General features: G+C 40.7%; 2 protein-coding genes across 5 annotated transcripts; both read left to right on the forward strand.

Annotated features, from left to right (window-relative positions):
* The first annotated feature begins 21,000 nt into the window (after positions 1-21,000).
* On the forward strand, positions 21,001-48,971 carry SPATS1 (spermatogenesis associated serine rich 1). The gene is made up of 7 exons (XM_023543144.2): positions 21,001-21,234; positions 33,832-33,995; positions 36,512-36,639; positions 38,441-38,602; positions 43,489-43,609; positions 44,217-44,279; positions 48,538-48,971. Exons 1-7 carry the CDS (start codon positions 21,001-21,003, stop codon positions 48,683-48,685), a joined length of 1,020 nt encoding a protein of 339 aa, XP_023398912.2. The 3' UTR covers positions 48,686-48,971.
* A 4,299-nt stretch (positions 48,972-53,270) lies between these two features.
* CDC5L (cell division cycle 5 like) lies at positions 53,271-98,317 on the forward strand. Of its 4 annotated transcripts, none has more exons than XM_010587380.3 (16): positions 53,272-53,447; positions 56,013-56,116; positions 57,525-57,686; positions 58,262-58,389; positions 59,851-59,950; positions 66,198-66,416; positions 67,797-67,941; positions 68,785-68,973; positions 73,629-73,777; positions 75,402-75,570; positions 78,166-78,330; positions 79,567-79,647; positions 80,972-81,214; positions 84,149-84,346; positions 96,918-97,130; positions 97,882-98,317. In XM_010587380.3, exons 1-16 carry the CDS (start codon positions 53,403-53,405, stop codon positions 97,984-97,986), a joined length of 2,415 nt encoding a protein of 804 aa, XP_010585682.1. In that variant the 5' UTR covers positions 53,272-53,402; the 3' UTR covers positions 97,987-98,317. The 4 variants fall into 4 exon arrangements, with proteins under 4 accessions (XP_064142817.1, XP_010585682.1, XP_003403936.1 ...); XM_003403888.4 differs by having other exon boundaries at positions 75,402-75,564; XM_064286747.1 differs by lacking the exon at positions 84,149-84,346 and having other exon boundaries at positions 53,271-53,447.
* Positions 98,318-144,179: the final 45,862 nt, after the last annotated feature.

The following is a 144,179-nucleotide window of genomic DNA, read 5'->3' on the forward strand; positions in this document are numbered from 1 at the left end:
TCAGTTAGCAGCCAACCGCTTAAACGCTGTGCCACCAGGGCTCCTTAGTCAGAGGAACTAAATGCTGCTTTTGTGTCAACTCTGTTGGAGGTTACAGGACCCAGTCCACGTATGGGCTCAGCTTCTTTAGGTATGATGTTGGCATGTGGGAATTTTATACTGGCTAGTGGTGGAAGGAGCGCTTTAGCCTGGACAGTACCGAGAGAGAGGAGGAGGTGTGTGTGTGTGTGTGAGGGGTGTGTGTGTGTGTGTACGCGTGCGCACGTGCGCACGCACACACGCATTGGGGTGGGGGTGGGGAAGGTGTCATGAGGTAAGGGGGAGTCACCGTTTACAACTGGTTCGGTTTGGTTTTGGTTTTATGTAGTGCTATGAAAAGATCTCCAAAAGCGAAAAGGAAAACGCTCATGGTAGTATGTGCTGTGTGCTGCTAAAGCACAGAAAGGGAGGGAAATATAACACAAATGCGTATTTGTTTGATTAGCTCTGGAAGGGATACACAAGAAATAACAGTGATTTCTATTGGAATGGGGGTGCAGTTAGGACGGGCCAATTGGGGGTTGAGGTGGGAGAGAGGCTTTTCCCTGTATACCTTTTTATAGTTTTTTTTTATTTTGTGAGCTATGTAAGTGAATTACGTTTTCAAAATAACATAAAATATGAAAAGAGATTATGTAGAATAACATGAGACAGTGCTATCAAGCTCTTCAGCATAAATAAGAGGAAAACGTCGAGACTGTGGCATGCCCTGATTGACCATAATTTCATTTAGAAAGGCTGTGAGACAAAGACTCTGCATCTTAATACATGGAGTGTATGTGGCTCTGCTGTCAGAGTCCGCTCTTTTGATACTGGTTTTATTTCTCTTTGTTATGTTTTTTTATTTTGTATGTTTATTCTGTTCTTGGGTACTGTCCTGTCGATTTGGACTTGTAGCGACTCCATGTGACAGAGTAGAACTGCCCCATAGGGTTTTCTAGGCTTTTTTTTTTTTTTTTTAATCTTTATGGGAACAGATCAAGTCTTTCTCCCGAGGAGCCCCTGAGTGGATTCCAGCTGCCAACTTTTCGTTTAGCAGCCAAGCCCTTAACTGTTGTACCACCGGCGCTCCTTTTGTTTATTCTACCGGTAAGTTTGTCGTCAAATCTTTCCCCTTTCCCAAAGATATTTGGATAGACTACATCCCGTAAGTTGGATTTTTGGATACATTGTCTTCCAGAACTCATGCTACAAAGGTGGGGATCTTGTGATGGCGGTGGCCCCTGGAAACTGGAGGAGCTCACTCACCAGTGTCTGACTTTCCTGCAGCTTCCCTCTCCCTGTCAGTTGAGCTTTTAGGAATGGAGATAGTTGCTTTGGCATCAGTCTAGAGACTCATGATGGGAAGTCCTCCCACAAAAGATGTTCTAATAAATTTGAGCACAGAGCTCCATTAGCCGTTCATGAAATGGCGCCTCCCTCTTTGTCTGTGAGGGAAGTCTGGAGAATGGAAAAGTAAACACAATTAGGAATCCTAACATTAGGGCAATTTTCCTTTGCTATCAGCTTACTCTTCTCTCTTTGAGATGCTATTAAAAATACATGCAGGATGTGAGTGAGATAAAACATATCAAAATTCAAGTTGATTCAATTTACAAGGGCACTCTTCCTCTGGCCCTCTGGCAGTGACTTTAGCCATCTGAGACACAGCTCAGAGTATGGGAGTGAGGGAAAAAGGCCTCTGAGCTGCGAAAAGTGCTGCCATAAAGCCCACAGACCTCATTTCAAAGAAGAGCTTCTCCTACTCTCACTCAGGGCCTGTTGAATCAGTGACTTATTTTAATAGTAATAGCTGCCCCTTTCCAGGTACTTCCTATGTGCCAAGTAACATGCTTTACATATTTAATCTTCATAACAACTCCATGAGGTAAATTACTATTATTCTCATTTTGTAGATGAAGAAACTGAGGGAAGTTAAGTGACTTGTCTAAGGTCACACAGACAGTAAGCTAGAGAGCAGGAATTTCAACCCAGACAGCCAGGCTCCAGAGCCTCTGTTACTGCCTTGCTCTGTTTACCTCCCATCTGATTGTGTGTGTGTATTTAGTATGTATAATTCTAAAAACTTGGATAGTTGGTTTTCCATCTCTTGGCAGATTAGGAGGTGGGGCTTCTAGAAGCAAGGACCCTGCCCAGTGAGAGACATAGACTGGCAGCCTAGAGGTGACTGAGGAGATGCAGGAACTGTAAACTCCAGCAGCCTGGATCTTGCTATGAGTCAGCCCCACACATTTCAGTTGTCCCAGCAGGAACCACCAAAAAGCAATTTAGTACCATGATTAAGGAGTCCCTGAATGGTACAAAGGAGCCCTGTTAAAGTGCTCGACTACTAACCAAAAGGGTGAAGGTTTGAATCCACCCAGAAGGGGCTTGAAAAAAAGACCTGGTGATTGACTTCTGAAAAACTAGAACCCTATGGAGCACAGTTCTACTCTGACATTCATGGGGTTGTCATGAGTTGAACTGGACTTCATGGCAACTGTTTTTTTTTTTATTTTTAAACTATGATTAAGATTCATAAACATGGCTGTGGCAGACACTGTAAGCTGTCTCTTTCCTTGTCTTAGTAATAGATCCCCCAACTCTTACATGGACCATGGCTGGCCACTGAGTCTCTCTTGCTGGTAGTTTTGGCCCTTGGTCTAGGAGGAGAAGTGAGATGTGCCAGGTCATACAAGCTCTGTCCTTCTGCCTTTTCCTTTCCGTGGGCTGGAATATCATCTTGGGGATTGGGGTGGTAGGAAGGGTAACACCCAGGGATGCCAGAGTAAGAGGATGGAAAGAACTTGAGTCCATGACCTTGCGCAGACACCAGGGGAGCCATGAACTATTTATTCCTGCATTGCTACATTCGAGAGAAATGTGCTGTCTTAGAAACAAGCCATTTTAAATCTCTAGAGCAGGCAAACTCACAAGCCGATGAACACACCCTGAGACATCAAGGAAAAGTTACATTATGTTTGCTGTATTTTGTTAACAAGTCAAGGAAATATTAAAAACATTTTAGAAAGAACTCAATAACAAATACACTTGGAGGCCTAATAGGATCAACCTTAATTATTTGGAAACATCCCTGGAAAATCACTTAATGGTGGCAGAAAAAAGGAGGTATACTCTACTTGGATGGTGTACTAAAGAGAGGGTTGAAATTCAGTTTAGTTCCAAAAATGTTTATGGAATGCCTACTATGTGCCAGGCAGGACAGATGGAGTCCTGCCATCAGGGAGCACACAGTCAGTGGGGCGCAGAGGACAAGGCTGGTGAACATGTAGATATAGAAAATGATCAACGCGATGGAGCCCATAACTCAATGCTATGTTGGGGCATCAGGGAAGGCTCTTTGGAGGGACGTCCAAGTAGAGTTCTACAGACCAAGTAAGAGAAGCTTTGCTGGCCAGTGTTCTAGCTCTTTGTAGTGCTGAATTTCCTGTAAGGACAGAACCACTGGTGTTTTAAGGAGGTTGGAGCTAAAAGACCCATTCAAGAGGCTTCTCTGACTTCAGAAACGTGCCCGTTGAAATTAACAATAGGTTTCTCCCTTTCCTTTTTCCTTCTTGTTCCGAGCTCCTCCCACCCATGGGATAGGTTCTGGCAAAGTTTAGGGTGGCCAGTGTGCCACCCTCTTGGGACTTAAGTAAGAAGATGTCACGTAGATATGTCTTCTGGGAATCAGAAAGGTCTTCAGCTAACAGTGTCTTTTCCTTCATTGTTGTTGTTGGGCGCCATCAAGTCGATTCCGACTACTAGCGACACTGTGTGACAGCGTAGAACTGCCCCATAGGGTTTTCTTGGCTGTAATCTTTACAGAAGCAAATCGCCAGGCCTTTTGTCCTGAAGAGTCACTGGGTGGGTTTGAACTGCCAACCTTTCCATTAAGCGCTCCTTCCTTCATCTTTAGTAGTGGTAAAAGCTGAAGGAGCAGCCAGGGCCCTCAGGGAATTAAAAGCACGAGTTTGCTCAGTCTCATCCTCAATGACAGGCTGATAGATAGTGGGCAAATTATTGAACTCTGGCTGGCAGCTGCTCTGCGATGATGATGTTATCCTTACCCGAGAAGGGGACTGTAGGGAATGATAAATCAAAGGTATTAGATAGCACTTGGCAGACTGAAAAAAAGGTAATTAATTACTTTGGAGCAGTCTTGCAGAAATATCGATGCCTGAAAGACACTTGACATTTTCTTTTCCTTAGACAATATGAACTCAGGAAAAGAGTCCAAATTATGGTAGTTGGGGTAAAGAAAAGGTAGAATAGGGCCTGTCATGAGGACTTTCTTGCCCTGAAACATGGTTTGAGGCTGAGTTTCTTGGGGGTATTACACCAAACTTCTTTATTTACCTCTCTGGCCCTCAAAGTTAGGACTGTTGCCAAGTCGTGAGCACTATACTCCTTTAAGAACTATTTGTATGGGATCAAATTGATGATGGCAACTCGAAAGATTAGATAGGAACCTTAGGGGCAGTGAGTTTATACTAATGGGGGAGGAATAACTTGGAAAATGAGGGAGAGAATGATTGCATAACTCAATGTCACTGAGTTGAACATGTAGAAACTGTTGAATTGGTGTATGTTTTGCTGTATATATTCTCTATATGCACAGACACATATATATGTGTGTATATACATATATACGCATATGTGTACATAAGCATGTATGTGCATACAAACATTTTTATTTGACTTTTAATGTTTATCACACTTGGTTCTTTAAAAATATTTTACTGTGTTTTAGGTGACAGTTTACATAGCAAATTAGGTTCCCACTGAAAAATTTTTATACAAATTGTTCCATGACATTGATTACATTTTTCAGTGTCAACATTCTCATTATTTCTATTCTGTTTGTTCTGTTTCCATTAATCTAGCTTCCCTGCCTTTCCTTAGCTTCTCATCTGTGTTGTGGGGTAAATGTTGACTGTTTGCTTTGATATAGTTGATTATTTAAGGGAGCATAGTGTTCACAGTTGATACTGTTTATTTTATAAACCAATCTATTATTTGACTGGGAGGTGACCACTGGGAGTGACTTCAGTTTCAAATTCAAAAGCTATCTTAGGGTGCTAGTCTCAGGGGTTCCTCTACTCTCTGTCTTAATCGTCTGGTGTTGCTGTAACAGAAATATCACAAGTGGATGGCTTTAACAAAGAGACATTAATTTCCTCACAGTCTAGTAGCTAGAAGTCCAAATTCAGGGTGTCAGCTCCAGGGGAAGGCTTCCTCTCTCTGTCGGGTCTGAAAGAAGGTCCTTGTCATCAGTCTTCCCCTGGACTTGGAGATTCTCTGCACAGGAACCCTGGGTACAAAGGACACACTCTGCTCCCAGCACTGCTTTCTGGGTGGTAGCAGGTCCCCAACTCTCTGCTTGCTTCCCTTTCCTTTTATCTCTTGTAAGGTCAAAGGTGGTACAGGCCACACCCCAGGGAAACTCCTTTTACATTGGGTTGGGGATGTGATCTGAGTAAGGGTGTTACATCCCACCCTAGTCCTATTTAACCACAGGCAGAGATTATGATTTATAACACACAGGAAAATCATGAAATGGAGGACAACCACACAATACTGGGAATCATGCCTAACCAAGTTGACACATGTGTTTGGGGGCACAATTCAATCCATGACACTATCAGTTCAGTAAATCTACCCTTTTTCAGGAATTTGAGTTTTGCTCTACATTTTTTCCCTTTCTATCTGGAAACTTCTATTATGTCCTTGGCCAGAATGGTTGGTAGTAGTAGCTGGGCACCATCTTACTTCTCCTGGTCTCAGGCTAGATGAGGCCGTGGTTCATGTGAGCTATTAGTCCTGTGGCCTAGTTTCTTCTTTGAGTTGTTGGTTTCCTTCATTGTCTTTTGTTCCAGATGAGTAGAGAACGATAGTTGTATTATCACACTTGTTGTTGATGCAAAACTTTCTGATCAGATAAAAAAAAAAATGAGATAAATAAAATACCAAAGAAAAATTGGAAATGAAATTTCCATTATAATTCAGCAGACTTATATTAACCTTGAATGAGTTAACATGGCCATCTTTGAGATAATAGGTAAGTATATTGGGCAGTGACTGTTTAGTACATGGCTAAGTACTTATATTTTAATGTAATCTTTCCCTAAAAAAAAAAAGGTGCAAAATTGCTTCCTGATGTTCTTAGGGGAGAGAATTAAATCCATACCGTCATCCACCAGGCAGTGCATGTTCTGGCAGTGACCCTCCCTCTCCCTCCTTCATCCGCCCTTCTCTTACCCTGCTTCAGTTTTTTCACAGCACTTAGTTCTCTCTCTTCTTTTTGTATTTATTTGTCCTCGATTTTTACACTTGTTATTGCAATAGAACATAGGTGCAGAAGAGTGCATATAGGTGATACACTGAGTGGATTTCCCAGTGGTTGTAGACTTTTGATATGAAGTTAAATGAATAGTTTCTTTTATAAGAATCAGCACAAAGCTAGTTCCTATGAGATAGAGGTTACAGATGTTCCAAATGTCCAACTTCTCCAAACTGCTCTACCACTCCATCAACTCTAATACCAACTACTCCTCCTCCTCTCAGTTCTCTTCCTCCCATCTTTGGGTTTGTTAACTTGCTGCAACATCTCACAGAACTCATGTACTGTACTTACGATTATGGGGTTTATTAGGGAAGTAACAGGTTACTACTCTGTCCTATAAAAAACCCAACCAAACCCATTGCTGCTGAGTTGATTCTAACTCATGGCGACCCTATAGGACAGAGTAGAACTGTCCCTTAGGGTTTCCAAGGAGCAGCTGGTAGATTTAAACTGCTGACCTTTTGGTTAGCAGCCAAGCTGTCAACCACTGCGAGACCAAGGCTCCCATTCTATCCTATAGGGTTCCTATAAGTTGGAATCGGCTCGATGACAGTGGGTTTGTTTGTTTTTTAAACAGGTCAGAATTCAGGATCAGGGTCAACTTGGAAGTAACAGGAACAACTCAGGATACAATTCTTCAATCAGGACAGCTTCTTCTCAGGCTGCTGCTGCCGGGCCTCTGTCGGGCCTTGCTGCCACTGCGCTCCGTGCCCGTCTCCTGGTTCTCTCCACTTGTGCCACCACTGCTCTTGTCACACCATTTCTCATGGTCTTCAATGTTATAGACCCTTCTTCTCTCTCTCTTTGTGTCTCTCCCTAAAACCTCTGTAAGGGAAGCTGGTTATATAGCAAGCTGCTTATCAATTTCAAGTTGTAATCCCCACCCCCCAGCAAGACCACAAACTAACCAATCCCCTACAAGAGTTCCATGTACCTTATTTGCATAGTACTACCTTGTCATTTTGTAGGAGTCACAAGACCATGCTTAAAAAAAAAAAAAAAAAGTCATTTTGTAGGAGTCACAAGACCATGCTTCGTAGGGCCATATTAAAGCAATTCACTGCACTGCAGAAGTGGACTGGCAGTGACCTTGAGCACCAGACACCATGTGCTGCCTTGAGGTGTGATCAATTGCTTTCGTGTGGCCTTTCTTGCCATGGTCTTGTGACTCCCACCCAAGTGATTGAGTGGGACTATTACACAAATAGGGTAATTGTGGCCCACCAAGGGGATTGGTCAATTTTGCCATCCTGATAGGCTTAAAATGAGCCATTCCAAAGGTGGGAAGGAAAGAATCCCACTTCTACCAAGGAAGAATAGCCAGGAGCAGAAAGGGTGTCCTTTGGACCCAGGATCCCTGCACTGAGAAGCTCCTGGAAGGAGACAGAGAGAACAAGCTGTAACCCTGAAGTCAGCGAGAAGTAGTGGCAGGAGAGACTGGCAGGAGATCAAGCACTGGGCTTGCTGGCCCACGGATGGAGAAAACTGAGTGACTGTGGTGCCTCTGGAGAGTTATTGGCAGGGCTAAAACAGCTTTGTAACACTTGCCTGAGCAGGGCAGAGACTGAGGGGCCAGAAAGAGGTTTGCCTGCAAGCACAACTGAAAAGAGGCTATCCTGATGCAAAAACTGTATCCTGAGTGTTCCTGAGCCGGGATTGTAACCTGTCAATTCCCTAATAAACCCCATAATAGTGAGTGTTGTCTGTGAGTTCTGTGTGGCCATTGCAGTGAATTATCGAACCCAGCAGAGAAGTAGAGGGTGCTGTGGGAGGGATGGTTGGTGTCAGAATTGGTAAAGGTGGCAGAGGGCGGAGGCATATCTGACCTCCGCCTAATAGGAATCAGCCTTGGGCTGTTGGTCTTGGTTCTCCTTCCCCCTTGTGAAGAGGGAGGAGGCCAGACACTGCCCCTATGCCATTTTTACACACTTTCTGCTGTTTTGGTGCACGTTTATTAATGTTCAGCCGTGTGACAACAGGCTCCAGCCAGCAATGGTGCCTTGAAACCCATCCTCCTGGACTTTTCTCTTATTTCCTGTCATCACTGTGAGAAACTATGTAGCTAATGTTTTAATGGCAGACCACAGTCTCCAGTGTGAGCAATGGGCGCTGCTAACTTCACAGTTAACTGCTCTTTCCCATCACAGGACTAAGTGGATTCCTTCCACTTAAGTGGATTCAGTTAAGTGCTCAGGGGTGGAGTGAATGCTATTTCTCAGAATAAATCGAAGCCATGTTTAAAGGATGCTGTTTGTTCAGTGATGATTTCTGAACTTTTCTTTTTCATCTGCTCTCAAAGGCTTCCTCCTAAATATGTAGATTTTGTACCCCAAAGAGTGCCTGTTAAAAAGAAATGTGTTAAATATGCACTTCTGCCTCTTTTTTGCCTGTACCCCTTCCCTAAATCTGAATCCTATTTGGCTGAACAAGAATCATCGGTAACTTTTAAAGGCCTGTTTCATCTAGGAGAAAGGCACATCTGGTTGGAGTATCTCTGGAAAATGAGGAAGCAGAAGAGGAATCTGAAAAGATTGAACATGGGAAGTGAGAACATGTTCATGCTTTATTCCAGAGCATGAGAACCAGGAGGACGTTGGGTTTGGAGGATGTGGGCAGTCCTGCAGCAGGGTCCTTTCTCTTGCCAAAGCCTCATCAAGTTTGAGCAGTCCAGTCATTGAAAAGCTGGACCACAGGTTTGTCTCAGGGGTTGGAGAAGACTGAAGGGGAAGGCTTTTTCACTCTACTTGTTAAGTAACAAAGACCAATAGCTTCCTAAGCCCCTGGGTGTCTTGGAGGAGTTATTGAGAATGGATGATTGTGGTAGATTGAATCATTGTTCTCAATTCATCACACCCTTCCTGTATGAGAACTATACATCTATACTCTGTGCCACGTGGCTTTATATTGTTTCCCACTGGTGTGGATGGAGTATATTTCCTCACCCCACTGGTGTTGGGCTTGCCCATGTGACTTGATTTGGCTCATGGAATATAAGTGGAAAAGATAGTGAGCCAATGTCTGTCTAAGTCCTCAAGAAGCATTGTGTAATGAACCAGCAACTACATCATCCTGAGACCAGAAGAACTAGATGGTGCCCGACTACAACCGATGACACCCCTGACAGGGAACACGACAGAGAGCCCCTGAGGGAGCAGGAGAGCAGTGGAATGCAGACCCCAAATTCTCATAAGACCAGACTTAATGGTCTGACTGAGACTAGAAGGACCACTGTGGTCATGGCCCCCAGACCTTCTGTTGGCCCAGGACGGGAACCATTCCCAAAGCCAACTCTTCAGACATGGATTGGACTGGACAATGGGTTGGAGAGGGATGCTGGTGAGGAGTGAGCTTCTTGGATCAGGTGGACACTTGAGACTATGTTGGCATTTCCTGCCTGGAGGGGAGATGAGAGGGTGGAGGGGGTTAAAGCTGACGAAAAGGACATGAAAAGAGAGAGTGGAGGGAGAGAGCAGGCTGTCCCATTAGGGGGAGAGTAATTGGGAGTGTGTAGCAAGGTGTATATGGGTTTTTGTGTGAGAGACTGACTGGATTTGTAAACTTTCACTTAAAGCACAATAAAAATTATTAAAAGAAAAAAAAAGAAGCATTGTGTATTTTCACTCATCCCACTTGTTCTTTTGGCATCTGACAGAAGAAGAACATTCCTCGCAGAGCTGGTGATCCCAAGAGAATGAGACATGTGGAGCAAACCCAAGTCCAAGCTGTAGCTTGAAGCCGGAAGTACATTGATGTTAGCTAACCTGCAGACCCATGAGTGAGAACAATATATGCTTGTTGTTATAGACCACTGAATTTTGTGCTGATTTGTTACACAGCATTATTGTAGCAATAGCGGGCTAATATTAAGACCAAAACTCAGAAGCCAAGAGGAAAAGAGTAGATGAAGTAGATTTCTGACACCTAAGTCAGGAAGGAAGAGACAGTGGGGTCTAAGCATAGAATAAGTAAGGAAGGGCCTCCAAGAAGAACAGCAAGGTGGAGATATGGGAGGAAAGGAATACTGCAGCTCTGCCAGATGCTGGGGATAGGCAGGGAGAGGAGGAAGCACACAGGAAACACACACACACACACACACACACACACACACACACCCGTCCTCTTTGCCTTTTGTTAGCACTATGATTCCAAGAGAGCTAGACTTACTGTTGTTGTTGCCAGGTGCCATCTTTTGTTAGAAAAGTCTTTTTGCTTCTGCCTCATTGCCCTGGTAGAGCCCTGATTGCTCTACGTGGATCCGACTTTACCCTGATGCTGCACCTGTGCCCGTGAATCCCTGGAAGCCATTTCCTGGGCCCTTCTGGGAGGCAAAGGAGTTCCTAAATCAGGAGTTTTAGCTTGTGTGTGTGTGTGCGTGTGCCATGGATCCCTTCTAAGAGTGTTCTTTAAAAACCCTAAATAAAGTACATAAGATTACAAAGGAAACTTTTTGTACTGAAATACACTTATCAAAACATTTTAAGAGAGCAATAGTCAGTGGTGATGTCACCAAGATGGTGGAGTATTGGGGGAATGGTCTGCCTCTACACCTCCCATCTAGGCTATATAAGTTTAAGCCTTGGGCCCAGAGCATTCTCTGATAAGGAGGCTGGGAATTGGGTTGCCTTCTTTCTCCTGGTTCCTTCTCCTAATCAGAGAAGACTTCCACCTGTTCTGGGCACACAGTAACTTTCTCTGTCTCTTGCACATGTGTGGACACCATATGGTACCTGGCCAACCCCACTTCTATATCTGTTCCTGGTGGAGCGGGAACGGTCTCTTTCATACTATGGCACAAGAAGGGGAACATGCCAGATTGTAGGAGCTGGCTTTGAGAGGTAGACTGAAGGGGAAACAAGCTTTGTGAGGCCAAACATGAGTGATCTCATGTGGTCTGCTAGTTCACTACAGTTTGCTAAGTCATCCTTGTGTAAGTCCCTGACATGTAGCCACTATCATCTACTGCCACTATAAAACTTCTGTCCTCCCACTGTGGGGTGTGGAGATCTGCTTTGGTCCTGCAGCCACCCAGGGCTTGCATATGTGAGTCTTCCTAAGAAACTCCTTTTCTTCCACCCTGGAGTTGCCTACCTCTTTCTTTGGTCTCTCGGTGCCCTCCATTTTTGGAGGCAGGTTTCACATTACCGGTCCATGCCTGGACAATAGAGTGTGAAGCTCCACATTTCTGTCCCCTAAAGAAACATCAAAAATCAAGTAGAAACTGTGAAAACTAAACTCTGGTAACAGAGATTTACAACAACCAAATGGACCCTGAATCAAGAAAATGTCAAGAAAATGGTAGGTAAGCTTTGTTGTTTTTTGTTACTGGACTGTGCATCCTCCCACTTCACCTCCTCGGCTCAACAAGTGACAGCCTGTTTCCAGCCTAGGAACCCTGGTCCTTGGTTTTGAAGGGAGCAGACCACACCTTATGCACAGAGTATTGTGCTTGTCTGTTTGAACCTGTTGAGTGGTTACCTAAAAGACAGAAGCAAAGAGTACATCTCTGTTTTGTCCATCTTGGAGGTAGCACAGGATAGAGGAGTGGTGGGCATAGTCCAGCACTGTAGGGTGGCCTGAAAGGACTGTAGCTGCCTGGGACAAGAGAGAGCATTTGAGACACACAACAGAGAGCTTAGGGTTAAGGTCAAGGAGTCCGGAAGAGTTTCTTTGAGAAGTTGGGGCATTCGGAACCACCAGTGTATACTAGGGAATTTAGAAAGCTGTAAGTATGCCCAGGTCAAGACACATGCTTCAGGCCCAGTGTAAGCCTGGCTAAGTGTTGAAAGAGTTCCCATCACAGAGCCAGTCTGCAAAGACTGCAAGAGGGTTTTTTTTCCCCCTATTGTTCTTTGATATATTTTTTTAAACTCTTGGTGTTCAAGGAAATATCTGTCAGAACAATAGCTAAATGAACACAGACTTCAGAGTACACACACGTGAAGTAGCCTAGTCTTTGCGAAAATAGTTTGGAAAAGTAACTAGATCAACAGACTACTACAGCCTTCAATGATTGAAAAAAAAAAGGAAGAAAACAGCAAACACTGAAGAAGGGGGAAAATCTGGTTTCCGGAGTTACATTGTATTACTCAAATGTCCTATTTTCAACAAAGACAACAACAACAACGACAAAACAATACAAGGCACACAGAGAAACAGGGAAGGATGGACAATTTAAAGGAACAAAATAAAGTGACAGAAACTATCCCTGAGAAAGCCAAGACATTGGACTTACTAGATAAAGGCTTTAAAACACCTGTCTTAAATATGCTCAAAAGATAAAGGAAAGCAAGGACAAAGAACTAAAAGAAATCAAGAAAACAATCTATGAACAAAATGAGAATATCAGTAAAGAGATAGAACTTATAAAAAGGAACCAAACAGAAATTCTAGAGCTGAAAAGTACAAGAGCTGAAATAAAAAATTCGCTAAGGAGCTCAAGAACAAATTTGAGCTGGCAGAAGAAATAATCAGAGAACTTGAAGATAGGACAATGGAAATGATTTAGTGTGAGGAACAGAAAGAAAAAAGGATTTAAGAAATGAACAAAGCCTAAGACAACTGTGGGACACTGTCTTAGTTATCTAAAGCTGCTGTAACAGAAATACCACAACTGGATAGCATTAACAAACAGAATTTATTCTCTCACAGTTTAGGAGGCTAGAAGTCTGAATTCAGGGTGCCAGCTCTGGGGGGAGAATTTCTATCTGTTGGCTTTGGGGTAAGGTCTGTCATTAATCTCCCCTTGGTCTAGGAACTTCTCAGCACAGGGACCCCAGGTCCAAAGGACACACTGTGCTCCTGGCTCTTCTTGCTTGGTGGTAATGAAGTCTCTCTCCTCTCTGCTCAGTTCTCTCTTGTATATCTCACAAGAGATTGACTCAAGATACAAACTAATCCTGTAGATTGTGTCCTGCCTCACTAACATAACTGTCTCTAATCTTGCTTCATTACCACCATAAAAACCTGTGCCATCGAGTCGATTCCGACTCATAGAGGTTAGGATTTACAACACATAGGATAATTACATCAGGTCACAAAATGGAGTACAATCACACAATACTGGGAATCATGGCCTAGCCAAGCTGACACATATTTTGGGGGGACACAGCTCAATCCATAACAGACACCATCAAGCAGACCAACATATACATTATGGAAGTCCCAGAAGGAGAAGAGAGAAAGAAAAAGGCAGAAAGAATACTTAAAGAAATAATGGCCAAAAACTCCCCAAATTTGATGAAAGGCATGAATCTATACATCTAAAAAGTTCAACTCCAAGTAAAATAAACTCAAAGAGGTCCACACTGAGGCACATTATAATCAAACTGCTGAAAACCAAAGACTCTTGAAAGCAGCATGAGAGAAGAAAATTGTTACATACAAGGAATTCTCATTAAGTTCTGATTTTTCTTCAGAAACCATGGAGGTCAGAAGGCACTGGATGATGTATTTAAAGTGCTGAAAGAAAGAAAGGAAGGAAGGAAGGGAGGGAGGGAGGGAGGGAGGGAGGAAGGAAGAAACAAACAAACAAAATTCTGTCTACCAAGAAGTCCGTATCTGTCAAAACTGTCCTTCAAAAATGAGGGTGAAATTAAATTCCCAGATAAGCAAAATCTAAGGGAGTTCATTACCACCAGACCTGCCCTACAAGAAATGCTGAAGGAGCACTACAGGTTGAAATGAAAGGGCACTAGATAGTAACTTAAAGCTATATGAAGAAATAAATAACTCCAGTAAAGGTAATATCATGGTCAAACATAAAGGCTTATTTTATTGTATTTCTGGTTTGTAACTCTACTTGTTATGTTCTACATGACATCAAAGACAAATGCATAGAATTATACATTTATGTTATTGGGCACACAATGTATAAAAAATGTAATTTGGAACTGTATAGGAACAGAATTCTTGTACGCTATTGAAGTTAAGGTGGTATCAATTCAAACTAGATTTTTATACATTTGGGATGTTAAGTGTAATCCCCACGGTAACCACAATGAAAATATTTTTAAAACCACACAAAAGGAAACGAGAAGAGAATCAAAATGATTCACTACAAAAAATTAACTAAACACAATAAAAGGTAGAATGAGGGACAAAAAATGTATAAGCCATATAGAAAACAAACAGCAAAACGACAGAAGTAAGGCTTTCTTTATCAGTAGTTTTTATTATACGCACAGGGGAATATTATTCAGCCGTAAACTAAAATGGAGTTTTCTGATACATACTGCAATATGGATGAACCTTGAAACATTGCAGTAAATAAAATAAATCAGACACAAAAGGACAAATATTGTATGATCTCATTTATATGAAGTATCAAAAATAGGCAAATGCATAGAGACAAAAGTAGATCAGTGGTTACTAGAGGCTGGGGGAGAGGGAGGGATGGGGAGTTATTGCTTAATGGGTACTAAGTTTCTGTTCAGATGACAGAAAACTTTTGGTGGTGGATGGTGGTAGTGGTTGCACAACGTGGTGGATCTAATTGATGTCACTGAATTGTACACTTAAAAAATAGGTAAGATGGCAATTTAAAAAAAAATTGTGGTATATATATGAGTATATATATACATATATGGAAACCCTGGTGGCGTAGCGGTTAAGTGCTATAGCTGCTAACCAAAATGTTGGCAGTTCGAATCCACCAGGCGCTCCTTGGAAACTCTATGGGGCAGTTCTACTCTGTTCTACATATAGGGTCGCCATGAGTCAGAATAGACTCAACGGCAATGGGTTTATATATATGTATATATATAAACACACACAGGATTATAAAGTTATTATTTTTGTTATATGTAACAAAAATTTGCCATTGCAGCATTTTTCACATGCATAGTTCACTGACTTTAATTACATCCATCATGTTGTACAACCATCACCATTATCCATTTCCGAATTAAGATGGCAAAGTTTTTATTAAATACATTTCACCACAACAAAAAATTTTTAAATGTAAAAAAATTTGTGATATAGTAATATATGTGCTTCTTTATTAACTATTAGATTGTAAATTTGGCAGCAGGTCTATTACTGTCACTGTAATGTGATGAATGTAAGTGATATTTTGAGTTCTGCAACAACTGTAATACGATATGAAAATACTTGTGATTTTTATTGAAGACAATGTCATAGCTACTGTTAATACTGTATTCATAATAGAAGGAAATGCTTATTTTCAGTTAGAGGGTAGTGGAATAAAGATGTAGTTTTATTTTCCCTTTCAAGTCCTTGGACCCCGAGAAGGTTGAGAACTCCTGTCCTGGAGGAAACCACTAAGATTTGATGTTAGGACCCTTTTATACTTAAAAACCCTTTCGGATATTCAAATTTTTGTGTCCACAAGATACCCTGAGAAAAGACTGTTGTCTGGGGTGATGGATAAGGCCAGATATGAACAGTTAAGTGTCCAGATATGTACCTGCTGGAGGTAGGCAAATGGTTTACTGCACAGGATCTTTGTTTCTCCCTTTCTGGACTCTTTGTTCAGTACTGTTAGGGACTGAATTCTGTCCCCAGAAAAGATGTGTTGAAGTCCCGTCCCCTGTACTTGTGCTTGTGACTCTGTTGGGATACACGGTCTTTGAAGATGCTGTCAGTTAGGTCTTACTGGAGTAGCTTGGGTCTTAATCCTATATGATTGGCGTTCTCATAAAGGACCAGATACAGAGACAGGGAGACAGAGGAAGGACCCTATGTGACACTGTAGCTGCAAGCCAGGGAATACCTGGAGCTACGAGAAGCTAGGGGAGGGACCTGGAAGACATTTTCCCTCAAAGCGTCAGAAGGAATCAACATGCCCAGCACTCTGATCTCGGACTCCTGGCCTCCAGAACTGTGAGACAATAAATTTCTGTTGTTTGACGCTGCTTACTTTGTAGTATTTTGTTATGGAGCCCGTGAAAACTAATACGGTTGCCAGTGTCTGGGAGGTTTCAAGGGAGTGGAAGTCTGATTCCTAGTAGGGTCCAGAGTTCCAGTTTTGGAGTCTACCTGTGTTTATGGTCCCAATATATCAGTGGAACAATAATAGAAAGGTGGGGTATGTGAGACCCAAGGACTTCAGAACTCTGCTGAAAGGCCATTAGCTCCTCTTGTCCGGATCTTCCCTAACCTCAAACAGCCATTAGCACAGGGACCTAGCTCTTCAAAGCACAGATATTGGGCTATGCCTGGCGTGAGCTGTGGTCTCTGAGATCCTGTAACTTTGAGGAAGTTACTTAACTTCTCCAAACTCAGGTCTGGAAATAATGGGGATAATAATAGTGCCCATACCATAGCATTATTACGAGGAGTAAATGATAGTGAGCACCTAACACTATGCCCGGCACAGAGTAAAAAAAAAAAAAGCCCTCCATAAATTATTATCAATAACCATGCTGCCATTTTGCAATGAGAACTGATACCTTGCTGGTGCTCAGTAAAAAAATCAACACATTTCGTTTTTCTGAGCATAGATATTTAATAAAAGTCCCATCAAATGAGCTGTAACATCTGACCAAGTCTTGCACTCTCACTGGCAATACCGTGAGCAGAAATCAGTCTCACCACAGGCTTGGACCGTGGGCAGTACAATTGTACAGGTGACCCTTCTCCCAAGAACTATGTGGCGCCTCTGACGTACCTATGGTTTGTAAAATGGCTCAGGTGACCTCTATGCACAACGTTAGCTGGGGCATTTTTAGACGGACCATTCCCTTCACAGTAACGTGCATTTATTTTTCTAATGAACTGTAGAAGTTTGCTCCAGTTCTGTTTTGTACTCCTCTTTTCCAGGGGAGAGTTTCTTAGGTGAATAATTCCCCCATTCAATCATTTTTGCATTTTTCTTAGTTTGTGCGGAGGAGTCCATTTAGCCCAGGAAGCAGTCTTCCCCATTTCCTTTCTAAAGCCAGTGTTTCCAGAGGTTCCTTGTCTTGGTCCTGGTTCAAAATTATTCTAGGGCAATAGTAATCTCGGAATCATATTTTATTTCCCGTGTCCTGGTTTACACTGCCCTCTGGTGTGCGTTTACGGGATGAGCATGCTAAATGAGGGCTCAGGTGATGTTTTTCTTGAGGTAGGGAAAGGAAGTTCCCTTGTATGGGTTGTTTGCACTATTGATGGGGAGAGGGAGGAATAGTGTTTCAATCTCTTACTCCCAACGAAAATTTAGCTTGCATCTTCTGAGGTTTACCAAATACAAAAGCCTTTTTACCAATGAACCTGACTGCTCAGTCATCAAATACTGTCGTCCATCCAGGCTCAAGTTTCTAAGGCAGACACTTAGCATTCTGCCAAGACTCAAGGGGGTTGGGGTAACATTTATGTGGTAAGTCCTGGGTGGCACAAACAATTTGCCTTGGACTACTAATCTAATGGTTGGCAGTTTGAACATACCCAGAAGCACTGGGAAAGAAAAGCCTGGCCATCTGCTTTCATAAAGATTGTTGTTATTAGGTGCTATCGGGTGGATTTAGACTCATAGTGACCAATGTGACAGAGGAAAACTGTCCCATAGGGCTTTCTAGGCTGAAATCTTTAGGAAGCAGATTGCCAGGTCTTTCTCCTGCAGAGCTGCTGGGTGGGTTTGAACAGTTAGGTGCAGAGCGTCTAAGCGTTGAGCCACCAGGGCTCCTCCTAAAGGTTACAGCCAAGAAAACCCTATGGGACGGTACTACTCTGTAACACAAAAGGTCGCCAGGAGTCAGAAATGGCTGCTTGGCCACAGGTAGTCCCTGGGCACCTGATGTTTACGGCTGACCCCGCTGCTCTCAAGGGCCGTGAGGTCGCAGGAGGAGTCAGCGCAGGAGAGAACCAGAACCGATCTACCTTGTCGTGTGCTAGCAACACTACTTCCCACCACTTGCCTAAGCCTCCCTGTCTCGTGGGCCGTTGTCCCATCTCAGGGTAAGCTCCGAGTCAGTAAATGCGAAGTGGGGTTCCGCAGGGCAGAGACTGCAAGGAGAGCTAAAGTCCGGCCCACCTTCTGCCGACTATATAGTAGAACCTGGGCGGAAGCGTTCGCCTAGAAGGGGTACCTTTTGCGATTACGTTGAACCATATGAAATTGCCGATATGACACCATTTTGACCTAGAAAGATGGCAATTTCATAAGGTTCAATGTAATATTTCGCGCTCAAACCCCCAAATGTGCTAGTGGTGACACTGGGACTCCAAGTTTCCTCTGTTCAGTCAGACCCAGGAGAACTAGGCTCACGACACATCAGGATTCAAGAGTACAGAGCTGCAGTGAGGGCCCCAAACCCCAAGGGGAGGTTCAGTTGACCTCAGAGGCCTGGTATCGGCTCCACTCCCTGCGTTAGGTCTCCTGTCCCTGCGCAGGTTCCCAGGTGACCTCCAGGCTGGCCTCAGTTTGGGGCACGCAGCCTGGGCAGCAGCTGCCAGTGCAACTCTGGCCGGCAAGGGAACCCTGGAAAAGGCCTTCTTGCCCAAGGGTGCTTGCCCTCCTGCCTCTGTGCGCAGGGGTTTTCTGGGAGCTTCAGGAGGCCTCGGGCTTCTGGACACAACCACACTCTCCACCCCAGCTTCTGCTGCTCAACTGCAGTGGCAGCGTGGGCTGCTGCTCAGCAAGCTTCTGGCGCCAGTCCTGGGCACCATGGGCTGTGGCAGGAGGCCAGACAGAGCAGAGGCGGCTCTGCAGCTCCAGAGAACCCCATAGATGACTCTCGTGCCCTGAAAACCCCAGGCCTGTCCACTCCAGAGGGACTGCATCTAAAACTTGCCCAAAAGATGAAGGCGAAGTGGCCAGGAAGGTTTAAGTTGTGGAGGAATGGACGGTTTATGAGTTTCATTTGCAGAACTCAGGCAGAGGTAGAGAGAGCTTCATCTCTAGGATTCACTGGCCTACCTGAACTCCCAGGACCAACAAATAGGTCTTGATATATTGGAACCTAGTGGTGCATCTTAGGGAACTGGTCTCTTTCTTCCCAGGAGGAGGCAAACAGGAGAGGGAGGGGCTCATTGCCATTTAATTATCCATCCATCTATCCATCTATCCATCCATCCATCCATCCATCCATCCACCCATCCATCCATCCATCCATCCATCCATCCATCCATCCATCCATCCATCATCTGTCTACCTATCTACCTACCTATCCATCCGTCCGTCCGTCCGTCTGTCCGTCCATCCATCCATCCATCCATCCATCCATCCATCCATCCATCCATCCACTAAACAGATGCTTATTGAGCCCCTATATGTGCACCAAGCACTGTGCTAGGAGCTTGGCATGTAGCAGTGGGGGAGTGGAGGAAACCAGACAAAAATCTCTGCCCTCCTAGAATTGCAGCATCTTAGGTTAAATCATTAATAACTATGCTGTTGCCCAGCTAACATTTCTATTACAAAACTGCTAACTCTTCTATGGTGGGATGATTAAACGGGTTAAAACTTGTTTTTAAACTTCAATAAGGGGAAATGCCCAGGATATAATGTTAAGCTTTTTAAAAGGCATGATATAAAATTGTATGTGTAATTTAGTTTCAATAGTGTTAACATATGCATGCATAGAAAAGGACAAAAGGAGAAAATAGCCCCTAAATATTAGTAGTGGGATTGCAGATTGTATTTTCCAAGATGCCCACAATAAGATCTCCCATCTGTCATGCTCTTCATATGTGATCCTGGGCCTCCCTTTGAGAGGCGAGACTTAGGTTTTCTCTCCCTGGATCTGGGACTATGGAGGCAATACGGTTCCTGCCTGGTCCTCTTGGGATGCTCACATTTGGAACCCTCCCAATCGCTATGCTGTGAGAGAGCCCAGCACTTGGAAAAACTGTGTGTAGAAGACCTGGATAAAAGCACTAAGTCCCAGCTGACAGCCAACATCAACCACCAGACGCCTAAGTGAGGAAGCTCTAGCCACCTTATGTCTGCAAAGACATGAGAGACGCCAAGCAAGAACCACTTAACTGAGCCTAAATAAACCCAGACTTGTGAGATAATAGTGATTGTTGTTGTTCAATGCAACAAAGTTGGAGGTTGATTTGTTATATAGCAACAGATAACCAGAAAAAGTGGTTGACCTCTGGATTTCGGGATTATAACATTAAAAATGCTCTTCTATATTTTCTAAGATTTCTATAATGACCTATTTCTTTCTTAATCAATCAGTAAAAAAACCCGTTAAACAAAAATCTGATTTTTTTCACCTTACCAAAGGAGAAAATAGGTTTAAATTTGAATTTATGCATTTAAACTAGACTTGGAGAACAGCTTCCTGGGCAAGATTTACTAGATGCTGGAAAGGATTATAAAATAAATTTAAGTTGGTATGATGGATTTGAGGAGGAGACTTGGAAATGTGTTTTGCTACTTGCTATCTGGGTGACCTTGAGACAGACAAAGCTCAAATTCAGTTTTCTATTTTGAAAAATGCAGCTGGCTACTGAAGGAAGATAACATCCACCGTGGCGCCTGGCCCAGAAAAGGCCTCTGTAAGTGGTAGGTGAATCCTGTCTAATCAATGGCAATTGTAAGCGGACATTTGCGGGCTTTGTGCAGGGTGCTTCCTTCATTGGCATCACAGGCTACAGTCCCAATCATGAAAATTGCCTGGAAAAGATCCACCAAAAAACAAAAACAAAAACCCCCAAACACAAAACCGCGTTGTCCACGGCGCACTGCCATGGCTGCAGCCTGGGATTGTGTCCCTCTCAGGGAACTCCAGCGCTTCCTGAGAGACAAAGAACCCGGTGATGCGGCCGGGAGGAGGACTAGGAGCAGACTCGTAGCCCGGCAGGCGGTGCGCGGTAGCGCGTTGTTGGCCCCGGTGTCCCGGCAACTGCGGAACGCGGCTCCGCGGGAGACGCAGGCGGCTGCAGCTTCAGTCCTCAGCGTTCGGCAGTTCGCCTGCCAGCTGGTCGGCTAATTTAGGTCGCATCTTCCATGGAGGCCTCCAAGAATAGCTCCGGGTCTCCAGTGGGGGAAGGTGATAGGAAAACCCCAGAGGTGGAAAGGCAGGAGCACCTCGGGTGGGTGGGGCAGTGAGCCCTGCTAGGGCTGGGGTTGGGGAGAGGCGGGGAGTACTAACTGGAGCTGTGGGGACATCTAAACCGGGAACCCTGGGAGAGAGAGTGAGGCTCGGATTAGAGGCCAGCCCAGCCCTCCTGACTCTAAACAGCTTTGTCGAATTTCTTTGTTTTGATTGATACCTTTTTTTTTTGTCTTGGGCTGCTTTTAATATTCTAAATCAGTGCGTGCATAGATGAATCCTTGTACACGGGGAGATGGTCCACGGGCCCCCATCTCCACTCACCCCCAGGAGAACCAGCCCACACAGAGCTGAAGAGGGTACAGCTGAGATCTAAGAAATCATGGAGGGCTGGGTGTAGATGTATTCACTATACTCAGGTATACTAGGGTGCACTAGTATACCCTCCTATACTGAAGCATACTAGGGCTAAGAAGCACCATTTGAAGCTTAAGTAGGCTAATTTGGGGTATATAAAAAGAATTATTTGAACAATAGCTTATGTTTGTGTTAACTCAAGATCTGATGAGACAGAGAGAGCATCAAAGTAAAAATTCTCATAGACAACCTCCCTGGGTCTCACAACAGCCTGAGAGGTACTTTACAAAGGAGGAAGGGAGCCAGAGGTTAAGTGACCTGCCCAGTGCTTCAGTTAATAAACGGTGAAGTTGGGATTTGACCTGAGTCTGCGGTGCTCAGAGCTCCTACCCTTTTTTTTCTTACCTCAGATGTTAGTAGACTTGTGGTATGGTTTATTGGATGGGACAGTTCAGGTGAAAATTATGAACACTTTAAGGAAAAAATAAGAAAAGGCTTAATTAAATGATGAATGATGTCTTAGTGCAGCCCTGATGACGTAGTGATTAAGCGCTTGGCTGCTAACCAAAAGGTCAGCAGCTCGAATCCACCAGCTGCTCCTTGGAAACCCTATGGAGCAGTTCTACTCTGTCCTATAGCATTGCTATGAGTTGGAATTGACTCAACAGCAACAGATTAGGTTTGATATCTGAGTTATCTAGAGCTGCTGTAACAGAAATACCAACAATGGGTGGCTTTAAAGAACAGAAATTTATTTTCTCACTGTTTAGGAGGGTAGAAGTCCGAATTCAGTTCGCTTGCTCTAGGCGAAGGCTCTCTCTCTCTGTGCACAGATTCCTTGGCGATTGTGTGGTGTGCATCTTCCGCTCTGTCATGTTTGCTTGCTTGCTTAATCTGCTCTTTTATATCTCAAAACAGGTTGATTTAAGACACGCCCTACACTAATACCACCTCATAACATAACAAAGAAAACCCATTCCCAAATGGGATTATAACCACAGGTATAGGGGTTAGGATTTACAACACATATTTTGGGGGGACACAATTCAATCCGTAACATACGGTAACCCCATAATCGGTTCTTAAGGCTAAGGAGGAAGTTTTGGGGCACATTTGTTTTTAGAGAACAATGTCATGGGGCAGAAGAGCCACTGTCTCCCAGAAAACCTCAGGCAAGTACATACCCAGGGTGGCACTCACCTGTCACAGGTGAGTAGCCAGTGTGCTGCAGAATAGGGGTGGTGGAATGTTTGGTCTTTGCCCCATCAGTTCTTAGCTTGGTCACTGGTCTTCTATACTCCAGGTCTGTAGTCTCCACATTCTCCTTCACAAATGCAGGGAGAAGGATGAGGTGAGACTCTAAACCAGGAGTCAGTCTAGCAGGAGCAGTCAGAACCATTACTTGCACAATGTGGCTGGGCAGCAGGGAGAAAAAGAGGGTTCTGGGATTTAACTTTAAGCTTCAGAACTGCTGTGCGGTTTCCATGTTGGTCTGAGAGGAAGCTGCTGTTTTGGGGGTGCAGTAAGGAGGGGGGCTCTGTATTTCTGAGTTTTTTAGGGATACCAGGGGGGCACCAGGCCCTGAAATCAGCAGACCACATTGACCAAAGACCCTTTCCTGCTCTGTAGGTGTGTCCACTCAGGGGCCACATATGAGCTCAGCTTAATATGGAGTCCATGGGTTTTAGGAAGGAAGGGGCTCCACCAGCCAGTAGAAGATCCATGCACAACTGTGTGTGTACGTGCATTTTTCCAGCAGAAGGGGCCCATTGCTTTCATTACTTCTGGTCGGGCAGGATTAGGGGTCTTTGATCCAAAAAAAATAGACCAGGTGTTGTTAAGCTGATTCCAACTCATGGCGACCTAATGTGCATCAGAGTAGAACTGTGCTCTGTAGGGTTTTCAATGGCTAATTTTTCAGAAGTAGATCACCAGGTCTGTGATCCAAACAAGGGTTAAAAACCAGTGTGCTAGATCCTTAGCTTGTTTGTTGAGCAGATAAGCTGGGGTGGAAAATGGAGTGTTTGGTTAAAAGAATATCCACATTAAGCTACCATGGCTTGATGCATTATTTTCCTCCTCTCCAGACAGTGCTGCTGTGTGAATCAGCTGAGATGACGAGTGTGTGAACGTGCCTCAGTTATGTAAGGTGTTATTCCTGCCTAAAAAAAATGGCAATAATTATCTTGAATTCTACAGATGGGTGCCAAGGAAACAGACTTTCTTTCAAACTCTCTCTTTTCCCCTGAATTCCCTTCTGGTCACTGGAACCTTCCCTTGGTCCTTTTTCTTGGATCATTTTTCCTCATAGTGCTTTTGTGACTTGTTAGAATTTTCTGGCTTATGGCTGGCTTACTTAACATTTGTTGCATTTGAATAATGATTCTCATTATATAATGATGAGCCCGGTGAGCTGGAGAGAGAGGTGGGGCAGGCGCTGGGCTCAGAGAGGTTAATTGGCAATGTTGTTCTAAGTAATGTTGCAGTGATGTCAGAATGGAAGGGTTTAGACTTGCACCTCCAGCACTCTTCTCCTCCCTGAAGAGATGTGGGAATTATCTGGAGGTCATGTTTAAATGAATCCAGTTCGTGCTTGGGGCTGAGATCCTTCTAGAAGATTCGTGTAGTCAGCTTGGCCTGGCGTGTATGCAATTGGCCAGCTTTAGCAGAGATTGCTCTTCCTGACCTTGCCCATCGGACAAGCCTTCCCTGTTAGAGCAGTCACAGACCACTCTCTAGAGTGTTGCCACCACAAAACTTCTTGAGCAAACAATGAAATATACTCAATTTGTAGACGTGCTTTTACTGTTCACTGCTCATGGCCACATAATAAATTTAAATATTGCCCCTAATATTAAAAAAAGAAAAAAAAAAAAAAGGAGTCCCTGGAGAAGGACATCATGCTTGGTAAAGTAAAGGGTCAGCAAAAAAGAGGAAGACCCTCAAGGAGATGGATTGACACAGTGGCTGCAACAATGGACTCAAACACAGCAACGGTTGTGAGGATGGCGCAGAACTAGGAGGTGTTTTGTTCTGTTGTACGTGGGGTTGCTAAGAGTTGGAAACAGCTCGACAGCACTTAACAACAACATTGAAAAAACACTTGTGAAGGGGCCCCCTCTAATACCATCCAGAGAACCAGCCAGTTCTTGCTTTAGTAAAACTCTCATGCTATAGAGGCAGATATACAATTAAAATGTTTACATGCTATGAAAAGGCTATTGCTGTGTGCCATCAAGTTGAGTCCGATTCAAAGCCACCCTATAGGACAGAGTAGGACTGCCACGATAGGATTTCCTAGGCTGTTTTTATGGTTAAGAGCTCGGCTGCTAACCAAAAAGTCGGCAATTGGAAACTACCAGCAGCTTCCTGGGGCAGTTCTACTCTGTCCTGTAGGGTCGCTATGAGTCAGAATTGACAGCAATGGGTTTGGTTTTTGGGTTTTAATCTTTATGGGAACAGATTGCCAGGTCTTTTCTCCTGTGGAGCGGCTGGTAGGTTTGAACTGCTATTCTTTCGGTTAGCAGCTGAGTGCTTAACCATTGTGCCACCAGAGTTCCTTTATGAAAAGGCAGCCTCTGTTAAAACCTTTGGACAAATATTACTCTAAGTAAATGATATAATAACTAACTCAGAACTCACATACCAGTATCAGCCTTAAAGATATCTCTGCCACTGATCCTGGTTCTTCTCCACATGTGTGGGTTCTTTCTACATCACCCTACATACATTTCACACCTTGTTCATAGATGCGTTTCTAGAAGTGGAACGAAAGGCTGTGCATTTCTCTTAGGCTTCAGAAGACACATACAGCCAAACTGCTTTTCAGGAAGATAGGGATTAGGAACCCTGGTGACAAAGTGGTTAAGTCCTTGGCTGCTAACTGAAAGCTGGTTTGAACCCACCAGCTGCTCTGTGGGAGAAGGATATGGCAGCCTGCTTCTGTAAAGATTTACAGCCTCGGAAACCCTATGGGACAGTTCTACTCTGTCTCATAGGGCTGCTAAGAGTTGGAATTGACCCAATGGCAATGGGTTTAAGATAAGGACTATTGTGGATTGAATTTTATCCCCCCAAAAGATATATTGAGGTCTTAACCCCTGGCGCCTGTGAATGTGAACTTGTTTGGAAATAGGGTCTTTAAAAATGTTATTAGTTAACAAGAGGTCATAATGGAGTAAGGTGGGTCCTAATCTCATCTGAGTGGTGTCCTTATGAAAGAGAAGAGTACACAGAGAGATCTACAAAGGGAAGACGGCCATGTGACCTCACATGGAATTATGATGCAACTGCAAGCCATGGAATATCTAGGGCTTCCAGAAGCCTGGAGAGACAAGAAACAATCTTCCCCTAGAGACTTCCCAGAGAGCCTGGCCCAAATTCATGGTACCCTGAATTTGGACTACTACAGAACTGCGAGACAATAATTTTCTGTTCTTATAAGCCACTCAATTTGTGGTCTTTTTTTATGGCAGCCCTAGGAAATGAATACAGGGACATTTTGCATTCTCACCAGCAATGTAAAGGGATGCCATTTTTCCAAGTTCTGCCAACCCTGGGTATTTGCCAAACTAATAGCCAAAATTGGTATGTTGTTTTAAATTCAGCTCTTTGATTATTAGGAAAGATGGACTTTTCCCAAATGTATATTGGCTATTTGTATGTGTTTTTAAATGAACTGCCTGATCATGTTTTATGCCCATTTTTTTCTTTATGGGTATTTGTCTTCATCTTATAGATTTATAAAAACTCATTATTTTTCATGACTATTAATTTTTTCTATCATCTGTCTTATAAAATTTTTCACATTATACTTAGCTGTGGAAGTTTTAAATGTATATGTATTCAAATCTATGCATCTTTTCCTTTATTTTTTCTGTATTTGATATCTTTCTTAGAAATAACTTCCCCACTTTAAGATGATATAAACATCTTTAATTTTTTCAGGTACATCTTTTATTTTAACTTTTACATTCAAGTCTATAATCCACCTGGAATTTATTATGGGTTAAGATTTAATTTTATTTTTATTCTAAATGCTTAATCAGTTGTTCCAGCAATTTCTTTTTTTTTTTTTTGGTTTTCTTGGCTATAGTCTTTTTTTTAAATAATTTTTATTGTGCTTTAAGTGAAAGTTTACAAATCAAGTCAGTCTTTTACATAAAAACTTATACACAACTTGTTACATATTCCCAGTTACTTTCCCCTTCATTAGACAGCCCCCTCCCTCCTTCCACTCTCTCTTTTCATGACCATTTTGCCAGCTTCTAAGCCCATCCCGTCTCCCCTCCAGACAGGAGATGCCAACATTGTCTCAAATGTCCACCCAAACCAAGTAGCTCACACCTAACTAGCAACCCTCTTCAACCCACTGTCCAGTCCAATCCATGTCTGACGAGCTGGCTTCAGGGATGGTTCCTGTCGTGGGCCAACAGAAGGTCTGGTGGCCATGATCACCGGGTTCATTTCAGCCTCGGTCAGACCATTAAGTCTGATCTTTTTATGAGAATTTGGGGTCAGCATCCCACTGTTCTTCTGCTCCCTCAGGGGTTCTCTGTTACGTTTCCTATCAGGGCAGTCATCGGCTGTGGCTGGGCACCATCTCCAGTTCTTCTGGTCTCAGGATGATGTAGTCTCTGGTTCATGTAGCCCTTTCTGTCTCTTGGGGTAGTTATTATCTTGTGTTCTTGGTGTTCTTCATTCTCCTTTGATACAGGTGGGTTGAGACTCATTGATGCATCTTAGATGGCCGCTTGCTAGCATTTAAGACCCCAGACTCCACTCTTCAAAGTGGGATGCAGAATATTTTCTTAATAGATTTTATTATGCCAATTGACTTAGATGTCCCCTGAAACCATGGTCCCCAAACCCCTGCCCCTGCTTCGCTGACCTTTGAAGCATTCAGTTTATTCAGGAGACTGGTTTGCTTTGGTTTAGTCCAGTTGTGCCGACCTCCACTGTGTTCAGCGTTGTCCTTCCCTTCACCGAAAGTAGGTCTTGTCTACTATCTATTTAGTAAATACCCCTCTCCCACCCTGCCTCCCTCCCCCCTCTCGTAACCACAAAAGAGTGTGTTCTTTTCAATTTTAACTATTTCTCAAGATCTCATAATAGTGATCTTATACAATATTTGTCCTTTTGCAAATGACGAATTTCACTCAGCATAATGCCTTCTATTGGACAGTTTTTTTTTTTTTTTATGGGACAGTTCTACTCTGTCTTACAGGGTCGCTATGAGTCGGAATCGACTCGACGGCAGTGGGCTTTACTGAGTAATGCCTTCCAGGTTTCTCCACGTTATGAAATATTTCACAGATTCATCACTGTTCTTTATCGATTAGTATTCCATTGTGTGAATATACCATAATTTATTTATCCATTCATCCTTGATGGGCACCTTGGCTGGTTCCATCTTTTTGCTATTGTAAACAGTGCTGCAATAAACATGGGTGTGCATATATCTGTTTGGGAAAGGCTCTTATTTCTCTAGGATATATTCCGAGGAGTGGGATTGCTGGGTCGTATGGTAGTTCTATTTCTAGCTTTTTAAGGAAACTCCAGATCGATTTCCAAAGTGGTTGTACCATTTTACATTCCCACCAGCAGTGTATAAGTGTTCTAATCTCTCTACAGCCTCTCCAACATCTATTATTTTGTGTTTTTTGGATTAGTGGCAGCCTCGTTGGAGTGAGATGGAATCTCATTGTAGTTTTGATTACCAGCAATATCTTTGAATAATTCATCTTTTTTTTCATCATTGAGATAAAATACTACTATTGGCATATAGAATTTTATTCTACCTACATTTTCTATTTTGTTCTATTGACTTGTCAGGGTTTGTGTCAGAACTATCTTAATTATTGTAACATTAAACTACATTTTGAAAATTACAGTCCATAGCCGTGTAACTCTGAGCAAGTTATTTGACATTTCTGGGACTCAGTTTCTTTATCTGTAAAGTAACTTTCATTTTATCTGTAATTACGGCCCCTTTGTTACTCCTAATACTGTTTACTTCTGTTTTAATTTTTTTTCTTGAACCGCGTTTATCCATATGTCAACAAGTAAGAATGCATACTCTGTTAAAAACAGAAGCAAAGAGATTTATTGAAGGTTCAAGTCAGTTGGAACCAGGGTCACAAACGGAAATCAACACTCTAAAATGGCGGAGTCACATAGGCATATTAATAAGGTAAAATACAACATTCTGAATGGGAGTTGCAAGATTAGGTAAGCAGAAGGTGGAACAACTTGAAGGAGGGGGGCGACCCTTTACAGTGATTGGTTGGAAACACAAATATAGGCTGTTTGGATTGGTTAGTTTAAATATATGACTAAGGGGGTTTTACTGGGTGGTCACAGGTGATCATCTGAAAACATCTCCTGAGAGCTGCTGAGGGGATTCCTGGTAAGGGTCTTATGTTAAGACCCTCCCTTTGGAACATTCTTTCCATATCTTTAGTTTAACCACAGAGAAAAAAATTTCCTTTGTTGTGTACTTCAGTCCTGTAAGGGTTTGACAGTTGCAGGGGAAATCCTTTGTTATATACTTGAGCCTGACTAAGGGTTTTGATGGTTGCAGGGGAAAGAAGCAAAAGGTAAGATGGAGTTGGGACTCAGACCTGGTTCAGTCATTCTGATATGTGTCAGGTGTCTCAGTTTTTGGATACACACACATTATTAGTTTTTTCCATGAAGCTATTTTTTTTTTTTTTTTTATAGTTCTGATAATCTACTTCATTCATTTCTGCTTTTATTTTGTGATTTCCTTCTTTATCATTTTTTGGGGGGTTTCCTGTTTTTTCCCCTATTTCTTAAATTGAAAACTCAACTCATTAATTTTGGGTTCGTTGTTTTTGAACACTATAGTTCATCAATTCTAAGATGTGTATTTTTCACAGTTTGCATCTCTGAAGTTGGGATTGGTTTTACTAGTGCTGTGGGCTCGGCAGCAGATATGAAGTAGTTTTCATAATCTCTACTAACTGAGCACTGAAGCTTGCACAATGGGTGTCAGTGGCTAGGAATAAAATTCCAGAGGCCACAGCAGTGCACTCTTTTAAGAAATGCTGTATTATCCATGTTCTTGCTGGGCTGAGGTCAATATTATGTGGAAAATGTAGATATCAATGATTCAGTTGAAAAGTGATTTAGTAGTCAGACTTTTGAATGTGAGTGAAGTTAAAGAATCCCTTAACCAATTTATTTCACTTATATTTCCCTCCTTTATGAAGGCACATGGGTAGTGTATGATTGTCTTAGTTACCTAGTGCTGCTATAACACAAATACCGCAAATGGGTGGCTTTTAAGAACATGATTTTATTTTCTCAGAGTTTTGGAGGCTACGAGTCCAAATCAGGGTCTTGGCCATGTCAATTCCTTTTTGTCGGTGGCTGTAGGTGCTCCTTGGTTCCTTAGTTTGTAGATGTTCCTCACATGGTATCTGTCTTCTTTTGTTTGTGCATGTTTGTCTCTGTGTCTATGCTGCTCTTAATATAACTCAAGTGATTAGATTTAGGATCCACCTACACTGGTATGACCTCAACTGGTGGATTACATTCCATCAGATTACATTATGGAAAGTGATTATATTAGATATAAGATAATTGTATTATACCCACATGTATAGGGGTTAAGATTCCAACACATATTTTGGAGGGACACAATACAATCCATAACAATGTTTAAAATTTATGTTTAAATAAGTCTAAAAGATTTTTTTCAATAAGTATTAAGTTTTAAGTAATAAAGCCTTTATTCTCTGTGGTACATAAAATAATAATGTCATTACAATTGATGGCATCACATAATGAAATACCGTATATGCATTTAAGACTCTAAATTTCTAATTACTCTTTTAGCTGGATCCCACAAGTTTTGATATATACTACTTCTATCATTGATCATTCAGAACTGTGGTTTGAGCTTCCAAGCTTATGGATTTTTTTGGCTGTTTTTTTATTACTGGTTTCTAACTATATTGCTTTGTGGTCAGAGAATGTGGTCTGTTTGTTGATACCTCTTGTGCCTTAGTGTGTGGGTAGTTCCTCCTTTGGTTGCTGGGGACTTGTCCTCTCCTCTACGCAACTCTGCTCCTTTCCTGCGCCCTCCACTGGGTGCCTCTTCACCCCAGCTATCCACACTTCAGAGTCTCAGCTGCTAACTGAAAGGTTGGAGGTTTGAGTCCTCCTAGAGGTACCTTGGTCCTCCTAGAGGTATCTTGGAAGAAAGCCCTGGCAATCTACTTCTGAAAAATCAGTCACTGAAAACCCTAGGGAACACAGTTCTACTCTGCATATGGGGTCGCCATGAGTCGCGGTCAGCTTGATGGCAACTGTTGTTTTTTAATTATTTTTTCCTCCACACTTCAAGCAACCAGTTGGCCTTCACTGTGCCAGGGAGTGCTCTAGGCTCCAGGGCATATTCCAGAACATTCTTAAACTTACTGACTCCTAGGTGTCTCTGCCGTAGGTCTAGGTCAGAGCACTGGAATCTGTAGATTAAACAAATGTGCCAAACTAATTCTCATGACGAGGTATCTTAGTTACCTAGTCCTGCCTTAACAAAAAATGCCACGAATTGGTGGCTTTAAAGAACAGAAATTTATTTTCTCACAGTTTTGGAGGCTAGAAGTCCAAATCAGGACATCAGCTCTAGGGAAGTGTCCTTCCCTGTCAGTAGCCCTGGGAGTTCCTTGGCATTCCTTTGTGTCTGTCTTCTTGCCTGTGTGTCTCTGTGTCTATTCAGCTCTTTTTATAAGACACCACTCAGAAGGGATTAGTTTAGGACCCACCCTAGTCTGGTATGGCCTTATTAACTTAACAAAGGAAACCCCTATTTCCAAGCAGGATCATGTTTGCAGGTACAGAGGTTAGGGGTTCGACATTTCTTTTGGGGGACAAAATTCAGTTCATAATGCCAGGCAAATTCAAGAAATTCTGTGCATTTGGGAATCAAGAGGTGGGGTAGAATGGGATGGAGTGTGGTGATGGGGTTAGACTTGAAGTGGAAGATAACTGAAAAATGTGAGCCTTCCCCAGTTACTGCGGAAGAGGACTTATTCAAAATGTATGTTCCAGGCCTCACCTACAGAGATTCTAATTCAAAGTGTTTGCCATGGACTTTGGGAATCTATATTTTTAACAGGCCTCTCAGGTGACTCTGATGCAGGTAGTCTTTATGTTAAACCAAAAAAACCAATGCCGTCGAGTCGATTTCGACTCATAGTGACCTTATAGGACAGAGTAGAACTGCCCTGTGCAGTTTCCAAGGAGCGCCTGGCAGATTCGAAATGCCGACCCTTTGATTAGCAGCCATAGCACTTAACCACTACGCCACCAGGGTTTCCATCTTTATGTTATGGAAATTCTGGAGTGGGCGGATGGTGAGTAGGTCAGCTGGCCATTAAACTCTGTAGAGTTGAAGGCTAAGGCCTCTCAGGACTGAAGGGTTTGGTGATAGGGTTGGAACTTGACAAGAGTGAAAAAATGTGATCTTTGTGAGTTTGAGGGGGCATCAAGAAGAAATGAATAAAAATATGTATTAAGTAGCTGTCCCACTGCTAGATGGTGTGAATTTATAGTAGGCACATGGAATATACCATATACACATGAAGCATGATACTTTGCAGGTGGAATAGTGGTCAGTTTGATTCTTGTTTCTTGTAATTTTCTCGTAACCAAATCAACAGATCCACCAGCATGTGCCTACTGAGCTTCTATCCTCTATGAAGTGGTGCACAAGGAAACACAGTATCCACTCATCTGATTTTTTTTTTTTTTAGGTGGCTGGACAAAGCACAGAGCCCTGGTGGCACAGTGGTTAAGAGCTCGGCTGTTAACCAAAAGGTCGGCAGTTCAAATCCACCAGCCGCTCCTTGGAAACCCTGTGGGGCAGTTCTACTCAGTCCTATGGGATCACTATGAGTCAGAATCGGCTCGATGGCAACAGGTTTGTTTTTGGACAAAGCACCAAAAAACAAACAAACAAACAAACGCGTTGCTCTTGAGTCGATTCCAACTCATAGTGACCCTGAAGGACAGAGTGGAACTGCCCCATGGGGTTTCCAAGGAGCAGCTGGTGGATTCAAACTGCCAACCTGTTGGTTAGCAGCTGTAACGCTTAATCACTGCACCACCAGGGTTTCTGGACAAAGCACACGCCTATATAAAATGATGAGAGAACAGATAGACTGTAACAAAGTAGTAATTGTATAGCAGAGTGAAGATAACGGGGATGTCTCTCTGACAGTCGCTGGGTTTCAGGACTTCTTTATTTATTAATTGCGGGTTGTTGGGGATTATAATCATTTTTCATTTATTCATGCAAACATTTATCGAGCATCCACTTTGTGCCAGACACTGTTCTGGGTGCTGTTTAAGATGACTAAGCTACATCTGGTGGAAAAAATGTATATTTAAGCGAATAACAACACTGCAGTGACAGGGAGCCCATGAAAGTTTTCAAAGGTAGTTCTTTGGATCATGATCATTGGCTATATTCCTGAATCTTTCTGTGAAGAAATCCTTTGGAAAATGGACTTTTGTTTGGGATCTAGATGCTCAGTACAACATACAGTGATGTAGTATGCCTCAATCCAGACCTTAGCTCTTCCACTCAGTTCAGAGTAGGCGAACTGTGTTGGAAGGGCAAGCAGTCTAGCATAACCAAAAAAACCAAATCCATTGCCGTCAAGTCGATTCTGACTTAGAGCAATCTTACAGGACAGAGCAGAACTGCCCCACAGGCTTTCCAAGGAACTGCTGGTGGATTTGAACTGCCGACCTTTTGGTTAGCAGCTGTAGCTCTTAACCACTACATCACCAAGGCTCCAGTCTAGCATGGTGATTAGGATTTTAGAGTTTGGTGTCACAAGACTTGTGATCTAATCTTGGTTTAGGTGTTTATTTTCTACATGATTTTAGGCAAGTTGCTTAACCTTCTGAGCCTATGCCACCAGGGCTCCTTAAAATGCGGAATAATTTTTTTTATGTCTTTGGGTTGTTATGGGGATTAAATGGGATAATGTGTGTAAGAAAAAAAATGCAAGGTGTTAGCATAATCCCCAATGCACGGGAAATCCTCAACAATTGTGAACTGTTTCTTTTAAAAAATATTTGTAGCAAGATACAGCGGAAGCTATCTACAGTGATGTAATTATACGGTGATATCTATGTGTTTCAGGTACTAAACACAATGGCTTTCTGGGATCTAATGAACACTTTGCCAGCACAACATCCTCTGGCAGGAGGGTCACTCCTTCATCTTTTGTTGAAACAGGTCTAAGCATCAATGAGTTTCCAGCCCTCCACAGAGTGTCTGCCCACCTAGAGTAAGTAAACGTCTGCTGAAGAGCTGTAACTATTGTGGTAAATTCTGATCCAGAAGCAAATAGTCTGAGAGGTAACACGACATCTTTGATGAAAGCCTCAATTGTGAAGCCAGAATGTCTGGGTTCAAATCCCAGCTCTGCCACTTAACTATCTGTGTGACCTTGGGCAAATGACTTCACCTCTGTGAGCCTCAGTTTTCTCATCTGTAAAATGGGGACATAAAATTACCTACTACATGTAATCATAAGATTCCCTGGCACTCAAGTGCTGTGTAAGTGTTTGCTATTATGAAGTTTAAAGGCAGGCAAAACCATGCTGTATTTTTTTGGAATACATATGTAGGTGATAAAACTTAAAGAAAAGAATAAACAAAGTAGGTGGAGTTCTAAAGTTCTTTTGGAAAATTTATTTTATCTTTGCAATCTTTTCAACAGTTTGTTCAACAAAGCATTTTTTATTTTTCCATCTTTAGTAGAGACATATTTTACCTGAATGTCAGAATTACCATATGTTCTGAATTGAAGGGGTTTGCTTTATCTGCAAGTTACCAAAGCTCAAGGATATTAGTATATATGTGTCTATTTTAAAACTAGAGATCAAACTCTACAGGACTCGTGAGTTACTGAACTCAGTTTATGATTTTAGGCATTCTTATTCTTTGCAAATCTGCTGCAAAGCCCTCTTTAAGGTGTTGAGAAGCAAAGATGTCACCTTGAAGACTAAGGTGCACCTGACCCAAGCCATGTAATTTTCAGTCACATCATATGTATGCGAAAGCTGGACAGTGAATAAGGAAGACCGAAGAAGAATTGATGCCTTTGAATTGTGGTGTTGGCGAAGAATATTGAATATACCACGGACTGCCAAAAGAACAAACAAATCTGTTTTGGAAGAAGTACAACCAGAATGCTCCTTAGAAGCAAGGATGGCAAGACTGGGTCTTACATACTTTGGACATGTTGTCAGGAGGGATCAGTCCCTGGAAAAGGACATCATGATTGGTAATGTACGGGGTCAGTGGATAAGAGGAAGACCCTCAGTGAGGTGGATTAACGCAGTGGCTGCAACAATGGGCTCAAGCATAACAGCGATTATAAGGATACTGCGTGACTGGGCAGTGTTTTGTTCAGTGGTACATAGGGTCGCTACGAGTCGGAAGCTACTCAACGGCACCTAACAAAAACATTCTAGGGTAGGAGCCCTGGTGGCGCAGTGGTTAAGAGCTCGGCTGCTAACTAAAAGGTTGGCAGTTTGAATCCACCGGCCACTCGTTGGAAACTCTATGGGCAGTTCTACTCTGTCTTATAGGGTTGCTATGAGTCAGAATCAACTTGATGGCAACAGGTTTGGTTTACGGGTTGTTCTAGAGTGAGGTCCAGGCTGCAGATCCAGCTCGGACCCTATCTAGGTGTTGTGTGTTTTATCGTAGAATGTTAACGTCTCTGAGGGCCCATTTCCTTTTCAAATGGAAAGAAATGATTATATCAGTCCTACCTACATCACAGGAATATTTGTGGAGGCAAATAAGATAAGAAATATGAAATTGCTTTGAAACTATTCAAACGTAAGAGTGATGCAATGCTAAAAAATATAAAAAAGATCCCATGCCTTGACTATGGGTAACTACGCCTGAATGCATTGTCCAGGGCTGTGTTTCAAATGTCTCTTAAACCAGAAGTGATTGCTTTTTCTGCTGACATCTACAACCGTTTGTTGTAGGTCTTTTTAACTGCCAGGAAGTTCAACACTGAATACAATACTCAGATTTCAGTCTGGATTTGTTTTCTATTATTTCTTCCTCTTCTCTTTAAGACCATTGATTTTTTATTTCCATTTAATGGCCTTATTCAGTATATATCTTTAAAAAAGAAATATTATTGTGTTTTTTAAATAATATTTTATTGTGAAAGTTTACACAACAAATTAGGTTCCCACTTAATCGAATTGATTCCGGCTCATAGCAACCCTATAGGACACAGTAGAACTTCCCTATGGGGCCTCCAAGGAGCAGCTGGTAGATTCAAACTGCGGACCTTTTTGATTCGCAGCGGATCTCTTAACCACTGCGCCACCAGGGCTCCTAACAATTTCTACACAAATTGTTCAGTGACATTGGTTACGTTTTCTACAGCGTGTTAACATTCTCATTTCTGTTCTGGTTGTTCGGTTTCCATTAATCTAGTTTCCCTGTCCCCCTTTACCTTCTATCTGCTTTAGAGTAAGTGTTGACTGTTTGGTATCATATAGATGATTTTTTTTTTTAAAGCAGCATTAGTACTCATGGGTGATCTTATTTATTTTATGAGCCAATCTGTTATTTAGCTGAAAAATATACATTTTTTGAGTAGTTTCAGCTTCCTCAAATTGTGAATAAATAAATTATATGCAGATGAACTTTTATAGAGGAATAGGCCCATTTCTCATAACTTAGGGCAATTCTAGCATAAGATATGTAATGATCAGGTGCCAGCTACCAATTTAACCACATAGAATAATCCTTCTACTTTCTTCCTAGCGCAGCTGCAGATTTGGAGCTGAAATCTTCCACCTCCTCACATTCTGATCGGTCCTCTGAATCTCCATTACCTGAGATCCAAATGGATAAATATCCCGAGGACTTTAGCCTGCTTAAGTTGCAGACAAGTGAGTAAGTCACGGACTCCACCTCCACAGGCCTCAGTGCTGAAGGTCTTTTCAGAAGCCTGCCATACTGTTGGGTACCATTTATTCAAGACCCACTAAGTGCCAGGGATTTGACATGTTTATTCTCTATTTTCATAACAACTCTACTTGGGAGCTATTGTTATGTGTTTTTAAAAAATGAAATGCCTTTATATAGAAACCATGAATACTGTAGCAAAATATTAAAATCATTAAGACATATATAAAGTAGAATATAGAAGTCCCTTCCCCTTTAACTTCTCCAACAGCATCTCCATCCCGCTCCATAGCTGTGAAGAGCTGGAAATACATACTTCCAGAATTTTGAAATGTACATATACGTATACATATATGTACATATGTGTATACATAAACACACTCATGCATATATAAATAATAAGTGAGTTACACTATACAAGCTGTTTTAACTCGATAGTAAATAGATCATGGACCTCTTTCTGTGTCAGTATGTACAGAACTATGTGGATAATACAGACCTATCCATTTACAGAGAAGGATACTGAGTGACTTAGTCATCTAGTGCTGCTATAAGAGAAATATCACAAGTGGATGGCTTAAACAAAGGGAAGTTTATTTTCTCACAGCCCAGTAGGCTAGAAGTCCAAATTCAGGGCACTGGCTTCAGAGGAAGGCTTTCCCTTTCTGTCAGATCTGGAGGAAGTTTCTTGTGATGCGTCAGTCTTCCTTTGGTCTGGGAGCATCTCAGCGCAGGAACCTCAGGTCCAAAGGATGCGTTCTGCTCCTGGCACTGCTTCCTTCGTGGTATGAGGTCCCCAATTCTCTGCTTGCTTCTCTTTCTTTTCATCTCTTGAGACATAAAAGGCGGCGCAGGCTACACCCCAGGGAAACTCCCTTTTCATTGGATCAGGGAGGTGACCTGAGTAAGGGTGGTGTTACAATCCCACCCTAATCCTCTCAACATAAAATTATAATTACAAAATGGAGGACAACCACACAATACTGGGAATCATGGCCTAACCAAATCGATACACACATTTTTTTTGGAACATAATTCAGTCCATGACACTGAGACTCGGAGGGGTGCATTCACCCATACAAGGCCACATATCTAGGAAGCAGAGTGATAGGATTAGAACTCAAACCAAAGAGCCCAAGTATTTCTCAAATAGCCCAAGAGCTCTTGGAGGATCTTTTATCATTTATAAGCACTGTTAGCAATTTTATACTAAAACTACCTAATAAGGAAACAGAGATGCTAAGAGGTCCAGTAACTTGCCTGAAGTCTCACAGCTGCATTTGTCACTTGACATTATCCCATGTATACATTTCCCTGTTTCACCATAGTACAAGTGTGTGCTACTGTTGCTGCCAACATTGCGTTCCATCGAGTCAAGTACCATGGTTGGCCCAGCCATTCCTCGGTTAAAGGGCATCCTTATTCTTCCTACGCAGTTATCAGAGTGAAGGCTGGATCATAAGTGCTTGTAAAACTCTCTGAACTTCCCAACCCATACTCGATTTCCAATCATGAAATTGGCTTTATTTCTGGAGAGGAGAGGATGAAAAGGAAAAACATGAGGCCTCCTAAGTAGCTCCCTCTTCCGCCACTTCCCTGACCATGACCTTTTGTCTAGTCCCACACAGAGGTTCCCACTGCCCCTAATGGAGAACCAAGAACTATACATGTTGACAAAAGTTGTACAGCTAGATAGTGCCTGGGGAGCTTTCACAGTTTTTTGTCATCTCATTGCGTTACGAGGCTGGGAGCGGTGCTAATGGCAGGATTTCTGATGTCTTGCAGAAGATGGGCAGCGACCTGAGTGGACATTTTACCCGAGGTTTAGCAATAATATCCACACCTACCATGTTGGAAAGCAGTGCTTCTTTAACGGGGTCTTCCTTGGCAACAGGAGGTCTCTGTCAGAGAGGATGGTGGACAAGTGCCTTGGGAGGAAGAAATACGGTAATGTTTTCCTCCTGGGCCTTGACTGTGCAATGCCCCAAAATATTCTTCAGTCAGGATTCTGCAGGGCCTTGGGAGGAAGAAATACGGTAATGTTTTCCTCCTGGGCCTTGACTGTGCAATGCCCCAAAATATTCTTCAGTTAGGATTCTGCAGGGCCAATATTCCCCTGAGTCAGGCTGGTGGCAGCCTCGTGGGGTCACCCTAGTGTACCCAGGCAGATAGTAAAGTGAAGGGAACAGTTGGTAAGCTACATTTTTTGGCAAAGCATTCATAGCATATGCTGATCTACATTTTTGTTTTTCTCTGAATTTCATAAAATGGTAATGTGACATTTAAGTCGTCAGAGAAGTTCTTTCAAATACTTATTAATAGAAACCTTCACTGAAGTCCGAAGAAAACAATTTATATTTCAATTAGATGCTTCCTGTCATGTGCATTTAGATTATATTTTACATTCTGCACAAGGAAAACATTCTATAGAACTTAACCTGAAGTGCACGTTGTTATTTCATAGCCCTGGTGGTGCAGTGGTTAAGAGCTAAGCTACTAACCAAAAGGTCAGCAGTTTGAATCCACCAGCTGCTCCTTGGAAACTCTATGGGGCAGTTCTACTCTGCCTATAGGGTCGCTATGAGTCAGAATCGACTCCATGACAATGAGTTTTTTTTTTTTTTTTTCATTTATATATATGGAAACCCTGGTGGCATAGGGGTTAAAGTTCTGGCTGCTAACCAAAAGTTCGGCAGTTTGAATCCACCAGGCACTCCTTGGAAACTCTGTGGGGCAGTTCTACTCTGTCTATAGGGTTGTTATGAGTTGGAAATCGACTCCACGACAGTGGGTTTGGTTTTTTTGGTATACACACACACACACATATTCTACTTGGTTTATAACTTGGTGAGTTTTCTGCTTCAACCTACCCATATTAGATTTACTGGAAGACCCTAAAGAGTTACTGAGTACCAACAGACTATATATAGCACACTTTTCTGCAGAAATACTCGTGTAGGAGGCAGCCATTGCTTCAGAAATGAATAGGATTGCTATAGCAGGAATACAAAGAAAAAGAAAGAGAACTTCTTGGAGTTTTAGAAATAGACTTTTAAACTCAAAGCAGAGGCTAATGGTTTTGAAAATCAGGGCTTTCGTTTGGATACAGAATACACAAAAAGCCAGACCAGATGAACTCTCTGAGGAGTTGCTGATACTGGGGTCTCTGGGAGTCCTGCACTCATCCCAACTCTCGAGGTCAAAACTAGTGGGTGAGAGAATGTGAGTGTGGCGGGGGGAAGACCTCGAGCCTCGGGGAAAATAGGCATCTAGCATGACTCTGAGTAGAAGAGTAGTGGGAGCTGTGGGAGATGTATGGGCAGAAAGCCACCCACTCCAGGGGATGCGGAAGAACAGATTTCTGTGCCCTGAGAAAACTGTGGGAGTTAGGACAGAGAGAAATGGAGAAAGAGAGCAAGCCAGGAAGGCTGCATGGGTTTTGCAGCTGGAATGAGGGAGAGCACAGTATGATGCACTGTGGATCATCAAGCCAGGGATGAGGATAAACTTATGTTTTGCTTGCTGCATCGTGGAGGGGATATTTTCCTGAAGATCAGACTAGATGACACATTTGAGCAGACATCAAGAGACTAGCATGGTTCTTACATGTATGCTGACTCTTAGAGGCTAGGAGAGATAAGGGAGGCAGCAGGTACCGGTATGCAGATAGTGATCCAAGACACAAAGTCCTCCGCTAATGACTTGATGGAGTCTCTGGGTGGGGCAAATGGTTAACATGCTCGGTGGATAACCAAAAGGTTGAAGGTTCTCGTCCACCCAGAGGCACCTCAGAAGAAACGCCTGGTGATCTACTTCTGAAAAATCAGCCATTGAAAACCCTATGGAGCACAGTTCTACTCTGACACACATGGGGTCCCCATGAGTCAGAATTGACTCAATGGCAACTGGTTAATGCCTGATGCCATGTATACCTGCTGTGCACACCTCCTATCTCTCACTCCTAACTGAGATGCAGTCAGAGGGTAGAAGGGAAAGAATTTCATTAACTGGTTTAAATCTGAAATGACAGAGAAAAACTAAGAAGGGACTAAGGTTAGCTGTATATTACTTAGGAATGCTCTTGCTATAAGTAAGAGAAAAACCAAACTACCTGAGTCTTAAACCGTGCAATATTTACCGTGTACTTAACAAGAAACTTTGAAATCTAGGTGGCCTGTATGGTCTGGTTGTCCAGTGTTGTCATCAAGGATATAGGTTCATTTTGTCTCTACGTGCCACTATTCACAGTATTTTTGTCTTCATGCTTGTCATCTCATGGTCACAAGATGATTGTTGCAGTCCCAAGCATCACATCTGTATTCAACACACAAAGAAGAGGAAACTCTATTGTAATGCCTGCCCTTTTTAGAAGGAAGGAAAAGCTTTCCCATATGCTCCTTAGGAAACTTTCTTCCACTCGTGTTTCCCTGAATGGGATTATCATGATGATCCAAATCCTAACCTGAATCCATCACTTCTCTCCTAACTCAAAAGTAAACACTATCCTGCGTTTTGTGTTTATTATTCCTCTCTCTCTCCTTCTTTCCTTCCTTTTCCCTCCCTTCACTCTCCCTCCTTTCCTCTTGTATATGGTTTTTATAAACACTGAGTAAATGTGTTTATAAAATATTTGTTGAATGCACAGAATAAAACACCACAAACACTTGTGTGCTTCTCATTCCATTTAAGAAACAGGTATTCTCAGGATGCAAGTTGAATACAGAAAAGAAAGGACCATTAGAAAAAGAAAAGGAAAAAATTAAGGGAGCATACATAGAGGAGTGGGGAGGGATGGGGAGCTTTATGTACACAGAAGGCAAAGATAACATCAAGGCAAGAGAAGGATCAACAACAGGTTAAGCCTCTGGCCCTGCCACTTAGAAACTGATTTTGACTTCTCTAAGTTTCAGTTCTCTCATCCCTAAACTGGAAATAATAAATCTGATGTTAGCTAAGAAAAGAATATTAAGTACCTTTATATCTGAAGCCTCCAGGATGCCTCTTCTTGAATCTGACAGCTTTCCTCTCCCCACTCCAGTGGTGATTGCTATCCTGCCTTTATTAAAGAGAAAAACTTTTTTCTTAAGGAAATTTTCAAACATGGACCAAAGTGAAGAAAACAGCATAGTGAAACCCCATGTGCCCATCATTTAGCTTCAACGATCAACGCATGGCTAATCTTGCTTCATCCTTACTCCCCTCCCATGAATTATTTTGAAGCGAATTCCATACATCATACATTTCACAAAATATAGATAAGGTTTATTTTTATTAACATAAATCACATTACCAGTCTTAGATCTTAAAATATTATCAATAATTCCTTAATATCACCAAATATTCAGTTATTGTTTAAATATCTACTTATCTCATGAATTCCGTAATTCTACAATAATACATTTTAAACCAAAATAGCCTACCTAACCTATCTTATTTATCTAGTTCTGCTTGATAATACCACAAGCGGGTGGCTTCAAGGAACAGAAATTTATTTTCTAGCAGTTCTAGAGGCTAAAGCCCCAATCAGGGTCTTGGCCGTGTCGATTCTGTCCTTATTCGTAGCCCAGGTGTTTCTTGGTTCCTTGGCTTCTAGAGGACCTTAACATGTACATGCTTGCATCTGTGTCTGTCTGCTCTTTCTTATAATGAAGAAGTGATTAGGTTTAGGACGTACCCTATACCCATATGGCCTTATTAACATAACAAAGAAAACCCTATTTCTAAACAATTATATCCACAGGTATAGGGATTAGAATTCTGTCTGTTATCTAGTGCTGCTATAATAGAAATACCACAAGTGAATGCCTTTAACACAGAAAAATTTATTCTCTCACAGTCTAGGAGGCTAGATGTGCAAATTCAGGGCGCCAGCTCCTGGGGAATGCTTTCTTTCTATGTCAGTTCTGGGAGAAGGTCCTTGTCATCAAACTTCCCCTCGTCTAGGAGTTTCTCAATGCAGGGACCCCAGGTACAAAGGGTGCACCTATTCCCCTGGCTCTTGTTTCTTGGTGGTACGAGATCTTCCTGTCTCTCTGCTTTTGTTTTCTCTTTTTTCTCTCAAAAGAGATTGACTTAAGACACAACCTAATTTTGTAGACTGAGTCCTGCCTCATTAATATAACTGCCCCTAATCCCACCTCATTAATATCAGAGAGGTAGGATTTACAACACGTAGGAAAATCACATCAGATGACAAAATGATGGACGATCACACAATACTGGGAATTGTGGCTTAGTCAAGTTTAGACACATTTTTGGGGGACACGATAATTCAGTCCATAACAGTGGGGTAATCATAATAACATTTTTTAAAGAAAATGTCTCTAACATAGGCTCACATTTTTATCTTAAGCTCTTCAAGGTGAGATAAACACAAACAGATCTTGGAGCCCTGGTGGCGCAGTGGTTAAGAGCTTGGCTGTTAACCAAGAGGTTGGCAGTTCGAATCTACTAGCTGCTCCTTGGAAACCCTATGCGGCAGTTCTACTCTGTCCTATAGGGTTGCTATGAGCTGGAATCGACTCGACGGCAAAGGGTATGGACCTCATAATAAAATACTGAATCATTTTATTTCCCATTAAAAGCAAAAACCAAACACACTGCTGTCGAGTCGATTCCAACTCATAGCGACCCTATAGGACAGGGTAGAACTGCCCCATAGAGTTTCCAAGAAGCGCCTGGTGAATTTGAACTGCCGACCTTTTGGTTAGCAGCCATAGCACTTAACCACTACATCACCAGGGTTTCCTACTTACCATTAGCATATCAATATTTAGAGCAAATCTGTGGGTCACGTTCAGCCCTTTGATTTCATTTTCAAACATCTTTCACAGATATTGATCCCAGGAATGGAATTCCAAAGTTAACTCCAGGGGATAATCCATATATGTACCCAGAACAGAGTAAAGATTTCTACAAAGCAGGATCAACTCTTCCATTAGTGAAGTTCTCAGTGTAAGTGTATGTTAATACCACGGTTACTTAGCTAACTTTAAAGGAATTGTGTCTCTGTGATACATAAATTATGTTTTAAAGGACATAGATCTCAACAGGACAAGATTGGGTGGAAATTTCAAAAAATTTTCGCATCTAGTTAATGTATGCATGCATGCATGTACATGAGTGTGTAATTGAAATTATACACAGGCTCTTGACTATGATTTAGAAATGGTTGTTAATCTTGTTTGTATTGTTATTATCACAAATTTGAAGACTTTTTAATGTTCATACTGAATCAGATTGTTGGTTAATGATGTCTATTTGGATTGGCTTAAACTGAGAACTAAACTTAGACCAAAGTGGCTGAGGAGAAGAGAGGGTCATTAAAGAAAAATAGTTGGTGTATTACATTTAAAATATCATTTTAAAGATCAATCATGTGTGATTTAATGATATTTCCTAAAAATGATTAAAATAATAAAAGTTATGGCCATTATACTTTTGATGCCATAAATGAAAATTAATGTCAGAAAATAAATCATTTTATTGAACACAATGACATTGATCTCTTTGCCACAGAAGCCACACCAATTTTATGGTGGTTGCCTTTCCTGTTTTTCAGAGTGCCTTACGAAAAGAAATTTGATACATTTATTCCACTTGAGCCTCTTCCACCAATTCCCAAGTGAGTTCTCTCACTGTGTTTTAGATTCTTCTTTATAAAAATATTGATTACTATTTTCTCCTGTGGAGGAGTCCATAGACTTTTGAATCCCAGGAGGAGGGTGGGGCAAAGTTCGTAAGAAAGGTTTTCGGAGAGACATTTGGAGGGTGTCTTATACAGTACTGCTGTCACAAAAAATACAAGTGGGTGGCTTTAAAGAACAGAAATTTATTTTCTCACAGTTTAGCCATCCAGAAGTCCAAATTCAGGCGTGGTTCTAAGGCGAGTTTCTTCTTTGTCTGTTTTAGCTTCTAGGAGTTTCTGACAATCCTTGGCATTCCTGGGTATGTTGTAGCATAAAGACTTGTCTAAACTCATGAGGGATAAGAAGCAGGATCAGCGCAAAGCTGGTTCCTATCAGGTGAAGGTCAAACATACCTCAGTTCTCCAACTTCTTCACCATTTCTGATGCCAGCCATTTCCCCCATTGTATTATTCCTCTGCTAGGTTTGATGATTCATTGCAATGGCCACACAGAGTTTATAGACCATAATCACACAGTTATGTGGTTTATTAGGGAAGTAACAGGCTACAGTTCAGGATCAGGGTCAATTTAGGATCAGGATCAGGAAGCACACAGGCAAGGTGTGGAAGTCTCCCCTCAAGTGGAGAGCATATCCCTCCCTTCGTCTTTATTGAAGGACAGGGTCCAACCAGGACAGCTCTTTCAGCTGCTCTCTACCGTCAGGGCTCTCTGCTGCTAGCTGGCCCAGCTCATGGCCAGTGTAGCAATTTCAGGACTGCTTGGTTCCCATGTGGCTTGGCTTCTCTGCCAGACCTGCTCTCAGCCAGCATTTCTCTGAGCTGCAGCTTTCTCAGCTGTAGCCTTTTTCACTAGGCTTGGGAGGGGCCTCTGTGTCCCAAAGGACACTCTCCCCTTCCAGCTCCTGCCTACCAGGGAGCCCTCAAAACCTATGTGATTCAGCTGTTTATATATCCCAGTCCTCATCAGTTACAAGGTGGGGCCTCCTTCACCAGACCAGAGTTCCACCAATCCTCAATTATCCATGAGATGTCAATCAACTCAGGTTATGTACAAAAGTAATATTTTCTGCTAAGAGAGACCTGCTCCTTACTTAGGCAAAAGTAACACATCCTCTCCGGTAGAAAGGACTCTGGGAGGTCCCCCAAGTTGCTTCTCCAATGAACTAGGGCAAAGGTAACAACTCCTTAGGGGTTAGGGGAAAAGTCTCCCAAGCTATTTTTCCAAAGAACTAAGGCAAAAGGCCACACAAAGGACCTCGTTGTGCTACACTGGACTTGAAGATGCATCTGTCCCTGTTGCCTTTCTCTTCCTCTGTGTCTAGTCTACCCTTTTTATAACTCAGAAATGGCTCTGCTTAGGATCCACCCTACGATGGCATTACCTCATTAACATAATAAAAGGAAATCCTACTTCCAAGCAGGATTACCTCCACAGGTTTAGGAGCCAGGGCTTCAGTGAATATTTTTGCGGGGGGAGGGAGTGGGACACAATTCAATCTGTAAGAGAGAACAAGTATCTGTTGAGTGCAGCAGCTGGGATGCTCACCTGTTCAACCGAAATGATCGGCAGAATACCAGATGTCATGTGTTGTGTTAAGTATGCACTATGGGAAGGTTTATATGGAACAAAAAGACAGGGTTTCTGTTTTCCAGAATTTAACAGTTTGCTGGAAAAGATACATGCTCAAATGATTGTAGATCAGGGAGGATGGTTAGAACTTCAAGAGGCAGAGAGAAGGCCATTGCAGCACTCTCATGTTTGAGGGAAGTATCATTCTTCTGATCTCATATTTTTTTCTTAGCTCCATTCTGAACCTCATTTATTTACCCAAATTAGGTTTCTGACCGAGAAGGAGATGTTTGCCAGTATAAAAAGTTTTGAGTTTCTGATACAAGTCAGTCATATAAGTGTGGATAGAGTGGGCAAGTGTCACGAAGTTTGACTCGCAGGGGGTCAGCCAGGGTAATACTACATTATTACATAAGGCACATAATTAGGGCCTGTCGTGTGTGTATTTTATACTTTTTTATAAACACCATTCTAAAATATTCAAAATAAGAGCAATAACCCAAATCCCACCACCCTACCGAATTACTTACCTTTTGTTGATTGCCTTTCATATGCAAATATGCTTTTTACATTTATAAATCATAGAATATCAATGTATCTGGTTTTCCTAAAAAAGATAAGCTTTTAAAAATTTTTTTGAAGGACAGAACGTTGTGGGACCAGTATATTCTTCATAATCCTTTGTGCTGTGGCCAATAAGGGAATTGGGAGATTCAGATCCTTCCCTCAGGAATCTGATAATGAATAAGATATGAGGCTTATTTCAAGGCTCATTGTCTAGTGGGGGGGGCGGGGACAGAGACCAGTAAATGATTAATCTTAAAATAAGTGAACATGGTCCAGTGTACACGTACAGGGAGTACACAGGTGGGAAAGTTGGGAATGCTTTGTAGAAGAGGTGATATTTGATCTTGGTTCTAGATGGTTGTCTTAGTTATTTAGGGTCACTATGAGTCGGAATCGACTCGACGGCAGCAGGTTTGGCTTTGGTTTTTGGTATACCAGAAATGGAGCCCTGTTAGCATAGTGATTAAGAGCTGGGCTGCTAACCAAAAGGTTGGCAGTTTAAATCCACCAGTCACTCCCTGGAAACTCTATGGGGCAGTTTCACCTGGAACTGACTCGACGGTACCCAACAGCAACATAATAGAAATACCAAAAGTGGATGGCTTTAACAAACAGGAGCTTATTTGCCCACAGTTCAGGAGGCTAGAAGTCCAAATTCAGGGTGCCAGCTCTAGGGGAAGGCTTTCTCTCTCTGCTGGCTTTGGGGGAAAGTCCTTGTCTCTTTTCAGCTTCTATTTCTTGTTCCTTGGAGATCTCATGTGCTGTGGCATCTATCTTTCCTCGACTGCTTTCTTGTTGCTTGCTTAATCTGCTGTTTTATATCTCAAAAGAGACTGATCGAAGACACTCTACACTAATACTGTCTCATTAACATAGCAAAGAAATCACTATTCCTAAAAGGGATTACTATAACCACAGGTTAGTAGGATTTCCAACACATATTTTTGGGGGATACAATTTAATCCGTAACAGTGATAAAGTTAGGAAGCAGAGAAAAGAAGGAAGGCTCTTCCAGTTAATGTATGTCTGTATTAGTCAAGGTCCCAGCAGAAAACAGACAGCACACTCAACTGGGATTATAAAGGCAGTTTAAGAAGGGACACTTTACAGATGTGTATTGAAGGAACCAACATGGGAAGGAAAAACATTCCGAGGCTCATGACAGTGAGGAGCTCTTACTACCCCTAGGCCTGAACAGCAAGAAGAGGGCTATGGGTAGCACAGCAGTGAGAGCTGGAGCCATGGAAGGACTGCCTGACAGGAGCTGTGACCATGGAGAATGCAGCCCCTACCAGAACTGGGGTACCTCAGGAAATAGAGAGGGAGCAGAGGAGCTGGGTGAGAAATACCTCAACCTCCCTCTTTCCATCCCCTGATCTTCTGTTACTACTCCCATTAGCCAACCCAGATCAAAGCCAGAGGACATGGAAGTGCCAAGGAGATGAAGGCTGCAAAGGTCAGCCTCCCAGGCTGAGAGTAGGGCAGAGGAGGGCAGAAAGAGATCTGAGTTTGGGACAGGGGCAAATGGTGAACAACTATCATGGTGCATTGTTTTGAAACCGGTTTCCTAAAGTGGAGGTTGTTATGGACTGAATTGTGTCCCATAAAAACATGTTTGGGAATCATAACCCCTATACCCGTGGATGTAATCCCATTTGAGAATAGGGTTTTGTTATATTAATGAGGCCATATCAATTTAGGATGTCTTAAACCTACCGACTTTTGTGATATAAAATAGCAGATTAGACATAGAGACAAACAAACACAAGTGGGAAAAGATAGATTCCATGTGGAGGTCACCAAGGAACCGAGGAACAGAAGCTGAAGAGATACAAAGATTTTTCTCTAGAGCTGACGGAGAGAGAGCCTTACCGTAGAGCTGGTACCCTGAATTCAGACTTCTCGCCTCCTGAACTGTGAGAAAATAAATTTCTGTTTGTTAAAGCACCCACTTGTGATATTTCTCTTACAGCAGCACTAGACAACTAAGACAGAGGTCTTATTATTTTTGGAACATGTAGTATTCTGTCTACTGACAGTGTTTGTAAATTTTGCATCAGACAAATCCAAACTGAGAGTCTTTTCTTCTTCCTGTAGCTTGCCTTTCTGGGTAAAGGAGGAGGCCAACAAGCTGAATAATGAGATAAGAGAAGTTGAAGAGCTTGACAATTGGCAACCATCGGTGCCCTTCCTATCAAGTTTACTCCCTCCTGGTGGGTTAAAGAGCATTCAAAAACTAACGTAAAAACTAGAGGCGAGACCCAAAGAGCAGACTTTTGAGAGGCTTCCATCAATGGAAAGAAGGCAAAAGGCTCTCCTGGAGTGGGAGTGGATGGTGTCTATTGCCACAGGCAGTGCTTTGGGCAGATATCATGGCTCTGCATCTCAGGTTGACTGTGTTGGTTGAGAACTGTTAGTCTTGCAATGGAACACAGCCTTTAACTCCATTCCTCTCTCCACAGGTTCTTTGGACTTTACAAAACAATCCTGAGCAGAGACAGCCCACAGAGCAAGCGCTGATGAGCCTCATCCAGTTGATTATCTTTGTCAGTGTTGCTGTCCTCAATCAAATGTTTGATTTCAACAAGCCAATCACCGTACTTAGCTTTTTTTTAACTTTATATCTTGAAAACTTTCAAACTTACCGAAATGTTGCAAGAATAGAACAATGAACACCCATATATTCTTGACCTAGATTCTGCAGTTGTTAACATCAGTCCACATTTGTGCACGCTCTCTCTCTCATATTATTAATATTATTATTTTGACCATTTGACTATACTATTTAAGAGTAGTGGTAGACATCATAATTCTTCACACCTCCATACATCAGCAGCATCTCCTAAGGTCAAGAACATTCTCTAACATAACCGTAATACGAATGCCAAGTTCAGGGAATTTAACATGGCACAGTGGTTAAAAGCTTGGTTGCTAACCAAAGGTCATCAGTTTGAATCCACCAGCTGCTCCTTGGAAACCCTATGGGGCAGTTCAACCCTGTCCCATAGAGTCCCTGTGGTTCAGAATTGACTTGATGGCAACGGGTTAATATTGATACAATCCTATTATCTAATACATAGTGCTCATTCAAATTTTATCAATTGTCCTAGTCATTTCCATATGGCAGTTTTTTTTTTTTTTTTTTTTTTTTACTGATCCAGTATTTAATCTAGCCATCATGGTATTGCATCCAGTTGTCATGTCTTTAGTCTCCTTTAATCTGGAACAGTTCCTCAGCTTTTCTTTGTTTTCCATGAAATTAACATTTTTGAAGCATTCAGGTAATTTCTTTGGGTTTGTCTCTCTGATGTTTCCTCATGATTAGGTCCAGGTCATCCATTTTCAGTGGGAATATCACAGACGTGATGACTGTCCTCAGTGCATCACGTTGTTTTCTTATTTGTTTTAGAATTGCTAGTCAGAGAGCATGGGTAGATATTTGTTCCCCTTCTGGTTTTAAAAGTCAGAAAAATCATTAAGAAGGAGTGAAGAACACACACATCCAAGTCAGAGTAAAACACATCTGTAAAGCATTGTTAAGGAGTCTCTGTGTGGTGCAAACAGTTCAGTGCTTGTAGCTGAAAATGTTGGTGCTTCCAACACACCCAGAGGCTACTGTTTTTATTAAAATTTTTTTTTTTTTTAGCATCGTTACTGGTTATAAACATAGGTACCAGGTCAAAAGTTTAGCCCAGAGGAGACAGACCATCTGGACGAGAAAGCAGTGAAGTGATAGGCTAAGGGTATCATGGTGACAGGAATCCAGGCCAAGCTTACGCTGGATGAGGATGAAGCTTTCTTTGGTTAATCAATTTGTCAATCACCATGATGTTTATTAGTACCTAGTATGTGTTCAGAAGCCCTAGCTTGCCTGCTAACCGAAAGGTCTGCAGTTCGAATCCACCAGCTGCTCCTGGGAAACCCTCAGAGGGCCACTATGAGTTAAGAATCGACTCGACAGCAACAGGTTTGGTTTGGTTCAGTACGTGTTCAGTACCATATGTGAATTGGTAGATTGGTAGAAGACATAAGGTATGGACTGAGGCCCTAATATGTGCCAGGCACTTTATTAGCTTTTGTAAACAATATAGGTATAGCTCTAATGAGTGGTAGATAATTCCAGTGGGAAACAGATATTAACCAATTAATTAGACAAATAATTACAGTTGTGGTAAGTGCTCTGAATAAGCACTTGAAGAAATACTAGGTTATGAGAATGAAAGGTGAATATGACCTACTCAGGGAAGGTTTCTTCCTGAAAGTGACAATTTGAGATTTGAGAGATAAGTAGGCATTAATTAGTGAACGTAGGGGTGTATCAGTTACTAACAGTTTGGCTGCAAGTAACAGAAAACTCATGTAAATGGTTCAAATAAGACAGAGATTCCTCACCTGTCTTAGTTATCTAGTGCTGCTATAACAGAAATAGCACAAGTGGGTGGCGTTAACAAAAAAATTAATTTTATCACAGTTTAGGAGGCAAGTTCCAAATTCAGAACGCTGGCTCTAAGGGAAGGCTTTCTCTCTCAGTTCTGGAAGATCCTTGTCTCTTCGGCTTCTGCTTCCTGGTTCCTGGAGGTCTCCGTGTGTCTTGGCATCTATCTTCATTTCTCCTGTGTTCCCTTGTTTAATCTCCTTCATATCTCAAAAGAGATTGACTCAAAATACACCCTACACAAATCCTGCCTCATTAACGTAAGAAAGACAACCCATTCCCAAATGGGATTATACCCACAGGCATAGAGGTTAGGATTTACAACACATTTTAGGGGAACATAATTCAATCCGTAACACAACCCCAATAACAGAAATCCACAGGGTAGTAGTTCAGGACTGGTGGGACAGCTACACAGTTGATTATCAGAACCCATCTCTTTCCATCTTTTTGCTCCCTCATCTTAGCACTTAGCTTCCATCCTCAAGGTCACCTCATAATCCAAAATAGCTCCTAGTGTTCTCACCATTACATATACACTTCAGGCATACAGAAGAAGCAAAGGTAGAAAGAAAAGGGTGAGCACCAGCTATCTGTCAATTCCTTTAAGAAGCTCTCCCTTCTATCTCACTGATTACACTTAACTTTAAGGTTGAGAAATGTAGCTTTTTATTTTATTTTTTTATATTCTTAATGACATTTTACCTGATTTAGAAAACAGTGCTTGTATAAAAATTCATACAGAGTTTCTAGAAAGCATTCAATTACCAAAAAAATATCTGGGCTCCTATAATATTCAGGAGCCCTGGTGGCATAGTGGTTAAGAGCTTGGCTGGTAACCAAAAGGTTGGCAGTTGGAATCCACCAGCCATCCCTTGGAAACCCCATGGGACAGTTCTACTCTCTCCTAGCCGGTGGCTAGGAGTTGGAGTCAACTTGAAGGCAATGGGTTTTTTTTTTTTTTAAATAATATTCAGTTTTCTAAGGATGCCCTCGAATCAATGGTAAAATGTAGATTTTATGTGAGATTTCATTATTTTTGGTAAAGCTATTCTCATTTTATTGATATCCTTTTGGTGTTTAATACCCACTTGGTACAAGTCAGGAAAACATGAAGGCTGGCTCTATATCAAGTATTAATACTATTGTCGCATAGCTTCAGTATCATCTGTCTGCACAGCTAAGGAGGGTGAGAGACTCCCATTAGTCAGGCAAGAGGCAAACATCTGGAGAAAAAGGTGAGAAATAAGCCAACCATATACAGTGAGGCTGTGACACGGTCAGACTAACAACTCTCAGCATTTCAGTAGCCAATCTCCTTCAGGACCAAGGAAACCCCACTGGTTGGCTAATGAGTGCACATATTATCAGGAAGGACCAGTCCATGGAGTAGGGAATCATGCTTGGTAAAATACAGAGACACTGAAAAAGAGGGAGACCTCCTACATACGGATCGACACAATGGCTGCAACAATGGACTCAAACAGCGACGACTGTGAGGATGACACAGGACTGGGCAGTGTTTCCTTCTGTTGTACACAGGGTTGCTATGAGTCAGAACTGACTCAAAGGCACCTAAGAAGAACATGTATCACAGGTCCCTGGGTGATACAAATGGTTTGTAGCACTGGCGGTCTGGTGGTTAAGAGCTACAGCTGCTAAACTTCGCCCCCCCCCCAAAAAAGACAGCAGTTCCACTATTCACTGAGTCCGAACCCACTCCACCGCAATGCTTTTTTTTTTTCTTTACTAACCTAAAGGTTGGTGTTTTGCACACCCAGCCTGGCGATCTGCTGCCATAAAGCCTAGAAAACCCTGCAGAACAGTTCCACTCTATGACATATGGGGTTCCATGAGTTGGCATCATCTTGACAGCAATGGTTTGTGGTTTGTTTCTTTTTTATGTACCAGATGTTGTGCTAGGTTTATGTACACGATCTCATTTAGACCTTAGGACAACCCTACGAGGTTGGTACCATTATTACCTCTATTTTATAGATTAGGAAACAGACAAATAGCCTATTGCCTGAGCCTTCTCTGAATAAATTCCTGTTAATTAAATGCCCGATAAAGCGCTAAACTAACAAAATAACAAAGCTCTTTTCTGACCACCTGGGCTGAATTCTTCACGCGTGACATCCCCATCTCCTGCCACTCGGTGACGTCACAACCAACCTCACCACTTATGTTTCCTGCCAAACGCCACACCGCTACTATCTCGCGAGAGTCGCAGTTTCCGCCAACAGGTCCTGAACTCGCGTGCGGCGTAGAGCGCTTTGGCTAGAGAGGTTTGACGATTTCCCCAGGCTAGAGTTTCAACAATGCACTGCTTTCCTTGCAGCCACTCGAGATCTCGCGAGACTTTCTATTCCTGTCCTCCCCACCCCCAGGTTGCGACTGCGCAGATCGCCTCAAAGCAGAAGGTCGCGGTTGGAGGAAGTGGCGGCTTTAGGTCCCGTGGCCGCAGCGCCGTTAGTACTTCTCTGAAGCTCAACTCGGCCGTTTGCCGAGACAGCCCGCCACCAAGATGCCTCGAATTATGATCAAGGGGGGCGTGTGGAGGAATACCGAGGTGAGTCTCCTTTTCCCGCCGTCCGCTGCCCTCCGCCCCCTCCGGCGGCTTTTGCGCACGCGCGCGGGCGTCGAGGCGGTCAGGAAGATGCCCTGCGCGGTCTGCGTCTTCTCTGGGTGCCCCACCGCTTGCTTTTTGAGCTCCTGAAGGACAGGGACCGTGATTAACCCGACTGAATACCCAGCCCGAGTTCACTGCCAGGCACTTGTTAGGCCCTCACTGAACATTTGCTGAATTTGGAGGCTGCTCCCCGCTCTGGTGGAACTCAGTGTGGAGGGGGAGAATGGGGCATCGGCGAGAGTTGGTCTTTCGGAGCACCTCCCTCTCGGCCTGGGCACCCGCGCCTCTCTCAAGTGCTCAGAAAGAGGAAAATAAAGAAGTGTTGTGGCCACAACTTTGTTTCTTTATTGACTCCCTGGCAGAGAGGAAGCAGCTTGAGTGGCAGGTTCAAGGATCCCGTTTATACCCGTATCCTTCTGGTTATCTGTTATCAAGGCATAACCTGCCTCTTCTCCCGACAGATGCCAAGATCCATCTCGTCCTATCTTCCTGGCACTCCGACTCAGCCTGGATAATAGATAGGACAGACTGTGTGTAGCAGTTTCTGCTTCCAGAACTGTAGTGGATTATGCCATTGGCGAGCCAAAGAACAGTAGAGGAGTGAAACAGAAATAATACTTTAGTGCAATTTGTATTCAGAGCGCTCTGAGTTTATCTCTTTTCGGAGCACATTTTACATTCTGTACCCTCTGCTTGGAATGTCCTCCTACTGCTTGGCACCTTGAGCATTCAGACCTCAACCCAGAAACTTCTTGTAATCTTTGCCCACTTACCAGAATTAATTGCATCCTCAGTGGTCTCACTGTACTTCTTTAATTAATTTGTTAGCTTGCTTTGTCGTTTTTTAAGGATCATGTCATTTCTTTGTGCTGCTGGGAGAGTTTCTTAACCTCTGAGTCCCACTCACTTTCCTCATTTCTTTAAATAGGAGTGATAATAATATATACGGAGCTCTGGTGGTGCAGTGGGCTCGGGCTCAACGGCGGTTTGAACCCACCAAGTGGCTCCTCAGGAGAAACACCTAGTGATCTGCTCCTGTAAAGATTATAGCCTAGAAAACCCTATGGTGCAGTTCAGCTCTGTCACATGGGGTCACTAAAAACCCCAAAACCCAGTGCTGTCGAGTCGAATCTGACTCATAGCGACCTTATGGGGTTACTATGAATTCAAAATCCACTTGATAAACCAAACAACAGTACCTAGCTCTTTAGGATTAAATAAGTTAATACATTTGGAAAATTTAGAACAGAGTCTGGCAGATAGCACTGCAAGAGGACAAGGACTAGGTCTTAGTGTTCCTTGGATCTAGGCCAATAACCAACATGAAGTAGGTAGCTTGGCAAATGTTTGCTGAGCGAAACTAGGGGGGTAAAAGCGGTTGCCGTGGAGTTGATTCAGAGGCATGGCAACCCCTTGTGTGGTACATAACTGCTATATATATAGTTAGTTGAAGATGTGTTTAAGTACAGCAGTACTGTAACAAAGTTCCAAATGAAGTCAGTGAAAAGCCTGCCTGACAGCTTGCACTGAGGGAACCAGGCTATTTAAAGTGGAGAAGAGATGACTTCTGGAGGAGAGACATACGTACAAAATCAAGTAACAACAGGCTTCCTATACAGTGCTCAAAGCCCTGCAGTCTTTTTTATGTCTGATGATGAAGAGGGGGCACAGTGGGGTGGCTCAAGCAGAAGGCATGTAGCTCAGGTTGAATGTGGAAAAAGTCCTAAAAGTAAAATGACCCAAATGCATTCATTCATGACTGCATTGTCCCTGGATTCTCTGGCTCAGCTTGCCAGGTGGCTCAGCATAGGGACCCTGTGGAAATAGTATCTAAGAGACTGGGGGAGGTTGGAGAGAGAGCTTACTGGTGGGGTAGGGGAGAAATATGTACTTCTTAGGTTAGATCTGGGACATGGATTCTTGAGTCATGGTGAGGGTTAAGGACTGGAGAGTAAATGTCATGGATTAGCAGGAGTCAGGAGGCCTGGACTGAAGAATGGATTCACTCGAGTCTTGATTTGCTTCTTGAGGGCTGGGAGGTCTATTTAATTCTTTTTCCCCATGTATATAGGACCTAGTACAAGGTTAAGTGTTCAGGAAATGTTTTTTGAGCTAACGAATACATGAATGAGCTATACCCTTTTGAAGAGAATAATGGTTACACATTGGAAGATACTTTTAACCTACCAAGTATGGTTTTTTGGATTGGACTGTTCCCACTCCCAGTTTATGGGGATGGGAGAATGTGCATGTGAGGGAAGGTGGGATGTTCTTCTGATGACCTTCTTAATTTCTTGGATTTTGCAGATTCTGGCTTGCTGTTTATCATTATAGTAAATAAGATGTTAGGACCTCTTTTTTTTAAACCTAGGATTTGTAGGTGTGCATGTATGTATCCTTTTCCTTGAAATTTTTCAGCAGCCCTGACAGTTAATTTAAATTTTGTCTTTTCTCATTTGGACTTTAGTGATTGAATGTATTATATTTCTTTGACAATTCTTTTAGGATGAAATTCTGAAAGCAGCAGTAATGAAATATGGGAAAAACCAGTGGTCTAGAATTGCCTCGCTGCTGCATAGAAAATCAGCAAAACAGTGCAAAGCCAGATGGTATGTACCAGTTAATGAATAGAAAACAAAACGACCTTAATTATGATGAGGGAAAATGTCAGTTCTTTAACCTTACCAAAAAAAGCAGGCATCATGATATAACAGAAAGTGTGGAGTGGGAGTTGGGAATTTGGGTTTTAGACTTAGCTGTCACTTGCTTCCTATGTGGTCTTGGGAAAGTCATTTTTTATATCCTCTGTACCTGCCCCTGTTTTCTCCCAATTGGGGATATTAATACTTGGCCCTAACTCATAGATATGTGTAACTCAGATGAGTTAATGTGCTTGAGAGTGCTTTGAAAAACGTAACATTTCCTTTCACATCAGATGGGTCCTAGCCTATAAATAGATTGTGTCTCAAATGTTTTAAGTTTTTTGCTTGGAACTTACTTTTCCAAAGAAATAAATTAAACATGATGGTTGTTTTTTCTATGCTAGCTCACAGTAGATTTCTTCATAATGCAGTTGAAGTATTATGTATTCATCACCCCCAAAACTTAACATAAGCCAACACTGTATCTGTGGTATCCTTTTTTAAAGCACAGGGTAGTGGGTGTATTAAGCAATTAATACATGAGTTTTTCCATGAGTGATCTGGCCCCAGCCTTGACCATGTGGTGGTAGGGTAATATTTTGAATTGTACAAGAATGACCTAGTTTCCTAGGCACCCAGGGAGAGGGAAAGGGTCAGAATGTAGAGATTGGACACCAGAGAGGAAGGTGGTCCTCAGCCAGAAGAAGTGGTTGTGATTTCTGCTTCTCTTTTGGAGCTGAGCTCCTGTCCTGGTATTTGGTAGGGGTTATAGCCTGATGGCCCACTCATCCAGCTAAGTGGACCGGAAGGAAAGGTGGGTGAGTGGGGCATTAGGAAAGGCAGAGGATGACAATAGTAGTTTTACTTAAATTAAAAAATGCATCAAAAGTAAACAATCTTATTTACCTTTAGAATGTTGAAAAAGGATGTTTTGACCTTGAAAAGCATGTAGTAAGTCTAAGTCAAATGCTTAAATAAATCAAGGTGTGGTGAGAATCAAATCAAAGTATTAGAAAATGCTATGAGAATTAGAAACACTATACAAGAAATGATGTTGTCTTATTTCCAAATACAAATAATTTCAGAACCTCTAACAAAAGTGTAAAATGAAAAATGATGGATGAGAAAGAAGGCATGGGATCATGTTTCAGTGATGTTGCCCTTTTTTTAAGCATTATTAATCTTGCAAAACTAAAATACAGTAGAGTTTGGTGAAATAGGAATACTGAGTAGGGAAAGTTTAACCAAACAGTGATGATTTTGTTGTAAAAAGAACTCTCCTAGTTGAGGGATGAGAGCAGCATGTATTCTAGTGTGTGAATAGGATTCATGGTAAGTGACAGATTAATGTATAAAATGGTTATCTTTTTAATAGGTATGAATGGCTGGATCCAAGCATTAAGAAAACAGAATGGTCCAGGGAAGAAGAGGAAAAGCTCTTGCACTTGGCTAAGTTGATGCCAACTCAGTGGAGGACCATCGCTCCAATCATCGGAAGAACAGCTGCCCAGTGCTTGGAACACTATGAATTTCTCCTGTAAGTGAATCTCCAAAAGCAATGTAAAAACGTATGTATATCATCTGAAGGAGGCTGAATAAACTTTGAGCATTTCCTGTGTTTAGACATTTAATTACAGATCTTAGTAAAGCCAGAGGAGCTAAAGCCATTGGATTATATTCTCCAAATCACATGTGATTGATCAAAATTGTCTTCTGTAAAGTACTTTTTAAAAGACTAAAGAACAAAGACAAAAAACCCTGTTCATTATAGAAAATCTGGGGACAAAATAGTAAAAGAAAATGAGAGTCACCTGTAATCACACTGCTGAGAGTTAACCGCTGGAACATTTTGGTTCTTACTGATAGCTTTTAAAATTCATCTGGCTTTACTGCATTTGTGTTTCTGATTTCATAATGAACGGAAACACTCTCTGGAACTGGAGAGTATTTGAATGCCATCTGTCTCAGATGAAGCAGCAGTAAAAACGCTTTCTTGTGTTAATACCCATCCTTTGAGTTCTTGAAGAGAAGAACGACAGAGCTGGGAAACCTGATATTTTTTAGACTACATAGTGTCATAGCGTGACTGACTTAATCTGGACCATTTTCTAGGGATAAAGCTGCCCAAAGAGACAATGAAGAGGAAACAACAGATGATCCACGAAAACTTAAACCTGGAGAAATAGATCCAAATCCAGAAACAAAACCAGCACGGCCTGACCCAATTGATATGGATGAGGGTGAGTGTGTGCTTCTGAGGAGTTTATTTCTTTGGTAACCTTAAAACTCCTCAGGCCTCTTTTTAGCTTTCTTATTTCATTTCTAAACTCTTCTGACTTTTAGAATCCTAATTCCATCAGCAGTTGTGATTCTAAGACTTTCCATATATGTCCATCTTCTTTTCTATTGTAGAGTAGTTGGTCTTTTTGAACAGCGCTTATTTATCTTCTGTTTTCTCAATTCATTTAATACATTAAGTAGTGCTATACTATTGGGCAGATTTCCTGGATGCTAGATGTGCGCTCTTGAGAATGATATTCTCATTCCTGTTTCACAGATAGAGGCAACAAGTCAGGATATTGGATCCCAGTCTTCTTACTAACTACCTCTTTGACTTTAGGCAGGTCATTTAATCTGTTTGAGAAGGCAACACCACAAGACTGTGATGGAAACTTATGATGACTCTGTGAGGCACTGAATCGAGAATCAGAAGAACTGGATTTTAGACCCATGTCTGCTACTTATTAGCTATTTAACCTTAGGCAAGTCCTCTAATCTCTCTGAGCTTTGATTCCCTTACCTGCCAGGTGGAAGATAACATCTGCCTTACCTCACAGGGTTGTTGGGACACACTCAATGAATAGTTCTTGAGTTTTTAAAATGTAAGAGTTTAAGGGTAGTGTTTTCCACCTGTGGACTATGGCTAGGCTGGCTGCATGGGGAACTTTTAAAAATACAGGTACCAGCATTCCCCTGGGGTGCTGAGTCAGTAAGCTAGGAGGCCGTCATAGAATCTGATTTTTTAAAAAGTTTTCATGTGATCCCCTTTGTTCAGGCTTGTATGGGAATTTGCCAAAGGTAACAGAAATGACATGATTCTACTCTGGAGAGCGTGGAAAATGCATTGGAGAGAGACATAGTTTTGAGGAAAAAAAAAAAAGATGATCAAAGATGGAGATTACCAATTTTCTAATAATTAAATAGTAGTTTTCACAGTATTTCGTAATTTGTGCTGTGCCATTTAGTTGATGATAATGAAAGATGTCATTATTATTATAGCCACTTGCTGTATGTTTTATATATTTAAGTTTATTTACATATTTAAATTTAAGTGCAGATTTAATTTCACTTGGTTCTTCTCAACAGCCCTGTAAAGTAGGAGTTGTTAGTCCCGTTTTATAGATGATGAAACATACTCAGGGAGGGTAAATGAGTTATGTGACATCACATGGCTAGCAAGTGGTGGGCCTGGTTTTTAACCTAGATTTCTCTGACTTTAAAACTGAAGCTATTTCTATTATGCTGCCACATAATGAGTATATTTATATTCCTTCTTTGAGGCACTAGGATATCAGAGTGATTGTTAGCACCTTTAGAAATAATTTAACAGCATAGGAAAAATGTTACAGTTATCTTATTTACTCACTGTCTTCTACCTTGCTTCTGTTAGAGAAGAACTTTTTTTTTCCATATTTTTGCAGATGAACTTGAGATGCTTTCTGAAGCTAGAGCCCGTCTGGCTAATACTCAGGGAAAGAAGGCCAAGAGGAAAGCAAGAGAGAAACAGTTGGAAGAAGCAAGGTATGGTTGTCTCTGTCCGTAGCTTAACAGTCAGTCTATGCATCCTTAGGCCCAGTAAAACTGCATGATTAACAGCCCTCTTGGGTGAGTGATAATCAGAATTGTCCAGTTCCCATTTTGCTGATATTCCTTAGCTTTATCATTACTTTGAAAAATACTTTATAATTTTTCTAGAATTATTTCAGAACAGTTATGGGAAAAAAAACCGTTTTTTATATATCTTGTAAGGTATTGAAGAATTAAAACCAGATATGTTGGGTTCACTGTGTAGGCATAGGAAAGGCTCATTTGTCGTAAGCTTCTAGGGAGTCAGGTGGCTAGAGGACACATGAGGCTATATGAGTTTTGCATGTCTGCCAGTTAGTTAATCTTCTCAATTAGTGTTGGGCAGGCACTGGCTGTGAAATGGAAAACTTGGTTGAACATAGAAGGAGTTAATGATTCTCGAACTAAATTTTAGGCTCATAGAAATTTAACAGTTTTCGTTTTAAAAGTCAGTGAAAATTGATATTGCCCTTTATCCAGGGTTTTCTCTTTGTTGTCTTTCTTTTTTCCTTTTGATTAAATTCATGATTGACATCATTCCTAATGGTCCAGAAACCAGGAAGTGGATTAAGGGAAAGCCTGAACTGTATGGCAGTGTATTAGCTTTTGGTGTTCAGGCACTAGAATAACCTCCCTGGCCTACATACCTGCCTTTTGTGGTACCCAGTCTGGGAAGTGCTTTCTCACCTGATGACAGGCATTGCATCGATGGTTTTCCCAATAATGGCATTAAAGTGCTACATCCTGGTACAGAGCATTCTTTGATGCCTGTTGATTCTTGTTGGCATAACCAGCCTGGAGCAGGTGCTTATGATGAGATATGGCTCGTCTGGGACGGTAAACAGAAACCAAGTTCTGCCCAGTCTCAGCCACCTTTCTATCCTGTACCTTTTGGTGAGGAGCCCTGGTGGCACAGTGGTTAAAGTGCTTGGCTGCTAACCAAAAGGTTAGTGGTTCAAACGCAGCAACCACTCCACGGGAGAAAGATGTGGCAGTCTGCTTTTGTAAAGATTTATAGCCTTGGAAATCCTATGGGGCAGTTCTATTCTGCTGTATAGGATCGCTGTGAGTTGTAATTGACTTAACAGCAATGGGTAGCCCTGGTGGCAGAACAGCTAAACACTAGGCTGCTGACTGAAAGGTTGGCATTTTGAACCCACCCAGTGGCTCATGGTAGAAAGACCTGGCTGTCTGCACCCATAAAGATTACAGCCTGGAACACCCTGTGGGGGCAGTTCTGCGCTGTTGCATTGGAATACAATGGGTCTAAATGGACTCTGGCATCTAACAACAACAATAAGGTTGAAAAATTCAGTTTTTCATTTTTGCCCATGGTGGTTTGGGCACCAAATTTTTGGAATCATTTAATCATGTGAACTGGACCTAGGGATATGGCAAGTGCGTATATGGAAAATCTTCAAGTGTGGCTGGCATCGATTGCTTTAAATAAATTTTAGCGGATTTTAATATAACATACAATTTCTTGTAGCTTGAAGATTTAATTTACACATATTCATACATTGTGCTGTACGTACACCTTACAGTATGGTAGACTGGCTGATATAGATGTGATTGATTTTGGGCTATTTTCAGTGTTAAATTATAGATGTAGTTTATACTTCTAAAACATTTTTATTGATTATAAAAGTAATACACATTTCATTCCAGTATTACTTTATTTTCTTTTTGAAGTGTGGTTGGTAATTATACCATATGGTTATAACATGCTGTCTGTATGTAGTTAGTAAAGGTTTTCTAATATAATTTGAAGTCTTTATTTCCCTTATTTAAATAATAAAGTTACTGTAACACTTTGAAATATATCCTTTCAAACCTTTCTCTTAATATGTGTATACATTTATGTGCATGTACACACACAAACATACATACTAATGTTTATACAAAATTGGATCATGCAGTATGTACTGTTTTGATGAGAAGTTAGCTGTCATTCTTACTTCAGTTCTGTGGTAAGTGATGAACTGTTTTTCTCTTGCTGCTTTTGAGATTTTCTCCTTGTTTTTGGTTTCCAGCATTTTTATTATGTGTCTGTGAATCTGTTTATGTTTAGCTTACTTGGAGTTCATTGAGCTTCCTGGAGGTGTAGATTAATGTTTATCAGTAAATTTGGGAAGTTTTCAGTCATTATTTCTTCAGATATTTTTTCCGCTTTTTCCTTTTGGTACACCCATTATATGTATGTTGGTACATTTTAATGGTATCCCACATTTCTCTGAGACTTTGTTCATAATTCTTTATTCTTTTTTCTCTCTGTTCTTTGGGATGCATAATCAATCTACAAGTTATGTAATTTTTTCTTCTACCAGTTCAAATCTTCTGTGACCCCCGTAGTGAAGTTTTTAGTTACTGTACTTTTCAACTCTAAAATTCCCATTTAGTTACTTTTAACAATGTCTAATTCTTTATCGATACTCTCTTTTGATGGAATGTTATCATACTTTTATTTCTTCAATCATGGTTTTCTGTGAACATATTTATAATGGCTACTTTGATGTCTTTGTTAAATCTGACATCTGATTGGTCTCCCAGGTAGTTTCTGTTGCCTTTTTTTTTCCTAGTCATTTTTTCATGTTTATTTGCGTATCCATTTCTTGTTGGAAACTGGATGTTTTATACATTGTAGAAACTCTGGAACTGATCCTTCTACCCCACTCCCAGCTTGTTGTTATTCCTTGCCTGTTTACTTGTTTAGTGACTGGCTAGATTATTTTAGTGACCTCTATTCTCTTCACCCCCATCCTCCAACTGTCTTGCAGTGTGAAGCCTCTGATGTTGCTCCTCAGGAGGCACAGCCTTGGGTATGCCCACAGTCACCCTGGATTTTTTCAGGACTCACTTTGTCTTTGTCCCTTACCACACCAGCTGTTAAGCTTCACTAACTGCCTGCGATTGCTGTATTTTTTTTCATCAGTGCCCTGGAACATAAATTACACCACAAACTGGTTCAGTCAGATTTGAGCTCCTTTGAAGAGATACTTCCAGAGGTCAGTGTGTGAGATTTGTTCTGATCCCAGGAGGATTCCTCACAGTTGTCTCTTTCCCTGCTCTCTGGCAAACTAGCTTACTAGCTTGTACAGCCATTAAATCTGTCAGCTTCTTCCCAGTTGCTTTCACTACAACCTCCACTGTGTTTGAGAGTGCCCTTAGACTTGAACTTCTCCACACTCTGCTACAAATGAAGTCATTTCCCTTGGTGAGAGATTTGGAACTTTCTGTTCTACTTCCTGTGTCTCTTCACCTCCTCAACTGCTAGACTCTGGTGCTGGAGGCAGGGACAATGGCAAGCTTCTCTTCTGAATGACATGCCCACTTGAGGAGTTCAGTGCATGGTGGGGGGTGGGGTATGGTAGCCCCAAGTCTCCTTGGCTTTCCTCTCCTAGTGTGGAACCACTCCCCCACAACCTGGGGCAAGGGCTGTTGGGGCCCCAGTATTCTCAGTGGCACCCTGCCAAGGTTGAACCTCTGTCCTGGGAATGAGGGCAGGTGGAAGAAGGGATCCCCACCTTTTGGTGTGATAAACTTGGCCTCTGCAACAAGAAGCTTGGGGCAGGATGAGAAATGCTGATGTCTTGCCCCTCCCAGGAAGATAGCTTTCAAGTGGGAGCTGAGGCAAGAGGGAGCCCTGTGTTTTTGCCATACCAGTCTGGAGTGGTCACTGATCTGGGGAAGGGAGGGAGGGAACAGGTATTCATTCAAATACCATAAACATGATTTTCTTAATGGGTTTTAGTAGATTTTCTTGAATAAGTGCTTCGTCATTTGCTGAATGCCCTTCGGATCTTTTCCAGAGACTTTAACTTTTTTTTTTGAAATAATTTTCACCTGTTTGAGGAGCAGGCCTGTAGAGCTCCTTATGCTGTCATGCTGGAAGTTGCCACTCTATACCATTTGATAACTTGATTTCCCCCCCTTTAAATATTGTGAATAGCTTTCCTTTTCACTAAATCATTAAAATTGTAGCATTATGGGAAAGTACAAAGAAAAAAATAAATGTATTCTGCCCTCTAGTGATTGTGGCTGTTAATATTTTAGTGGACATCTTTCACACATCTCTGCCGTGTATTTGTTGATAGGTATGTTTGTATCTTTTTACATGTTGGTCCACAACCTGATTTTTTTTTTTTTTTACACAGCATTCTGTCTCAGGCATCTGTTCATGTCAGTTAGATTTATAACCTTTTAAAAAGTTACAGAGATAGCTGTATAATAGCCTAGATTTTTAGCTGTGTTTATTTAACTAATTTCTTGTTGGATATTTAGATGGTGTCCAGTTACTGTTATGAACAGTCTTGCAGCTAAGTCCTTGCTCGTGCTCTTATTTATTTCCTTAAGCTAATGGCTGAAGAGTGACGTTATGGGGTTAAAAGATAAGAAAAACTTTAAGGGATTTAATGTGTATTTCGAAATTCTCCTTGGAGAAAACCATACCAATTTATCCTGTCACCACCAGTGCATAAGACTGCCCACTTTTTGCACCCTCGGCGTTAAACAAAGTAGACTAAACCCTGTTAGTTAGATGTGTAGAGGTGGTGCTTGGTGATTCCCTCTGTGATTCTTTAATTGTTAGTGATGTAAAGCTTTTGTCATTTTAGCTGTTTGCATTTTTTTCTTTTGTGAATAAGTTTATTTCCTGACGTTCTTTTTTCCCTTGGGGTGCATTTAAGAAAAATGATTTCATAGAGTCTATATCTAATCAAATCTAATATTAATTACTGAAGATAATTCAGAAATGGTTGCGGCAGTACATCAATAGGGAACTGCCAGAAATTCAGGCCGGATTCCAAAGAGGAGGTGGAATGAGGGATATCGTTGTTGATGTCAGATGGATTTCGGCTGAAAGCAGAGAATACCAGAAAGGTGTTTACCTGTGTTGTATTGACTATGCAAAGCCTTTGGACTGTGTGGAGCATAACAAATTATGGGTAACATTGTGAAGAATGGAAATTCTAGAACACTTAATTGTGCTCACGCAGAACCTGTACAAAGACCAAGAGGCAGCCGTTCAAACAGAGCAAGGGGATACCGCGTGGTTTAAAATCTGGAAAGGTATGCGTCAGGGTTGTATGCTTTCAGTGTACTTACTCAATCTGTATGCTGAGCAAGTACTCCGAGAAGGTGGACTATATGAAGAAGAGCGTGGCGTCAGGATTGAAGGAAGACTCATTAACAACCTTCGATATGCAGATGACACAACTTTGCTTGCTGTGAACGTGAAGAGAATGTGAAGCACGTACTGATGAAGATCAAAGACTACAGCCTTCAGTGTGGATTACACCTTAACATAAAAATCCTTACAACTGGACGAATAAGCCACATGATGATAAATGGAGAAAAGAAGTTACCAAGGATTTCGTTTTACTTGGATCCGCAATCAACACCCATGGAAGCAGCAGTCAGGAAATCAAAAGATGTATTGGCATTTGGCACATCTGCTGCGGAAGACCTCTTTAAAGTGTTAAAAAGCAGAGATGTCATCTTGAAGACTAAGGTGCTCCATGGTATTTTCAGTCACCTCATATGCATGAGAAAGCTGGACAGTGATTAAGGAAGACCAAAGAAGAATTGATGCCTTTGAATTATGGTGTTGGCAAAGAATGTTGAACAAACCATGGACTGCCAGAGAACAAAAAAATCTGTCTTGGAAGTAGTACAGCCAAAATGCTCCTTAGAAGCGAGGATTGCAAGACTTTGTCTCATGTACTTTGCACACGTTACCAAGAGGGACCAGTCCCTGAAGGACATCATGCTTGGTAAAGTAGAGGGTCAGTGAAAAAGAGGAAGACCCTCAATGAGATGGGTTGATACAGTGGCTGCAACATTGGGCTCAAACATAGCAACAATTGTGAAGATGGTGCAGGACTGGGCAGTGTTTCATCCTGTTGTACACAGGATCGCTATAGATTGGAACTGACTTGATGGCACTTAGCAACAACAATGTTTATTAAGTATATTCCCATATAGAGATAAGATACATATTATAGTTCTTTCTGATTTTTGTTTTTGTTTTATTATATGTGTGTGTGTGTATTTTTAAAACTGGAATTTATTTTGCTGAATGGTATGAGTTGAGGATTTAGATAAATGTTTCTTCCCCAAATAACCAGATAATTTAACTTGATTGTATAATCTGTCCCTTCCCCACAGTATATGCTTTTCAAGGCGATCTTGCTTTCTCCTTCAGGCGTCTTGCTGCTCTCCAAAAAAGAAGAGAGCTTCGAGCAGCTGGCATAGAAATTCAGAAGAAAAGAAAGAAGAAGAGAGGAGTTGATTATAATGCAGAAATCCCATTTGAAAAAAAGCCTGCTCTTGGTTTCTATGACACTTCGGAGGAAAACTACCAGGCTCTTGACGCAGATTTCAGGAAATTAAGACAACAGGATCTTGATGGGGAATTACGATCGTAAGTTGCCTTTTGATTTTGAAAATGACAAAATGTAGCGGGAATTACATGGAGGGACTGGTGTTGTCCTTGTTGGAGCAAGATTTTTATTATTTAGCAAAATGTGGCTTAATATACTTTTATTTATTAAATGGCTTTACCTTTCTGAGAAAATCAGTGACCCTGGCTGTTGTGTTATTAGCGCAGATTGCTGTTTGGTTTCTTGAATTGTCAGTTTTTGGCTCTTAATGGACTGTCTACTTACCAAATCACAATGTTAATATTTATGTGCATTTGTGAGTAGGTTAGTTGTTTTACTAATGGACTGAAGGGATCTGTCAAAATGTAGTCTGGTTCTTTTCTTCTTTTCTAGTGACAAATATTACCTTGTTTTAATGAAATGATATTAAAAGACAAAAACTTGGCTATGCATTTGTAAATCTTTTCACTTGATGGAGATAAGCAGGTATATCTATAAAATGTTTATGTCGTAGAGTACAGGGGATTTTGTCTATTTCTAGAGATTTTTAAAGTTCCTTCAAGTATTATATCTGAATGTTGTGAGGAGAACATTTTATAATGGTAGTCAAGGATATTTTAGTTTTTTCCTCCTGCATTACCTTCCATTCCCGTTAACATGTGTTCTGTTTTTAAACAACACCTTCCAGCCACTGTAAAACAGAATTTTCTTCGGTTTACTCCACCGTATTTATTTCTCAGATTAGGACCTTGCTTTAGGTAGGCTCTACAAATAAAGAGATTAAAGAGAAAAACTAATCATTTGAGAAGAGTACTGTAGTTTTGTGCAAATAATGCATGCGTTAAACGTTTTTTTTGCCAGCCAAAATGCCAGAATTGTTTTACTTAATTTTGTCATATCTGTGCATTATATGCATGGGCGTGTTATTTACATGGGTATGCTGTTTGCTAAAAACATGGTAGAACAGCAGTGGCATAGAGGTTAGCAAAAACCATACTATGTGTGCATTATTTGTGTAAAAATACGGTAGATTAAATGGACAGTGGTATCAGTCTTCTTCAGTCCTTTCCTGTATGCGCATACGTATTTTTGTGGAATATAATCATTGTGTAAGAGTAGTTTTGCTTTCTATTTATTTGACCATATATGTAATACTTTGCTAATCACAATGTTTATGGTTAGTCACAATATTTAGTACTTATATTACTTAGGATACCATTAGTAATTGCTATTCTAAGTTGCATTCTTTTTGAATATAGTGGGTAATGGTGTAGTGAACAACTTGACATATATAGCTTTTGTCTTTTTACTTAATTACAGATGAGATTATTTGGTCAAAGAGTATGAGTATTTGTATGGCCTTTAATATTATTGCCTATATGTAACTTTTAAAAATTTCTTCTGTACCTTGATTCATGCAGTGAAAAGGAAGGAAGAGATAGAAAAAAAGACAAGCAGCACTTAAAAAGGAAGAAAGAATCTGATTTACCGTCAGCTATTCTTCAAACTAGTGGCGTTTCTGAATTTACTAAAAAGAGAAGCAAACTAGTACTTCCTGCCCCTCAGGTAATCTGATAAAAGCAAGTTTTTCATTGTGTGAACTTACATGCTTTTATCATTTATTCAGCATATGTTTGAAAACATGCGTACCAGGCTTATGCTGGCGTTTAGTGCCCTTAAGAGTGCCTAATGAGTGCGTTACACATAAAAGTAAGTCATCGGTCAGAAACACAGAAACGTAGTAACCTCTTGTTTTGTTCTGAGTAGTTCAGCGTTGTAGAAGTGAACAAGTTAAATGGATCAGACAGATGGATTTAGGAGACTAGGAGAGTTCCCCAAATGAGTGCACTGACTACATCAACACAAGAGTCTTGGGCGTAAACATAAAGTAACTTTGTCTTATGCTGCCATACCTAGTAGTAATATTTCTTATGTTGAGTTTTTTTTCCTTCTTAGTACTTAGGATATTTACTTTGTTAAAATTATTAAGAAAACGCCTGTCATTTTCTTAGGGGTCTTTTGGCTCAGTGGACCGTCTGTGATATTTTAATTGGTTGTCAGTCTTTTTTTTCCCTCATATCGATTGTTTTGTGTGAGCACTTTTATATGTTCTTATTAGATTAATATGTTGATAGATTTAAAAGAATTTCTGTACAGAAATACAAACCTCTGTGGCTTGATTAGAATCATATATGATTCCCCCCCACCCCCACCCATTATATAAGAAAGGCATTTTAAAACTTTATTATGGAAATTTTAAAACCTACAAAAAACTGAGGAGAGTAGTAAAAACGCTTGTGCGTACATCACCCAGCTTCAACAATTCAGCATCTGGAATATGGAAGTTTTAAAAGCTGTATTGGTTCTCTGATTAAAATGTTATTTACTGTGATAATTGTGTCCTTTTAGATTTCAGACGCAGAACTCCAGGAAGTTGTAAAAGTAGGCCAAGCGAGTGAAATTGCTCGTCAGACTGCTGAGGAATCTGGCATAACCAACTCTGCTTCTAGTACTCTTCTGTCCGAGTACAATGTTACCAACAGCAGCGTGGCCCTTAGAACACCACGCACGCCAGCCTCTCAGGACAGAATCCTGCAGGTAAGCTGTCAGAGGTAGAGTGACCCTTTTACTTTGTTTTATTGCCCTTAGGAGAACACTTAAGTGATTTGGTTGTGTTTCTTTTAAGGTAAACGTTTTGGAATTGAGTCCTGAACATTAAATCATAAAGCATTTTTCTTTAAAATGAAGAATCTAACAGGATGTGTGTTCTTGGTTCTTTCCCTTTATCTGTGACTTAGCTTCTCCATTCTCTTTTCTCTGACAGATGAGAATACACCTTTCTTTTCTCAGTAGTGCTATTTTGCAAATATAAACCGTTAGCACTTGAAAATTTTAAGTGAAACTAAACGCTGTTTTTTTTGAAAAAATTTACATGGCACTATAAATAAGTGTTTAATGGAAATCTTTTGTGTTTTTTAAAATCACTTTATTAAGATCTAATTCATATAACATACAAGTCAGTCATTAAAATCGTGCAGTTCAATGTTTTTCAGTATATTCATAGGGTTGTGCAGTCATTACCACAATCAATTTTAAGGTATTTTCGTCACCCAGAAGGGAAGCCCATACCCATTAGTAGTCACTTCTCATATCTGTACAGCATGCCCAGCCCTGGACACTCACTAATCTTTCTGATTTGTCTGTTCTGGTCATTTCATATAAATAAAATCATACATTTTGTGGTCTTCTGTGACTGGCTTCTTTGGTTTAGCATAATGAAGGTTCATCACGTTGTGGCATGTATCAGTACTTCATTTCTGTTTATAGTTGGGCAATATTCCATTGTGTGTACATACCACAATTTCTTTCCCCGTTCATCAGTTGTTAGACATTTGGTTGTTTCCAGCTTTTGGCTGTTGTGAATAATGCTGCAGTGAACATTGATATACAAGTATCTTTTTGAGTCTCTGCTTTCAATTCTAGAAGTGGAATCACTGGGTCAAATTATATGTTTAACTTTTTGAGGAACCACCAAACTGTTTCCTGTAGCCTCTGCACCCTTTTACATTCCCGGCAGCAACGTTCGAAGCTTCTAGTTTCTGCACATCCTCACCAATGCCTTTCCATTTTTTAAATGATGGCCATCCTAGTGGGTGTGAAATGGTATTGCATTATGGTTTTGATTCGCATTTAATGACTCATGTGTTGAGCGTGTTTTCATGTGTTTATTGGCCATTTGTGTGTCTTCTTTAGAGAAATGGCTATTGAGATTCTTTGCCCAGTTTTTAGATTATCTTTTTTATTATTGAGTTGTAAGTATGTGAATGCAAGTACCTTATTATATCATTTCAAGTATTTTCTCCCATCCTGTGGGTTGTCTTTTCATTTTCTTGATGGTATCATTTGCCACATAAAAGTTTGTAATTTTGATGAAGTCCAATTTGTCTGTTTTTTTCTTTTGTTGCTTGTGCATTTGGTGTCATATCTAGGAAAGTTTTCTTAGCTCAAGGTCCTGAAAATTTACTCCTGTGTTTTCTTCTAGGAGTTTTATCATTTTAGCTATCACATATTTAGGGTCGCTGTGATTACATCTAAGCTTGTGATCTATTTTGAGTTTATTTTTGAAAATCAATTGAACGTAAATGTAAGGGCTTATTTCTGGACTCGTTTCTATTTCATTGATCTGTGTGTATGTCCGTCTTTATGCCAACACCACACTGTCTTGATTACTGTAGCTTTGTAGTATCCTTTGTGGTTTTAATATGATCTTCGAAACCTGATTGTTAAGGAGTATTTAGGTAATGAAAAAATGTTGATTGAGAGAATGGTAGTTATTTTGAGAAAAATAGAAACAGGTTTAGAGGTTGGGCTGCTTTCAGGAAGTTGGGGCTTATAACATTGGATTCTTCCTTAAAAGATGTGGGGAGGTTATTTGTTAAGGAAATGTATGTATCAGAATGAAGTTAACTAACAGAAAATTCCTAACAGTGATAAGTAGGATAGAGGTTTATTTGTTTCATGTTCAAAATGTTGAGAGCTACGTCAAGCCAGAGCTGATAATGGCGCTCCCTGGTGGCGAGGACCTAGGAGCCTTTGTTTGGTACTCTCCGAAGCATGGCTTCTGTTCTCGGTGTTGTGTTGTGGTACAGTGGCTACAGTGTCAGTCCTCATGTCTGCCTTCTAGCCAGCAGAAAAGGGGAAGAAGGGCACATCCTCTCTTCTAAAGAACATATCTCTCGCACATACCATTTTTGCTTCTTACTGGTCAGAACTTAGACAAATAGTTATTATACCTTGTTACTGGGACATGTAGCTTCTGTTCTCAGCAGCCACATGTCCAACTAAAAATTGAGGCTTCCATTGCTGTGGAAGAAGAAATCGATTTTTAGGTGACAGCTGTCTCTGTCATAGTAAGATACTAGAAAATGACCACAGCTGGTGAAGCCCTTTGATAACTCTAAGGTGAACTGGCAGAAGTTGATGGTTTAGTTAACCGTGATATCTTTTAAGTCATTTTTATGTAAACATTTGAGAACTTAGTCTTAGGAGCTTTTACTAGTCGGATGTCTCTGTTCTGTGTGTGACACAGGCGATACCTCTGGCTGCTGTTTATTGTAGCACAAGAATATTTTGCTGTTGTCTCTTGGCCTCCTCTGATCTGGGTGGAATAGTCCTAGTGTGTGTTAGTCAAGTTTCAGTTAGGGGAGCAGAAGCACTATGAGTATTATAGAGTAAGGAATTTATTATAGGAATTACTGTACACAATTATGGCAAGACATAAGGAAGTAAAGGCCTAAAAGGGGCAATTGAAGGCTCAGTGAAATGCCGTTAACCAGCTCTAGTGTGAATGAATGGGCCAGAGCTTGCAGGGGAATCTGGAAGCTAGGGACCAAGGAGGCTAGTATAGAAAGAAGTCTCTAATGTCATTGGCCCTTCGTGGCTACTGTATTTTGTGAGTTCACAGCTAAAATCTGGTGAGGGGCTCAGGCGTGGCACAGGTAAGTGGTGTGAGGACACACGAAAACCTGCCAGCATCTCTGTGTATTTCTCACCGTCTCTAACAAGTGACAACCTTCAGAGCATAATGGTGACTGCTTTACCTCTGGCTCTCAAATCTTGTGCAGTTCCGTTTTTGATGAACTCTTAACCCAGACCAGACCCATATAAAAACCGGCTGCCATTGAGTCGATTCTGACTCATAGCAACCCTATAGGGCAGAGTAGAACTACCCCATAGAGCTTCCAAGGAGCGCCTGGCGGATTCGAACTGCTGACCTTTTGGTTAGCAGCCGTAGAACTTAACCACTACGCCACCAGGGTTTCTGAGAACCATATAGGAAAGGGAATTCTGGGAATTATCCCAGTGTAACCAAGTTGACAATAAAACAATCCACCACCTAAAAGATGGCTCTCAGATGCCCAAGCGTTCTCCTGAGCCATCACGTAGTCAGCCAAACTCCCAAACTCCTTGGTCAGACCACTTTTGGGGGTCTTTTAGTGTAGTGTATTCTATAGCTTTCACTGTTTGTAGTATTGGCATATATGCTCTGGCATATCACATCCACTCTTCTGGGAGTATATGCTTTACTATTTGATCCATTTTTCTCTTCTTATGTAGAAGTTCTAAACCCATGTATTTCTTCCTAGGAAATGCTATGTATTTAGTATGGCAAAAAGAACACACACAAACCTTTGACAATGTGAAATTCAAGATTCTTTCTTATGAATAAAGACTACAGAGTAATAAAACGAGCCTTTCTCTGTTTTTTTGTCATTCTGCCCCAAAACTTAGTGGCTTAAGATAATCTGTTTTATTATAGTCACGGTTTCTTTGGATCGAGAATTTGGCCAGGGCACAGAAAGAATGATTGTCTCTGCTCCATGGTGTCTGGGCCCTCAGCTAGGAGAACTTTTCTCATAACCTTGAAAGTCAGGCTGCATCACTTCTGCGTTCTGTTGGTTACAAACAAGTCACAAGCCCACCCAGATTCAAGGGAGGGGACACAGACCCAACCTCTTGATGGAAGGGCTGTCAAGGTTAGATTGTAAGAAGAGCTTGTGGAATGAGAGGTACTATTGTGACCATCACTGGAAAATACAGTCTGCCGCAGTCTTGAGTTGAGGATTGTGAGACTTAAAGGTGCAGTGATAGTAATGAGTCCAGGGTTATAGTGGAGGGACTATGGAGAGCGTCGTTAGTCCTGCACGAAGAGTCAGGCAAGACTTTAGAAAAGGGACTGCCCTCTTGAGTTGTTTTCTTGTGAAGTCAATGGGCCAGCTGGGAGTATCCTAATATCCCAGTAGAAGAAACTGAGGCTCAGAGAGGTTAATGAAGATTGGATAAAGAATTAATTAGTGATGAAGCCAGGCCAAAACCCAGGTGTTCTGACATTCAGTCCAAGCTCACATTGGGAAATTTGAATTCTTAGATCTTTATGATTATAGAGAGATTTGGTACAGGTAATAGAAGAAACTTCGGGGTAATGGTAATTTCTTATGTACAGCCACAAAAGCATGCCTTAACCTGTAACACTTTGTTCGAAAACTTCTGATGTGATTGGTACATTAGGTTGAGAGAAAGAGCGGAAGTATTGAATTCTTCCGTGGCCCAATAGTCATTTTCTTTCTTGGTTTTCATTGAGAAAATGTGTAAGAATTCTGCCTGTTTGAAGATTTGTATAGTAGGATGAGAAGAGAGGAGTCTGGTGTCATTTCTAAACTGTTAAACACACTTCATTACCTTCTGTTCATCAGGAAGCCCAGAACCTTATGGCCCTCACCAACGTGGACACCCCATTAAAAGGTGGACTTAATACCCCTTTGCACGAGAGTGACTTCTCAGGTGTGACTCCACAGCGACAGGTTGTACAGACACCAAACACAGTTCTTTCTACCCCATTCAGGTATTGTAAATAAATCAAAAGATTTGTATCTTAGAAAAACTTGAATCCAAAGATAGGAACATCCATGTTTGCTTTAGTAATGTTGATAGAGAATGGAAATATATCTTCTGCTTGCCTCTGATTTCTTCTCACTCATGGTAATAAATACCATAGCATCTAGGCAGTGGTTAAATACTGCATGCTGCCGGTAATGGAGCTTTTTTATTCAAAGCTTCTGATGTTACCTTGTTTCTGAATACTTTCTGATTTAAAAGATCAGATCAACCCATTGTTAATGATCATTTTGTGAAGTTTATAAAAATTGTAAGCCTTTTAGTGCATGTATTCCTATTTTCATCAACATTTTATGAAAGGTTTCAAATGTTCAGTAAGGTTGAAAGCATGGTAAAGTGAACATCCATGTACTCACCACCTAGATTCAACGATTGTTAAATTTTGCTTTATTTGCGTTATCACAGATCAAGTCCATCTTATTTTTTAATGCATTTTAAAACAAGTACAGATATTAGTTTATTTCACCCCTAAACACTTCAACATGCATAGTATTAACTAGAGTTTACTTTTTATAGTTTTTTTTGTTTTAAGCTACTGCTTTTAAGAAGAATCTTTCTGATACATAAATGTTTTATAATAGGTTGTGTTAAAACTTTTAAGAGTTAATACTATTTGGAGTTTGTTTTTAGTTTTAAGTGTTAGGATATGTCCTCTATCGATTGTTTAGTGGAGGATTTTGTATCTTAGAAAACCTGGTTGTTCAGTATAGGAAGCATTTCAGACCATTGCAACTCAGCATGGCAGCAGGATCAGGAAGCTTTGGCAACCAAATCCTTATCTAACATTGAGCATTTCTTGCAAGGCTTGTAAAAGAGCCTAATCCCTCTTTCCCTGTGTATGTCTTGTTTCTCAACTAGATTGTAAGCTCCTTGAGGGCAGGGACCATGTCTTGTACGATAACACCTCATCTACAGGGAACGGCTGTCTGGCAGCGCCACCTGTCTGGAGCACAGCCAAGAAACAGGAAGTAAGCAGCAACCCAAAACAGAACAAAAAGGCGTTGAACAATTAAAATACAAGTTACAAAGTCTATAACTATTCCCAGGAGAATCTTTTGGCTTTCACTCAGAACTTATTCACATTTAGACCGGATTCTTTGATTTCCAAACAAAATATAAAGGGACCAGCTACTTAAAGTGTGTACACCTATGATAATGAAATGATGGCCAGCAGCTTGACAGCCAGGAAGGAGGCAAACAAGATGAAGACAGTGAACTCAAAAAAAGAAGTCTGGGTTCACTGAGTGTGATGTCGGACCTCCTTACACACTGATAGTATATGTTCTTAGCTACCCTAACACTTCAAGAAATGGTTGAAATGATGTTTAGTGGGCCTAGTTTAGGAAGGTAAGAAAATGTAAAATGTGATAACTTTATTTGAAGTCATTAAGATAAAAATATTATGTTTAAAGGTAAATGCTGAGTTAGCTAGACTACATCTTTATTTTAACCTAGAACTCTAATTTAAAACTAGTTAGAGAAACAGAATTTCTGAAGTCTTTGTTTTTCCTGTGAAATAATTTATATGAAAAGCATTTGAAAGCGTAATCTAAATATATCTGTCTGTCTAGGACTCCTTCTCATGGACCTGAAGGCCTGACTCCCAGGAGTGGGACAACTCCCAAGCCAGTTGTTAACTCCACCCCGGGTAGAACTCCTCTCCGAGACAAGTTAAACATTAATCCTGAGGATGGAATGGCAGACTACAGTGATCCCTCTTACGTGAAGCAGATGGTAAATGTCAGTTCTCTTTTCATTTCAGCTGTTGTACTTTTCAGCTACAGAATTTCTATTTGATTTTTCTCTTTTTTATTGTGGTGAAAACATATACACCAAAACAGTTGCCAGCATACATTTGATTTATTTTTATAATTTTTCTTTATTGCATAATCTTTTTCCTGATTTCCTATAATTTTTTTTCCATGATTTCTTTTGGCTCTTTGAGCATATTTGAGACAGTTAACTGAAAGTCATTTTCTAGTAAGTTCAATGTCTGGACTTCCTCAGGGATAGTTTCTGTCAATTTCTTTTTTCCTATGAAGGGCCATACCTTTTAGTTTCTTTGTATGCTTTGAAATTTTTTGTTGAGACCTGGTCATTTTGAATGTTGGAATGTGGTAACTCTGAAAATCAGATTCTCCTCCTTCCCCAGGGATTGCAGTTGTTTTTTTAGGGCTGCCTTTGTTTGTTTGTTTAGTTACTTTTTCAACCTATTTTTTGTGAAGACTGTATTCCTTATAGTATGTGGTTGCTGAAGTCTCTGTTCCATTATCTCCATGGTCAGCTAGTGACCTAACAGGTTTCCTTATGGAACAATGGCCAGCCTATGTACTGATCCCTTGCTGAACTACCAGGCAGATCAAAACACACAACCCTTATTTTCAGAGGACATGGTTCTTATTACCCACCCTGGCACCAGCAAGTTGCACCAGGAATGCCGGCTGTCATCCCCATGGCTGCGTACCATGAGGATGGGGGAGAGGAGCGGTGGTAGCTATTCCAAAATGCTTCATCAGGCACTCCCTTGTGAGTGTTCAGCTAGACTACAAAGCTCTGAAATAGTTGATGCTGATGGTTCTTGCCAGCTCAGCAGTTGTGGTGGAAGTACTGATTCCTAGAGCTTCTTAATCTGCCATCTTTCTGGATGTCCCAGTTACGTTTTAATACTTTCTAATAAAAAAAAAAAAAAAAAATTTTTTTTTTTTTTAAAATATCTCCTGGGTTCCAAATTTAAAAATTTCCTCTTGTCAGTGCATATCACATGTACCTTAAGAATCTCTACACCTGTGGATGCCAGAAAAGGGAAATGATTTGCAAGACTTAACAAAAGGGGTAATCTTTTGAGCTCATAAACCTACTTTTTCTTATTGTTAATATGTTTGCCAATATTCATGGTGCTCATAATAATGCGTCTTATATCTCTTGTAAGATTTTAATTTTTATCAAGTTACTAATATTTTCTTAAACAATACATTTATTTTCATTTTTTTTCTGTTTCTGTAAATTATTAAGCTTTGAATGCCTTATAAGTTAGATTTTGAATCTTGAAATCCTCTTTGCTCTGTATTTGAGAAGGGCAGTCTAGATCTCAAAGCCAAGTTAATTTTATGTTTATTGCTGATGCCAGTGAATTCTTCTTTTGTATATTTTGCAAGGTGATTTAGAAAGCCAGGTATAAAAGTTACAATTCTTGCTTTCGCCTGAGTTACTGCTTTTATTACTTCATTATTGGGCCTGGTTATCTGATGCCACAGAAAATCATTGTGAGTTTTTTTGGTAATGAGTTCCAGTGATGCTGGGCAATCTCCCGTTTATAGGTTTAATTCTTCTAACTTCATGTATAGGTTTGGTTAGTTAAAAAAATTTTTTTTAAATGCCCACATTAATATTAACTAATGCCAACTCTGAATGGCTACTTAAGAATTAAACAAGTTAAAACTTTAATGCACAGCATGGGTCTGGACACTTGAGGGGATACAAAGTTGAGTAAAAGATGTGCTTTCTCTTAAAGAAGTTTATACTCTGGGGAGATGGCAGTATTAAACCAAGTCCAGATATAATTGTAGTACAAAATAAGCCTTTTGAGTAAAACCAGCACACTTAAGGTGGTCAAAGAAAGGAACAGTCAGATTTGTTGGGTGGATGTCAGGAACGCTTTCACTGAGGAGGTACGCCCAGAAGGAAGGTGGGGGCAGTTTCAGACAGAGGCCACAACATGAGTAAGCGTGAAGCATGTTTTGCGTGTAACAAATCATCTGGAGCTCATGGCAGCATGCATGTAATGGAGCAGTGGGAAGTCATGAGCTGGAAAGCTGAGCCGAGGATGTACTGGGGAAACCTTTGGGTACCAGACAGTTTCCTTTGGGAACTATAGACTCTGTTTTCTTTGGCCTACGTATATTTTCGTATTTCCATTAACACACTCACACACGCAAATTTAGGCATCTTTCAGATTGGGTTTTATTAGTCCAAGGACAGGTTGACTTGTGAACTTGTTCTTTTCATTTGCTGTCAAATTTCACTGTCTGAAATGTATTCCTTCAAATGAAAATACAGATTGTAAAGGACTTTTTTCTGCCCCTACAGTGGCAATTCCCAAACCTTCTATTAGAACATCTTAGGATATCTTCAGTGATTATAAGTCAAAGTTTTTATTGATCTTAATGTAGGGAAGAAAGGGAGATTGAAATTAAGCAAAAAACTGGTCTCAGTGCTGAAGTTAGGAGTCATTTTCCTGTAATTAATATTAGGGTAATAACTTTTTAGAAATTCTTATAGAATATTGGTTGAATACTTAATGCGTATGAATTCAGAAGGACCAATTCTTTTCTACAGGAAAGAGAATCCCGTGAACATCTCCGTTTAGGGTTGTTGGGCCTTCCTGCCCCCAAGAATGACTTTGAAATTGTTCTACCAGAAAATGCCGAGAAGGAGCTGGAAGACCGTGAAATAGATGATACATACGTTGAAGATGCTGCTGATGTGGATGCCCGAAAGCAGGTGGGTAATTGTGCCAGAAAGGCAGTGTAAGTAGGCTCAAAGAATGGAGAACAGCCAGATGTCTCGCGAACTCTATGTACGAGTTTTTTTAATATTAAGAAAAAAGTTAAAGTAAATTATTTATGTAATTAATAATATAGTCTCACATAAATAATAGTATACCTAAAATACCTGGATGGGCATTCTTAAAATGTTTCTGTATACGGTTGTTTAAATGCCCTCTGTCAAATTCGTTATGCTTCCCTAAAATACACATAAGTGGTCTTTTAGGCACTGCTTTTCACTTTAGCCAAACAAATAAATAACATCTTGTGTTGGTTGAGTAAATGGTTTTAGGTCAGTATAAGCTAATCAGAAATGTGGATTTGGAAACATGGAGTGTGTCAGAATAATATTAGTAACACCTTGAACTAATATTCTTTTAGTTAATTACTTTCCCATTGGTACCATTGTGTGGTTATACAAATAGAATAGGTATTAGCTCATTTTAGAAATGAGGAAATGGGCTCAGATGAATTCAGTTAATTTTCGCAGGCCTCATGACTGGTGAATAGTGAATCCTGAACTGGAACTGAGGTCATTTGACCCCTTTCAGTAAGTCATGCCGCAGTACATTTCAGGATCATTTTAAGAAGCTTTCATCTCAAGGGATTGGAATGAGAGTGGCAGCAGTGGAAAATCATATCTTAGAGGGAAATCATGTGAATGTGCTTTTCGGTGGGGAACATAGGATAATACTTTTTGTGTTTAGTTTTCTCAGCTACTTTGAGTTACATGTACCCTTTTAGAAATGGAATGAAATTTTAATGTGTCATCCCACATTATTCATAATTTTAGAATCTGGAAACAAGTAATTCACTGGCTTTTTTGAATTCAAAGTCACTAGCTTTGGGGGTGAAAGGGAAGGGTTGTGTTGAAGGGTTAGAGTTGCCTCTAAGTTTGAGATTTTCATTTAGACAAGAAAAGAATGATTATTTGATGGATGCAGCCCCTACCACGTAAATCTGGAGAATGCTGTAGTAGACACAGGGAATTCTTAGTTTCTATTGTAATGCGAGAATGAATAAACTGGTTAATTTTTGTTGCCGTAACATTACCTTTTTACAAAGTTACATAGATTTCTATAGCTTTAGCACTTGAATGGACATGACTTTATAGACCAAAGTGTTTTCACCTTTACTGAGATGTGCCAAACACTCTATAGCTGCAATCATGGATATAAAATTATTTTTTTAGGCCATACGAGATGCAGAACGTGTAAAGGAAATGAAACGAATGCACAAAGCTGTTCAGAAAGATCTGCCAAGACCATCAGAAGTAAGTATTAGGAAGTTTTAAGTTTTTTTTTATGATTGGTGCTTTGTGTATCATTCATAAAGATTATAAAACAAAATTTCATCCACAGTTTGGAATATAATGAAGTTTTTTTTTTTTTTTAAATTTTTATTGTGCTTTAAGTGAAAGTTTACAAATCAAGTCAGTCTCTCACACAAAAACCCATATACACCTTGCTACACACTCCCAATTACTTTCCCCCTAATGAGACAGTCCGCTCTCTCCGTCCACTCTCTCTTTTCGTGTCCATTTCACCAGCTTCTAACCCCCTCCACCCTCTCATCTCCCCACCAGGCAGGAGATACCAACATAGTCTCAAGTGTCCACCTGATCCAAGAAGCTCACTCCTCACCAGCATCCCTCTCCAACCCATTGTCCAGTCCAATCCTTGTCTGAAGAGTTGGCTTTGGCAATAGTTCCTGTCCTGGGCTAACAGAAGGTCTGGGGGCCATGACCACCGGGGTCCTTCTAGTCTCAGTCAGACCATTAAGTCTGGTCTTTTTATGAGAATTTGGGGTCTGCATCCCACTGCTCTCCTGCTCCCTTCGGAGTTCTCTGTAGTGTTCCCTGTCAGGGCAGTCATCGGTTGTAGCCAGGCACCATCTAGTTATTCTGGTCTTAGGCTCATGTAGTATCTAGTTTATGTGGCCCTTTTTGGCTCTTGGGCTCGTAATTCCCTTGTGTTCTGGGTGTTCTTCATTCTCCTTTGATCCAGGTGGGTTGAGACCAATTGATGCATCTTAGATGGCCGCTTGCTAGTGTTTAAGACCCCAGACGCCACTTTCCAAAGTGGGATGCAGAATGTTTTCTTAGTAGATTTTATAAAGCCAGTTGACTTAGATGTCCCCTGAAACCATGGTCCGCAAACCCCTGCCCCTGCTGTGCTGGCCTTTGAAGCTTTCAGTTTCTTCAGGGAACTTCTTTGCGTTAGGTTTAGTCCAGTTGTGCTGACTTCGCTTGTATTGTGTGTTGTCTTTCTTGTCACCTAAAGTAGTTCTTATCTAGTATCTAGTGAATACCCCTCTCTCACCCTCCTTCCCTCCCACCTCTTGTAACTGTCAAAGAAAATTTTCTTCTCTTTAAACTATTTCTCAAGTTCGAATATAACGAAATTTAAAAAATTTAGTCAGCATTCCCAAATCCAATCTTTAAAATGGTTCACTGGTACAAATAGGAATTTAGAAGAAGAAAAAAATTGCTTTTGAATACGCAAAACATTTGCTGTTTAATTCGTGCTAGAACAAGTAATAACGTTACTATGTTGCAATGATATGTTTAGTAATTGTACTTGTTTTAAAAATTTTAGGTAAATGAAACTATTCTAAGACCTTTAAATGTAGAACCACCTCTAACAGATTTACAGAAAAGTGAAGAACTAATCAAAAAAGAAATGATTACAATGCTTCATTATGATCTCCTGCATCACCCTTACGAGCCATCTGGGAATAAAAAGGGAAAACCTGTAGGATTTGCTGCCAACAATGCAGAGCACGTTGCCTATCTGGATCATAACCCTTATGAAAAGTTCTCCAAAGAAGAGCTGAAAAAGGTGTGATTGAACAAGAATTCTTCCTTCTTGAGATTTAAGTATGTCTTAACGCTCTGTATCATAGACAGAAATTAACTTATTTCCCCACATTGATAATCATAAACAACTGAATCATATGGTTAGAAGGTAAGTGTTCATATTAAGTGTAATGAGAAGGATGTGCTTTAAGCCCCCTCCCTTCCTGGATGGTAAGTGATAGACCTCGATCAGATAAAGGTATTTTTTGTTTCGTGATTGTATGCCTCATTGACAGTTGCCACAATAGCCATTTTCTGTGTTCTTCAACTCTGCTGTCTCTGAATACGATTGAATGCCTTTAATACTTAAATTTCACTTATTTAGACTAATATGAAAAGGCAAGACTGCGTTAAAAATGTTTTTAGATTAAACCTTTCATGTATTCAAAGAAAGGAAATACTTTTTACTGAATTTATTCCCCTCACTCGATTTCCTCCTACCTTTTTGGATAAGGAAATGGAGATGGAAATAAACATTTTTTGCATGAAGTCTGTGTCCTGCCTCTTCTTCATATGCATTTTATTCTTTGTGCTTTGGCAGAGCAAATGGCTGTGCCTGTGAATAGACATCTCCACAGCAGTATCAGGAAGTACGGTTGGTTTCACAGTTGGACGCAGAGTGATCGATCATCAGCTGCCATTCTGTTCATCAGCTTGGAATGTTTTTTCACAGGGAAGAGTGTGCTCTGTCTATTTGAGGCTCATCCTGTTGCTGTTGAGGTGATTCCGACTCGTAGTGACCCTATAGGACAGGTTAGAACTGCGCTATAGGGCTGGTGGATTCGAATTGCCCAGTTTTCAGTTAGCAGCCTGAGCTCTTAACCACTGTGCCGGCAGGGGCCCATCTAAGGCTCCTAGTTAATCTAAAGGCATAATGCTTGCTGGGGTGGGAGCCAGGACATACTCTTCCAGCCCTAGTACTCTTACTCTTTTTCCATTGCTCTTGTCTTTTGTCTTTACCTTTTGTTTTCTGGTAGCCACTAGAGGGCTATCACAACTGGAGGCATGCTTCAGTTCACTTTTAATTTTTCAGCCCTGAAGGGCAACGATAGGCCCGTTGATTGGGATTGAGCTGCTGCAAACTTGGGAGAAAAGAAACAAGAGCCTCTTGTCTGTGTTCCTGCCCTCCCTCTCTTTTTTTTACCTTCTATTTTTCTTATTGCATAAATAATAGTTTTATTACAGGTTTTTTAGAAAATAGAGAAAAGAAGAATTTAGACTTATATTTTGACAACTCGCTCCTGATTTCTCGATAACTGATTTACTCCGTTTGAGTAAGTGGAATAGGGGAACTGACATCTGTTGAGTGCCAATTCTGTGGCAAGTACATTGAAGTGAGGTTGAGACCTAGGGTATGAGCTCCATACTTGGATAGTTCCCTCTTTTTAGAGTGAAAATATGAGGGGAAGAAGGAATTTTAGGAAATACGGTTATGTATGGAAACCTGAAATAAAGAACTTCAATGCTCACAGAGCTCCTTTAGGGTGTAAATTCTTAATATAGTTTTTGAAAATAATTGCAAGTAGTGGTTTGGAATTACTTGAAACCATTACAGAGTCGTTGAGATGCTTTCCCATATCTATTTATATTTCTCTTTGTTCCAAAAAGAATTATAAAACAGCTATTTACTTAGCAGATTCTTTATAGTTAAAGATGACTTAGCTTATACATACTCTCTACTAATGATTATAAGAGCTAAAGTAAAGTTTTACTGTATACAGTTTCAGAATGAAATACCAGTTTTCAGTATGTTAAAATGGGTTTGTTTCCCTTACTTCCAATAAGAGGTATTGTTTACAAGTATCTATTCTCTTATGCGTTTTCTGTAGACATGGTTTTCCATTATTTTGTTTCAGTTTTCTGTGTGGTGGTCATTTGTCTTGATCTGATGTATTTTGGTCTGTGCTTATTTTCTAATGTTAGTTACTAGAAAGATTGAAAGCCTTTTGTAGGGTGCAAGAAGTCATTGCCAGTTTTTCATGAACCGTGAGGCAAAGGGCTGGTTAATGTGGAATACTCATGGCATTCTGTGCATCGGGTACTGGACTAGGCTCTTTATGCACATTGTGTCTCTTAATCCTAATAACCTGTCAGGCAGGTATTATCCCCATTTGCAGACGCGAAACGGGCTCAGAGAAGTTAAGTTCATATAGCTAGTAAGTGGTAAGGCTGTGGTTGGCACCCAGGCCTGTCCAATGCTGTCCCCTTCATTCTGTCATCTTAAATGATTTTTTTAGTTGTGAATAAAAGCTAGTTCTGTTGAGCTGTGACTGACTCATTTTTTTGACTTGTGTCCCCAGTCCCTGGCAATGTCAGGGGTATTCCTTCAAATGAGAAAAAAGGCACATGCATGCAAAAATGCCAGGTTCCTCTTCACGGGATCCTGTGAGGTCCTGGGCATAAAGTGGAATGATAAAGAATGGAAGGAGCACACACAAGCATTGTTGGTGCAATTTAGCTTGAGTAGGACCCTGCCTCATCTGCTTGCTAGCATTGTGGTCTTGAACAAGTTACTTAATTTCTCTGAGCCTTAGTTTCATCAGCTTTAAAATGAGGTTAGCATTGTCTACTTTGTAAGGTGGTTGTGACATTTGGAGGTATTGTAGGTAAAACTTTAAAACCCAGTTCCTGGTACCTGCGAAATGTTAGCTGCTATTAAAATGAATGAGGCCGGAAGGTGTTTATGTGTTTGGAAAAACAGAGATACTTGACTTTAAAAAAAAAATCAATCTGCAGTGATATATGGGCATCTTAATTCATTTTGCTTAGGTATTGTACCGTGCTTGTGAAAAAAGCTATCAACCTAAACCCCTCACGTTTGCCCAAGGAAGGGAGAAAAATTAACGTCTTTTTAAGTGTTCTGGTGATGACAAGTATTAGCAGTACTCAAACTTACTGAAATTATTGTCGTAAACAGGCCCAGGATGTTCTGGTGCAGGAGATGGAAGTGGTAAAACAAGGAATGAGTCACGGAGAACTCTCAAGTGAAGCTTATAACCAGGTGTGGGAAGAATGCTACAGTCAAGTTTTGTATCTTCCTGGGCAGAGCCGCTACACACGGGCCAACCTAGCTAGCAAAAAGGACAGAATTGAGTCGCTTGAAAAGAGGCTTGAGGTTGGTATCCTTTTACAATTCTAATTTCAATGTACTTTGATTGAAATAATACCACTAAGCCAAGTAATTCCATTGAAGACAACTTCAGAAAAATAGCCCCGAGGTGGTTTTTGCCTTTGCAGTTCTTAGGGAAACTACACTGAGGTGTTTGCTTCTCCTTGGCCTTGTTCACTGGCTTTTCAGAATTGCTGGCCTTCATGACTGAAGGGTGCTGTCCATGCTGACCACAGGTCAATCGGACCTTTTAGATGCAGAAGCAAGGAGCCAGGAAGTTAATGCTAGTCACTCAAAACAGTGTAGACCGATAGAATACCCTGTGTTCTCTAAAGAAGGGATCTCAGTAGAAAGGAATTTTCTTGTTATAGCCAAGAGGTCAAATTTACAGAAATCTGATACCTTTCTGTTCATACTATGAGTCTTGTAAGTTTTAAATTACAGAGGGAGGACTGAGCTGCATTACCTAGACATTGGCTTCTGTGAGTTTTCATGTCTATGAAAACATTGAAATTACTAGCTGTACTTTCATGGCGTGTGTTTTTTTAATATAGTCTGAACGTTTTGAATACCAGAATCTGTATAGGCATCTTACCAGTGGCATGTTAACTTGTGGTTCACAGACCATTACGCTGCCTTGTGGATTCTTAATGGTGGTCTTTAAGGATGTTTCTGAGGCCAAAATGGAATGGGAAGGAGAAACGCTGCTTCTGGCAGTCGTGGGCAGAAAAGTGGCCCCAATTTTCTCTTTTATGTGATTACCAATTTCTCTTTACAGAAAGCTGATTCAAAAATATTTTTGTTTAGAGTTAAAATCAGAAGTAGTAAAATCACTTGATGTGGGGTTGGGGAAATGAGCAGGAGAAAGCAGTATCTTTTAATTGGAAAATTATTCTGAGTCTTAGTTTTACTTTTGATATCACTGGTATAAGCATCTGACAGTTAATGCCCATGAACTTTGATCATTTAGAGTTTGATTCCTTTCTGAAGTAATCTCTTCGTGGGTCGGATCTGAGCAATCCAGTGTTGTTGGCTCTTCTCGTTGTACTTACTAATGTCCAGCAGGGTGTGCTGTGGCTCTGTGTTTTAATTCAGAGTTTAAAGTCAGAGAAAATAGAGCATCGGTGGTTAAATCGTAAGTTATATTTTCTGTTGTGTAGGCCTCATTTCTTATAAATGGTACTTAGCAGTGTAATTCTGATCTAAGGTCAGCATCAAAACTGATTGGAAAGCCATTTGGAAAGCTTCCTTGTAATATTTATATATAAATACTTAGATCTCTTACTTGGTTTGAGGATCTTATTTGAGGTGGGTAAACTCTTTCTGCCTCAGATGGCCAGGACATTTTGTGCTGTTTAAAATTAAAAAAGTTTTCCTCTAAATCACATTTACTTTGTTGAGGTACTTACTTTCATGGCAGCAAATAAATGTGTCACAAAGTGAGTGGTGCCATAGAGTACGTAATTTTTATTTCTGTGTTGAATTGGTCTTGTGAGTTTTGAAGGGAAAAATACAGAAAAGAACCACTGCTGTTCTTGTGGAGATTTATTTGGGTCGTTTATGAGCAACCATTAAAAACATGTGGTTCTCTTTGTTCAGTTCAGTACCAGGAACTGAAGTCTTCCGTTCAGCTATTTTTGTTGAAGGATTGGTGATTTTGGAAGAATATTCACAAAACAGTCTGAAGTAATTTCTGTTTTTTTGACTCATGGATAACTTACTTTATTGTTTACTCAGCTAAACCCAAACCAACCCTGTTGCCGTCAAGTCGATAGCGACTCATAGCAGCCCTATAGGACAGTGTGGAACTGCCCCATAGTGGTTCCTTTGTAGTGGTTGAGTGCTACGGCTGCTAACCAAAAGGTCGACAGTTTGAATCCACCAGGCGCTCCTTGGAAACTCTATGGGGCAGCTCTACTCTGTCCTACAGGGTCGCTATGAGTCGGAATCGACTCGACGGCAGTGGGTTTAATCTTTACAGAAGCAGACTGTCATGGAGCAGCTGGTAGGTTCGAACCACCAACTTTTTGGTTAGCAGCCCAGTGCTTAACCAGTGTGGTTACCCAACTAGTTACTTTTAAAGAATACTTAATCATGTCCTTTAATTTAGTAGTATGCTGATTTCAAATGAAAGTTCATTAAATTTTTAAAAAGAAGAAACTCCAAGACCCAAACAAACAAATCCCCCGTATTCTTTTATCCATCCGTTATTCAGAACTAGATTTCTGTTAGCTTATTTTAGTTTTTGAAGACATAGTTCTATTGGTTTGAAATACATAAATATTTTATTTCAATTGTGGTAATTCTTTCATCATTTCAGCTGATTGCTAAATTATAAACATTATTCAAAGTTTGTTGTGGGGAAGGAACTCCAGTTATATTGTATAAACTAAATGCTATACTGAAATTATCCCCTCCACTCTTGGGTTCAGAGAGCTGTGGCTCTCTGTGTGAGCCCAGTGCACCATTGCTGCCAGCGTGTTTGGTTTTTGCTGCCATGAACTTTGGAACAGTGAATCTAAATTATGGCCCTATCATAGCCCATCAAGCAAGATGAAATCCAGCTTTGTCGTGGTTGGTGTCTCCTAAATGGATTAAAAAAATATGCCCCGAGGTTTATATTGGAGCTAGTTTTTGAGCTGTAACTCATGATCTGTACCCCCAATATTAATATTTGAAATTTAGAAGTTAAATGAAAATCCTTAAGATACTTATTTAAAACTAGTAGAGCCATCTCAGATTTCATATGGAATGTGATGGGGGGTGCAAGGAATCTGTTAAATAAATAAATAGAATCAGAATGTAGTCAGATCAGCAGTAAGTGGGAACGACTTCTGAATTGTAACCAAGTCCATGTATTTTATACTGCTTTGGAGGCAGAATTAAATTTTTGAGCCTCGCCAGACATTTGTGTGTAAAATAAGGCGGTAGCAGCAAACACATAAAAGGCAGCAGAAAAGGAAAAGCTATGAAAGCATACCACGCTGAGGCCATTTTAACATGGTGGCAAAAAGCCCTGTGCGTTGTACTACCTTCTGAGGGCGTTCCAGGTGGATGTCAGGAGAGTAGAGTGATTGCCCCAGATGAATAAGAAGGGCTTAATTTCAGTTCAATGCTGTTTTTTTTTTCCCCCCAAGGAGGGGTGGCTCTAATTCATAGTAGAAAAATTTCTGTCAAATGGTTAAAAATAAGAGAGTGTTTAGTACTTTATTTAGTCATGCATTTTACTGAGTATATACTATGTGCCAGCTACTGTTTTAGCCCTGGGGACACAGCAGTGAAGAAGGCAGTTCTCCGCTCTTGTGGACTTCAGTTATCTGGAAAATGCTTAATGTGCAGAACCTCATTTTCTGATGATGCCAGACACATGAGTCATTACTGTATTTGGGAAGTGCAAATAGAATTTGAAGTGTTCTAATTTGTTTCCACTTTAAGTGGAAATAGGAAATCGTCTGAAGACATAATTATTTTGAGTGAAATAATTTCCAGTAGGTGCAAAAGTGAAACAAGAAGTCTGAGTTTAGGCCTGCTATTAAATTTAATAGTATTTGAAATAGTATCTAAACGGCTGTGTTGAGGAAGTTTGGCTGAAAAGTAGATTTTGTCATGTTAGCTATAAAAATGGAAAGGCTTTCCTTAGAGATGGAAACTAGGTCCAGAAGTAATACTTCTCCTGGTATTTTACTGGCACAGTCAACTTAGTCAAGAAATATTATGTAACACTGACTTCTTGGAAATAAAGTAACTTAAAGAACACAGATAACACATTCAAAATCCTGCTTGGTGTATTTGTAGAACTCCATGAGGACCTCTGACTTTACTGAATGGTTATATTTCAGCAAAATTGGCTGCACAATGGATCCCATTTTCCCAGCGATTTTCATTATAAAGTCAGATATTTTTACACAGGAAAAAAATTCCCTTAACACTTTAAAGAGTGGAAACTTAGGGTAAAGATTAAGTTGGTGGGCAGTTCTGTGAAGAGGGCTGTATGTTGTTGTTCAGCAGGTTTATGCCACGTACAGTGTGTGTATGCGTGCGTGTGTGGTGGGTAGGTGGTGTGGGGTGAGGGAGAGGAGTTTGCAGTATTCTGGAATACTTCTCTCCCAAGTTTTGCTCTCTGCCGTGACTCTTAATGGCAGTACTAGATTTCTTAGTTGTCTCTAGCAGGACGGGTCTTGTTGGTGCAACCATGTTGCTTCTGTTTATGTCTCTGTATTGAGTTGAATTTGTTTCATGCATTTTATCTGTTTGGATTCCTAACTGATGCAGATGTAAAGTGTTCTTGGCATTACTTTATGAAAGTACATTACTGCTCTTGGAAGGGATTTTAGGCTGTGTATGTGTGAGATTTGTTAAGAGTTTCTTTGAAGGTTAATGCATAGAACCAGGAATTCAGTTGGTTACTACTAAAGGAGTCATTGTCAGTCATTTGGCAATAGTTTCATTTGCTTTCATGAAATTGGGCTAATACTTAGCTAACAACTTAGCTTGCCTATCAGGGATGCGATCTGATGGTAACTCTGATTGATACCGACAATAATCACTTGGACCTGCGCTTCATCACTGTAGAGAAGGTTTACTGATAAAACTCCATGCTACTGAGCAGTATGAGAGATTAAAGGAGAGTCATGAAATTCTGTTACTTGCTTGCAAACATTCTGATGATTGAACCAAAGCTTTACTATTATAAATCATATTGCTGAGTGTTGGATAGGATGTGGAACTGCGATCGACTGTGTAAAGTATCCTCAAACTCATTTTCCCAGTGGTATAAGGTTATATTCTGGCCCCAAGCACAAAGTTTCAGTAGAGGATGCTCTCAGTGGTTCTGAACCTCACTGTAACAGACTTTAACAGAAGACATTATTGGAGACCCAGGGATAAAGTGTTTATTTTGGAATTAGTTAAGCTTAGTAACCTTAACAAGCTTAGTGAGCTTGAAAGTAACAATTACACATTTATAAGTCCCATACAGCCCCCTTTTGTAATGACCCGAGGAAACACTTATGGGTCCACTGATTCATCTCCTGGGGACCATCAGTTTTCCATTGGTCTCTGGCCAGACTTTTTTAGACAGTTTCTCTTCTATGCATTTAAGAAATAACACGTGGAGGAATTTTTCTAAAAAAAACACCTGTGCTTTGTAGAAATTTAAAAGAAATATAAAAATATGAAAAAGAAAGTAGGTAAAACATAAGCCTACCGTCCAGACATAATCACCTTAAACATTTTGGTGTGTGTGTATGCATATCTTAAATTTTTTTTTTCCCTGTGTGTGGGTAAAGAGGAAAATATTTAAACACTAAGTTGGAATCATCATATACTAGTTTTAAAATTTAGTAGTTTCATATTGTAAATATAATTTTTTTTTTTTTTTTTAAAAAAGGAAAACCTGATCACTGCTCTCATTTGAAAGTCTATGGCAAAGATTAGCTTTGGTGAAATCTCCAAATAATTACACTAATTATATTCCTCTGTACTTCTTAAAAAAGTTGTTAAATATAACTCTTTTTTTCCCCATAAAATATTTCTGAGAGGTGTTTGTTTTTCTATAGTTTTATAGATTGTTAAGAATAAAAGAATCTATATAAATGGGAAAGTAACAGGTTTTCTCCTGTCAAATACATTCTTATAAGTGGAAGCATACAGGTTAATGTCTAAATGAGGGAAGAATGATGGGCAGAGTCATTAATTTCTTGTTTACTTATGTCTAGAACAATTTGTTTTCAAGGGTGTTTGGTGGCATTGAACTTGAATTTCATCAGGCATATTTGTACTTCTGGGGGCTGAGGCAGGATGGTATTTGGTTTATTAACAGTGGTGTGGACTTCCAAGTAGTACACAACTGTGTTGCCACATCACTTAGTGGCTGTGGGCTGAGGGCAAGCTACTTACTGTGTTTTTTGGAAATAGCACGCCCATGTACATAATGTGTGCAAGCATGTAATGCGTGGAGATGGTGAAATTGTGTAAAAAAAGTTCTGGCAAATGTTACTTCAGATCTTATTTGTATAATAAAGATATAGCCATGGTCAAGAAGTCATGAATTGAGTTTGGTAGTACCTCGGTAATCTGAAAATAACCCTTTCGGTGACCTGTGGGACATACAGTATCCCAACCACTTTTTATGCCTCTGGAGTTCTTTGGGAAGGAGGTGGTCGGATTTGAACATCTTTAGCCTCAAGATGGGTGCCTTTTGAGGTGCATGAAACTCAAGAACCCTGAGTTGGAGCCTCGTTTTGTGTATATTGAGCATTGTCTTAGGTGATGCCTTTGGAGGGTGTGGATTTTCTAAACTTTTGACAAGTTTGCCTGAGATAAGCCTTCTCACTATGTTTCCTAGTTACTATGTTCTCGTGAGAATGTACTTATTGCAAGAATAAGCTATTGCCAGTCTTCATTCCGCCGTAGTGGCCATTTTCTCTTTGACACCATTCATTGTTTCCAGGTGTTACTGGCTCTCTGCTGTTCCAGCTTCTGAACAGTAAATACTGCCTTTGCAATAAGGACTAATGCATTGCAGTGGTACTTTTCAAGAGGCTTGAACTCCTATAAGTTATTCTTAGCCTGCATTCAGTCGTAGGGCCCAGTCATTGCTTCCATGTGTAGCAGGTGGAATGCACTGCTGTGAGCAGTTCTGCAGTATTCCAGGACAGCTGTTTCTGCTGCGTAGCTGTTAGTACTGCTTTTGTTATAATGAAGAAGACGTAATAGTGGTAATTTGCCTGAGATTCAGATTCCTTTAGTTTTGTTTGGCCTGTTAAATACTGCTCTTGCAGTAATGAAGAATGCATTGTAGTGGTACTTTTTCTGAAATTAAAAAAATCCCTTGGCTTTATCTATTTGGGCTGTAAGTACTGCTTTTGCAGTAAGGAAGAATGCATTGTACCTTGTTTTGAAAAGTTTCATGAAAAAAATATTAATGCTAAGAAGGAGACTAGAGTAAGATACATGTGCAGTCATTGCCAGGTGCCTTCATGTTTGTTTGTTTGTTTTAATGTTTAGGTGATTATCCTTTTTTATTTGTACATGTACAACATGTATATTTTAAAAAGGTCAGGATCATACCACAAATATAGTTTCGTAATTGAGTTTTCAGAATATATCAGCATTTTTCACGTCACTAACAATTCTTTTCTAGCATTGTCTTTAAAGGCTAGATATAATCCATATTGTTTTTTTTTTTTTCAGTTGTACTTTAGATGAAGGTTTATAGAACAAGCCAGCTTCTCATTAAACAGTACACGTATTGTTTTTTGGCATTGGTTAACAATCCCATGACGTGTTAGCACACGCCCTTCTTGGCCTTGGGCTCTCTGTTACCAGCTTTCCTGCCCCCTTCTGCCTTCTAGTCCTTGTCCCTGGGCTCGTGTGCCCTTTTAGTCTCGTTTTAGGAGCCTGTCTAATCTTTGGCTGATGGGTGAACCTCAGGAGTGGGTTCATTACTGAGCTAACAGGGTGTCCAGGGGCCATGACTCCCAGGGTTTCTCCAGTCTCTGTCAGGCCAGTAAGTCTGTTCTTTTTTTGTGAGTTAGAATTTTGGTCTACATTTTTCTCCAGCTCTGTCTGGAACCCTCTATTGTGATCTGTGTCAGAGCAGTCAGTGGTGGTAGCCGGGCACCACCGCTGACTGTACTGAACACTGACTGGAGGCTGTGGTAGTTGTGGTCCATTAGTCCCTTGGACTAACCTTGTCCTTGTGTCTTTAGTTTTCTTCATTTTTGCATGTTCTTGAAGGGGTGAGACCAGTGGAGTATCTTAGATGGCCGCTCACAGGCTTTTAAGGACCCAGACGTTACTCACCGAAGTAGAATGCAGAACATTTTCTTTATAAACTGTGTTACGCCAATTGGACTAGATGTTCCCTGGTGCCTTTGTGTTTTACAAATTTTCAGGAAATTAAAGGGGGAAAAAAAAGATTTTATCCTTGATTCAAGTTGCCAGTATTTACTGCATCCAGGGTCAGCTGTGGCAAATGTGATCCCACATAATGGATATCACAATTCATAACTCACAACAAAAATTCTGAATTGGCACTTTAATTGGCATGCCTTCCATTAGTGAAAACACGTAGTATCAATAAAAAATTCAAATGAGGAAATAATTGGGTCTTGAAAGGGATAAACAGTCGAAACTGCGTTTGTTTCTGTTAATATAAGTTAATAGTTATATCCCCATTGCTTTCGAACCTTGAACCTACTGAAGCCTGTCCATGAATCATGTACTATCCATTGGAAGCATAAACAAAGTGCCTGCACTGGCGTAAATGGCGTCAGGCAGCTATCAGTGGGAGTCTTGATTCAGCCTGCCTTGATTTAATTATCACAGTCATCGTCTTACCGTGGCTTTTAATTGGAGGAGTAAACAAAGCAAAACTGATACATGATCGCTCTTGGCTCAGCAGTTGAATTTGAAAATCTTATCAGATGATTTTAAGTGAAACCATTAAGCCATGTTAGATGTACCTATTTCATAGTCTAATTATGTCTTATTATCAGCGTCTTTGATATCAGTGATCACAAAGCACCTTAGTCAAGCAAGCCTATAAAAGAACCCTTGCTTCTTGTGTATCTCACATTTGATTTTTGCAGTTTCTTTACTAGAACCAGCCAGTTATTGATTATGTTGTGCGCATTTTTTTCAGTATACGAATCTAAATCTTAGAACCCTTTAGAATCATGGCAGGAATTAAATGCAAGTCCTACCCTGCCAACTTTAAACTGAAAGTTGTCGAGAGTGTAGAAGAAGCAACAGCAGAGCGGTTGTAACAGAGCTCAAGGTTGCAGAGTTGTCCATTCGCGAATGAAGAAAGAAGGACCTGGAGAAAACAAATCCACAGAAATGCACGCATAGCGGGAACAAAGTCAAATGGCCTGAGTTGGAGAATGACTTGAAAGAGTGTATTGTTTCTTGAAAGGAACAAAATCAAGCCGTCTCTACTGTCGCGATTCAGATCGAAGCAAAGCTTCTGGTAAATGAAAGGAATCCCAGATTTCAAGACGAGTTTCACCTGGATTTCGAAATTCTTGAAAAGGAATGGCCTTTGCTTGAGAATGAGAACCACTGTAGGCCAGCAACTTCTGGATGACTGGGTGCAAGAGATGGTCAGCTTTGAAGGGTTCCGGGAGTTGGGTGATGATGATGATAATCAATGAATAAACTAAAATGGTCTGTTTTAAGATGAAAACACTGTACAGTGTCTTCTGGTAACTTTTATTTGTTGATTTCAGAGACACTGGTTATCAAAAATTATGTGTACTTTAAGATTTATGAAAAGAGGTTATATACAAACAACGTCTTGTTTTTGTAGTTTTAGGCCTAGGATCATTTCTTACTACTTTCTAGCTCTTCGTGCATTCATACTCTTTGGTTTCAGCATGGCATCCCATTTCTATCACAAGCCCATTAGGAAAATGTCTACCTTAAATGAAGTTTCCGTGAGATCAGTTTTATCCCAGTGACAAATCCGTTGGACAGAAAAAAGAATTGGAATCGAAATCAGCAGCATGTGAAAAAAAATGGTGTGTAGCATGCTTAAAGTAACGTGCAGGGAGGAGGGAGTTTGCTTGGTTAGCAAAACAAAAAAAAAGTATCACGCGTACGTTTTTTGCTTAAAAATATGATAATCTCTGAGTCTCAAATTTCCTTATCTGTAAAATTTGTGTGAGTAATTTTTAGGAGTCCCTGGGTGATGCAAATGGTTAAGTGTTCTACTGCTAGCCAAAAGATTGGTGGTTCAAACCCACCCAGAGGTGGCTTGGAAGACAGGCCTGGCTGGCTGTCTGTGAAAGGTCACAGCGTTGAAAACCTTATGGAACAGTTCTGCTCTGCACACATGAGTTGTTAGGAGTCAGAGTTGACTCAGTGGCAGTAACAAGTTTCTTTGTCACGGAAGTGTGAGTTGTAAGGTTAAATGAGAAACTGTGTGCCTACCAAATAGCAAGTTTAGATAAATGGAAGTTCTCTCCCATGTCTTTTTAAGTCTTTGTCACCCTTAGAAAGAGTTACTTAAATTGGATTAAACTTGGTTCGATACTATGAGGTGTCAAGAAATAACAGCTTTAACAACAGGGTGGCTGATGAGTTTTTATATTCTATAAATTTTGCTGGATGTCTGGGTAGATTTTAGGAGGGAGATTGTTTTACTGAATTAAGATGTACAGCTCAGATTTTGGTTAGTATAAATGGACTCTACGTAATTTTGGATTTTATTTCATCTACATTTTGATGAATTAAAATAATTGACAGTACTTATAAATTTTAATGCCTCTTATATTTCCTTTTGTTGATGTTTCATGGTTTGGGATACGGGGTCTTAAGTTAACAAAAAATCTAGCATTTAGAATAGATACTGAATTAGATTTTTAAAAAACCTTTTACTGGAATTTTCAGGCATATCCAAAAGTAGACTAGCATAATGAATCCTCATGTATCATCTATGACAGCCATCAAATCATAGCCACTCTTGTTTCATCTATTACCCCTTCTTCCCTTGCCCCAGTTATTTTGAAGCAAATTTCAGACATGAGGTTATAATTTAGAATTACGATCCATGACATTTGCCAGCTTGGCCTCCCTACACCTTTATGTGTAGATGTAGTCTCATTCATCTCCTGTTTTGAATTGAATTTCACTCTTTCATAATGGATATAGTCAGCTTTAATTATATCCAGTGTTGGCCTACTTTAAATTATAAATAGTGATAGTGAAATTTATTTTATTTAAAATTATTTAAAAGTTTTGTGCTGATAAGTATTTAAAGCATAGTATTGATTTCTAAGCTTCTATCATAATCATACTTGGGAGGCTTGTCTGGTGATCAGAACAAAGTGTTTAATTCTGGGTCCACTTTGTTAGCTGCATTAAGAAAATTCTTAAGTGGATCCACAGGTGCAGATGAAGATTGGAAAAGTACGTTCTTGAGAACTTTTGGTAAATCAGCTATAAGATGCAGTGTAAGCTCCTTAAGCCTGTATTGTTTTCTTCAAATAAGTTGCTTTCAGGAGAGTTGCTAGTATTTTTTTGTTTTTTTTAAAGCACTTGGAAATAATGAATCTGGTTAAATCAGTGCTTAGCTTTTCCTGTTTCTTTGTATTTTAAACAGTAAGATTTTCTACTCCATGAGACTTCGATGTTGTTTCTGTGTGTATATGGCAGGAGAGGGGAATTGGGCCTGATTTAAAGTAGTTCTGCCCATGTATGCATGTACATTTCATGCTTGAGATTTATTGGCTAGAAGAAAGCCAGAAGCTGTAGGTTAGTTTTTTCCTCCTAAAGTATATTGAACTGCCATAGGTTAAACATTTTAATTTTACAAAGCATATGGATATCTTCCTTCACATTTTATAGATTAGATGTCATATGTAAGAAATTAAAATTATTAAAAGTTACAATCTGTTTCTTCTTTATACTTGTAATGACTAACTTTATATAGTTATTTGACGGAATTTTTTCCTGTACTTAAATTTTTTCATCTCTGATTTATTTCCATATTTCCTTGGAATCTTGGCACAGTATTTGAGCCAGGAGACTTGTATAAAGCTTGAACTAAATTAAGTAAAATCATTGGTGTTAAATGGAAACGAGCACCTTTGAAGTCTTAAAGTCTCTGAGGTGAGGTCATTCCCAGATACAGAGTACCAGTGATACCAAAAATACCTTGATAACTAATTAAACACTTCCTGAGCATAAGCATTATATATTGTTACACTGAATTGGAAATTGAATATCCATGGAGCACAGTCAAGAGTATGTAGCTCATTGAGTTTTTCTTAACCAATAAAAATGATAATTTGTATGACTAATATTTAAAAAGCACTGTATTAATTTGAAATGATATGCCATTAAGGTTTTTGGAATGTGTATTTGAGTCCACATGTGACTGTTGGTGTCTAAGGTGGATGTTCTTAGCAAGGGCTGTATTATAATAGTGTAAGGAACTTGATGGGACTCATGGATTTGGTGGTTCATTTGTTATTGGGAATGAGGACTGGTAGGTGTAGTTGGATAATAACCTAGCTTCTGTAATGATTGACTGAAACAGGGGTTCTCCATCCTGATGGCATTTTAGAATCATCTGCTCAGATGCGATATTCTTTTTCCTTTATGAGTTTTATATCAAATTTAGGATTTTATAAGATTATAAAAATGATCTAATTTTATACTTTTATGGGAGTTACGTTTTGATCATAATGATGTACATTAAGTAGGTGGAATATTAGTTATTTGAAATGTACAAGGTGTGAAAGGACATTTTTGAGATAGAGTTGATGCGGATGGGCTGGTGCCAGTCCCAAAATCAGTGATATGAATGTAGTGAAAGTCATTTTCAGAGTTGATTCATTCCTGTGCTTTGAAATTCAAACCAGCTTTGAATTTGGAACTACCTTGTAAAACCTTGCAGGTGCAAGACAAACTCTTCTTAGGCCTGATTTTGTGTTACGGAAGCTGAGGTATAAAGAGCTCTAGTGTACATTGCCTTGAGGCAGATAGATGAACCTACAGTGCCCTTTTAGCCCTGTTGTTTAGTCTACTTCTCTCATGTGTGTTGATGTGGTATCTCCCCAACCCCTAGATAAACAGAGGCCACATGACCACAGAAGCTAAGAGAGCTGCAAAGATGGAAAAGAAGATGAAAATTTTGCTTGGGGGTTATCAGTCTCGTGCTATGGGGCTCATAAAACAGTTGAATGACTTATGGGACCAAATTGAGCAGGCTTACTTGGAGTTGCGTACTTTCGAAGAACTCAAAAAACACGAAGATTCTGCCATTCCCCGGAGGCTAGAGGTAACATCATGTTTTATTGCCTTGCAGCATTGCTTAGAAACAGAGCTATAAAGAGTTATGAGGGCTTTTCTTTTTTTTTTTTTCTTTCTCTTTCTTCCTGTGCCACAAGGCTGTATCTGAAGTTGATACAGTTTGGATTTTTTTTTTCAAGGAGGGCCTGAAGTTCTTGACCTTTCCAGTCTAGAATTGCCTCTGTGTAGGTGGATGCATAGATAAAAAGGCTGTCCCTTTCCTTGCTTTCTGTTTTGTATGTAGATACTCTTATGAAATGGAATTAGTAACCCTTGTAATTTGTCTCCCTAAAATTTAATTGCACCCCATTCATGTAGCTTTCTGAGGTACATTAAAATGGTGCATTTTGTTTCATAACGCAGGATGCTGGGAACAGAGCTAGTCATTCCAAAACAAATCTTTGGCCAGGTTCGGTACAAATGTGTTTAGACTTATCCCCAAGTGTGCGTTTATTTAAGTGCACTTGTGGGTATCGGTATGACCATAACTGCTTGTTTATTGGAGGTAGCAGCAGAGATTTCACACCAAGATAGTAGCTCTATGACCACATCAAAGAATGGCTGCAGTACTGGTTTTATAGCCAAAGTATTCTCTATGTTTGTTTCTTGTTGGGAAATACCTCTTAAGAATCATCAATCAGCTCAACTGTTTGCAAGGTGAAAAAGTGCCATGATGTCTTTTTAAGTTTTTTATTATATTTACATATGAAATAATTATTGAATATTTTTGTCTCTTCAAGTGTCTGAAAGAAGATGTTCAGCGACAACAAGAAAGAGAGAAGGAACTTCAGCATAGATATGCCGATTTGCTGCTGGAGAAAGAGACTTTACAGTCAAAATACTGAAGCACCGTTTATAATTTGTCACAGGGTGAATTAATTGCTGGTTTTCGTACTCTGGAAGGCTGAAACTTATGTTTATCTTCATTGACAAATTTGCTCACCATCTGTGGTTTTCGCTTGTTTATTTTAAATGATATCCATCTTACAAATTCTGTGTGTAAAGACTTTAACTCCGCAGGATATTTTAGGGTTTAAATTATTAAGACGATCATTCTTTTAGCACAGTCATATTTGTAAAATTTTTTAGTTTTGGCCTTTAATTTAAAAAGCCTGATTTTAAAGTGCTGCCTGTGAGTAAACTCTTGAATAAAAACAAAACATAAAAAATTGAGAATGTAGCCTTTTGTTTGAGGTAATTAGATACTTTAAGTGCCCACAAACCAGCAAATATGTGCTCTGTGTCATGTTTAATGAGTAACTCTTGGGTAATCAAAATTGTGATCTGGTATCTTAAATTCTTAAAAGGCAATCCTTCTGTGGCTCTGTGATTTTTGACAGACCATTTCAGTGTAGACTGGTCATTTCTCTATACGCTGACAGGATAGAGTAGCTTTTTAATGCCTCATTTTTTTTCTCCTCATTATAATTTCAGATATGGTCTCTTCCCCGTCTAGCTGCTTACACAGTTAATGGATTAATACTCAGAAGATTTAATTTTTCTTAACCTGCTTTTGTAAATATTTTTTAACAAAGGCGTTTTATAGGTTAATTTCAACAAGGTCATCAAACTTTATTAAAGCTCTGCGTTTAGCTTAAGTAAATCACACAAGCATAGGATTTGGGGAATGGGCAGAAGTGGGGAGATCTGCTTTATAGCAATCAATATGAAATGATTTAGGTGACTGTTGGTTGGCTCAGTGTGTTGGGCTCACCAAAAAACTTTATCCAATCCTGGAATACTTAGGGGCTCAAAGGGAGGGGAGGAGGGACTCATTCATTTGTTCATCAGACGTTCACTGAAAATACGTCCTGTGCCTGAGGCCTGGTCATAGAACAGTGAATAAAGTAGGCATGGTTCCTGTCCTGTGGGAGTGACAGACAATTTAACTTCAAATGTTTGTTGAGTGACTTCTATGAAGAGCAGTTACTAAGACAGACAAAATTCTTGCTCTTATGGCAGTGACATTAGTGGGAGGAGATATTAAACACACTTAAAAGGGAAAAGTACCAGATTGTGAGTTTTAGATTCAATGGAGGGAATTAAAATAAGATGATGTAAAACAGTGACTGAGTGGCTAAAGAAGATCTCTCTGAGGAGATAACATTTAAGATAACATGCAGTTGACATCTTAAGAAGGAGCCGTCCTTGGGAGGCTCAAGGGAAGAGCATCCCAGGTAGTGAATAGCTAACTCAAAGCCCTTTTGGTATGTTTGAGAAAAATAAAGGAGGACTGTGACTAGAGTGTCAAGAATGGTGTATCAAAGACCTGTTGCTGTCGAGTCGGTTCCAACTCACAGTGACCCTATAGGTCAGAGCAGCACTGCCCCATAGGGTTTCCAAGGAGTGGCTGGTGGATTTGAACTACCAACCCTTTGATTAGCAGCCATATCATTTAACCACTGTACCACCTGTGTATACGGCCATGGTAAGGAATTTAGATCTTAGTAAGTATGCTGGGAAGCTATTGGAGGATTCTAAAGAAGGGAATGATCAGATACGGCTTCAGAAACATCATGGTAGCCATACTGTAATGTCTTACCAGCTTGAAGACAGGGAAGCCAGCTAGTTTAAGAACCTGATGTAGTAATCCAGGCAGGCAATGAAAGTTTTTCAAACTGGGCCATGGTGATGGCGATGAGTAGATGGATTTGAGAGGTAATAATCCTGTAGTCTTACCATACCATTGATTTATATTTTCCTGATACCCATATCAAGTCACTTAATCCTAATACTTTTTTTTTTTTTTGTAATTTCTCATGGAATTTACTAGGAAATACTTTGTTATTATCTGTGAATAATGATACTGTTTCCTCTAATAGTTTTATTTAGTTTTTATTGCAAAAGTTGTTGGCTGAAATGTATAGAACAACATTAAATAATGATAATGGTAGGTATTGTTGCTAATTCTAGTGGGAATGTCCATAGTGTTACCTTTAAGTTGATTGTTTTAAGTTAGGTTTCTTTATCCAGAAAGGATATCCTCCTCTATTTCTAGTTTTTCAAAAGTTAGAATTAGGAATGGCTCTGAATATTTGTTAGATATGTATTTGGGGCATCTATGATCATGATCTATGAGCATATATTTTTCTGATAATATTATTATTAATAGATTTTCCAACATTAAATAATCTTCGCTCTCCCAGAATTAGGTGCATTGGTTTTTTTAAATAAGATTTATAATTCAGTTGCATTTTATGTATACTTGGATTATATATAGATTTAAAAGAGTTGATATAATAGTGTTAATATTCACTTTTTTTCTCAAGTTTGAAGTAATGCATGTATTTCCAGCCAAAAAAACCCACCAAGAATTGCATAATTTCAAAACCAGCAGTCTCAATGCCTTGTAAACTGCTTATGCTTTTGCCACAGAGCAGTGCCACTTACGGTAAACGGACATGCTGTCATCCTTGGTTAGTATTGGGTAAAGCGCAGCGTTGTTTCTTTGCACCCCTCCGAACCTGACTTGGTGACTTTTAACATTGATGTTTATCATATTCTCTCACAGGCATTCATTAAGTGGTAGTGTTAAAAAGCACGCTCAAGTCTTTAAGCCAAAAGTTAAATTTGATAAATGAAAAGAAACCACCTCTGACACACATGGGATCATCAAGGAATCTATTTTATGGCAGCTGGTGTGTGTGTGTATATATATACACATATGTACACACATATATATTTAACACATTATTACTACAATAAATATCCTTGTATATAAAATTGTGTATATCTTCATGATGAATTTCCTTAAAATACATTCCTGGAAGTAGAATGGCAGGTCAAAAGTATGCACATTTCTCTCCCGAACGGTGGTACGAATTTATACTCCCACTGCTTTATGAGGGCCTGTTTCCTTAATACCTCTGCCAAAAATGTGTGATATTCTAAAATCTGTATATCAGTTTGACAGGAAAAAGTGTATCTCACTGTTGTTTTAATGGCAGTCCTTTGTTTTTAGTGTGGCTCAACATGTTCATATGTATTTGATATTTACATTGCTTTTTGAAGAAAGGTTTTATAGAGTCCTCTTTGAAACATTAGAAATAATGCTGAGATCATAAAAAACAGTATCAAAGAAAAAGTACACTACAAACATGCATCCTCCCTATTTTTACATTTATTTTTCTTAGAAGTTAGTTTTGAAATATGTGATATCATCAGAAATGCATTACTACTAAAATGTGACCACTCTATTGGTACTTTAGAATTCAATTTGCTAATCTATTTAGAAATTTTGCATCTCCGGATGAGTGAAATTGATCTTTTGGGCCATTGTCCAAGTTCTGGCATTGGGATTTGCTAGTTCTACAAAGTGTATAGGATAGCTGTATATATTTTTCTGTGCATTAAGCAGTTATAGCATGAGGGTGATTTGAAGTTTGAAGGAATGTACTTGTAAGAATTTTCAATTCAGAACCCTTTTTGAGACTAATTTCTTGATAACTGCCAGTTTCTTTTCTGAGTATTGAAATGTTATTTTAAAATCTAAGTAATTTTAAATTTAAAACTTAAAATTACTTAAAATTAAAAATTAAAATGTATATTAATTTCTCCTTTTATGTTTATGGGAAGCCCTGGTGGTGCAGTGGTTAAAGCGCTTGGTTGCTAACCAAAAGGTCTGTGGTTCAAACCACCAGCTGCTCTGCAGGGGAATGATGTGGCGGTCTGCTTCTGCAAAGATTTACAGCTTTTGGTAAACCCTATGGGGCAGGTGTCCCTATGAGTTGGAATTGACTTGATGCCAGGGGTTTGGTTTGTTTATTACTTACTAAATATATGTAATTGGTACTTTTCCAGAAAACTTTTTGTTTTGTTGAGACTTAAAACAATTATTAGCAGAGAATTCTAATAAAAAGAGATTAAAGAATTTCCTTGCTATTAAATTTACAATTGCTTAGTTCTGAAAGATTTACCTTTTCTTAGTTCTGTCATTTCTTAATTTTTTCCTTGGTTAGATTTGCTAAGGATATCTTTTCCCTTCAAAAAACCAGGATTTGGATTTGCTTATCAATTATGATTTTGTGTTTTAAAGTGTCTTGATTACTCCTTTTATGTTTACCATTTCCTTTATTTTCTCTAGATTTTTTAGAGGTGCTTGTTTTTTGTTTATATACAGGTAAATACAGTTAGGGCTTTTTTGTTGCCTCTAAGTTCAAATATATTCGCATCCAGCTGTTTTAATACACAGTAGCTTTATTTTCTAAGTAGTCTGTCATTGTATTTTAAATTTTTGATTCAGTAATTAATATTGAAAAATTCCTGTGTGGTTGGCTTTTTTTTTTTGATTGTTGCTGGTTGTAGTATTTTTACCTTGTGAAAAGAAGATACGGCTTACATAATTTCTGCGTTTTAGAATTTATTGAGATTTTGGGCCTACCATTTAACTACTTTTTAAAAGTGTTCTGTGGATGTTTTCTATGGTGTTGAAAAGAAGGTTTATGCAGTTTGATTGGGATGGAGTTGAATAAGTCAATTTAATGATTCAAATTGCATTTTATTTTTTGAGGGTTCTATGCCTTAGAGTCTCATAGTTATTTCACTCAATTTTGTCGTGTTTGTCTAGAGCTTTTGTCAGTTTTGATACTGTTATTTAGTATACAGATACTTGTGTCTGTTAGATACAACCCATAAGGAAGACTTTAACTAGTCTAAAGTTATTCTTTTGTCCTATTTATGCTTTTTGCCTTAGGTTTTACTTTGATCTTATTTCTTTCTCCTTACTTTGGTTTATATCTAATTAATAAATTGTCCTTTTATTTTTAACATTACATGTAATTTTTACGTGTGTCTCTTAAACAGCATATCATACTGGATTTTCAACCCATTTGGAGAATCTTTGCATTTTAATAGGGGAGTTAAATCCATTTGCGTTTGTGGTTAATTACTGACTTTGATCATGTTTTATGCTTTCTCACTCATTCCTGTCATTGCCTAACTGGACTGTAATTTTCTGGTTTTGATTTTCTTAGTGATTTAGAAATCCTGTTATAAATTTTGGAAACCCTGGTGGCGTAGTGGTTAAATGCTACAGCTGCTAACCAAAAAGGTCAGCAGTTCGAATCTGCCAGGTGCTCCTTGGGAACTCTACAGGGCAGTTCTCCTCTGTCCTATAGGGTTGCTATGAGTTGGAATTGACTCGATGGCAGTGGTTTTGGGTTTGTTATAAATTTTATAAATGATTATGGTGTCATTTAGGGTTCAGGATCCAGTCAAGAGAAAGAAACCACACCAGTAATTTGAAAGAGGAAAATTCAATATGAAGAATTATTAACTAGTAATAAGGGATTAACTACTAAGAGGCCCAAAGAGATTTCTAAAGAATACAGGAATAGTAGATGTAGGGAACGAGTCCTAGGTGGCACAAATGGTTAAGTGCTCGACTACTGGTTCAAAAGGTTGGAGGTTAGAACACACCCAAAGGCACATCTAAAGACAGAGGCCTGGGATCTGCTTCCGAAAGATCATAGCCTTGAAAACTCTACGGACTAGTTTTACTCTGCACACATCAGGCTGCCATGAATTGTAGCTGACTCGTTGGCAGCTAAGAACCAAGATGTAGGGAGTAGCCACTACCTCTGTGCCTGAGGGAGTGCACCTAAGGGAGGACACATTTGGGAGAGCTCTCCCCTCTTTGCCCCCAAGGCTGAGTTTCAGATCTCATTGAAGAGGGTGTGTTGTGGCCCACTGAATGGAGAAGATTGTTGAGGTCCCACAGTCTGGGGTGGACAGACAGGTGCCAGTGAAGTCACAGGTGCTAGGAAGTCACTTGCTGGAATGCCAGTGAAGTTTGGGGGAAGGCTGCTACCTGTGGCGCCAGCAAAACTATGGAGAGTGTTCACTACTTGACTCCCACACGTTGCTGGCAGAGAAGCCTCTTGACAGCAAGTAAGCCCCATGCTGACAGTGATGCAAGTAGAAGCAGGAATAAAAAGCACAAGAACCAGGAGAAGTGAAGCTCCTTCCACTGGCTGTGTCCCTCCAGTCTTACAAAGGAGAAAACTTTATAGATTACAACTCCAATACCACAGAACAGGGTAAAAGAGTGGGTTTGGAGCTGGCACTATACCTATTTTTTTTTGCAAAGTCACACCCAAGCCTGTAGTTTACCGAGCATCTGGGTAAAAATGAAGTAGTTGAACTTGTTTTAATTCTGTAAACAGCTCCTGCTGCTTTAAACCATGGTCAGGGGACTGTTTATATATGTTTGGGAAATCTTCGGGGTATGCATCATGCTTTATTGTTCAAAACTATTTATAAATCTGGTTGTCCCTGGTGGGAGATTTTTGGGTTTGGATCTGATTTTTTCATCTCTGGCCTCTTGAATTTGGTTTCCTTGGTTCGTCATGCTGCCTGCGATCCTACATGATTCTTTTGGGTTCCCTTTGGTCTGCATTTGTAGCCACAGATGAGGCCAAGGAGGGGAATTCAGACAATCTGATCTTTTTAAAAAAGTTTATTTTTTATCAGAGTAATACGTGCATATGTTTTACAAAATGGAATTCTGAGAAGATGGTGACAACTGGAATAGTCTTTGAATTTTGAATTTTCTTCACACAAAACCCCCTGGACAACATTTGCAACATAACTGGATGACAAGATATTCCCATGAACACCAAAATGTAAGTGGGTGGGGCTAAACCACCAACAGGCATAAGGTCTGTGTGCTATTGATGATGGTGCAGGAGAAAGCTGAGGGAAGCAGTGGGGCGTGTGACCCGAGAACAGGAGAACTCTAAAGTAGCCAGCAGTTACTCATGGAATATGTGGTGGACCAATCTGAGAACAGTGGCTAAAACAGAAGCGTTTTGCTCACTCCAGTAGCAGGTGAGCGCAAGCGAGTAAAAGTTTGAAGAGAAATTAGCAACCTCAGTGATTACTGTGTTAACATTTTTTTTTTTTTGATCTAAGTATTTCAAATCTTGTTTTGTCTCAAGGCAAGATTGTTTTCTTTGGGGGAAAAATGCAATAAAGTAGTCCTAGGTGGATATTAAAGTTATCAGCTGCAAAACCTTTGTTAACTTATCATCTAGACCCGTGTTGTCCAGTGTGGTAGCCACTAGCCACATGTGGCTCTTGAGTGCTTGAAATGTGATTGGTTGAAACTGAGGTGTGCTTTAAGTATAAGATGCTAATGGGATTTTGAAGACTTAGTATGGGAAACAAACAAAAAAAAATTTATATTCCTTACATGTTGAAATGTATTTTGAATATATTAAATAAGATATTAAGTCTACCTGTTCTTACTTTTTTTTTTAACGTGGCTTATAGAAAATGTGACTGTGCATATGTGGCTTGCACTGCATTTCTATTGCGCAGTGCTTTTCTAATTGTTTTTTTTTTTTGCTTATTGATTTCTAATTCCACTGTGGTCTGAGAGCATACTCTGGATGGTTTCAATATTTTTAAATTTATCAAAACTTGACTAGAGAGACACCAACATTGAGACTGATGGTGAGCATTAGATATATAATTACTTAGACATTACATCAGCCTGGAACTGGGCTCTCACGAATGATCCTCAACTAAACGGGCCCTAGGAACCGAGAAAGATAACAGAGTTACATGGGAAATTGTCAGCCCCAACTATTTATTCTTCAATTAAAAAAAAATTAGGTGTTTTGGGTTGAATTGTGTCCCCCGAAAAGTTATTTTCAAGTCCTAACCCCTGTACCTATGAGTGTGACCCGGTTTGGAAATACGGGTTTTCTTTTATTGTGTAATTGAGGTCATACTGGATAGGGGGGATCCTACACCTAATCCCTTCTGAGTGGTAACTTATAAAAAAGAAAAACAAGGCATGGAGACACACGGGAAATAGACCATGTGAACATCCGTCTATAAGCCAAGGAATACCAAGGAATGCCTGGGGCTACCAACAAGGAAGGACCTTCCCCTGCAGCCATGCCCTGATCTGAACTTCTAGCTTCCAAAACTGCGAGACAATAAATTCTGTTCTTTTAAGCCACCCACTTGTATTATTTTTGTTATAGCAGCATTAGGAAGCTAAGTCAGGTAGGGCCATGGAGGATTACACCATTGAGATCACAGGGCCCCCTAATTTCAACAGAATTTCAGAGTAGCTGAAGCCAAGGTGGATGCAACTACTGAAAAAGGCAGCAGGGATGAACTGGTAATCAGAATGCTTGGCCCACAGAAATATCTGGTGGTGGCTAATTTATTATGATGTCCTTAGGAATAAATAGATGGGCAGCCTACTTAGACTGTTGTTTGATTTAAATAACCGAAAAAACACTAGGCAATATATTCTTACATATTACTGAGATCATGAGGCTGTTATTAAAAAAAAAAAACAAAAAAACTTCCCTCATGTTGCAGAATTATGTCATAGTCTCCAGATCTAGTGTTTGATTTGGCAGGTAGTTTTCAGCTGATCTTAAGTACCCCTTACTGTCTGCTCAAGGTCATAGCAGACCTTCTCTCTCATATGCAAAGCTGGAGGTGCCCACCTTCTAGCATCTTTTCAGATAATCTAGTAAGCATTCCCCCCAACACATCTGTCAGTTGGTTGTACTGTGAGGGCTTGTGTGTTGCTGTGATGCTGGAAGCTATACCACTGGTATTCAAATACTTGCAGGGTCACCCATGGTGGACAGGTTTCAGCTGAGCTTCCAGACTAAGGCAGACTAGGAAGAAGGACCTGGTGGTCTACTGCTGAAAAGAATTAGCTGGTGAAAACCTTACGAATAGCAGTGAAACATCGTGCCAGAAGATGTGCACTTCAGGTTGGAAGGCACTCAAAATACGACTGAGGAAAAGCTGCCTCCTCAGAGTAGAGTTGCACTTAGTGATGTGGATGGAGTCAAGCTTTCAGGACCTTTGTTTGCTGATGCGGCATGACTCAAATCCATTCGCAAGCAGAACATGAGTTGTACAAAGTATGAATCTAGGAAAATTGGAAATCATCAGAATGAAATGGAATGCATAAACATAGATTTTCCTAGGCATTAGTAAGCTGAAATGGACCAGTATTGGCCATTTTGAATCAGACAATCATATGGTCTACTATGCCGGGAATGACAGCTTGAAGAAGAATGGCGTGTTCATCGTCAAAAAGAATATTTCAAGATCTATCCTGAAGTACAATGCTGTCAGTGATAGAATGATGTCCATATGCCTACAAAGAAGACCAGTTAATACGACTATTACTCAAATTTACACACCAACCACTAAGGCCAAAGATGAAGAAATTAAAGATTTTTACAAACTTTTGCTGTCTGAAATTGATTGAACATGCTAATCAAGGTGCATTCATAATTACTGGTGATTGGAATTCGAAAGTTGGAAACAAAGAAGGATCGGTAGTTGGAAAATATGGCCTTGGTGATGGAAACGATGCCGGAGATCCTATGATAGAATGTTGCAAGACTAACGACTTCCTCATTGCAAATACCTTTTTTCAACAACAGAAACGGTGACTATATATGTGGGCCTCACCAGGTGGAATACATAGGAATCAAATTGACTACATCTATGGAAAGAGATGATGGAAAAGCCTACTCTCATTCAGAACAAGGCCAGGGGCCGACTGTGGAACAGACCATCAATTGCTCACATACAAGTTCAAGTTGAAGATGAAGAAAATTAGAGCAAGTCCACAAAGAGCCAAAGTATGACCTTGAGTATATCCCACCTGAATTTAGAGACCATCCTAAGAATAGATTTGACAGGTTGAACACTAATGACTGAAGACCAAATGAGTTGTGGAATGACATCAAGAACATCCTACATGAAGAAAGCAAGAGGTCATTAAAAAGACAGGAAAGAAAGAAAAGACCAAAATGGATGTCAGAAGAGACTCTGAAACTTGCTCTTGAATGTTGAGTAGCTAAAGCAAATGGAAGAAATGATGAAGTAAAAGAACTGAACAGAAGATTTCAATGGGCAGCTTGAGAAGACAAAGTAAAGTATTATTATGAAAGGTGCAAAGACTTGGAGTTAGAAAACCAAAAGGGAAGAACACACTTGGGATTTTTCAAGCTGAAAGAACTGAAGAAAAAATTCAAGACTTGAGTTGCAATACTGAAAGATTCTACGGGGAAAATATTAAACGACGCAGGCAGCATCAAAAACAGATGGAAGGAATACACAGAGTCAGTGTACCAAAAAGAATTGGTCGACATTCAACCATTTCAGGAGGTGACATGATCAGGAACCTATGGTACTGAAGGAAGAGGTCCAAGCTGCTCTGAAGGCATTAGTGAAAAACCAGACTCCAGGAATTGACAGAATACCAATTGAGATGTTTCAACAAACAGATGCAGCTCACTCATCTATACCAAGAAATTTGGAAGACAGCAGTCTGGCCAACTAACTGGAAGAGATCCATATTTATGCCTATTCCAAAGAGAGATGATTCAGCAGAATGTGGAAATTATCAAACAGCATCATTAATATCGCATGGAAGTAGAATTTTGCTGAAGATCATTCAAAAGCGGCTGCAGCAGTACATCGACAGAGAACTGCCAGAAATTCAAGCTGGATTCAGAAGAGGACGTGGAACCAGGGATATCATTGCTGATGTCAGATGGATCTTGGCTGAAAGCAGAGAATACCAGAAAGATGTTTACCTGTGTTTTATTGACTATGCAAAGGCATGCGACTGTGTGGATCCCAACAAATCCTGGATAACATTGCGAAGAATGGGAATTCCGGAATACTTAATTGTGCTCATGAGGAACCTGTGCTTAGACCAAGAGGCAGTTGTTCTCACAGAACAAGGGGATACTGCATGGTTTAAAGTCAGGAAAGGCATGCATCAGGGTTGCATTCTTTCTCCATACTTATTCGATCTGTATGCTGAGCAAATAATCCAAGAAGCTGGACTATATGAAGAAGAACAGGGCATCAGGATTGGAGGAAGACTCATTAACAACCTGCGATATGCAGATAACACAACCTTGCTTACTGAAAGCAAAGAGGACTTGAAGCACTGATGAAGATCAAAGACCACAACCTTCAGTATGGATTATGCCTCAACATAAAGAAAGCAAAAATCCTTACAACTGGACCAATAAGCAACATGATAAAAGAAGAAAAGATTGAATTTGTAAAGCATTTCATTTTACTTGGATCCACAATCAACACCCATGGAAGCAGCAGTCAAGCAATCAAAAGATGCATTGCATTGGGCAAATCTGCTGCAAAAGATCTCTTCAAAGTGTTAAAAAGCAAAGATGTCATCTATAAGACTAAGGTGTGCCTGATCTAAACCGTGGTGTTTTCAGTTGCCTCCTATGCATGTGAAAGCTGGACAATGAATAAGGAAGACCAAAGAATTGACACTTTTGAATTATGGTGTTGATGAATATTGAATATACCATGGACTGCCAAAAGAATGAATAAATCTGTCTTGGAGGAGGTGCAGCCAGAATGCTTCTTAGAGGCACAGCCAGAGTGCTCCTTAGAGCGTCTCACATACTTTGTATATGTTATCAGGAAGAATCAGTCCTTGGAAAAGGACATCATGCTTGGTAAAATAGAGGGTCAGTGAAAAAGAGGAAGACCCTCAATGAGATGGATTGACACAGTGGCTGCAACAATGGGCTCAAACATAACAACGATTGTGAGGATGGAACAGGACTGGGCAGTGTTTTGTTCTGATGCATGGGGGGTTGTTATGAGTCAGAACCAACTTGATGGCACCTAACAACAACAGTAAGCATTTAGAGCAGTGGTTCTCAAGTGTGACCCTTGGAGCCCTGGGGGACCCTGAGACCCTTTCAGAGGTTCTGCAAGGTCAAGACTATTTTTATAAATAACACTAAAGATGTTATTTGCTTTTACCGTCTTTCAGAGTATACAGTGAAGTTTTCCAGAGGCTACATGATGTGTATAGTCGACAGCTTCTAAGATGTTCCTCTGTGATCCCTGCTTCCTGGTATTCATGCCTTGGTGTAATCTCCTCCCATTGACCTTCTAGCCAAAAGAAATCCGAAAAAATGATGGGATGTCATTTCCATGATTAGGTTATATAAGACTGTGACTGCTGTCTTGCTAGCAAACTATTGCCTCCTTTGCTTGCGCCCTTTGATATGGAGGAAAAAATCCCAAAAGCCATGTTGGAGAGGCTTATGGGCCAAGTAACTAAAGGTGGCCTCAGGAGAAGCTGAGGCCCTCAGTCCAATAGCTCACAAGGTGCTGAATCCTGCGAAGAAATTAGAAGCATACCTTCCCCAGTCGAGCTTGGAGATGAGACGTCAGCCCTGACCAACACTCTGAGTGCAGCCTTGTGAGTTACCCTGAAGTGCAGGACCCAGCTGAGACAGACTACTGACCTATAGAAATTGTAAGATAACAAATCTTTGTTGTTTTCAACCACTAACTTTGTGTTACACGACAAAAGATAATTAACACAATGTGTGATATTGCAGCAGACTGAACACAGTAGCACGTGGTAGAATCCAGCTGTCTTCTATTAACCCAGATATTAAATGTAAAACAATGCCACTCTTCTCACTGAAATATTTTTTGGAACAATAGTTATTTTTCATAAAATATTGCGTGTTAACATGGAAAGTTTTTTTAAAATTATTTTAAAATGAATTAATAAATATTTTTAAATTTTCTCAGTTTTAATTTTGAATACAGTAAATAATAATTTAAAAAACCAAACCAGTTGCTATGGAGTCTATTCCAACTCATGGCAACCACGTGTTTCAGAATAGAACTGTGCTCCATGGGGTTGTCAATGGCTGGTTTTTCTTTTGTGGCACCACTGGGTGGATTCAAGTCGTTGACCTTTCGGTTAGTAGTTGGCTAGGACCCACATAAACAAAAGCTTTTTGGGGCCCTCAGTTTTGTTAAGTGTAAAGGAATTCTGAGACCTGAAAGTTTGAGAACCACTGATCGAGAGTAAACTTAACCAGATCTAAGTCACATCTCTTGCTTGGAGAATCTCCAGCTTTCGGTTGTCTCCAAACAGAAGTGTTATGGTAAGTCCTGCTCTCCTGGTCCTTTCCAGCCATCCCCACTGTGCCTGGGAAGGGAAAGTTGGGTAGCTGTGGCTTCTGCGTGCAGTGAATTCCTCTCTGTTCCTTACTTTCTCTTCTGATTCTTAAGCTTTTCAATTTGAGTAAGCAGCAGAAGTGACCCATTAGGTTTTGTTGTTTTGGCTTCATTGTTCTGTGTCTTTTTCTGTCCTGATCTTGGAGAGGTGTGTAAAATATAGTGTCACAAGGAACCCCCAAGCACTTAGTGCAACAAGATCTCATTTGCAGATGAGGCGATAGTAAATCTCCTGCGGGAAATGTATTTGCTGGAACAAAATTGGTGTCCTAGCTGAGACCAGAGCCCGCCCTTGTTTTTTCCACCATATTCAGCTGTGGCAAGATCTGAAATCCTAAACCAGACCAACGCTAGGACACTTATTAGTCTTTAAAGCAAGCAACACTTTATATACTGTACCTAGTAGACCCTAGGGACTCATCACCCTGCAAACTGGCATAAACTGAAGTTTTCAAGGAGTCCACCTTTTGAATTCATGAATAGTTATGGGAGGTTCTTTCTATATGGTGGGAGTGTATCTTGTACTGATAGTTTTGAAACTAAAATCACTGAAAAGTAATCGTCATCCACTTTTGCCAAGCGTCACTTGATACACTGTCCTCACCTGACCCCACCCCCGCCCCCGACAGAACATTTGGCTGAATGTACCTGAATGTTGTCTTTGTCTAAAGAAATGGTTAAAGAACAGAAGGTGGACCCAATTTTAAAAGTGATGAATATGGCCTGCCTCTGGAGGTTTATCATGGATTTAACACAAAGGTTAAACATATAATTTGCAGTCTGCTCTCAGTCCTTGTAGGGAGCCTTAATATCTGACCAACAGTGGAACTGTTCAAAATATGTTGTTACATTACTCCAAGGAAAACTCCCTGCCCTCAACAAAAAAAGATCAAGTCTGCCAAGTAGAGTTTTGTGTTTTTGCTTGAAAAATCTAGACTAGAAGGTTTTAACATCCATAGAAGTGTCTAGTGTCTGCCCCCAAAGTCCTCTTAATTGGTATAGGAAAATGGAAGAAGAGGAAAGAGGATGGCAGCCATGTTGTAGTTGAGTGTTCTGCTGCCAGGGAAGTGAGAAGCTTGGCATGAATGAGCCGCCTCTTCCCGGCCTGATGACTTAGGGAGAGTCCATGTGAACAAACAGCCACAGAGTACTTGTGGGGTTCCACCTTGGAGACTGACCTTGAGGGGAGGCAGAATTTTGTCAGTGATGAACCAGCAGATGGGAAGCAGACACTTAACTCAAGGAACTTTGGGCAGTCTATTCTGCAGAAGCTGACGTTTACTGGGAGAAAACTAGAGATGGGGGCGGGGAGGGAGACTAGTGAGAATTATCCAGGTCTCCTGTTTGATTTTGTTTATTTTCAACTGCTGCTTTGATGGAATCAAGAATTTCGTTCTTGCTTTAATGAGAATCAGTTCTGAAATGACCTGCCTGTTATGATTGGTCAAGGAAGTTGTGGCATACCTCTTCCAAATTCCATCAATCTCTGTCAAGGGGTGTGGTCCTAAGCACTGGTTGGAGCCAGCTGGCTCAGCGCACCATGGGCCAAGTGCCACCTCGTGGTAAAATAGAGGAGTTGTTTTTAACCGAGTCTAATCAAATCATGTTCAATCAAGTGTCATCAATATTTACAAGCAAATTTACTTTTCTTGAAATATTTATTTTATTTCTCCCCAAGTTTTATTTATTTTGTGGTTGTTTCTGAGAATATACGCAACAAAACATCGATTCAACAGTTTCTACATGTACAATTTAGTGACATTCTTTGAGTTGTGCAACCATTCTCACCCTCTTTTCAGAGCTGTTCCTCTCTTACGAACATACACTTACCGCCCCCTGAGGTTCCTATCTAATATTTTGAGTTGCTGTTGTCAGTTTCATGTCATATAGATAGTTCTTAAAAGAGCATAATGCTCACGGCAGACCTTTTTTACTAGTTGAGCTAAACTATTGTTTGGTTTTAAGATGACGACTCCAGAGGATATTTTTGGTTTAAGGTTTAAATATGATCTCAGGGCAATAGCTTCAGGGGTTCATCCACCCTAGTGGCTCTAGAAGGTCTAGAGTCCATGAGAATTTGAAATTCTGTTCTATATTTTCACCCTTTTGATCAGGATTCTTCTGTGGAATCTTTGATCAAAACGTTCAGTAATGGTAGCCAGTTCTTCTGGTCTCACGGCAAAGGAGGCAGTTTTTCATGGAGGCAATTAACCACACATTCCATGACCTCCTCCTTCTTCTTCGGTTGCTCCAGGTGAGTAGAGACCAATTGCTGTGCCTTGGATGGCTGCTTGCAAGCTGTTAAGACGCCAGGCACTATGCAACAAACTAGGAGGTAGAACAGAAGCAGTAAACACGTTATTAGGCCAATTAAGTGGGATGTCCCATGAAACGATGACCCTAAACCTCCAAACCAAGGAACCAAATCCCATGAGGTGTTTGGTTGTGTATAAGCAGCCTCAGCAGCTACCCTTTTTTTTTTTTGTCACGGTTGTAAATATATCTGTCACAGAACTTTTGCCAATTCAACTTTTCACAGGCGTACAACTTATTGACAGCAATTATGATAATTGGCAGTGCAACCCTGCCCTTAATTAATATAATTTTTCCATCACCGTTAACTCCCCCCCTTTCCCCTCCCTCCTACCCCTGGTAACCTCTAATAAACTTTGGTCTCTATGCATTTGTCTTTTATTGTCTTTTTATATAAGTGAGGTCATACAATATTTGTCTTTTTATGATTGGCTTATTTCACTCAGCATAATGTCTTCAAGCTCCATCCATGTTGTAGCATGTATCAAGACTTCATTTCTCCTGCTGAGTAGTATTCCGTTGTATGTAAGTACCACATTTTGTTTATCCATTCATCTGTTGATGAGCGTTTAGGTTGTTTCTGCCTTTTGGCTATTGTGAGTAGTGCTGCAATGATCATTGGTGTACAAGTCCCTTTTTGAGTTCCTACTTTCAAGTCTTTTGGGTATACACTTAGAAGTGGAATTGCTGGGTCATACGGTAGTTCTACTTTTATTTTTTGAGGTACCACCACACTGTTTTCCACAATAGCTGTATTATTTTGCATTCCCACCAGCAATGGATGAGGGTTCCAGTTTCCCCACATCCTCGATAACATATGTTATTATTATTATTTTTAATCTTAGCCATCCTAGTGGGAATAAAATGATATTTCATTGTGGTTTTGACTTGCGTCTCTCTAATGGCTAATGATGCGGAGTATCTTTTCATGTGTTTGGTGGCCATTTGAATGTCCTCTTTGATGAAACGTCTGTTCAAGTCCTTTGCCCATTTTATGGTTGGGTTATTTATCTTTCTGTTGTTAAGTTGTTGAAGTTTTATATATATTTTGATTATTAGATTCTTGTTATATACATGGTTTTTGAAGATATTCTCCCAGTCAGTAGCTTGTCTTCTCACTTTTTCAGTAAAGTCTTCTGATAAACAAAAGTTTTTAATTTTTATGAGGTCCCACTTGTTTATCTTGTCTTTTGCTCTTTGTATTTTTGTCAGATATATTAGATAATCCATTGTTCAAAGCCAGGCCTGATAGTGTTGCCCCTGCTTGTTCTTCTAAGAATTTTATGGTTTCAGTTTGCACATTTAGGTCCTTAATTCATTTTGAATTTGTTTTTGTGTGTGGCGTGAGGCATGGATCCTGTTTCATTTTTCTTCATGTGGTAATCCAATTTTCCCAGCACCGTTTATTAAAATGACTCTTTCCCCATCGAATGGACTTGGCACCCTTGTCGAAAATCAGTTGACCATAAATGTGTGGGTTTATTTCTGGATCTCAATTCTATTCCATTGGTGTATGTGTCTATTGCTGTACTAGTACCAGGCTGTTTTGATTACTGTAGCTGTATAAAACCAAAACACATTGCCATCAAGTCGATTCCAACTCATAGCGACCCTATAGGGCAGAGTAGAATGGCTCCAAGGAGTAGCTGGTGGATTCAACTGCTGACCTTTTGGTTAGCAGCCGAACGTTTAACCACTGTGCCATTAGGACTGTATCCCGTTAAACCAAACTCATTGCTGTCCAGTCAATTCTGACTCATAGTGACCCTAGAGGACAGAGTAGAACTGCCCCATAGGGTTTCCAAAGAGCACCTGATGGATTTTACCTGCTGACCTTTTGGTTAGTAGCCGTAGCACTTAACCACTATGCCACTAGTGTTTCCAAGAGCTGTATACCCAGAAAACCCAGTGCCCTCAAGTTGATTCCGACTCGTAGCGACCCTGGCGGGGTAGTGGTTATGAGCCATGGATGCTAACCAGAAGGTAAGCAGTTCAAATCCACCAGGCACTTCTTGGAAACCCTATGGTGCAGTTCTGCTCTGTCCTACAGGGTCACTATGGATGAGTCAGAATTGACTCCATGGCAGTGGGTAAGGGCTGTATAGTATGTTTAAATCAGGAAGTGTGAGTCCTCCTACTTTGTTCTTTTCTTTCAGCATTGTTTTAGCTCTTCAGGGCCTCTTGCCATTCCATGTAAAGTTGAGGATTGTTTTTTCTATTTCTGTAAAGAAGGCTGCTGGAATTTTGATTGGGATTGTGTTGAATCTATAGACCACTTTGGGTAGTGTAACAATCACAACATCTTAACAATACTAAGTCTGAAATATTTTTAATTTTTTGAATATTGAAGCAATACTAGACGCTAAAATCCCAAGTGGATAATGAAGAAACAAAAGCAATGATTTTGCTTGATGGCAGAACCACAGCAAATATGTGGAGAGAAAAATCTAAACAAAACCAGTGTTATCCGAGAAATAGAGGTTCATCTTGACTGAGACTTGAGTCTCCCACAAAGATTGAGTGGTGAACGGTGGGAGTGTGCCTGATTTATGGGGAAAGCCTCAGCATCCAACCCTGGCAGGGGCTCCATGAGTGTGGACAGGAGGAGGCAATGAAGGTCTGTGTCTCTAACAATAGTTGCCATGTGGCTTTAAAACACCATGACTGATGCTGGAGCAGTCTCATCAGCAGCAGGGCTTATGGCGTTTTTCTCTGTAGTCCCCTAGGAAGTCATGCACATGCTGCCACTGCTAAAAACGTCTGTGTGATGACTTATTGGGGTTCCATTCAAAGCATGTTGTTTTGAGCACCCCAGTGGTAAGACCTGGGAAAGACTGACCTGGAGGTAGTGGGCTTGGAGAGGAGAGAGGTGCAGGCAGGAAGCCTGGTGGGAAGTTACTGCAGGAGAGTCCCTGGGTGGTGCAAATGGTTAAGCGCTCATATACTAGCCAAAAGTTTGGCGGTTCGAACCCACCCAGAGGCTGCTAGGAAAACAGGCCTGGTGATCTGCTCCCAAAAGGTCACAGCCTTGAAAACCCCACGGAGCAGTTCTACTCTGGACACGTGGGGTCTCCATGAGGCAGAAGTCACTCGATGGCAACTAACAACAAGGACAGTGGCAAGGGTGGTGCACTGGAGACAGATGACTGGGTGTATTCAAGAGGCTTTGCAAAGGCAGAGTTGAAAAGTGTCAGTAACTGGATGTGAAGGTAAAATTTGCCGCTGGGCTAGTCATCCAACAGGGACAATGATGATGATGATGATACCTCTGACAAGATGGGGAGAAAAACTATTTTTGGACAAAAGATGAAGTGTTTGCTTTAAGTGAAAATCAGAGCTTCAAACCGGTTTGTTTCAGTTTGAATCCCTGCTGAGAATTTGCATTTCCAACATGTTCCCAGGCAAGGCTAATGCAGTGGTTCTCAAAATTTATTATACATAAAAATCTTGTTAAAATGTAGATTTTCTGATTCAGTATCTCTGGGATGGAAATGCAACTGGTTCTGAACCCTGGTGAAAATATCAAGAACACTTGGAAAATGTGGGTCTGGGTCGTTATTGGAGACTGATTGTACTTATTTGTGGAACATATTGTGTTATGTATTTCATTTATATTTTATTATATCAATTATATAAATTTATATACAATTATAAATATAATAATTATAATTATGGAAACCCTGGTGGTGTAGTACTACGGCTTCTAATCAAAAAGGTCAGCAGTTCGAATCCACCAGGTGCTCCTTGGAAACTATGGGGCAGTTCTGCTCTATCCTATAGGGTTGCTATGAGTCAGAATTGACTCGATGGCAATGGGTTTTGGTTTTTTGGTATTATAATTATAAACATCAATGATAATAATTATAAATATAGTTATATATTTACCATATAAATCATTATTATATATTTTATTTGTATATTATTTATATTAAAAACCAAACCAAACCCAGTGCCATCGAGTCGATTCCGACTCATAGCGACCCTATAGGACAGAGTAGGACTGCCCCATAGAGTTTCCAAGGAGCACCTGGTGGATTCAAACTGCTGACCCTTTGGTTAGCAGCCATAGCGCTTAACCACTACGCCACCAGGGTTTCCTTATTTATATTATTATGTATTAAATATAACAACTTGCGTTTAGTAAACACCTGACATACTAGAACAAAAGTAAATCCCCCTGTGCATTGTTTGACTTAATTCTAAGAAAACTGTGAGAGGTAGATGCTCGGTGATCTCAACCTTATGATAGAGGTACAGTGGTTTGATAGGGCTAATTTTATCCTTTTGCTTTCCCTCTGTTATGGTTTGAATTGTGTCCTCCCAAGATATCTGTCAATTTGGCTAGGCCATGATTCCCTTTATTGTGTAATTGTACATCATTTTTTGATCTGATGTGATTATCCTATGTGTTGTAAATCCTACCTCTATGATATTAATGAGGCAGGATTAGAGGCAGTTATGTTAATGACGCAGGACTCAATCTACAAGATTAGATTGTGTTTTAAGCCAATCTCTTCTGAGACATGAAAGAGAGAAGCAAGCAGAGACATGGGGACCTCATACAACCAAGATACAAAGCCAGAAGAATAGCAAGTCCTTTGGATCCAGGGTCCCTGCACTGAGAAGCTCCTAGTCCAGGGGAAGATTGATGACAAGGACCTTCCTCCAGAGTTGACAAAGAATTTGGACTTCTAGCCTACTAGACTGTGAGAGAATAACTTTTTGTTTGTTGAAGCCATCCACTTGTGGTATTTCTGTTATAGCAGCACTAAATAACTAAGACATCCTCTAAGGCTGAATTAAGTGAGAAAGAATAGGAAACAACAAGAAAGAGATGAAAACGTCAACTTTGTTACTGATAAAAGCCGGACAGAGGATGGGGCTTAGATTCATACTAACGGGCGTCTTAACACTCCCAGCACCCCAGGCCTCTAAACAGCCCCCCTTCTGGGCCAGTGTGAGTTTGCAGAGCAGGTATGTTCACCCAGGCCACTGCTTTGAACTGCTTCAGGGTGAAGAGGAAGAGGAGAAAGAGGCCTATTCTTCGATGTTAGGACTCTTGGCTGTTATTCACCAGCCTGGGTACTCCTCCATGTCTGGGCAAGAGACCAGGAGAATTTAGGGGAAATCCCTCCTCTCAGAAACCAGAGAAATGGGGAGGAAGTGTTCCCTGTCCATTCCCAAAATGATTAAGTGACTTGCAGATGGCTGGTATCACTGCAGACTCTGCATTCACAGGATGAGCAAGGCACAGCCCCTGACCCAGAGGAACTCAGGCTGGTCAATGGTGGGGATATAGTGACAATATCAAGTAGTGAGTAGAACTAAGTATCAAGGGCCTTGGGAACACAAAGGAGAGGGCCGCAGACTGGACAGGGAAGAGGGGAAGATGGTGCACCTGAGGTTGTGTTTGTTATCCTGAAGGACAGGTGGACTTTGGACAGCAGAGAGAGGAAGGAAGGTTATTAATCCAGGCAGGCAGATGAGCAGAGCTAGATTCTGGGCTCAGATAATTATGTTTTTTTTAACCTACATTAATTTTCAGTGTACCGGCTACGGGAGTTTTTCATTGATCGAGTCTGTTCCACGTATAGTAGGATGTTTGGCATTCCTAAACTTTACCTGGTCAATGGAATACCAGTAGCTCCCACAACTCAGATCCCCCCTCAGTAGCAAAACGCTCCCCCCTGCTTCTCCCCTGCCCCACTAGGAGGTTTGGTACCCATTTGCTGAAAACTGCAGAGAACTGATGAACTGAAGTAACATAGGCAGGGGTGCCCTGGATGACCTTGGCCACAGGAGCACAGGGAGGGATCAAGGTGCCTCAGTTCCAGCCTTGACTCTACCTCTGGAAGGTGCTGGGAGACCTTGGAGAAGTTGGCTTCCTTCTTGGAGCTCTGGCTTGTGAGCTCAGCCTTTTATGACCACTTCTGGCTCCCCATTTCTTGCCAGAAACATCAACTACTGCTCCATTAAGTTCTAACTGCTGTTCCATCCACTGCCTGGTGCAGGCACAGTGTGGTAGACCAGATGGCCCTGGAAATTCCAGTCTCTCAGGGCTTCAGTCTCCCTCTCCTCTAAGTTTGGTTGGGTTCTGACAACTTTGTGAAGGTCTGCTGATTGCTGGTTACAGCAGGCGAGCTTATAAAGCAGGGTTGAATTCCTAGAAGGAGACAAGCTTGAAGATGATCCGTTCAAGAGAACTTAGCCTTCAGCAGGAGGGATGGGGGCTGGGAGTCAGGAAGATCAAAGTCAACCTCCAGACGTGGCTTTTCTGAGTGGACTCTCAGCGTGGACTTAGTCCACGGAGGCCTAGAGCCTTACTACAAAAAGTGTGGTCCTCGACCAGTGGCCTCAGCATCACTGAGGAGTCAGAATCTGCACTTTAACCTGATTTCCCAGGTGGTTTGAGTGCATGTTGAAGTGTGAGAAACACTGCTGGAGCCTCACCCAGGAGCTGCCTTCTACATGAAGGAGAAGCTTGTTTTTCTCCGGGTGGCCCCCTGCCCTGGGAAGGCTTGATTAATATTCTCCTCCCTGCAGAGGCCTTCCTGCCCAAGGCTGCCAAGCGGACTGCCCTTCGATCAGTCATTATATTAACAATTTGTCCGTTATTTGGGACCAGTGAAAAAAGCCTTCTCCAAACTTGCCCTGAAGCTCATAGGGCGTATGTGATAACTTACTCAAACCAACCTGACACTTATTTAATTTCTCTGCATCATCCATTCCAAACGATTTTTAAAGAAGTAATTTTCTGAAACCTTTGGATAGGCTATTCGTGGCACTATAAGATTTTCTTTCTGGAGGGATTTGTGACTATAACTGGAATGAGAAAGCTGTGTTATTAGAAATAATATTTGGTCCTAGAAAATGCTAAAGAAATTGGGTGGGAAGCGGAATGTAGAAAAGGCAGGAAGTGTGGGCTGGGGAGGCCAAGGGCACTTGCTGTATGCACAGTTCTCATTTTTGTACTTTGAAAAAGAAACAGGGAAACCTAAGGGAAGATAAAGGCTCAGAAAGATGTTGGTTCTTCTAGAACCGCGCTGTCTAATACAGTAGCCACTAGTCATATGTGGCTATTCAAATTCAAAATAAAATAAAAAATTCAGTTCTTCAGTTGCACGAGTCACATTTCAAGGGCTCAATAGTCACGTTTCTATCAGTGCAGAAAGTTCTATTAGACATATTCTAGAGGGTTATGTAGGGTTGTAAGACATTGGCTGCTTTTAAGTTGTGGTAGCTCCTTTCTAATTCAAAACTGAACCGCACATGCCAAGAGGGGCCTCAGGGTCTGGATGGTCTTTTCTAGGCTGGGTGGTTGAGTGTCTTTTTACTCTATGATGCTTTGAAATCAGTAAATAAAACAACATCTGTGCGCATTTCCTCTGTCGAGTTGACAGGGAGCTGTGTCAGTTGAGCCCAAAACCAAAAGACTGGTTTCATGGTCTTCCTGGTGCCACGCTGGATAATGGATAATAGTCTTGATCTCTTCATCCCCGGGTGGCGCAAATGGTTAGGTGCTAAGCTACCGAGAGGTTGGCAGTTTGAAACCACCCAGAGGCACCTCAGGAGAAAGGCCTGGTGATCTGCTTCTGAAAGATCACAGTGTTGAAAATCCTAGGGAATGCACTTCTATTCTGCAACACATGGGGTTGTCATGAGTCAGAATCGATTTGATGGCTATGAGTTTGGTTCTGTACAAGGACAATGTCTGTCACTGGCTAATGGTGTGTGTACACGCAAGTGAGAAAGATGGAGTTTCTGAATTCCACGTAGGGTTTGAAAAATGAAAACCTTTCTGGATCCTCATCTAAAACTAAAACTATCTAGTCAAATAAAATACAGCAACAACAAAATTGAACGAAAATTAAAACGTGCTCCTGTCTCCCTGCACTTCTGATCATGTATGCATTGCTCTTCCGGGAGAACGTTCAGGGGCGAACGTGGCAGAGGGGAGTTCCTTTTTTAGCTGTACTGGGATAAGAACACAGTTAGTATTGCTTTAGGAATTGAATTTGAACCCATTTGGAACTAACCCTGATGCAGGTTGTTTTATGTAACAAAACCTTAGCTTTGGCAGCTCAGCAAAATGATGTTTTAAAACACAAATGTATTTCCATTCTTATACAACTCATTTCGTGTAAAAGTTTGCACATATAAAATGTCTCTATAGGTTTCTGCCTGAAACTAGAAGCATGCTCGTCCTTAGAGTTTTTTTCTGGGTCAGTAAGGGGTTAGCCCTTTTTCTTTTGGCTTATCAGCACCGTTGATGGGCTTTCTGTGTAAACGGGCCCTAGGAATTAACTGTCTGCATTGGTTTTTGGTTAGTTTCCTAGTGCTGCTGTAACAGAATACCACAAGTGGGTGGCTTTAAAGAACAGAGTTATTTTCTCACTCCTGGGAAGCCAGGCCAGCTTCAGCTCACCCACCCCACCCATTGTGCTCTCCTTTGTGGCCCATGGTGCTGTATCATGCATTTTACACCTTATTTGTAGTTTCTTCCTGTGTCACGTCTTGGCTTCTTAACTAGATCGTGTTGTTGTTAGGTGCCTTCAAGTTGATTTCAACTCTGTGTTCCCAGGTGGACAGAGTAGAACTGCCCCATAGGGTTTCCTAGGCTATAATGTTTCAGGAAGCAGATTACCAGGTCTTCCTGTGGAGCCACTGGGTGGGTTTGAACTGCCAACCTTTTGGTTGGCAGCCGAGCGCTTAGCCAGTGAGCCACTAGGGCTCCTTAACTAGATTATAGGCTTCTTGAAACGTGTCTTTACATACCTGCCCAGAAGAGGGACTCTCCTCCATCTTTCCGTCTTCTTCCCTCTCCTCCCTCTTCTTCTTCCGCTCCTCTCCAGGGCCCCAGTGGTCCTCAAACTCTAGCTCCCCTTGTCAGTCTCCACCCCTGGTACCCGTGCCAGTGGGTGAGCTTTAACTCTGGTATTCAAGTTCAGAGGGTAACTCAGACAATTCCTGGTGCTGCTCCATACAGCGGGGAATGGGCACCAGGGAGACATGGAGAAGGGAACTTCCTGGGAACGAGGACAAGCTCTCTTCTTAGAGTCGCAAGTCCTGGGTTTGAGTCCTGACTCTGCCTTTTTTTTTTTTTTTTAGGCTGTGCGACTTGGGAGCAAAGTACTTAATCTCTTTGAACTTGACTTCTCTGTATGAAATGCAGGCATTAGTGCTCATGTAACGACCTCTGGTGGCACAGCGTAAGAGCTACACGGCTGCTAGCCAAAAGGTCAGCAGTTCGAATCCACCAGCCACTCCTTGGAAACCCTATGGGGCAGTTCTACTGTGTCTCCTACAGGCCTGCTATGAGTCGAAATCGACTCCACGGCAACGGGTTTTTACTGCTCACTAAAGGGTTGTCAGGAGAGTCAGGTGGGTGTGTTCTGTGAGCTGCCAAACCCTACACCTGGAAAGTTTTACTGCAGCTCATGCTGCCCATGGCTTCCTGATGGTAGTTCACAGAGAAGGATATTAGAGAGGGACTCACATCAGATTCGGAGCCACAAGACTGGTTGTTTTGACTAAAATACGGTACTTGCGGAGGAGGAGAGGATGTAGTGGGGGAGGCCAGAGAGGACCAGGCGAGGTGCATCTGGAGACCCGTCATTCCATGGTGTCTTGACTCAGAGGCCCTTGGCATCTGTGTGTGTCTGAGCCAGTGGGTGTGCTGATTAGTTTGTACTTGGTGAACCAGAAGCACAACCAAAACATGTTGCTCTGTGGTATTTAAAAAAAATTAACAGGAAGAACAGTGTGGGGTGATGAGTGTGGAAACACATTTCAGTTTTAGTTTTCAACCATTAACACATATGCTCTGAAAGCCAGTCTGGGAAAACACGCTTCTGTCAACTGTACAATTAGCTGGGTGATGCCTTTCCTTACTGTCGATCCAGATGGGGGACCGTCATCCCCTCAGGGGCAAGCAAGGAGCCCTGGTGGTGCAACTGTTAAGCACTGAGCTGCTAATCAAAAGGTTGGTGGTTTGAACCCACCCAAGGTCTCTGCTGGAGAAAGGCCTAGCCCTCTGCTCCCATAAAGATTATAGCCTAGAAAACCCTATGGGGTAGTTTTACTCTGTCGTATGGGTTGCTATGAGTTGAAAATCGACTCGATGGCACCCAACAGCAGGAGGAGTAGAAAGGGGTCTCTACACTAATGGACTGTGTGACCTTGGACAAGTTACCTGCCTTCTCTGAGTTTTAGTCTCTTCACCTGTAAGAAAGGATTCTCCTTTATAGGGTTTTGTGAAGATTAAAGTGTCTAGGTCTGCTCCTGGCACCCAGCAGGCCTCCAGTAAATGGTGGATATTATTATCACGGAATGCATTCAGAAATGGGAAACAGAACTAAGCCACAGTTATTTTGGGGTTTTCTGTTACAGCTGAACTTAATCCCAACTAATATACTTACTTCACAAATAACTTCTCCACTTCTTTTAGGAAAGGAATCCAAATTTACAAGCCCCAAACTTCCTGCTCACAGCCTAGTCTCTAAGTCCATTTGTATTTTTTCAAAATAACTACCCTTTTCTCAATGAGCGCTCTCAGTACTGTTTTTAACAGTTTCCAAAGCCTGTATAAAAAACGCTGTGTGTCTAAATTCTGGCCAGTGGAATGGAGCAGAAATGATGTGTGCGAGAAACATGTTCTTTGAGGGAGAGGGTGTGTCCTTCTTCCCCCTTCCTTCCGTCTGCTGGCCGGAAATGCGATGTGAGGGCTGGCACCATTGCCACCGTGTCACAAGAAGACGCCGAGGATGGAAGCCATGGCTGGGAGAGGACAAAATAGAAGGCGCTGAGGACCCCAGCAAGGAGACATAGTGATGCAATGGCTAAGTGCTCGGCTGCTAACCAGAAGGTTGGTGGTTCGAACCCACCCAGAGGCTCCGTGGGAGAAAGGCCTGGCAATCCGCTCCCACGATTACAGCCTAGGAAACATTATGGGGCAGTTCTACTCTGTTACGTGGGGTCGCTATGAGTCCAAATCGACTTGACGGCACCCAATAACAACAACAGGTCCCCAACACCAATGGGCGCCACCCCAGTCATGGTGTGACTATCTCTGGACTTCCTTGTTTCTTTTTTTTTAATCGTGCTTTAGATGAAGGTTTACAGAGCAAATTAGCTTCTCATTAAATAATTAATACACATATTGTTTTGTGACTGTTGCCAACTCCCCATTGTTGTTTCCATCTTTTTGCTATTGTGAACAATGCTGCAATGAACATGGGTGTGCATATGTCTATTTGTGTGATGGCTTTTATTTCTTTAGGATATCTTCTTACCAGTGGGTTTGCTGGATCATATGGTATTTCTATTTCTAGCTTTCTAAGGAAGCACCATATCGTTTTCCAAAATGGCTGTACAAAATTTTGTATTCCCACCAGCAGTGCATAAGAGTTCCAATCTCCTGGTAGCCTCTCCAACATTTGTTATTTTTTGTTTTTTTGATTAGTGCCAGTAATGCTGGGGCGAGATGGTATCTCATTGTGGTTTTGATTTTCATTTCTCTAATGGCTAGTGATCTCGAGCATTTCCTCATATGTTTGTTAGCTGCGTGAATGTCTTCTTTAGTGAAGTGTCTGTACTTTTCCTTTGCCCATTTTTTAATTGGATTATTTGTCATTTTGTTGTAGAGGTGTTGGATTTTCCTGTAGATTTTAGAGATTAGAACTTTATCAGATTTTTAATAGCCAAATTTTTTTTTTTCCCAGTCTGTAGGCTCTCTTTATACTCTTTTGGTGAAGACTTTTGATGAGCATAAGTATTTAATTTTTAGAAAATCCCAGTTATCTAGCCTATCATCTGGAGTTTGTGTGTTGTAAGTTATGGTTTGTGTCCTGTTAATGCTATGCATTAGGGCCTCTAGTGTTGATCCTACATTTTTCTTGTATGATCTGTACAGTTTTTGGTTTTATATTTAGGTTTTTGATCCATTTTGAATTAGTTTTTGTGTATGGTGTGAGGTATGGGTCCTGTTTCATTTTTTTTTGCAGATGGACATCCAGTTTTGCCAGCACCATTTGTTAAAAACACTGTCTTTTCCCCATTTGATGGACTTTGGGCCCTTGTTGAAGATCAGGTGACTGTAGGTTGATGGATTTTCATCTGGGTTCTCAGTTTTGTTTCATTGGTCAAGGTGTTTGTTGTTGTACCAGTACCAGGCTGTTTTGACTACTGTAGCTGTATAGTAGGTTCTGAGGTCAGGTAGTCTAAGTTCTCCTACTTTATTCTTCTTATTCAATTAGTGCTTTACTTATCTGGGGCCTCTTCCCTTTCCATATAAAATTAATGATTAGTTTTTCCATCTCTTTAAAGAATGCTGTTGGTATTTGGATCGGGATTGCATTGTATTTGTAGAGTGCTTTTTTTTGGGGGGGTAGAATTGTCATTTTCACAATGTCAAGTCTACTTATCCATGAGCATGGTATGTTTTTCCATTTATGTAGATCACTTTTAGTTTCTTGCTGTAGTGTATTTTGTAGTTTTCTTTGTATAGGTCTTTTACATCCCTGGTTAGATTTATTCCTAAGTATTTTATTTTTTTAGGGGCCATTATAAATGGTATTGTTTTCCTGATTTCCTTTTTATAGTTTTATTTATTGGCATATAGGAATCCAACTGATTTTTGTATGTTGATCTTGTATCCTGTTGCTCTGCTGACTCTTTCTATTAGTTCCTGTAGTTTTCTCATGGAGTCTTTTGGGTTTTCTATGTATAGTATCATATCATCTGCAAATAGGGACAGTTTTACTTCTTCATTACCAATTTGGATGTGCTTATTTCTTGTTCTTTCCTTATTGCTCTAGCTAGGACTTCCAGCACAAAGTTAAATGGGAGTGGTAATACAGGGCATCCCTGTCTTATTCCCATTCTCAGGAGGAATGCTTTCAGCTTTCCTCTGTTGAGAATGATGTTGGCTGTTGTTTTTGTATAGATGTCCTTCATTATGTTGAGGAATTTCCCTTCTATTCCTATTTTATTGAGAGTTTTTTTTTTTTTTTTTAAATCAGGAATGAGTGTTGGACTTTGTCAAATGCTTTTTCTGTGTCAATAGAGATGATCATGTGATTCTTTTCTTTTGTTCTATTTATGTAGTGGACTATATTGATTTATTTTCTAATACCAAACTACCCTTGCATACCGGTATGAATCCCACTTGATTGTGGTGTATTGTTTTTTGATATGATGCTTAAGTCTATTTGCTAGAATTTTGTTGAGAATTTTTGCATCTATTTTCATGAGCGATATTGGTCTGTAATTTTCTTTTTTTGTGATGTCTTTGCCTGGCTTTAGTATCAGGGTTATGGTGGCTTCATAGAATGAATTTGGGAGTATTCCTTCCTTTTCTATGCTCTGAAATAGTCTTAGTAGTACTGGTGTGAGCTCTTAATGTTTGGTAGAACTCTCCAGTGAAGCCATCTGGGCCATGGATTTTTCTTTTTTGGCGGGGGGAGGAGTTTTTTAAAATTAATTCTTTAATCTCTTCTCTTGTTATGCATCTGTTCAGATTTTCTATCTCAGCTTGTGTAAATTTAGGTAGGTAGCATGTTTCTAGAAATTCGTCCACTTCCTCTAGGTTCTAAAATTTGTTGGAGGACAATTTTTCATAGCATTCTGTTATGATCCTTTTTATTTCAGTTGGGTCTGTTGTAATGTCCCCCATCTCATTTCTTATTTGGGTTATTTGCTCCCTTTCCTGTTTTTATTTTGTCAGTTTGGCCAATGGTTTGTCGATTTTGTTGATCTTTTCAAAGAACCAACTTTTGGTCTTGTTGATTCTTTCTATTGTTTTTCTGTTCTCCATTTCATTTATTTCTACTCTAATCTCTATTATTTCCTTTCTTCCAGTGGCTGTGGGCTTCTTTTGCTGTTCTTTATTTGTTCAAGTTGTAGGGCTAATGTTTTGATTTTGGCCCGTTCTTCTTTTTTGATGTGTGCGTTTATTGCTATAAACTGACCTCTGAGTGCTGCCTTTGCTATGTCCCAAAGTTTTGCTATGATGTGTTTTCATTCTCATTTGATTCTAGAATTTTTTTTTCCTCTTTGATTTCTTCTATAACCCAGTTGTTTTTAAGCCATGTATTATTTAGTTTCCATGTATATAATTTTTTTCCCTTGCTGTTCATGTTATTGATTTCTACTTTTATGGTGTTGTGATCAGAGACAATGCTTTATCTTGTTTTGAATTTTATTGATGTTACTTTATGGCCTAAAATGTGGTCCCTTCTGGCGAATGTTCCACGTACGTTGGAAAAGAATGTATACTTTGCTGCTGTTGGGGGCGGGGGGGGGGCGGTGTTGTATATATGTCTATGAGGTCAAGTTGGTTGACTTTATTGGTCTTCTGTATTTTTGTTGAGTTTCTTTCTAGATGTTCTGTCTTTTACTGACAGTGGTGCGTTGAAGTCTCCCACTATTATTGTGGGACTGTCTATTTCTATTTTCAGTGCTGTTAGAGTTTGTTTTATGTATTTTGGAGCCTTATCATTGGGTGTGTAGATATTTGTTGAGGTTATGTCCTCTTCGTGGACTGTCTCCTTAATTATTATATAATGTTCTTCCTTATTTTTTATGGTTGATTTTGCCTTAAGTCTATTTTATCTGAGATTGGTATTGCCACTTCTGAACTTTTTTGGTTACTGTTTGCTTGATATATATTTTTCCGTGCTTTGATTTTAATATACTTATGTCTTTGTGCCTAAGGTGTATCTCTTGAAAACAACATATTAATGGGCTGTGTTTTTTTTAATCCACTCTGCCACTCTCTGTTTCTTTAAAGGTGTATTTAAGCCATTTACATTCAGTGTGATTATTGATAAGTATGAGTTTATTGTGCTCTTTGTGGTGCTGATGTTTTCTTGCTTCCCTGTGCTGAGTTCCTTTTGTTTGTAGATTTTCTTTTCTTTTATTATTATAGATTTTGGGTTTACTGAGACTTCATGTTTTTATCTGATGAGTAGTTTGTGGTTAGCCTGAAATTTCCCCTTATCTTCCTAAGTTTGAACTAGTTTTTTATTACTTGGTATTGCCTTGACTTCCTCTCCATTTGAAAGCTCTATACCTATACCATTTATTCCCCCTTTTACTGTTTTGACTTTGTTGTCATTTGCGGATTGATGTCTCTGTTTCCCTGTTTTACGTCTTTTATTTTTGGTTTATTATCAAGGGTTCTTTACCTAGGTTGGTATCTGGCTGATGCTGTCCTGTGTCCTAGACTCAGGGTTGTTGTCTGATGTTCTTGATTCTCTAACCAAAGGGCTCCGTTTAGTATTTCTTGCAAGTGTGGTTTGGTTTTTACGAATTCTCTTAGTTTCTGTTTATCTGGAAATGTCCTAATTTCACCTTCGTATTTGAGAGAGAGTTTTGCAGGATTTATTATTCTTGGTTGGCAGTTTTTTTTTTCTTTCAAGGATTTATACATGTCATCTTATTTCCTTCTTGCCTGCATAATTTTTGCCAAATAATCAAAGCTTAGCCTTATCGTTTACCCTTTGTAAGTGATTTTGGTTTTTCTTGAGCTACTCTCAGGATGCTTTCTTTATCTCTGTATTTGGCGAGTGTGATTACGATATGTCTTGGTGACTTTCTTTTGGGGTCTATCCTATGTGGGGTTCATTGAACTTCTTAGTTGGTCAGCTTTTCATCTTTCATGATATTTGGGAAGTTTTCTGCCAGCAAATCATCAATGATCTTCTTTGCATTTTCCATTTTTATCCCCGTGTTCTGGAACTCTGATCACACACAAATTTTTGTTCTTGATTGTGTCCCACATAATTCTTAGGCTTTCTTCATTATTTTCTCTGATTTTTCCTCAAACAACATGGCCTCCATGGATTTGTTTTCAGTCTTGCAGATTCTGTCTTCCATTGTTTCAAATTTGCTCTTTCTATTGAGTTGTCCATTTCTGAAATTTTGTTTATCTTTTGGATTTCTAGTTGCTGTTTTTGTATGACTTCTGTTTATTTATTTTGACATTTTGTTCTTGTATCATTTTTCTGAATTATTCTATTCCTTTGTGTTTTCCTTGGTTTTGGCTATGTTTTTGTCTGTGTTTTACTTGATTTTGTATATTTTTTCCTTTGCTTTCTCTGTTTTTTCCTTGATCTCTTTCCTAATCTCTTGGAGTACCCTAAATATTAGTCTTTTGAATTCCATATCAGGTAGTCCCAATGCCTTTTCTTTTACCAGAAGGTTATCTGATTCATTGTTTTGTTCACTTGCTGGAGCTACTTGTTCTGCTTTTTTTAATTTTTATTGTTCTTTAAGTGAAAGTTTAGAAATCAAGTCAGTCTCTCATATACTCCTAGTTGCTCTCCCTCTAATGAGACAGCACACTCCCTCCCTCGATTCCCTATTTTCATGTCCATTCGGCCAGCTTCTGACCCCCTCTGCCCTCTCATCTCCTCTCCAGACAGGAGCTGCCAACATAGTCTCATGTGTCTACTTGATCCAAGAAGTTCACTCTTCACCAGTATCATTTTCTATCCCATAGTCCACTCAAATCCCTGTCTGAACAGTTGGCTTTTGGAATGGTTCTTGTCTTGGGCTAACAGAAGGTCTGGGGGCCATGACGACCAGGGTCCTTCTAGTTTCAGTCAGACCATTAAGTTTGGTCTTTTTATGAGAATTTGGGGTCTGCATCCCACTGCTCTCCTGCTCCCTCAGGGGTTCTCTGTTGTGTTCCCTGTCAGGGCAGTCATCGGTTGTAGCTGGGCAACATCTAGTTCTTCTGGTCTCAGGCTGATGTAGTCTCTGGTTTATGTGGCCCTTTCTGTCTCTTGGGCTCATAATTACCTTGTGTCTTTGGTGTTCTTCATTCTCCTTTGCTGCAGGTGGGTTGAGACACATTGATGCTTCTTAGATGGCCACTTGCTAGCATTTAAGACCCCAGATGCCACTCTCCAAAGTGGGATGCAGAATGTTTTCTTAATAGATTTTATTATGCCAATTGACTTAGATGTCCCCTGAAGCTATGGTCCTTAAACCTCTGCCCCTGCTACGCTGGCCTTTGAAGCATTCAGTTTATTCAGGAAACTTCTTTGCTTTTGATTTAGTCCAATTGTGCTGACCTCTCCTGTATTGTGTGTTGTCTTTCCCTTACCTAATATAGTTCTTATATATTATCTAATTAGTGAAACCCCTCTCTCTCCCTCGTCCCCACTCTTGTAACCATTAAATAATATGTTCTTCTTTGTTTAAACTATTTTTTGAGTTCTTATAATACTAATTTCACTCAGCATAATGCCTTCGAGATTCCTCCATGTTATGAAATGTTTCACGTATTCATCATTGTTTTTTATTGATGTGTGGCATTCCATTGTGTGAATATACCCTAATGTATTTATCCATTCATCTGTTGATGGGCACCTTGGTTGCTTCCATCTTTTTGCTATGGCAAACAGTGCTGCAATGAACATGAGTGTGCATACATCTGTTCGTGTAAAAGCTTTTATTTCTCTAGGATATATTCCAAGGAGTGGGATTGCTGGATCATATGGTAGTTCTATTTCTAGTTTTTTTTTAAGGAAGTGTGAAATTGATTTCCAAAGTGGTTGTACCATTTTACATTCCCTACAGCAGTGTACAGCAGTGTATAAGTGTTCCAATCTCTCCACAACCTCCCCAACATTTATTATTTTGTGTTTTTTGGATTAATGCTAGCCTTGTTGGAGTGAGATGGAATCTCATTGTAGTTTTTTCTTTTTTAAATTTTTATTGTGCTTTAAGTGAAAGTTTACAAATCAAGTCAGTCTCTCACACAAAAACTTATATACACCTTGCTACATACTCCCAATTGCTCTTCCCCTAATGAGACAGCCTGCTCCCTCCCTCCACTCTCTCTTTTTGTGTCCATTTCGCCAGCTTCTAACCCCCTCCACCCTCTCATCTCCCCTCCAGGCAGGAGATGCCGACATAGTCTCAAGTGTCCACCTGATCCAAGAAGCTCACTCCTCACCAGCATCCCTCTCCAACCCATCGTCCAGTCCAATCCCTGTCTGAAGCATTGGCTTTGGGAATGGTTCCTGTCCTGGGCCAACAGAAGGTCTGGGGGCCATGGCCACCGGGGTCCTTCTAGTCTCAGTCAGACCATTAAGTTTGGTCTTTTTACGAGAATTTGCGGTCTGCATCCACTGCTCTCCTGCTCCCTCAGGGGTTCTCTGTTGTGTTCCCTGTTGGGGCAGTCATCAGTTGTAGCCAGGCACTATCTAGCTCTTCTGGTCTCAGGCCGATGTAGACTCTGGCTTATGTGGCCCTTTCTGTCTCTCGGGCTTGTAATTACCTTGTGTCCTTGGTGTTCTTTATTCTCGTTTGATCCAGGTGGGTTGAGACCAATTAATGCATCTTAGATGGCCGCTTGCTAGTGTTTAAGACCCCAGACGCCTCTCTCCAAAGTGGGATGCAGAATGTTTTCTTAACAGATTTTATTATGCCAATTGACTTAGATGTCCCCTGAAACCATGGTCCCCAAACCCCCACCTCTGTTATGTTGGCCTTCGAAGCATTCAGTTTATTCCAGAAACTTCTTTGCTTTTCATTTAGTCCAGTTGTGCTGACCTCACCTGTATTGTTGTGTTGTCTCTCTCGTCACCTAAAGAAGTTCTCATCTACTATCTAATTAGTAAATACCCGTCTCCCACCCTCCCTCCTTCTCCCCTCTTGTAACTTTCAAAGAATATTTTCTTCTTTGTTTAAACTATTTCTTGAGTTCTTATAATACTGGTCTTATACAATATTTGTTCTTTTGCAACTGACTAATTTCACTCAGCATAATGCCTTTCAGATTCCTCCATGTTATGAAATGTTTCACAGATTCATCACTGTTGCTTATCGATGCATAGTATTCCGTTGTGTGCATATACCATAATGTATTTATCCATTCATCCATTGATGGGCACCTTGGTTGCTTCCATCTTTTTGCTATTATAAACAGTGGTGCAATGAATATGGGTGTGCATACATCTGTTTGTGTAAAAGCTCTTATTTCTCTAGGATATATTCCAAGGATTGGGATTGCTGGATCGTATGGTAGTTCTATTTGTAGCTTTTTAAGGAAGCGCCTGATCGATTTCCAAAGTGGTTGTATCATTTTAGATTCCCATCAGCAGTGTGTAAGTGTTCCAATCTCTCCACAGCCTCTCCAACATTTATTGTTTTGTGTTTTTTGGATTAATACCAGCCTTGTTGGAGTGAGATGGAATCTCATTGTAGTTTTGATTTGCATTCTCTAATGGCTAATGATCGTGAGCATTTCCTCATGTATCTGTTAGCTACCTGAATGTCTTCTTTAGTGAAGTGTCTGTTCATATCTTTTGCCCATTTTGGGATCATTTGTCTTTTTTGCAGTTGAGTTTTTGCAGTATCATGTAGATTTTAGAGATCAGGCGCTGATTGGAAATGTCATAGCTAAAAACTTTTTCCTGATCTGTAGGTAGTCTTTTTACTCTTTTGGTGAAGTCTTTGGATGAGCATAGGTGTTTGATTTTTAGGAGCTCCCAGTTATCTAGTTTTTCTTCTGTATTGTTAGTAATGTTTTGTATACTGTTTATGCCATGTATTAGGGCTCCTAATGTTGTCCCTATTTTTTCTTCCATGATCTTTATTGTTTTAGATTTTATATTTAGGTCTTTGATCCATTTTAAGCCCGTTTTTGTGGATGGTGTGAGGTATGGGTCTTGTTTTATTTTTTTGCAGATGGATATCCAGTTATGCCAGCACCATTTGTTAAAAAGAGTGTCTTTTCCCCATTTAACTGTTTGGCACCTTTGTCAAGTATCAACTGCTCATATGTGGTTGGATTTATGTCTGGATTCTCAATTCTGTTCCATTGGTCTATGTATCTGTTTTTGTACCAGTACCAGGCTGTTTTGACTACTGTGGCAATATAAATATAACAGGTTCTAAAATCAGATAGAGTGAGGCCTCCCACTTTGTTCTTTTTCATTAATGCTTTACTTAGCTGGGGCCTCTTTCCCTTCCATATGAAGTTGGTGATTTGTTTCTCCATGTCATTAAAGAATGTCGTTGGAATTTGGATTGGAAGTGCACTAAATGTATAGATCACTTTTGGTAGAATAGACATTTTTATAATGTTAAGTTTTCCTATCCATGAGCAAGGTATGTTTTTCCACTTATGCAGGTCTCTTTTGGTTTCTTGCAGAAGTGTATTGTAGTTTTCTTTTTCTGTCTTTTACATCTCTGGTAAGATTTATTCCTAAGTATTTTATCTTCTTGGGGGCTCCTGTAAATGGTATTGATTTGGTGATTTCCTTTTCGATGTTCTTTTTGTTGGTGTAGAGGAATCCAACTGCTTTTTGTATGTTTATCTTGTATCCCGATACTCTGCTGAACTCTTCTATTAGTTTCAGTAGTTTTCTTGAGGATTCCTTAGGGTTTTCTGTGTATAAGATCATGTCATCTGCAAATAGAGATACTTTTACTTCTTCCTTTCCAATCTGGATGCCCTTTATTTCTTTGCCTAGCCTAATTGCTCTGGCTAGGACCTCCAGCACAATGTTGAATAAGGGCGGTGATAAAGAGCATCCTTGTCTTGTTCCTGTTCTCAAGGGGAATGCTTTCAGGCTCTCTCTATTTAGGATGAGTTTGGCTGTTGGCTTTGTATAAATGTCCTTTATTATGTTGAGGAATTTTCCTTCTATTCCTATTTTGCTCAGAGTTTTTGTCATGAATGGGTGTTGAACTTTGTCAAATGATTTTTCTGCATCAATTGATAAGATCATGCTGTTCTTTTGTTTTATTTATATGATAGATTACATTAATTGTTTTTCTAATATTGACCCATCCTTGCATACCTGGTATGAATCCCACGTGGTCATGAATTTTTTTTTTGTTTTGTTATGTTGTTGAATTCTATTGGTTAGAATTTTGTTGAGGATTTTTGCATCTAAGTTCATGAGGGATATAGGTCTGCAATTTTTTTTTTTTTTTTTTTTGGTATCTTTACTTGGTTTTGGTATCAGGGATATGGTAGCTTCATAGAATGAGTTTGGGAGTATTTCATCCTTTTCTATACTCTGAAATACCTTTAGTAGTAGTGGTGTTAACTACTCTCTGAAAGTTTGGTAGAACTCTGCAGTGAAGCCGTCCAGGCTAGGGCTTTTTTTTTGGGGGGGGGGTTTAAAATTACATTTTCAATCTCATCTTTTGTCATGGGTCTATTTAGTTGTTCTAACTCTGTTTGTGTTAGTTTAGGTAGGTAGTGTGTTTGTAGACATTCATCCACTTCTAGGTTTTCAAATTTGTTAGAGTACAATTTTTTGCAATAATCTGGTATGATTCTTTTAATTTCAGTTGGGTCTGTTGTAATATCGCCCATCTCATTTCTTACTTGCTTCCTCTCCTGATTTCTTTTGTCAGTTTGGCCAGTGGTTTATCAATTTTTTCAAAGAACCAGCTTTTGGTCTTGTTAATGCTTTCAATTTTTTTCTGTTCTCTATTTCATTTAATTCTGCACTAATTTTTATTATTTCCTTCCTTCTGGTGACTGAGAGTTTCTTTCGTTGCTCTATTTCTATTTATTCAAGTTGTAGGGATAATTCTTTAATTTTGGCCCTTTCTTCTTTTTGAATGTGTGCATTTATTGATATAAATTGACCTCTGAGCACTGTTTTAGCTGTGCTGTGTCCTAAAGATTCTGATAGGAAGTATTTTCATTCTCACTGGATTCTATGAATTTCTTTATTCCATCCTTGATGTCTTCTATAATCCAGTCATTTTTGGGCAGGGTATTGTTCAATTTCCAAGTGTTTGATTTCTTTTCCTTGCTTTTTCTGTTATTGATTTATACTTTTATGGCCTTATGGTCAGAGAAGATGCTTTGCAATATTTCAATGTTTTAGATTCTGCTAAGGGTTGCTTTATGACCTAATATGTGGTCTATTCTAGAGAATGTTACATGTGTGTTAGAAAAGAAAATACACTTGGCTGCTGTTGGGTGGAGCGTTCTGTGTATGTCTATGAGGTCAAGTTGGTTGATTGTGGCATTTAGATCTTCCGTGTCTTTATCAAGCCTCTTTCTTGATGTCCTGTCCTTCACCAAAAGTGGTGTGTTGAAGTCTCCTAGTATAATTGTGGAGCTGTCTATCTCACTTTTCAACGCTGATAGAGTTTATGTATTTTGCAGCCGTGTCATTGGGTGCATAAATATTTAATATGGTTATATCCTCCTGGTATATTGTCTCTTTAATCATTATATAGTGTCCTTCCTTATCCTTTGTGGTGGATTTAACTTTTAAAGTCTATTTTGTCAGAAATTAATATTGCCACTCCTGCTCTTTTTTGATTGTTGTTTCTCGATATATTTTTTTCCATTCTCTGAGTTTTAGTTTGTGTCCTCTAAGTCTAAGGTGTGTCTCTTGTAGACAGCATATAGATGGATCGTGTTTTTTTAATCTGTTCTACCACTCTCTGTCTTTATTGGTGCATTTAGCCCATTTACATTCAGTGTAATTATCATAGGTATGAGTTTAGTGCTGTCATTTTGATGTCTTTTTTTGTGTGTTGTTGACAGTTTCTTTTTCCCACTTAATTTTTTGTGCTGAGTAGTTTATCTTTATATATTGTCTTTTCCTCTTATTCATTGTTGTGGATTTTGTTTCTGCTAAGTCTCTATTTTTTTCTTGCATTTTATTTTGATGAGTAGGATTTTTAGTCTTCTTTGTGGTTACCTTAATATTTATCCCTGTTTTTCTATGTTGAATCCTTTTATTTCTTTATATTGCCTCGTCTTCCTCTCCATATGGAAGATCTGTGAGTACATTTCTTAGTCCCTTTTTATTGTTTTAATGTTGTCTTCTTTTACATAATGACATCACTGTTTCCCTGTTTTGAGGATTGTTTTAATCTTGATTTATTTTTGTGATTCCCCTGCCTGGGTTGACATCTGATTGCTTTGTTCTGTGTTCTAGCCTTGGGTTGATATCTGATAATCATTGATTTTCTAACCAGAAAACTCCCTTTAGTATTTCTTGTAGTTTTGGTTTTGTTTGTAAAAATTCCCTAAACTTCTGTTTATCTGGAAATGTCCTAATTTCACCTTCATATTTGAGAGACAGTTTTGCTGGATATATGATTCTTGGCTGGCAATTTTTTTCCTTCAATGCTTTATATAAGTCATCCCATTGCCTTCTTGCCTGCATGGTTTCTGCTGAGTAGGACAGCTTATTCTCATTGACTCTTCTTTGTAGGTGACTTTTCGTTTATCCCTAGCTGCTCTTAAAATTCTCTTTTTATCTTTGGTTTTGGCAAGTTTGATTATAATATGTCTTGGTGACATCGTTTTAAGATCTACCTTATATGGAGCTCGATGAGCATCTTGGATAGATATCTTCTCATCTTTGATGATAACAGGGAAGTTTTCTGCCAACAAATCTTCAACAACTCTCTCTGTATTTTCTGTTATCCCTCCCTGTTCTGGTATTCCAATCACTTGTAGGTTATTTCTCTTGATAGAGTCCCACATAATTCTTAGGGTTTCTTGATTTTTTCAAAATTCTTTTATTTGATTTTTCTTCAAATATATTGGTGCCAAGTGCTTTATGTTCAAGTTCAGAAATTCTGCCTTCCACTTGCTCAGTTCTGCTCCTCTGACTTTCTATTGAGTTGTCTAATTCTGTAACTTTATTATTAATCTTCTGAATTTCTGATTGCTGTCTCTCTATGGATTCTTGCAGCTTATTAAATTTTTCATTATGTTCTTGGATAATCTTTTTAATTTCTTCAACTGCTTTATCTATGTGTTCCTTGTCTTGTTCTGCATATTGCCTGATCTCTTTCCTGATCTTGTTCCTGAAGTCTTGAAGAATTCTGTATATTAATCTTTTGTATTCTGCATCCAGTAATTCCAGGGAGGCACCTTCATCCCAAAGATCCCTTGATTCTTTGTTTTGAGAGCTTGTTGAAATGATCATGGTCTGCTTCTTTATGTAATTTGATATTGACTGTTGTCTCCGAGCCATCTATAAGTTATCGTATTAGTTTATTTTATGTTTGCTTCCTGTATCCTAGCTTCTTGCTTTGTTTTGTTTTGATATGCCCAGATAGGTTGCTTGAGTGAGCTAGCTTGATTATTTTCACCTTTGAAGCTCTAATGTCTTGTCACCAGATGGCTAGAACTGTTATCAGGTATGTCAGCCTAGAAGTCCATTCACTTTTCTTGTATGGATTCAGCTCAGGTGTCCAGGTATTGGTCATCAAGTGTGTGGTACAGGCTCTGTCCTAGTCTTAGAGGGGCGGGGTGATTCATGTAGGTACTGGTATCTGGTTTTAGCAGTAGGTCTGAACAAGGCAGGGGGCTGACAACCATATGGAGTGTCTGTGAGGAAATTGTGTCCCCGTTCCCCAGAGTGCACAGGTGTGTGAGTTCTGCAGATAGACCATGGGCACCCAGTGCTTTTGGTTGTAAGGACTGGGATGTACCAGTTATCCTTGGACCCCTTTCGTGGGTGGATGGGTGACCTGAGTGGAGCCACCAGTCTTTAGGCCCCTGATGTGGGTAGTTGAGGACCTTGTTTAATAGGCAAAGTGGTGTCAAACATCAAACACCCACCTCTCCACCACATAGCTGAAACAGTTTTAGTCTGCCAACAAAGGCCTGTTCTCCTGAAGTAGGCCCACTGAGGTCCATGCAGGGAGGAAAGGTATTCAAAGTCCATGGACTGTTTATGCCTGGACAGGAGCTGCTTCTGTGCTGAGCTCCCCAGGTTAGTGGAGCTGGGAGATTATCTTTTCCCCCAGTTGTGAATTTATTCCTTCTCCAAGGCTAGGAGAATGGCTCAGCACGTGCAGCAAGACCTATCTCAGGCCCAGGGAAATCGACAGCCACTGAAGCCGGCTTGGGGGCTGGGGGCACAGTAAAATATATGCATGTGCTTAGCTTTTGCCAAGGACACCGTTCTTCTCTGGTTCTGGAAGTGTGAGTAGGCTGTATGTCTGGCTGTTCCTTCCTGAGGAAACTGAATGTTACCACCAGCCAGCTGCAGCATGAGGGTTCCCAGCTATTCAGGTCTGGCAACTGCTCTCTGCTTCTGAACCATGTCTTCCTCCCCCTGCTACTCAGTCCGTTTTCTAACTTTGTCCTTGATGTTCAGGGCTCTTAGATTGTCGTAAATATAATCATTTCACTTGTTTTTTTTGGGTCTTTGTTATAAGAGGGTCCACAGGAAGTGTCTGACTACTGTGCCATACCGGCCCTGTCTCCTTTTTTTAAATGTTTTTATATTGTCTGCTGGCTTTGAAGCTTTAAGGTATTATTTTCTTTATTTATGGGCTGTATGTTTGTTTGTTTCATCCTGCTTTTTTGTTTTGTTTTGATACATCAGGGTGGGCAGGACACGCATGCTTTTCAGCTTGCTCTTCTGTGAGCATGATAGCTCTCACCACCTTGTCTGGGTGAGTAGAGCAGCAGCAGCCAGGGTGAGCCTGCTTTACTGTACAGTGCTTTGGCAAGGTGGCTGAGGGTGGACTGGGCAGGTGTTATGTGCCTCCTGATGTTGTTCCAGTGATATGGGAGCACTCACAACCCCTTGTCTGATGTGAAGAGGTGTATGATGGGGACTTGCCTCCCACCATTCAGCAGGTGGTCAAGTGGCGTGAGAGGAGGGTTGGTGGTGTGGGTCCCATGCAGCAGCAGGCCTGAGCATCGGGGGTGCTCTAGCCACTGTGGTGTAGTGGGGGCCGATGAGTACAGGGGAGGTGGTGTATGGGGCTAGGTGGGAGGGAGATAGAAAAGAGAAAGAAAAAAGAAAGAAAAAAAAGGGCAGTGTGGTGGGAGTTGTTATGTTGGGGTGGGGCAGACTCAAGGGCTGGTGGGAAGGTGGGGGAGGGTGGGGGAGGTGAAGTGTGGGGCTAGGTGGGAGGAAGAAAGAAAAGAAAAATAAAAAATGGCAACGTGGTGGGAGCTGGCAGGAAGGGGGGGAGGTGGCATATAAGGCTAGGTGGGAGGGAGAAAAGGAAGAAAGAAAAAAGAAAAACATAAAGCCCATGTGGCAGAAGGGGGGAGGTGAGCCTGGGGGGTGGGCTTGTATTGTGAATCCCGGCGGCGGGGTTTCCAAAATGGGCTGTGCTTCTTGCTTCTACTCACCAGAAAGGTGAGGGCTGGGAAAGCATATTTCTCTGGTTACTGGGTGCTCTGTCTCCCGTTGGGAGCTCTGTGTAGTTGCCTTTTTATACTCCCTGTTTGTGGTTGTTGCTGGCTGTGTTTCAATATGACCAAGCAGTGCCAAATTAGTTGGCAGGGTACCTCCACTCCATATCTCTCTTTATTCTCTGTTTTCCATCAGTTTCTTCTTCCATTCCGTGTTTGATCTAGTTCTTTATCCCTTCATTTGATGCTCAGGTTTCCAGGACCAACATTTGTATCTGTTTTACTTCGTTTTTCACATCTTTGCTGCAATGGGATGGTGTGGTGCATCTGTCTAGGGCAGCATGTTGGCTCTCCCTTCTGGATCATTTATATTTTAGAATAAGACAGTGGTGTAAGCAGAAGCTGGTCATGCTTCAACCCAGAGAATACAATTAAAACTACCCTGTAATGAGCACCTTCTGTATTACCAGTATCAGTTGCTGATGAGTGAAGTTTGACTCATGATGGCCCCATGTGTGTCAGGATAGAATGATGCTCCACAGAGTTTTCAGTGGCTGATTTTTTAGAACTAGATTGCCAGGTCTTTCTTCTGAGTGCCTCTTGGTGTAGTGGAACCTCCAATCTTTTGTTTAGTAGTTGAGTGGATTAACCATTTACATAACCTAGAGGACTCCCTTCACAAATGTTACCTCGTTTAATCTCCACAACAACCCTAAAATGCTTTATTTTCCCCATTTAAGAGGTAGGGAAGTGGAGGTTTGAGGAGGACACTTGGTCAAGGTCACAGAGCTATTAACTGGTGGGACTGGACTTGAACCCACATTTGGTAGGGTCTCGGTCCCCAGGCCCCTCCTGAAAACAGCACCCCTTTCCCATCCTCCAGAGCCCACCTCAGAGCCAAGTCCCTTGCCAGGGGTGCCTGGGCTGCGGTGGGTCTTGGAGGAAAGGCTGGCTGGTCCCGGTTGCCCTTCTGCGGCTTGAACAGGAAAGAGACAAAGGTCCCATTTTAGGGCTGCTGTCTGTTTCCATGTCTCTAGTTGCTGAACCACCAGGAGGAAAAGTATTTGAGGTATTTCCATGGGAAATGGTAGCCAACAAAAGCGCTGTTGGGTGGTATTCTAGTTAATTGCAGGAAGGCGGGCAGCCCTCCAGGATATTACCTTTCTTGGGCTGGAAAGTGTTTCTTTGAAAAACGTTTCGGTTCAGCCGAGGCCTCCTAAGTTTTCGCAGATTTGCTTGTTCATAACGACCAAGAAAGTCACTGAGTTGGTCCTTTGGGGGCTGGGAGGGGTAAGGTAGGAGGCAGCATTGGGCAGGAGGAAACCACTCTGATGACAACTCTTTGCTAAATGATGACTGGAAAACACTGGATTATATTTCCCAGCCGGTATAAATTCCTAAAGGGGGCCATTCCCCGGAGGCCTGCCTCCCCGAGATGGAAACAGAATCTGCGACCCTGAATTAAATGTCTCATGGCCCTGTGAGGGGTGAGGGCAGGAAATGAAGAGAAGTGATCACTCTTCTTAAACACATTTTTTTTTTTAATAATGAAAAGAAAAGCATCTTGCAAAGGTGCATGAATCCAAGTGTGTGACTCCTGACACATTGCTTTTGCATGTGTGTTTGCCTTTTCAGAATGTTTCTACATCACCACAGCCCTGGGAGGTGGGTAAGGCAGCCATCAATCTCTCCACCTGAGACATGAGGACACGGATGCTAAACGGCTACAGCACAGGTCATCCTGCCCGTAAGGGGTAGAGCCGCACACTCAGACTGCTGCAACCATGTGCTTACTAGGCACCTCCTTTGTCCCCAGTGCTGGGCTGTTGGCAAGGACATCGAAGGGGACACTAGCTGTGGAGACCAGCACCTTGTTTAAGTGGTACAAGACAAAACAGCCCTACAGGAGCTACAGCCCTTCAACAGGAAGCCTTTGAGGAGCTCTGAGCAGGGAGAGATGAGGGTGGGTTGGGGAGGGAAAATGGGCAGGCTTCTTGAAGGAGATGAGAACAGCACCAAAGACTGTTGCCACCCCATGGGCTCTTTCTACCAGAGCTCAGTGAACTCTATGTACTGTTCCCAAAAGGAATATTTTAGTTATAGTTGACGATTATAAACTTCATATCTGCTTCTTGTTGTTGGGTGCTGTCGAGTTGATTTTCAACTCATGGCATCCCCATGTGACAGAGTACAACTGCCCCACAGGGTTTTCTAGACTGTAATCTTTACAGAAGCAGATTGCATGGTCTTTTCCCCACAGCTCAAACTGCCAACCTTTCGGTTAGCAGCCAAGGGCTTAACTGTTGTGCCACAGGGGCTCCTTTCACATCTGCCGGTTATCATAAATTCAAACAATATAGAGGTACTGGCAGTAAAAGTTCAAAGTGTCATTCCTCCACTTCCAGCCATTCCAGCTCCCCCCAACTCAAGACGAATACTCTTATTAAAACATTAGAGCATATCCCTTAGGTCTCTAGGTGGTACAAGCAATTTTTGATTGGCTGTTAACCTAAAGGTTGGTGGTTCGAACCTACCCAGCAGTGCAGGGGACAAAGGCCTGGCAAACTGCTTCCATAAAGATTACAGCCCGAAAAATCCTAGGGAGCACAGTTCTACTCTATAATATGTGTGGGGTTGCCCTGAGTCAGAATTAACTCAGTCGCAGTGGGTTTGGTTTTGGTTTGGTGTAACATTTTAGACTTTTTCTGTGTATGCAAGCCGTGTGATCTCTTTCCCAGCCACCTTCTCCAGGTCCCCTCCTCACCCTCCTCTCCTCTGTTCCTCCTGTCAGGTAGCCCCTGCATACAGTTCCCTCCCTGAATTCTCAAAACTGCCTTCCACCTTTACCTTTCACACCTAGGGATGGTTATTGACCCCTGGTGCTTCACCATCCCTTATAGATTTCCTCAAATCCTACAAGTAAACTCTTTTATTAAACTCTCCTCAAATCACCTCACCCCGGATTTTGCCAGGGCTTTGATTGATAATAAGCACGTATTACAATTTTGCAATCTGCACATACATAAGGTCAGCATAATATTCTATAGTATTCCATTGTGTGGATATGCATTATTTATTTAATCAGTCCCCCTGCTGATAAACATTTAAGGTTGTGTTCAGTTTTACTCTTTGATGTAATGACATTCTCAAACACGTATATGATACCTTCCAGAAGCCTGAAGAAGGTGGCATAGAGTGGTGGAAAGCACCCAGGATGAGACCCAGCCTGGAAGCTAGCTGTGAGATTGTGAGCAAGGCAATTCACTTCTGTAAGCCTCAGTTTTTCTTCCAGTCAAATGGGAATAGCAACTGTACAAAGCACTCACTAGCCCTTGAGGTATGTGATGGTCTGTGGTTTTGCTGAGGCCATCTGTCTGAATAGTCGCTCTTGTGAGGCTGGAGTGCAGGTAGTGGTCAGTTAGCTACCAGGGGAGGCAGCTGACAGCCCCGTGTCCTTACCTCAACACAGCTTTTGCGGTTCCACACTCAGGGGCACCTTCCAATTATGCTCATGAGCTGCCAAGATATTTATTTCTGGAAAAAAAACCCTGAAGAGAAAATCAGCTATCAGTACTAGGATTAAACAAAGGAAAACGAAGATTCTGAGAAAGTGATAGTTCTTTGTTAGAGTTAAGAAGTTTTTTTAGGGGGGAAATGTGTTCTTGGGCATTTCGGGATTTGTGAAGAACGAAATAGAGAAATGCGGAAAGGGTGTTTACCAGCTGCAAAGCCAGGGACCCGTTTGCCCAGCTGCATGAGGCTCCTGGGAAGGCCACGTTCCCGAGGAAGTAGACGCGGTGGCCACTCGTCCTTCCCTCCCCAAGGACCCAGAGGTTGCGGCTCCGTGAGCATCTCCAGCCAGTCTGCCCTGCCCTGCCCTCCTCTTGCCCGCCTGTGGTCGCCTTTGCCCCAGAGCCCACGGAGCTCCCTGGCTCTTGGCTCCGGGCCGGAGGTCAGACGAGCCGGGCCTCTGCTCTGCTGCCAGCTAGTGTCCACGGGAGCCTCTCCAGGGCAGCAAAGAATGGGGCCTTCCCGGGAAGTCCGGGGCGAGGCAGCGACGGCCTGACCGAGCCGACGCCTGTCCGCGGTCCCGGCCAGCAGGTGTCGCTGCTGCACCAGCAGACGGGACAGCTGCCCGCCACCGAGCAGAATCATCCCTGGGCCGCGCCTAAACTAACGCTTTGTTCCCGCTTGGTAGGGTTTACATTTCTAAGATTACAGAGTTAGAAATATGTCCCCCCACCACTTCTGCCTTAAGGCAAGGAGTGAAATCTCCTTTCCTTATTCTCCCAGAAGCTGGGAAGGTGCAGATCGGAAGAGGACCCCCTTGGAGGGGTGCTGGGCTGCGCCCTCTCTCAGGGCATCACGGGATCATTCCGAGGTTGGTCTCCTGGCACCCACGGCACGCCAGGCTCTGCCCTAGGAGTTGTGAGGGTGCACAGGTGAAGATGGAGGGGGGCACAGCTCTATGAACTTCACAGTCCCAGGGGGATGGGGCAACTTGAAGAGGCACTCACCAGTGTAGCAAACAGAGGCCTTATTTCTGAGTCCAACTCATTCATTCCAGTCCGTTTTTTTTGCTCTACG

The sequence above is a fragment of the Loxodonta africana genome, chromosome 1 (assembly GCF_030014295.1).
Source record: "Loxodonta africana isolate mLoxAfr1 chromosome 1, mLoxAfr1.hap2, whole genome shotgun sequence".
Classification (NCBI taxonomy): domain Eukaryota; kingdom Metazoa; phylum Chordata; class Mammalia; order Proboscidea; family Elephantidae; genus Loxodonta; species Loxodonta africana.

Excerpts from the sequence above, each read along its gene's own strand:
- CDC5L (XM_010587380.3), top strand. The coding sequence starts at position 53,403 with ATGCCTCGAATTATGATCAAGGGGGGCGTGTGGAGGAATACCGAG. Across the intron at positions 66,417-67,796 it reads CTTGATGGGGAATTACGATC|TGAAAAGGAAGGAAGAGATA; the intron begins GTAAGTTGCCTT and ends TGATTCATGCAG. Across the intron at positions 81,215-84,148 it reads CCAAAGAAGAGCTGAAAAAG|GCCCAGGATGTTCTGGTGCA; the intron begins GTGTGATTGAAC and ends TGTCGTAAACAG.
- SPATS1 (XM_023543144.2), top strand. The coding sequence starts at position 21,001 with ATGGCTGCAGCCTGGGATTGTGTCCCTCTCAGGGAACTCCAGCGCTTC. Across the intron at positions 33,996-36,511 it reads AGAGTGTCTGCCCACCTAGA|CGCAGCTGCAGATTTGGAGC; the intron begins GTAAGTAAACGT and ends CTTTCTTCCTAG. Across the intron at positions 44,280-48,537 it reads CCTCTTCCACCAATTCCCAA|CTTGCCTTTCTGGGTAAAGG; the intron begins GTGAGTTCTCTC and ends TTCTTCCTGTAG.